General features: G+C 39.3%; 2 protein-coding genes across 5 annotated transcripts in view; both read right to left on the bottom strand.

Moving 5' to 3' along the window:
- Positions 1-8,521: 8,521 nt before the first annotated feature.
- On the bottom strand, positions 8,522-103,341 carry casz1 (castor zinc finger 1). Of its 4 annotated transcripts, XM_067445949.1 has the most exons (20): positions 61,719-61,842; positions 59,065-59,163; positions 44,119-44,682; positions 36,120-36,981; positions 35,044-35,109; positions 31,832-31,922; positions 28,846-29,010; positions 27,123-27,295; positions 26,182-27,044; positions 21,923-22,055; positions 21,422-21,485; positions 20,541-20,695; positions 19,773-19,895; positions 19,251-19,568; positions 18,914-19,112; positions 17,451-17,622; positions 14,912-15,060; positions 14,482-14,710; positions 13,143-13,484; positions 8,522-12,525 (listed from the first exon to the last, which is right to left on the bottom strand). In XM_067445949.1, the coding sequence occupies exons 1-20, from the start codon at positions 61,795-61,797 to the stop codon at positions 11,249-11,251; spliced, it is 6,123 nt and encodes a 2,040-aa protein (XP_067302050.1). In that variant the 5' UTR covers positions 61,798-61,842; the 3' UTR covers positions 8,522-11,248. The 4 variants fall into 4 exon arrangements, with proteins under 4 accessions (XP_067302050.1, XP_067302053.1, XP_067302052.1 ...); XM_067445952.1 differs by lacking the exons at positions 59,065-59,163; positions 61,719-61,842 and adding an exon at positions 103,284-103,341; XM_067445951.1 differs by lacking the exons at positions 59,065-59,163; positions 61,719-61,842 and adding an exon at positions 92,903-93,268.
- Positions 103,342-112,680: 9,339 nt separating this feature from the next.
- c6h1orf127 (chromosome 6 C1orf127 homolog) overlaps positions 112,681-127,136 on the bottom strand; it is a 197,355-nt gene continuing 182,899 nt past the window's right edge. The window contains exon 16 of the transcript XR_010905311.1: positions 112,681-112,763. The gene's annotated coding sequence lies outside the window, so the exon portion shown is untranslated. The remainder of the gene's footprint in view (positions 112,764-127,136) is intronic.

Raw genomic sequence — 127,136 nt, 5'->3', positions numbered from 1 at the left:
CTTACGTTTTACCCGGAAGCCTTTTTGTTGGGTGCTGTTGCCATGGTGAATCGTAATTTCAGAGCTCCATTGATCATGGCTTTTCATAGTCGTGTTGCACGAGGCAGTCTAGTCAGAGTTGATTGAAGTACCTCAATTCAACTGTCCTGAAACCCAAAATTTAGAGTTTTCTATTTTAGGGTAGGTCAACTCAGAGTTCAAGTTTTAACTCAGAGTTGGTTGAACGGGCCCCAGGACACACCAGGGAAAGTGGGAAACCTGACCTTAAAGGGTTAGTTCCAGAAATGAAATTGATGTCATTAATGACTGACCCTAATGTCGTTCCACACCCGTAAGACCTCCGTTCATCTTCAGAACACAGTTTAAGATATTTTTTTTATTTAGTCCGACAGCGTATCTAAGTGTATGCACACTTTACTGTCCATGTCCAGAAAGGGACTAAAAACATCATCAAATCATCAACGTTGATTTCTTTGAAATGACTGGCTCTGTGAACACAAGGTTGGTCAGAATCGAAAGAGGAGGAGGCAAAGATCTCACGGATATATGTAGAGGCCGTGACCAGGAAGTGTTTATTTATAGAATTATTAATTCCGACTATAAAACAGAGGTACGAACTGTACAATATATTTTTAATAACCTGTTTTCTTAAACGTACATCAATGCCTTATTGTATAACAAGCATATCAATGATTGTTGTACGCCATCTTATATTTTGGGATATAAACATAGAAAACATATCACGAACGATACTGCAAAATTCATTAGCGATGATTTTATTAAATAATGTGAGCATTCAAAATATGAATGGGGCGCTGTTGTGCAATCTACAGGCTTGCAAAACAATGCTTCAGAAGGCTTCAGTTCAGAGCATTTTCACAATCAATTGGTAGCACATGTAACGCTTTACAGAGAGACTGGATAGCTGACCGAATGGTTGCAGCAAAGTGCAAGCAAAACTTAAGCTTAAAAAAATCTGGGGGCGATATCTGATCCTAACCTGGGGCGGCAGTGGCTCAGTGGTTCATGTAGGTTGTCTACAAACCAAAAGGTTGGTGGTTCAATCCCTGGTTCCACTTGACCAAGTGTCGAAGTGTCCATGAGCAGGACACCTAACCCCAGCTGCTCCCGACGAGCTGGATGGGGCCTTACATGGCTGACATCGCCGTCGGTGTATGAATGGGTGAATGTGAGGCAAAATGTAAAGCGCTTTGGATAAAAGCGCTATAAATGCAGTCCAGTCCAACCTAATGTTTGACTTACAGGTTAGAAACACTGTTAAAGTATCCTTCTTTCACCTCAGAAACATTGCCAGATTGCGTCCAATGTTAAATTTTACTGTGGCTGAAAAGCTTATTAACACATTCGTCTTTTCTCGCATTGATTATTGTAACTCCTTGCTGGCTGGAAATCCAAAGCTCAATAAATTACAGTTGGTTCAAAATTCCGCAGCACGCATTTTAACTGGAACCAGTGCAAGAGATCATATTACACCTATTCTTCAATCACTGCACTGGCTGCCAGTTAAATTTTAGATTGATTTTAAAGTTTTACTACTAACCTACAAAGCATTAAATAATTTGGCACCACAATATTTGACTGACCTTTTGACACCATACACCCCAGTTCAAAATCTTAGATCCACCAATGCTGGACTTTTGTCTGTCCCTGTAACTCGCCTAAAATCTATGGGGGATAGGGCTTTTTCAAATCTTGCACCTAAACTTTGGAATTCCTTGCCTGTAGAGATATGCAAATTTATATAATAATGCAAATTTGTTGCACATATTCAAATCCAGTGTTAAAACATTCTTTTTTAGGGAAACTTTATTTTTTCTTGTACTTTATTTCTGTACTTATTTTATATATATATATATATATATATATATATATATATATATATATATATATATATGTTATATTTTGTTGTGGTTTTTATGTTCTTATGTACAGCGCTTCCACTGCATGAAAAGTGGGATTTTCGTCCCCGTAAACGGCCGGAAATCTCCCTGATTTTCGACAATTAACGTCAGTTTACAGCCTGTGAACGTCACGTTCGTCTGTGCCACATATTGACGGAAACGAACCATGACGTATGTGGAGCTCGCGGAGGCATGCTGGCGCCGGCGCTAATGGCTCTAATTAGCATATGAATAGCAGCTCTGGGCGGCGCCTTGCCGGAATGGCTTGAATTTCCTCACTCAGTATTGGTTGAAACTACTACATTGAAACAAGAAATATCACTCGTGATTGGTTGGCAGATCTGTTACTATTGGTCAACCTGGGTAATAAATTAATAAATTTAAACCCCCAAATTATAATAATTTTACACACATATAAAATTATGATTTGCATATTATTTTTTAATTGTATATATTCATATTCATGTGATATGCTATTATGTTTTATATTCATGTCATTGTTATCCTATGGACTATGCTATTATAACCATCAAGGACATTCATTTATTGAGGAAAGGAAAATATGCCAGGGACGTGCAGTTTATTCAAAGAAAGAGCTTTATTAGAACAAACACAAACACACAACCAAATGCAAAACGTGTGAGATCTGCCCACACAACAATAGGAAGCTCACGAGAAGCCCAAAATCCTACAGCACCATGAAGTCTCTGTTTTCCGCTTCAGAGCTGTAGGTAACTAGCGCCATTCTGTCTGTTTAAAGTCCATTTTTCAGACGTCTGTCGTGCGTTGCCCTGTTCTTTGGAATCGCCTCTAATCTCGATTGCAGTGTGGCACAGAGCTCGGCGAGCTCCTGGCTGGTCAAACAGTCCATCCAGACACCGCGCGAACGATGCCGTCTTCCTCATCAGACATCAGGTCTATGGTAGCGCACTTCCAAAGGCCCACCTCATCCTCAGCTAACACAGTCTTTCTTGCTTGTAGCAGCTGTAAAAACAAACAACAAAGACAATCAGTATTGCGCGATGTACTGCGTAAAATGCACCTGAAAAATAGTCACACTGACCAAAAACGTATCTAATCTAATAAATCTTACCCTCTTTCTTCTCAATCGACTCCGAGCTGAACTCTTCACAGCTTCTGCGTGCGATGCAAGAACTGGATGTTTGTACGTCCTGCGTACTGTCTCTTTGTCTTACATGCAGCTGGAAAACAATTAAATGAGTGTTATGACGAAGTTGTGAAGACGACGTACTGCTTCCTGTAAAATGACCAGAAAAAGAAAACACTTTTATAAAGCAACTTACATTTGTTCTTTTACAAGGCTAATTTCAGCTTGTGCTACTTAAAAAGCTTTGCTTAAGGTTACTTTAGCTTAGATAACAGTCTTACCGCAATCTTAGGACTGGTCTTCTCTTAGGCACTCGTCTTCTCTTCTTAAAGTTAGTATCTTCCACACAGTTTTTCGACTCCAAAGCAAGCAACCTATCATCTATGGACAGCAACCTGGAGATTACTAAAGTTAACTGCTCGTTAAAATCGGCAGCAAACTGAGCAAGCTGACGAGATTGCATTCAGCTGTTTCTTCCCGCCGGTGTTACGGATCAACTGGGGATCATGTTATCTGGGGACGGGCGCGTGCACGCAGCTAGTTTTACCTGGATTTACAGCAGATGTTAGACGAGGACAGATTCGTCACAGCGGATTTTCCACTGAACAGATTTAAAACGCTTTCCACATTATTGAATGTTTGCATAATATCAGGCTCTGTGTTTTCCTCTGTCGCTGCTTTGCTGTATGTTTCAAACGCAGTTTAAGGGAATTTTTAATGTGGTTTCATTTCACAACACAGACCACGCCCACATTTTGTTACATTCTTTTCGATGAAAGTCGTATCCAATGACAATTACATTCAATAAATTACATTGTGTCGTATTAGTATCGGAATTTTTATTTTATTTTTAATAACTATTATTTTTGTAATTTGCTTAGGGTATTTTTTAAATTATATATATCCTAACTAAAATAACTCATAGCCTGTCATATTACCTTTCTCATATTAGCCTATTATATTGCCCACCCCTTGCCCACCTGCACATCCCAGCTGATATACAAGATTTGGGGGGTCATTCTGCATATGAAAGTTTGAAAGGGTTTTAAATCTTCTAAATAAAGTAAAATGATTCAAAATCAAGTAATTTATACATGCCAAAGTCAACTTTAAACATATACAATGTAATTTCCAAACAGCAAAATTGTGGCCAGTGAAAATGCTGAGTGGCCAGTAACTTTGGAAAACCACTAGCCACGGTGGCCGGTGAGCAAAAAAGTTACACACACACACACACACACATACATACATATATATATATATATATATATATATATATATATATATATATATATATATATATATATAAATTAATGTTTCTTCATTTTTGTGTTTCTTCATGTATATATATATATGTAGTGCCGTTAAAATTAATTTGCATTAACACGTTAATTTTGACAGGCAATGATATATGATATATAAAGTTTGCTGATGTATGACGCCGCTTATTAGCAGGAGACCGCAATGATTGGTCAAAGTTGCGGTGATTGGTCAAAGTTGCGAGTCGCACTGAATTCACAGGGACTGATTGCAAATGACACACAATAAATAATCTAGAATACTTTTATCAAATATATAAATTCAAGCTTAAGTTTAAGATTTTACAATTAGGCTATACTGAGCCTGATCTAAGAGATTTTCTTAGAAGGAAGTTAATACCTTTTAGAAAAATGTCACATGGGTTAAAACTCCTGCTACCCTGATTTGCATTTGTATAGCTCACAGCATGTTCATTTACATGTTAAAGCCTCCCCTGGAGTTAAGGGAAGGGGGGTCTTGGGGGGGACAACTGCCAAGCAAGGCCCACGTCAATTTCTGACAATTCACGGCAGTTTTCGGTGTCGCCTGCAAACTGCCGTGTACAGTCGTAAACCTGATCTTCCACGACAATCTACAGTGCCGCTTACTGACGAAAATCCCACTTTTCATGCAGTGTTCGAGAAGCTGCTTTTAAAGCCGCTATATAACAAAGTTATAATTATTACTACGTAAGCTATCTGACTTTTCTCTGACTTTTTTGTGGCTTGATTTGGTTGTGTTGTGGCGGCTTGTTTCCGTTGTGTTGTAGCTTGTTTCCGTTGTGTTGTAGCTTGGTTTCATTGTGTTGTGGCTTGGTTTCGTTGTGTTGTGACTTTTATTTTTTTTGTTTTGTAGCTTGTTTCCGTTGTGTTGTGGCTTGTTTTCATTGTGTTGTGACTTTTATTTTTTTTGTTTTGTAGCTTGTTTCCGTTGTGTTGTGGCTTGGTTTCGTTGTGTTGTGGCTTGGTTTCATTGTGTTGTGGCTTGTTTCCGTTGTGTTGTGGCTTGGTTTCATTGTGTTGTGGCTTTTTTCTGTTGTGTTGTGGCTTGTTTCCGTTGTGTTGTGGCTTGGTTTCATTGTGTTGTGGCTTGGTTTCGTTGTGTTGTGGCTTGGTTTCGTTGTGTTGTGGCTTGGTTTCATTGTGTTGTGGCTTTTTTCTGTTGTGTTGTGGCTTGTTTCCGTTGTGTTGTGGCTTGGTTTCATTGTGTTGTGGCTTGGTTTCATTGTGTTGTGGCTTGTTTCCGTTGTGTTGTGGCTTGTTTCCGTTGTGTTGTGGCTTGTTTCTGTTGTGTTGTGGCTTTTTTCTGTTGTGTTGTGGCTTTTTTCTGTTGTGTTGTGGCTTGGTTTCGTTGTGCTGTGGGTGGTTTCTGTTGAGTTGTGACTTGGTTTTGCTGTTTTAGGGCTTCATTTTGTTTTGTTGTGAATTAATGTTTGCTTTTTAAATTTTGTTGTGTTGTGCACTACTGGTCCACCGTACTAGTAGCACCTAGTGAAATAAAAAATAAATAAAAATAAAGTAACTTTGCAAACGGTCCTTCCACACGTGGTGATCAAACATCACAAACACAGCTTGTGAGGGTGATTGTGAAGGCATCACCATTTATAAGTATACTATATTAAAAGACAATAGACAATTAAAAGGTCCAACATATGAGGAATACTTTTAGCTGTTTTGAAAATGCCTCTGCACCTACTCAATAGACCCTTTCCGGGTTTCTAAAAGCAGAAGTCGTTGGGTTAACTTTTATAGCAGTGAATGAGAGTATACATTCAATATGTATATATTTTACGGACCATTTTATGGACTCAGATCTTTGAATCTCATTCAACAAAATGAACAAATCTTTTTTTTACACAAGTCAATTCGTTAATTTCAGCAGAATATAATTAAAATGTCACGTTAAATTTGGTTAAAACACATCACATCTACTCAACACATCTAGTACTCTATTATTTATGCAAACAAATAAAAAATTATTATAAACTAATGCAGCCAAGGCCAAACTTTAATAAATGGTTCATCAATTGCTTAGCTGGGACGTCAGGCTAAGCATTCTGTTAGTTAACCTCTCCTCTGAATCCGTGTCATTCTTTTTTTTTTTTGTCACTTCACATTTAATCACGTCTGTTACCTGGAAAGATTAGCACACCTCTCTTGTCTTTTGGGTTTGAGTTGTTAGTTCAGTCATCAGTGTCTGATCCAGGCCGGAACAGCTCCATATGCAATGCATGCAGTCCTGAAAACAGAGTTCACCTCTGAGACAACTCGTTGTTCCCGATTCATATTAAAGATTAGTGCAAAAAGAAGTAATCGTTCATGAAAGACATCACTAACGCATCGTTGTCAACAAAACTCAACTGTACGCACGCTGGAAGAAGATGAGTGTAAAGATCTTTGCCAGTATTGTAACAATAATACAAGTATATACAGCTAAGTACTTACAACACAATCATCATTTTTGAGAGAAATAGTAAAGGTAAATGCATATACAAACAAGTTTTCCGTTTAGGATTAGAACAAATTCAACCCAAGCACTCTTTGGTGACTTGAATGATTACGTAACAGTTGATCATCTGTCCGTCATCGTATAAAGCCCGCCCTGATAATTTGATTTGTCCGAACAGCTCTTGTTCGAGTTACTCCACAAAACGAATCAAGTCCAGACAGAACCTCCCGAGCTCAAAAGTTGTGAGCGAGGTTAAGTTCGGCTGGCATCCAAGCTATGAACTATCCCTTTAACTGTCTAAACATATCTTGATAGAGAGTTAGAGAGTCAGACTTGTAATTCAAAGGTCGTGGGTTCAATTCTCAATACCTGCAGGAAAATGTATGTGGGGGAGTCAATGAACAGCGCTCTCTTCACCCTCAATACCCTTGAGCAAGGCACCTAATTCCCAATTGCTCCCTGCATGGATGCCGACTGTTCTCTCTCTGTGTGTGTGTGTGTGTGTGTGTGTGTGTGTGTGTTTACTACTCACTACTCCTAATGTGTGTGCACTAACTGATTAAATGCAGAGGACAAATTCTGAGTATGGGTTCTCAGACTTGGCCTTCATGTCACATCTATTTTCACTTATAAATTTACGGTAACATAGTACATGTAACAGTGTCCCTGGTACATGTACTAACTGTAGTAATTAACAGTAGTGTATGCCTAATTGCATGCAGTTGACCCTAAATCAAACCCTATTCCTAACCATGAACATCTGAGAACATGTTAACATTAACTCAGTTAACATTACTCAGTATGTATCTTAAACATTGTCTTTTATTTTAAACCTTCTCAGCAAACTTTTTTTTTTTTTTTAAACATGCTTGTGCTCACTTAATGAGAGAGAAATGTATGATTTTTTTTTTTTTTTTTTTTTGACAAAGACATTCATGAATTTTTAATTGTGGCTTAAGTGTCCAAATACTTTTTGGAATCATGTTTGCTACATCATTTACATAATTGGATGCAATTTATAATTTATACAACAAAATTAGAAATTATTCTGATTTTATTTCTCCCTTATTATTTAGACAATAAGGTGATCTGTTGTTTCAACAGCAGCCTGCGCTAGTTTGGAGGTTGTTTCCGTCTGGTTTTTGTGTAATATAATTTCCATAGTTTTTTTTTTTTTTTTCAAGATTATATGCAGGATGCCAGCTGGCAGACAGATGGTGGTGGCTTTACACGTTTTTATTTAAAGACACATCAGAAGGAAGAGGAGGGTGAGGCAAGAGAACAGCTGTAGCGAGTGGGACAGGATGGTATATGCTGGTCAAAGCGACCAGCAGCCTGCACAATGAAAGAAAAGAAAGAAAAACAATCACCAAAAAAAAAAAAACCTTTAGCGTGTTAGAAACTTTCCCAAAATGCACCAGAGAGCATTTGTAGCCTAATCTGGCTCCATGACTATGTTGGAATTTTATGACCTTTTGTTGAATTTGTTGTATAGAGAAAGAGAAAATAAGATGCTGTCAACCTCTGTCAGAGCAGCAGCGAATGCAGCACTGCAGGGCGTCCTCGGTGTCGTACCACAGACCCGGGGCCTTGTGCCCTTTAACGGTGTGAGGCTCAGCGGGAGCTGCTTATTAACCGCAGTCTCGTTAAACCCTTTCTCTGCAGCACAGCGGTGCTACCTAAGACTAACCACTGCATTTTAGGTGGGAATCATGGTTTTGAGAAACACTGTGTGGAACATTGGCATTGTTATAATAATTAGAATTTCTTTATTTCGACTCTTTACAAATCCTGCTATTTTACACACATAAAATGTATTCAAGTGCACAGTATCTCCCAGGCAAACAGCTGCTTCAGTGTGAGTCCTGCGCCTTTGCACTCGAGACCAGAGAACAAACGGCCTGTGAAAGGGGCATGCCATATGCAAAATACATAAGTTCAATTAAATAAAACAAACACCAAAACAATAGCAAACAAAGAGTTGTGGATGGTATTAAATTATGCAGATATCATCGTTATTGTAATCGCACGTGATACACAGCTTTGAAAATGATGACTTCCTTGCGTATAAGGTAGAAATACACTCTACTGTTCAGTGCTACAATAATGTGACTCGTATAGATTTAATTACCACTAATTCCTCTACCACTATGGGGAAACCATGGTAATAACAATAAAACCTCACACAAGCTTACATACTGTCTCTCTCTCTCTCTCTCTCTCTCTCTCTCTCTCTCTCTCTCTCTCTCACACACAAGCAAACTATTCTGGTGTTAGTTCAGTTTTTAACTTTTTATTCTTTATTTCTCCTTATTTTCTTTTTAAAGGAAGCTTTTAATCAAAGAGCATTTTTGTTCATATATAGTTTTTACAGAAGAAAATACTATACAACCTTTTTTTCCCTCCTCAAACAATATTTCAAAGATATCCATCTACACATTTAGTTGCCTATATTCTGATAGTTCGTTCAAAGCTGTGTTTAGGAAATAATTCATTTCCTCGCCTCACGGTTTTCTTGTTTATGTTCAATGGAGGCCAAGTAAACAAACATCTTTTTTTTGTGTAATTTGAAGCGAAGCACTGCAATAATTTCCTCTGTATAGAATTCATTTAAATTAGTCATCATTAGTGTTAGTCGTTTGGCAAGCCAGGTTCTAGCATGCCTGTTTCATACTGAAATCATCCAATCTTGAAAGCGAAGAAGAAAAACGTTTTTTTCTCTCTTTTTTTCCTTAAATAAAACACAGAACAACAGTTCTTCGTCACACTGAAGACTATTTGTGCATCAAAGCAAAGTGAACTAAACAACGTTGTAAAGCAAGTTCCCTGTTAAACGATATATGCCATCATTTCAAAAGGTAAAAATGAACCTAAAAAGTGCAAAAAACACCCTAGAATTTTCTCATTGCAAGGTCACATAAATATTAAATAACTTCTTATTATTGGAGTGAAACCACAGCTGTTGTAAATAGAAAACAAAAGCATGAAACATTGTTTTCTGTCTGTACAATTCATAAAATCACACACTTTCCGAGCAGCGCTACCAGCGCTAGCATTCATCATGGTGCTTTTGTGATGCCTGTCCTCCATTCAGCCCTCTAGAAAAGAAAGTCTCTCTCCATGTTTCCTCTTCTTTTAGAAATAGATACATGATGCTTCAGAAAAAAGAAGCTTCAAAAAGCCAGTCTTCAACTTTTTTTCTTTTTCTTTTTTTCCATGCTACAGAAACTTTGAAGGGAAAAGAAAAGAAAAATAACACCTACAAACTTTTCCCTACATTCAGAGACGCTTGTCTCCTGCTCTGTGTTTGAAGGACATTTGTATTTGTGGAGTAAAACAAAGACATAGCTGTAATCTCCTCCCATTCACACTGGGCAGTAGCACCATCGTCACATTACAAACTCTCCGAAACACAGGGGGCGATAACTCTCGCCATCGAAACAGACCCATTTACAGTGAGACACACCCACATGACCTGGTCATGCCTGTGCAAGTAGAGAATAATGCCAAAACAAACAAAACGCCATATTAATGCAATCATGTAAAAGATAACAAAACGTCTTAAATAGAGGCTTGAGTATCTGCTCTCATCTATACAAAAGTGCACTATGAATATGCAATGCCAAACGGGTCCTCATTGAGAAAAGTAGAAGGAACAGAAATCAAGTGAGAGCTGGCATTCACTGAGATCAATGCTTTATGGCCTGAAGCTTTGCAGTCACTGGTCACTGTTTTTTTAAATGTCTTTTTTGTGTGTTTTTTTTGTCCTGAAGATGCAGGCAAATGTCCACATGGAATGGAGCCTATGACACCATGACAGCAGGTTTAAGTGAGAACTGTGATAATTGTAAATAATAATAATAAACAAAGTCATCTGATCAACGGAGAAGCATAGAAGTCAAAGCACTGATGCAGGCCCCTGCACAATAATATTTATAATAATGACACGGGGTGTTTCTGAATCAATTATTTGAGCAACATTCTTTATAAAAGATTTCCTGCAATGTACGCTTCTCGTTGCTTTCAGGTTTGTACGAGAGTCTTGCAGTCCAGTGACTGCAATTAAAATGTACATTAACATCCACACACATCTACTTTATATAGATAGTCATATATAGAGAGATTGTTTTTTCCTTATTTTTTCCACACACAAAAAGTAACAAATGAAATTGAATAAATTAAAGTCAAACATGCACACACACAAAAGACTGATGTGTAGGAAAAGGTTTACATAGCCACCCATGTGTAAAAGAGGGCCTCGTCTGTCTGTTTCTCTGTTCATTTTTTTAATGCATAATTAAATTAATAATGTTGGTCATCTTGTAAACATCATAATAAATCATTTTGGGCCTTCACTTTTCTTGTAGTTGGTTGTTTTCTTGTCAACTGCAGCGTCTCTAAGCATGATAAATGAGGCCACTCAAACTTGCGTTTGTTCAGGGAATTCATAGTTCTCCTTCTACAGCATAGATTAGGGCTCAGCCTCCGGCTCTTCTTTATCCAGTTGGGAAGTCTCTGTGTGGTTCATGGAAGCATCAAAACTCTCTCCATTGTCCTTGTCTACTTCTGGCATGGAATCTTCATACGAGTCTGTATTCATGTCCTCCTCTACTTCCTCCTCCTCGTCGTCATCATCATCGTCGTCATCATCCTCCTCAGCTAACGCCTCTTCCTCAGGTGATAGGTCATCTTCGGGATCGCCAGATGTGCCGGTGGTATCGTCCTGAGGGTTGCTCAGGCCCATTGAGGCAGCAGGGCCAGAACCAGTGGCCATTGAGAGTGGCTCCCGGTGCATCTTTTTGCTCAGGTCCATGGAATCGCTGAGGCCCAACCCAGCAGCGTTTTTCAGGAAGAACAAGGAGCTGTTGGTGTCCGTCCCCAGGTTCAGAGAGCTGTCAAGGTTGACTGCCGAGCCCAGATGCTCGTAATCACTGGTGGCCCCTGCTGAAGGAAGGTACATGGCCATATTGTTGTGAGTCAGCCCCGGTGTCCCAGGTGAGTTTGGGGGCAGATTCATGGGCATTGGAGGCACAGCTAGGCCAGCGTGGTGATGGTGGTGGTGGTGGTGATGGTTGCCATCCTGGTTGGGGGAGACCGAAGGCAGCTCGCCCCTTTCTTGCTTTTCATGCTTGCGCTTGTGGGAATCCATCTGGGACATGCCCACCACCGTGTGCTTGCACTCTGGGTAAGTGCAGTGGAAGTGCGAACACTTGAGCTTGTACTTGCAGTCGGCCACCTCGCAGTCTACGCTCGAGCTGAACTGACAGAATCCGGCGGCGCTGATCACATCCTGCTTGCCATGGTGCTTGCGGTGCGCCGTCACCTTGGTGCTGTCTGTACAGCGGAAGCCGCAGCGCAGACAATGGAAGTGAGTGCTGTTGCCAGAGAACTGGCAATCGGGGAAGTTACAGCATAACGAAGACTTGAAGCGCTTGAAGTCATCCAGGACCAGGTTGTCCACACGGTCATGGTGCTGGGCATGCTTGTACATGTGGGTGCGTCCGCAGAACTTGTAGCCGCAGTTCTCCCGTGTGCAGTGATAGTGTGTGACCTTCAGGGAGAACTGACAAGCCGTATCCTTGCAGTCCTCATAGAGGTCGTAGCGACGGAACCCTTCCAGCATCATGCCTTCATCCAGCATCTTGCGAGACGAAGCGGTCTTGCGCCGCTTACCGAAGGGTGACATGTCCTCGATGATCCAGAAGCGTTTCTTGGCGCCAGTTGCCGTGGGGATAGATATGGTGTTACCTGGTTGCAAAAAAAAGCCATATACGGGTTAGACTTCAATCAGTATGACAAGCAGAAAAACAATTCTGCAAACACGAGTAGACGCATGCCCTAGCAAAGCTACACATAAAGGTTCCTCCTACAGCAATATACTACATAATGTGATTCCATGCCATAATCAAACAGAGGCAGTACCATTTGTATAATGTACTTGTGACATTTTAACGTGATTGTTAGATCTATGTATTGGGAGGGTTCAGAGGTTCTTCCGTGCATCTGGCTTTATGGGAGAGCAGGATACCCTCCCATAAGCCTGAGGTCAGTGCTAATGATGTGCTCCCTGTCCTGGCCAGCAGGAATCACATGACTCTATTAAAGCCTGGCATGATTAAACCAGCCCTTTACAGCAGGCCACTAATGGACAGCATTTTAGACATTGGACTTAATGGCAGGTATGCAATGCACTACACAAGTCTAAAGCCACTACCACAGAGACTTGTGTGAACTGCACTGCATATGTGAAAAGCTAAAGAGTTACAACCAGCTAATACTTTTTAATGGCTTTGTAACTACTACTATCTATAGTACAAACTATTGTAACTACAGCTGCAGTGTTTGGGTGGAGACGAGATATGTACCTGCAGCGTCCTGCACTATAGGGACGTCATTTTTAACCGAAGACGAAGTAGGAATGATGGGGCTGAAAGCTGGTGTGTTGGTTGGCATGACAACACTCCTAGTGGCTCCGAGAGAGGCGCTGAGCAGAGAGTATGATAGACAGGATGGGGAGAGGAGATATGGGAGTGAGGGGAGTGGTGGCCGGAGAAGAGCCGAGGAGAGAGATGGAGGCTGACTCTGGAGCGCAGGCTGATGAGGAGGTGGAAGAGGAGGAGGTGGTGGAGGAGGAGGAGGTGCAGATTGAGAAGGAGGAGAGTCAGCAGAGGTAGTGGTGGCAGAGGCAGAGACCTGACAGCCTGGCCCTACAGAAACATGGTGCCAAGGAAGGATGGTAACAGAGAGACAGGAAGGTACAAGACACAAGGGTGGGGAGGTAAAAAGGGAAAGAGATCAAGTAATGAAATAATGAAAGCCAAATGGTAACCAAAGTCAGACAACAGCCAAAAGGAACAGTGATGAGAATGGAAGATAACATTTGAAATCAAACAGTGAACCCATAAAAATCAATTCAATGAAGGAAAGCTCAGATTCAAAGAGCAAAGGACTAGGTTTAAAGGTGCTGATAGCCTTGTTAGGCAGTTTACTAACTTTTGCAGTGAATTAGACCTGTTGCCCATGCCTTAAACCACACAAAACCTTTCCAAAACCCCTCCCTCCACAGACACTGCTGGACAGGCCAAGTTTTCTGATTGGCTAAAAAGATCCAGAATCTTTTTTTTTGTGCTATTTATTGCGTTTTCCAGGACACCCATTATATTAATATCTGTACATTTTCTCTGTCATATTCCAAAAAATCACTTTAAGCACCTTTAAGCCTAGAGAAAATGAACAACTTGTGCTGCCTCTGTGTGTGGCTGATTTCAATGACAGTAGAGATGAGAAACTTCTGGGATGCCTCTGTTATGTATGCGCCACAGGGGTGGCATTAATGTGAGCTGTGTGTGGAAGACTATATGACAAATTTAGTGCTTTATAATTGAATAAATATCATTAGAGTTGGAAAAATTTGGTGGCTCTGATGCAACATAAGTAGCTTTAAGAATCAGCTACAGGGAATTCAGTGAGAAGTGGTGCAGGTTTTTACTTTTCTTTTTTCAGAGAAGGACGAGAACATTTGATTGAATAATTGGCTAAATAAATCTCTAAATATTTGCCTCACTGGCCAGGCCACACTAAGCCAGTTGTTTCATTTAATACCTTTCATATATTGCCAAGCTCAAATGGTTGATAATATATGAGAGATATTAAATAAAACCAGGCTGAAAATGTTTATTGCGATAACTGCTAAGGTCGACTCACCTGCTGGCGAACTATCATTGCCCACGGGGGTGCTGGTGCAACTGCGGTCTTGATTGGAGGACTCTGAAGACAGGCCCAGTGGGCTTCCTCCACCGGTGTAGTCCATGTAGTCATCATTGTCCTCCATCATGCTGGAGAAGTTGGGGGTCAGATGACTGCCTACCATGGCAGACGAAGCTAGACTGGCCATGTGCTGCATCTCTTCAGGTCGGTGGGAATGAGAAACCACCTACAAATGCCCAATGGATAACTTAATTTTTCACTAAAATGGCTTGCTAACAGCAATCAATGTTGACTTCAAGTTTAAAAAAGCTATTATTACCAAAAGAGACAGACTTAAAATTAGATATTTTGAGAGTAAAATTTAGCTTTATATTATAATTGTGCTCATGTCAAGTGATCTTCAAAAGGTGTCGTAATTTCATCGTACCTGGGAAGGAACTCTGTCGAAATTTTTACCCAGCATCCTCCTCATGTGTTTGCGGGCATGGGAGGTCATCTGGTGCTTGAGCAGGAAGGAGAACTGACAGCCCTCACGGATACAATGGAAGTGGCTGTTAACTTGGTTGTATTTGCACCCTGCAAGAGACGAGCGACAAAATTAACTTGAGCAAAGACCGTCTTCATCGCGCCCGGGTTTCAGGGACAACATATATCATTGATTCTCAACGAGGTAATGAGGACATTGTGCTTCCGTCCCGCGCCTGCATAATGCAGAGAGACAGAGCAGATGAGTCCAGTGTCACACTGGGAAAGTCGAACCTTTTGAAGATTAGACCTGTGGTGCTCTTTTATTACAATGACATCTTTTATTCAATTTGGAATTTACATAAATACATTCTGCATTTGGAGAAGCAATAATGCACAACCCTGCAAACCAAAGTAAACACACAATTATTTCCATATTAAATTCATTTTTCACGACCTATCTGTTGCTGGTGTATTTCCTCCCCCTCACGCCTGTCCCTTTGCTTTTTTATTTATTTTTTTCTGCACAAAGGGCCCTACAGATTTTAATTGCTATATGTTTTCAAATTTAAAGACTGCCTCTGCGCACTAATCAAATATAGTAGGGTGCTCGTAATAATTTTATTGTGAATAATGCGTGCTGAAATAATTGAAAGAGTAGCATTCAGGGCAGGTGCTGGCTTGTCCGTTACCATGGCACCGTGGCGCCGTGCAACAAGCCGCCTGTTGTCAGACTGCTTTTGTACACAATGGTGATATACTTTAAAACGGCAGAGTTGAGTAAATATGAGCACATGCTGAAATATCAGGGCTCTTGTGCCACCAGATCCTGGTAACCTCATCGCTGGTGTTCTGTTTAATGTTGCTGCCATGGATACCATTTTCCCAGTCCAGCTGAACCATCAATTCTTTATGACTCTATGGCTTGCTTTTGTCATATGTCCCTGGTTTATACCACTAACAACGCAACAGGAGAGACCTTATACTCCGTGGACACTTGTAATACTTTCCACTCATCAATAAATGTTCTTTTCTCGACTTAAAGGGATAGCTGACCCAAAAAATTTAACTTCTGTCATTATTTACATAATTTTCTGTCAACAAAATAAGTCTCTCATACAATTGAGATTGAAATGACTTCAAGCTCTTATATGCCTATATTAAAGACGTGTTCCTACAGAGCATAAAAATATATATGGACGCTTTTGTTGTCCTTTGATTTCTCAACAAAATCCCAATTCCCTTTCACTACACGGAAAAGAGCGGCTTGAACATTCTACCTAACGTCTCCTTTCGTGTTTCACAGAAGGAATAAAATCAGATGGGTTTGGGTTGAAATGAGGGTGCCCATTTTTGGGTGAACTCTCCCTTTAAGGGGAGGAGAGTAGAAGAAAATAAAATACAAACTTTTAATCTGCCTGCCCGTGATGATGATCGAGGCTTGAAAAAGAGCAACACAAACAGACTGAGCTAGACAGGCACAGTAATTAACAAACATATGTAATTGCTCATTCCTGACAGGTTAAATATACCCAAGAAAACAACCTCTTGTTTGATTGCCTACTATAAATACTGAAGTATTAATGTATGACAAAAAGGCAGACACCATTTTTCTCGGCCTGTTTTCTGTAATATAAATAAAACGTCCCCAGCTTTACAATGAGATGAGACCGTCTTTATTCCCACCAAACGTGTTTGTTCTGCAAAATGCAAACGACTGCTAGCGTGCTGACTCTGTTGTCAATGTAAACCATTCACTTGACAAAATATCAATGCACAGATACTAATGAGATAACAGCTTCTGAGAAACATACTCAAAATTCAGTGAATAAGTGGGCAGCGCAGCCGTTTAACACCCTGTACTGTATGTTGTGCTGCAAACAGCATAGCAGTTACGAACTCAACTAGGGGAACAACACTTTTCCTGTAGCCAGAGCCAATGGAAAAAGTGTTTTCATAGTAGGTGATGGCATCGATATGAAATTACAGTTACATCATCTCTGATTTCACACCATCTCTGATCTCTGAACAGTAAGCTTGCAGTCACTGCTTGAGAATAACGTGGGAGAGCGAATTAACAGTGTTTGGAAACACGAGTAACTAATGTGAACAGTGATCGAAACAATAAGAAGTGTGGGAGGATGGAACATGTATCATTTGTAAGATTGCATATTGCTGAATTCACTTGGCAAACCACACCGAAAGCAAATCAGATTTCCAAAGGTTTGAGGGAAATTAAAGGACATGTTTACCCCAAAAATAAAAATAGTCATTATTTTCTCACGTTCATGTCTTTCCGAAACATTTCACTTTTGTGGAATCTAGAAGTTTTTGAAGATTTTCAATTGCTAACTAGCTTATTTTGGATTTATGAAGAGCTGTGTAATGATTATTCAAAAAACAGCATACAGATTTTGAAGTACATGAAGGTGAGTAAATAATGACAGAATGAGCTTGTTGATCTAGATGCTTCTTTTAATACATGAAATGTTGGTTCTTACCGAGTCTGCCACATTCTTCTCTTTTGGTGAAGTACTTGAACCCGTTAGCAGCACGTCTCTCGGCTTTCTCGTGCTTTTTGATGTGCCAGGGCAGTTTGGTGGTGATGTTAGTGACGAAGTAACAGCCGGGTCTCAGACAATGATAATGGCCCCTCATGCGAAACTCACAGTGCTGCAGAGAACAGCAAATAAACCTCAGAGCGAGAACATCAATGTCTCCATGGTTCGCTTTTCTACAGTTAATTCACAACCCAATGTTAGATATTACATTAATTAACAAGCATTACAAAACCATCTTTTGAACCAAAATGGGGTCTGATCGTTTGTCAGTTAGTTACTCATTACTCAGGGTACCAAAGAGAAGAAGTAGGTTACATCCGCTCATTAAACCCTTTTTCCTCTTTCTTTCTCAGAGCATGTGACAGGACCAGTCTCACTGACCAGTGGAAATCGGAAGTTTAGGTTCACGTTGTAGCTGCTGACCCCAATAACAACACACCAATTAGTTCATTTGGCGATTCATCTATTTCTAAAACGGCTCTTTTATCAATTCATTAGTCTGCGTGTGCGTGCATGTGTGTGTCCTCCGCAATGTAACCTGTTTCTGCACCACCATCTGTTTCCAGAGAGGCAGTTCCCCCAGGAGCACATAAACAGAACCCACTCTACTCTGGAGAGGAGGGGGGAGCTCCGAGAAGTGGGGATGGGACGCATAAATGAATTTATTTAAACAGGTTTTGCTCCAAATGCAAGTTGCAGGAAGGGGAGGGCTTTTTTCTATTAATGATGGAATTTTTGATGAAAAGCAAAACTTGTTTATTTTATACAGCTTTGGGGGCTCCATGGTGTTTTTCTTTTTGTTGTTGTTTGTTTAAAAAAAAAATGTACTCAGGTCTTTGTCTTCTGAGTTTTTAAATGTTCACATTTTCTGAGAAGAAAAAAAAACCCATGGTGCTTGTGTATGCAAATGCAATTGCCACGGTGCCATTGTGTTAGGTTTGGTTTTTAAGGTGGCTTTAGCATGTTGCCATGCATTGCAAAGGTGTTTGCCATATAAATGATTTATAGTTTTATCATTTGAGATAATTGAGATCATTTTTGTTATTTGAAAGTTTTATATTATTAAGTATATGCAAGAACTAATAATTTTATTCAGCAAGAATGATTTGTGAATGATCATGTGACACTGAAGGCTCAAGTAAGGATGCTGAAAATTCAGCTTTGCCAAAATTGCATTTTAAAATATACTAAAATAGTTCTTTAAAATTGTAAAAGTAATAGTAAAAGTTCTTTTGAATTATAATAATATTGCACAATCTAACTGTTTTACGGCATCTAATAAATGCAGCCTTGGTGAGCATAAGAGACTTTTTCAAAAACCTCAAACCTTTGAACCGAAGTGTATATGCCACAAAAAAATAAAGAATGTTTGATAGAATATTACCTCCGAAAGTCACGCTTACCTGGTTAGGACAAAGACACTGCAGAGAATAGTAGGAAAACTGGTCTCGCACATTCACCAGGTTGTTGTTGGGGTTAATGTGGTCTAGGCAATGTGATTCAGCCTTCCCGGATGTCTTACACACATATTTGCAATTTCCAAACAGACAGTGAAAGTGAAATTTATTCGAGTATTTGCAGTCAGTGGCCAGGCAAGGATCACTGTGGGAGATAAGCATGACAAAACATCTGTCAGATATTTAAAACTGCACAGAAGACATGGAAATACAGGCTGCACAGCCCATTCAAATCACACCACCACGGTATTATGAATTTACAAGAATGGCAACGTCTACTCACTTGTCCTGAAACTGCAGGAAGCCAGGCTTGACCTGAGGCTTGGCATTCTCCAGCGATGTGGTGGCCAGAGGGGAAGTGGCTGGCATACTGGGCATGGAGGCGGGAAGCTGGGGAATCGATCCGGCCAGCTGCTTCCAGGTGTGGAGAGAGGGGGATGAGCTGTAGCCCCCTGACACAGCCAGGCTAGGCACCTCCATGGGAGGCGTCTTGGCCATGGAAATGGGGGCAGACATCTGATTAGGGGTGCTATCGTTGGATTCCTTGCCCTCGTTGAAAGGGGGCTCCGATTTAACCTTCAGGTTGGCTCTGAAGTGGAAGCTAATGACAGAGAGATGCATCACCTATTAGACGTGCTTTAATAGAGCTTCCAAAAATAGCAGCAAATTAACATTACTAGATCATAATCATGTAAATTTTGTGCATATGTGCACTTGTGTGTTGGTGTGAACTCTAACATTTGAAAACTTTGATTTAACGTCATTATGTTTGATTGTAATGCTCCAGAACAAGAGCGCTCCTCACTTGGCGTGTTTGACGGCTCCGTCCATTGTGCTGAAAAGCGCCCCGCAATCCTCCACCAGGCAATGAAAATGGATCTTGTGCAAGAAATCACACTGGGCTTCACAGAAATCATCAGTGTCATACCTGTACAAATGTGAGAAAGAGAGAAACTTTAAAAGGAGGAAAAGAGTCGAATTGCTCGTAAATTCAGGTCAGTTACTCAAACGCACTCTTGTATTTTCGGTTTAGCTCATGAGGTTCTGACTTTGAGTAAAGTGGTTCTTTGGGTGAACTACAAGCAGTTAGTCTCTGGCTGGGAACTTTTGCTAGGGCTTTGTAACTAAATACTGTACATAACATCACATGCTCTGGATAAATCTTCTCTTTCCACACAACGACCTGGGAACAAACACTCTGGATGGCACTGACAAGCAAAAGGGTGCATCATAAAGACGGATGGTGACAAAAACCAGACACCACCTTCAACAAAACACAGAGGATGTGGAGCCAAGGCACGACAGTGTTCTCTGTAATGGAAGATCTATTTGGGCACACTGGTGCTAGTAACTGACATAAATAACATGTCCATGATTTAAGGTTACAATTTATATGCATGTATAAGGGAAAGTGTATTCTTCAACTGTTCATGGTTTAGCTTTAGTTCAGAAAGAGCCACACAACTTTAACTCATGGCTAGTGTCTGAAATGAAAAGTAGAGTGGACGAAACTTTGAAAAGTAAAGCTAAGGCTGGAAATGACTCTATAGGAACACGAGATGATTCTAGGCACCTGCGCAGGTAGGTCCTCCACAGTTCAGTGTGTTTCTCTGGGCCCGACCTCTTCATTACCCTACTGAGATACTGAGCAGCGTCTGAGCCGTCTGTCGTCTGAGCTCCCTCCAGCTCTGACTTCAGATCCAAAGCACTGAAGAAACCAGGATTCATCTACAGACATAAACACATGCTTAGGCATGTTTCATCACACAGCAGTTCTACTCAAGGACAGACCAAACACACCACAGTTTCTGTGCACTCTATGTTTGAGGCTTTAGATGCGTTTCATTTTGGTCTTGTATATGAACCAGAGCGAGAGACAGGAAGAGAGAGAGAAAGAGAGAGAGAGCTGAGCTAAGCCATCAGGAGAACTAGAGCGAGTTTTCTATTTAAATCATCAAGGTAATGGTACATGCACACCATTTATACTAGTCATAGAAGATATATGATTAAAACAATGTCCATTTTAATTCCCACAAAAACATACAACATTTAAATATCTGTTCAGCACCATTTCGTCTTTTTAAAAAATGAGGGTGACATTTGCTCTTTTTTCTCTGCGCTGACTTTTTAATCAAATAATTTACAAAGTCCATAAATAAAGATAGAGCAGATGGAGGAGAAAAAGAAAAAAGCCAGAGAAAAAAAATGCACGGAGAGTTCAAAACAGCTCATCAAAAAACAAACATCTCTATATATCTGCCGTGGCAACCGGCTCCTGCTTCATTATATTAATTTGCGAGCGGCGGACTGAAATTACACTGTATGAAAAATGGCTGGAAAATTTAAATGATACAAACTCATCCTATTAGCGGTGAAACATTAAAAAACAAACAGCCCCCTCTGCATCCTGCTAATTTGTCTTGGGATGAAAAGCGTTTGATGGATGAATCTTACCTTATTCATAAGTGAGGATAAAAGAGATGTATTTCCCGGCGCAGGGTGTCCGTTTGATTCAGCGCTAGAACAAGCAAAATGAACAGTGTTTAGGCAGGATTTGCATGAGAACAGTAAATATTATAATTTATCCCAGATTGTGAATATACAATGAAGAAAAAAAAAGGGAAGGAGGCTGGAAATTAGGGTTTATGCGAACATGCTTTCATCTAAATGAATGTGCAAACATGTCATGCCTCATACTTGACGTGCATTATGAAAAGAGGGTATTATGGGAGAATTTTTTGCATTCGTATGATGGATTTCCTCAAAGGAGGCCTCGTGGTGGGAGAAGGAGGGAGCGTGTAAATCTCGTCCTCCTTGATCACTCCACAGACCCACCTTGTGAAGGGGGTTTTAACAAGAGCACTCACACTAATTAACACAATACGGCATTATTTGAGATATAAATCACAGCGGGGCGGGCCTGGGCGCGAGTCGGGGGGGTTGTTGATGGGATACCTGTGGTCTTTCTTGCTCAGGTCCAGGCTGTGCTCCTGGACGGAGTCTTGGGGGGCCGTGGAGGCGCTGTCTGCCGGCTCCTGCTTCACCTCGACCGGATTAAACCGGCCTGCTTGAGCCGGCTGCCCCATCCCTGAGGAGAGAGAAGGAGAAAAACAAAGTTATTGTTGGTCAGCATTATTCCGCCGTGATGAGATCCAATCTGACTTCTGTCCCGGCCGAGGAGAAGACCAGGAGTGATAATTATTGCGGAATTATGTCAGGCCGTCGAGGCATTTAAATGTTGATTGAGAGGCAGCAGGAATGAGGGAAAAAGACTCCGTTTTCAGCAGCGCTTGTCACAACTCATTTGCGGGCCTGCCTCTTAACTGGTCATTAAGAGGCATGCTAATGCTGAGGGAAAGTGGCAGATTCAGCCTGCCGCCCCTCCCTGCCGTCGCAGTGTGTCCTTGTTGGCCCGGCGACGGACGCCACTGAGCATGCCCAAAAGGAACATCTGCTTGTCCGTCAGATTAGAGGTGACAGCCAATCAGATCGGTTCAAATAGCGTGACCTCTCGATCGGATTTTCAAAATAGGTATGCAGACGACGTGGAGAGGAGGAAGCAGGCAGGAGGGATGCTGACGAAAATATGACCTGGCTTTTCCTCCAATCCCCAAGTGATTGAAATATTAATTTGTCCTCAGGCTATACAGAGAAAGCCGGGCTTTTGGTAGCCAGTAAGTGGTATTTTATTAAAAAACGTTCAAGGCACAAGGATGGAGCGATGAGTGCATCAGCAGTGATTGCAAGGTCAGGTGAATGTTGTTTAAGACATCAGGTCCACTGAAAAGTGACAGTTAGTGCCCACCCTGCCCTTGGCCTTCAGTTCAGAGGGCATTTAACCATGTCAAAAGAGAAGAAAGCCACTCCTCTGGGTCACAAACAAAAAGCTCACAAACAAACACAAGTTTATCAGATGTGTCACTTTCCTTACACAAGTGCTTTGACTCTATGTAATGGTTATGGAGGTGAACTAGTGACTCATTGTGATGTGTCTGCTTTAGGCGCATCACATCCCAATAAGTCAGTAGCTCATACCCGCCCTAGTTTCAGTCTTCTGCCGAGTGCAACGTTCAGTTGACTAATTACTGCCTGTCTTTGCACCTAAAACTAGCCTAGTCCATCTACCTCCAATCCATCCAAATTTGTGGCCTTTAAGTATGTTGTACTGATATTAAACCTCCCTGGCTGTCCGTAAATGACTGTGCCCTACATCGGCCATCTACAAAGCTCTCACTTTCTTTCTCCCTTTCATTTTTTTTCTGGGTATAAACTGTCTGACATTAACAAGGGAAATTTAAATAACGACCACGTGAGGAGAGAGTCATTAAACCTTCAGCTTCGCAGTTTCTATGACAAAAATCGGCGATGATCTAAAAGAGTAAGGAGAGGGAAAAAAGCACATGCTCACGACGCTGTGTTTTTCTGGAAATTATCCAAGAATAATGTTGTACTGTGTAATTACCTCAACAAAGTTACTGAACTCATGAAAGATCATTTGTACTGGGTGTCTAATTAGCGAACCCCTCAGATTTCACGATCCTCCAAAACACTCTGGAGGTGAACGTGGATTTAAAAACAGTGAGTATTCAACTAGGAAATAACGCCACCTGAACAAATTAGCAAACGGCTCTTCTTACACAGTAAGACTGAGATGTGTTTCTTTGCAAACTGGCCCTTGATTAAAAAAAAGTTTGCAAAAAAACAACAAAGCTGTTTGAAAATAGTCGCAGTAAACATCATTCTCTCTTTTCTAACGCTGAGCTCTGACCACATCCTCTTCATATTTTACCCAAATGTCCTGTTCACACGTCTTTTCTGAGCAAACGTGTAAAATTAGCAATGCCACATAATGATCTGCACTCTCAATTCTAGAAGGGGATTTTACTTCTCTACTTTTCTCAGAGTTACTAAATCCAAATACAAAATGCTCACTTATGAGAGAACAAGCTAATTTTATTTTCCTTCTTGTAGGGCAGTAGGATTTTTATGAAGTCTACACCTGCAAAGAGACAAAGAGTAAAGGCTATGACGGCCTTATAGCAGCTGAAACCCTTTAAGGATCTTCTGCAAATATATCAGCTAACCCTAATCTTACACCCAGTATCCCGTTTCCATACCTCACAAAAAGAAGCATTGTCATTTTTTGTACTGTTCCACATACAGTATAAAGCATGTTACATAAATATGGTAATTAATCAGTACGGTGAAATATATTAAAGAATAGTACAATGACACATTCACAATACAGTATATTATTTTTGTAAGGAAACCCACTTACTTTCCTAAAACGCCTAGAGAGTAAAGACTTCACTGACTCCACATCAGTGTTTTCACACTGAAACAAGTACTACCTTTATATACACACCAACACATACACACACAACCCTCTCTGGAGCGCTGAGTCATTTCTGCTTCACCAGTTTCTGATATTTCTTCCTCTATATCAGAGTGCATATAAAAAGCTGCTTTGTACCTCCAATTTTTCAACTTAATATTATTCAGGCTCCATTTGGTTGGAACGAGTGCACGCTCAGATAAGAGGCCGGTGATGAGGAAGCATGTAGAACACAGGCCCTGGGATCCTCCTGAGAATGCTATTAGAAGCAGCTTTACAGAGCCCACTCACTAGTTCAGCACTTATCTGCTAATGGATTGTGGGTATCATGACAATGATCGCTGCAATAACAAGACTAGAGCAGCAAACCAGCCCTTTAATATTTTGCCTTAATCCTGAAATCAGAGTTTATGTCGCATCTGAGGATAGCATGAGCAGATGACCTGAAAGTGCCCTTTCACTGATGGGTATAGGCACAGAGAAAGAGAAAGAGAAACACATGTGCAGAGGGACCCAAAGAACTGATGTTCTCACAATTAAATACTACGAGGAAATATGATCTATTTTGCACTTGCTCTAGATATAAGGATTGGGAATATTTAGTCCAGTGATTCTCAAATGGTTTTATTTTGAATTTTTTTAGACAAAATAATACATATACATATTACACACACACACACACACACACACACACAGTACAGGCCAAAAGTTTGGACAAATTACTATTTGTAATGTTTTTGAAAGAAGTTTCTTCTGCTCATCAAGCCTGCATTTATTTGATCAAAACTACAGAAGTTTTTTAAATATTGAGATATATTATTACAATTTAAAATAATTGGTTTTCAATTTATTATACTTTAAATTATCATTTATTTCGGTGATGCAAAGCTGAATTTTCAGTATCATTCCTCCAGTCTTCAGTGTCACATGATCCTTCAGAAATCATTCTAATATAATGATTTTTTTTTTTTAAGTTGGAAACAGTTCTGCTGCTTAATATTTTTTCATAACCTGTGATACTTTTTTTATAATACTTTGATGAATAAAAAGTAAAAATAGAAAAAGAATAAAAAAGAAGCAAATGTTTTAAAAATAGAAATCTTTTGTAACAACAATATACACTACTGGTCAGTAATTTGGGGTCAGTAATTTTTTTTCCTTTATTTTTTAATAAATAAATCATTTTATTCAGCAAGGATGTGTTAAATTGATAAAAAAATTGATAGTAAAGGAGATTTATATTTTTTGAAAATATGTTTTTATTTTGAATAAATGCAGTTCTTTTGAACCATTTATTCATCATATATATTAGGCAGCAGAACTGTTTCCAACACTCAGAATAAATCAGAATATTAGAATGATTTCTGAAGGATCATGTGACACTGAAGACTGGAGGAACGATCCTGAAAATTCAGCTTTGCATCACCGAAATAAACGATAATTTAAAGTATATAAATTGAAAACGAAATATTTTAAATTGTAATAACATATCACAATATTAAAATTGTTTTCTGTATTTTTGAGCAAATAAATGCAGGCTTGATGAGCAGAAGAAACTTATTTCAAAGACATTACAAATAGTAATGTGTGCAAACTTTTGGCCTGTACAATAAGAAAATAATTATTGGTTTATTGGTTTGTCTGTAATTTTAAACTCTAAATTATAAATCAATATCAAAATCAATAAATAATAAACAATAACTCAAAATAAAATTGTAATAATAATTTTGTAATTATTATTAAATGTAATTTTTAATATTAATATATAATATTTAAATGGATAAATACACTAATTAGAATTACTGTGTGTAACCCACCAGTTGAGAATCACTGATCTGGATGATCTTAAGCTGATACTATGCAGAAAGATGAAACAAACCTGCTTCTGGGTTACTGGAAGGCTTCAGAGCAGCCGCTGCCAGTCGGGCCATCATGGGCGATATCAGACCCTTGCTGGCCGACATCTTCTCCATGATGGATGATGCAGCGAATGAAGTTGGAGTGGAAGCTACGGTAGCAGCAGCTGGGTCCCCGGTCGGGGTGGAGGTCTGGGGTAGAGAATCGCTGGGCATGGAGTGAGCCACAGAGGTGGCAATGGATATCAGGCCAGCGGCAGAGGGTGTGAGTGGCATGGGCATTCTGGGAATAAGGGGGAAGAAGGGATTGGAAGCACCTGCCAGTGCACTGTTGGAAAGTGCCAGGGCCATGGGTACATTGCTCGGCAGAGCTTGGGACAGTAGGGTGGAAATTCGGCTGGCCGGAGGCAGAGCGGCGGTGGGCTTGACGCTGTGGCTGGAGGACATGGTGGTGGTGGGAGTAGGAAGCAGATGCGGTACGGTGGAGGACTGCTGGGTCGTTGGAGAAGCACTTAAGCTGGAGTTCTTGCTGCTAATGGCGGAGTAGTCCATGAGGTCGTCATTGCTGGACTCTTCCTGCTCCTCTTTGGGCAACAGGAAGGAAGAAGTGAGGCCCAGCACGCCCGAGGAGCGGATGTGGCGGCGCTCGTGTTTGCGCTTGTGTGAGGTCATCTGGCTGGTGGAGGTAAAAGTGAAGCCGCAGCCTTGGCGTATGCAATGGAAATGGTTTGTGGCCTTGCTGTAGACACAGCCTTCGTACTTGCACTCCTCATATTTGTAAAATTTCTTGAAGCCATCCTTGGCATAAGCGTCATCTTTTATGTGATAGCTCTTGTGCTTCTCAATGTCACACTTGTTCTTGAAGGTGAAGGTACAGCCTGGGCGTCTGAGAGGCGGAAAAGCCGGATTAAACTCTAAAACGGCATTTAATGCACATTTAGTTGAGTTTGAGCGGCCACCGTACCTGCAGTGGAAGTGGGTGGTCTTCTGCCCATAGAACTGGCAGGCGACTGTCCCACAATCCTCAGTGGCGCGGAACCGCTGGAAGCCATCGTTGATCAGCTGTGCATTTTTCTTATGGAAGTTCTCATGAGTCATGACATCCGAGGTGCTCGTGTACACCTTGTTGCAGCCCACCTGACAGACAGGAAATGAAGGAGAGAAAAAAAACGCTTTCATGAGAAAAAGCGTGAGCATGGTTTAGAAATAAACACCATGTGTGAGTTTCAGTTTGTTGCACGGAATGAAAAATGCTCAGTATGAAAACAGTGGCTTGGTGCTTGAGCTCTTGTAGTCTGCAGGGACATGAAAACAACAACTCGAGATGTGACACAAAAATAGCTCAGTTTGGCGATGAACTCAATGTGGGGAGCAAAGAAACAGGTGACCTAAAAAATGAACAGGAAACATTTTCTCAAGATCTGAGCTTTGTTAAAAATGTACTCTTGAGACAACATCTCATAAAATATGAAAAGCGAACCCTTTCCCCGAAAAAAAAAACCAGGTGTGCGTTTCATGAAACCAGCTTCAAAGAGATAAAAGACAGGGCTTTTTTGTGATTTGCAATATGTGGCATGCAAAAGCAGCATGGTGAGGTGGCATGTGGTTGAAACCTTTTTCCATTTAAGGTTTTAAATCTATATTAGAGGTCTATGCTTTAGTAGAAGAGTCAGGGGGGTTGTTCGGGAAGACTGTCACTTACTTTGGTTTGAAAGGCTCTGTTACTCAACAGCAGCACTCAGGAGCCCTCTGGGCAGCAGACGAACATCTACTAATGTTTGAATTAAAACCAGCAATTGTATATCATCTCTGGCACTTTTCACCCGTGCAAACATGGTAACTTGGCCATATTCAGTCAAACAATGAAAAAAATGCCACTCTGTTTTTTTCTCCGTAAATCAGGAGAACGGGTGCCAACATCTGCCTGTTCTCACTGCTGTTAAAACAAGAGCTGAAATGTCTAATAACAATTACGCCGTTAGGGAGGCTAAAAAAAAGAGAGAATATATCTTAAGTCCTGGGCCACTGTTGCCTGTGGTGAAAAAGAGCTCGGCTTGAAAGTGACACCTTGAAAATAAGCAGATGTAAAGAATTAAACAGATCTGGAGGGAAATAATCTTGAACTCGCCAGTTGGTACTAAAAGATGAAAAATGTTGAGTTTATATAAACAACTCAGAATTTTATCCATGCCATCTAAGGAGTGAGAGAGACAGGGGTGAGGGCCACATCCTGTTCATCCTTTTAATTTAATTTCTGACAGCTGTCTTATGAACAGAAAAGAAAAATGATTTTAAATGGTCATATAGGCCTTGAGGAAAAAGTTGAAGAACTTAAATGTCATTATAGAATGCATCTTTCAAAAGTCTGTGCTAGGAAAGTTTTCAAGACTGCAACGCTAGTAAATGTATCTTAATTTAAAGATGTTTAGATATTTGTATTGGACAACATACTGATGAAGATAATTTTGCAAAGCATAAAACATTTTATATCATGACGTTATTCATTTAAAACCTTCTGGTTCGGTTTAAGACATTTTTAATTATGTAAGGGTGACTTAAGATTTTTTAAAGACCTTGTTAAGAAACCCTGAATATTTTTGTGTTCTCAAATCATGTACAAGCAGGGGAACTGATATTTGCATGTGTCTATATTAGGGAGAGTGTATTTTTTTTTTTTTGTGGTTTACCTGCATGCAGTGGTAGTGGGTACTCTTGCCATTGAGATGACAGCCATGGTAGTACACACTGCAGTCATCCAAAGGGCTGAAACGCATGAATCCGTGCTGCAGGGAGTTGTCCCTCTTCTTATGCATGTTATAATGCCTTATCACATCCTGCTTACTGGTGAATCTCTGTAAACAACAGATATACAGAGTTAGTAAAGTGGGGGAGGTGGTGTGTAGGTTCTGAAGGAAACCAGCAATGAGTTCTTTTATTACTCATGCAACAGCTGCAGAGCATTGCAGCAAATTGCAGCCAGCCAGGTGGATGAATGGTGTATATCACTAGCGGTCGCAGCAGCAGGTATACTGTGAATTCACCTTTTCCCTTGCAGAGTAGAACAATTTAAAGTGAGTACTCAAAGTGATTTGTCAAAGGGTGTATTTCATTCGGAGCTTGCCTTAAAGACACGCTCACAAATTATGAGTCATATATGACTTTGTAGTATTTTCTAAGCTCACCTGATATTGGAATCTGTGTGTAACGTGCTGCTTAAAAAGGTTCCTGAACAAGACTGTTTATTACATTTTATTTCACCATTTCTAATTAAGATGGATCACTTGACATGCGAGATCACCGTTGTGATATTCTCCGCTTCTGAAAAATCATGTTCCATGCAGATGGTTTTGGAACGTGCACGAGGGAAAGACAACAAACAAACAAACAAGGCAACCAAAAAATGTTTCTCTTTCAATTCCCGTCTGAGATATGATTCCATTTTTAATTAAAGTATTAAAGCACAGTTTTGTGCAGGGTTAGTCAATAATAATGAGGAAATATGCTAAAATACCCCTCCTCAAAAATGAAAAACACCACGGAGCAGTATGGGGGAAAAAACGAAGCGATGTAGGGGAAAAACCACACTCTTGAGAGATCAGGGCAACCAAATCTGCAGTAATTGGGCTTGAGCTAATATTACAGGAACTGAAACAAGAGTAGCTGAAATCAATGAGCCTTTTCCAACGTAAATCCATATTTTCTACATAAATGAGCAACAGGAGAAAAAAAATATGACAGAAACATCCACAAAACCTCATTGCCCATCTATGAAGCTCATCTTACAGGCAAATCAAAAATAAATAAAGATATATAAATACACAAAGATAAATGCTTAAATCTTGGCCATATATAGTATTACAAAAGAAGAGAACTGTATTTATATGATATATGAGCCAATGTCCAACAAGCGGTGATGACAGGAATTTGGGATGTCGACAAACAAATAAAAAGAGATACAGATCTAGATCCGGCCACACTGAGCGGAACTGTGGAATACAGCAGGAAATTGTATCAGTTGGGCTTCTGTACTTAGCAGAGTGGCCACACGGTTGTGCGGGCATTTATTTTAGGATTCCCATCGCATTGCAGGATGGCCATGAAAGGAGAGGCAGGGCCGGTATGGAGTGGAGCAAAGGCTGGCAACTGCAGGATAATATTCCACCACTGTGTCATGTAACATTTTAATGACTTATCAATTCCAAAAACAAGTTCATCTGAGCCTCACCTTTCAGCTGGGGTACGCACGGCCTCCTGTCTGTCATTACTAAACTGCCAAGAGTCACTGAGGCCTTTACGTGCACAGGAATATTACAATTTTAATCCGGATTTGGTCATATTCTAATTTTGTAAGCATCATGTAAATTCCATAGCCTGACTTCCACAACCAGATTAAGCCAAAGATCTAGGTTTATAGAAATTGGAATATGATTGCAAGTGCCATACTCTACTGTTTAAGCTGCAAGAATGCTTATGCTTGTATTGATCAGAATCGTGGGCTAATTAAATTCGATTTTTTTTTTAAAGAAGAAAAAACCCGTCATGGAATACACTGGTAATAACTGAAATAAAAAAAATATATTCTAAGAGTAAAGGCTTAACCAGAATATTGAACTTAATCAGAAAATGATGCCCATGTGTCAATGAATTCTTAAGCAACACGAGTTCCAAAAATGGACAGCTTCAAAGGGGCTTTTCAAGCAGCTCGGCTTACAGTTTGAGAAATTGTACTTGAATAACAAGAGGCAGCCTGCTAGGCTGAATAAGTCTCTTTTAGATGCAACAGCTGCCCTGTTGTCTTCAGCAGGATTCCTGGATGTTTATAATGAAAAAAGTAATCAGATGATTCCAAATGAAGTGGGAGATTATGACTAGAGAGGACTCGATAAAGAAAAGACTGTGCAGCTCTCGTTGCAGTAGGATTTTTGATGTCTTCTACAAATGTGCCCCTCTTTGCCTGCTCTTTTCCACCATATGCGCATGAGCCGCTGCTGTCTGTGTTCTGATCTGCTTAATGCTGATTTTGCTGTGCTGAACATGACAACTCTGGGGACATGGATCAGATTAATAATGTGAAAGGGGATTATGAGTGGCCCAAGAGTATTAGCAGATGTCCTTAGGAAAAAAAAGAAGGCATCTTTTGAAAGTATTTACCATTAACTATGAAAAAAGGAAGGCCATTGTCAGTCTGATTGAGTTTTGAGAAACAGCCCTCATCTATCTAAACCTGTTAAGCCAGTACGGTGCTAAGATAAAAGCCATGTCCGTAAGGTTTTGTTTGGTTTCCTTGTGTGTACCCTGGCACACTTCAATCATTTCCTCTAACAGTTATCTTCCTCTCCTGTCAGGGAGTGATGGGAAAAGTGTGAAGGTGAGCTTTAAAATGCCATTGTGACACTCTCTGCATTATACGGTTGTCTTACAGAAGCAAGGCACTTCGATTTTCAGCTGTAAAGGATGAATGTTAAAGTGCGTTGAACCGTGCCTGTCAAGATTACAAAAATTACCCAGCTGACATAATTGCATTTATCATAAAAAAAGGAAGCAAGGACACCCAATAAACTTTTACGTATTAACATTTGGCAACACTGACCACTCGTGGGTGAATTAAGAAAGTTAAGTCTGTTTAACACTTGGTGAGTATTCATTTTTGAACCCTGTGGCTGTTGTACTCACCTGATAGTTACATTCTGGGTCCATGCAGTGATAATGCTCTCGGTACTGGTAAGCACAGTGCACATGGCCACAGTGTTGGCTCCCAGAGAACCTACAATCAAACAGAAATATAATATGTCAACATGTAATTGTTAGTGTTTTGGCTGAGTGTTCTAAATCCAAATATTATTATCATATTGAGCTAAGATAAACATGATTTCAGAAACAGCAAGTGAGATAAAGAGATCATTTTCAAAGAGAAAAAAAATCAGTGCTTACTGAAAAGGAGTTGCATTTCGCTATTTCTATTCCATATATGAAACCTCTAAATATGTGGGGGCTGATTTTGAAAGGGCAATTTAGCCTTTTATCTCCGCTTGATAGATGCCCTAACAATGACAGAGTCATCTTCACGGAGCTCAGAGTCATTACCAGGAACTATAAACACATGGAGAAAACAGGCCTACGCTTCCTCAACCATACGATTGCAATTCACTCTCCAGCCACAGCAATCTCCACCAAATTAGTTCCATTGCCTTCAAAGGCAGTAGGTAGACTCTTATTAAACTGTAACCCCCGACATAATTCGCTCATTTGCTCGTGCTTTAAGCCCTGCCAAATCAGCGTTCGTCTCTCCAGGTTAACAGCCTATGCTTTAATCAGGGAAAGGTTAGGCCTAATAGAAAGGTTTGAGTGTGTCTCCGTGTGGCTTCCTCCTCTTCACTCTCGCCGACTGACTCGCCCGGTCTTCCGCGGATTGGCGGCGCTTTAAAGAGGCACATTTCCTGAGTGTTTACAGGCTGATTATAACCCTGACGATGATGACTGTTAAAAACCTCCAATTACAGCTCAAAACACACAAATAAACATTCGCACCGCTGCTGCCAAGAGCACCATCTGCTGAAGTAGAGAAAAAGCTAAGTAATTTTTTTCCCCCTACTGCCTGGATTATCCCTAGACTGCTTTTACAAATCACTTTGCTAAGTTCATTAAGCTAATTGAATGGTGAATCCACTACCTGCTAAACGTGGGTGGTGTTCTGGAGGGCTGGGGAAGTGGCAGGCGCTTAAGGTGGTTTTGTTTGCATCTTAAAGGAACAGTTCACCCGAAAACTCACCTACATGTCATTCCAAACCTCTATGATATTCTTTCTTTCATGAAATAAATAAGGAATGCATTTTTCAATGCAACTGCAGCCAACGAGGACTGGAGATTTCAAGCACCATAAATGTCGTCTATTTGACTATATTCCAAGTCTTCTGAAGCCATTATTTAAAGTTGTATTTTGAAAGTTCATTAGAGAATGTTTGTGAATGAATCGTTCATTGAGTTTGATCTTTTCAATGAATCAATTGGTTTGACAAAAAAATGAATGATTTGTACACAAATTTAACTGATCTGGTTCTTGAGTACAACTCAATGACTCACTGATTCACTGACTCACTGAACAGTGACTAGGTCATAGCAGCTTGGTAAAGAGTGAAGTGATTCATGAAATTAATGAAAATGATGAAATGGAATGACATTTTGGTAGGTTCTCTGGGAGCCAGCACTGCCAGTCACATTATATTTTAATTTTGTTTTAATTTTTTGGAAACTTCAAATCTTCAGTCCCTATTCATAGTAATTGCATGAAAAAATGAGTAGGGCAATATTTAAAATGTCATCTTTTACATTCCACAGAAGAAAGGACGTTTTTAAAATGACATGAGGCAGAATAGATGGTGACGGTATTTTGTTTTTTGGGTGAACTGTTCCTTTTACGAAAGAGATGACAACACAGGCTACATACAGTACAGACTGTATATCTCTCACGCATTTAACTCACCCACCATTAGCAGCCCCTCTGCGTCGCACTCAAACATTCCCGGCCCTGTGTACACAGAACCCCCCTGGGATGCCAGCCCACACCGGCTGTATCACTTTGCCTCTGGACAATTCCCACTTGCCGCGTCAGGGGGCTAATGGGCCACGCTGCTATTCAGTGGCGGATTAAATATTAATATCGCCACGATACAGAGATTGCCGCACATCTCCCGTTACAATAGAGACACGCCGATCAAAGTTTGGTGCAATGCTGGGTACATAAAAGCATTTAGGAGGGAAAACAGTGACTAAACACTACCAGGGAAGCTCTTTAAACATCAAACCGCGGCAGTGCGAGGAGATAAAGAACTTTTTCCCCTTTTGTGGGGGGAAGGTGGGTGTAGACAAGTTTACAAAGCTGCTTTTTAGCACGACTGTTCTCTCATTAGCGTGGATGATTTCCCCCCCACCCCCACCCCGATCCTTCAACAACCCCCCAATACACCAGGCTGCATTTGCCCTTTTTATGAGTCCTCATTTTTCTTTTTTCCCCTCCTCTCTTTCCTTTCTTTTTTTCCCAACACGGAAATTGAAACTGTATCTGGGCTTATCTACTGCCTCCCTGCGCATCAACTGCCGAGATGTTTAGACAAATTTTATGCATTATGCAGTGCAAATATCAAAACAGTTCTTGGCAGTGCCAGCAGAAGCCTCATTAAAAATTCCTTAATTAAATCTTCTTGCAAAATGTAATCAGTCCAAGGAGGGTTTTTGTGTGTGCACAAGGATGTGTGTGTGTCTGTTAGTGCCAGGGCTTTGATTTGTGGCCTTCATGTTACGGCTTGGGAGAGTAATCATTAACGCCAAAGCCACTTTGCCTTTTGAAATGCGCCTTTTTCTCTCTTTAAGGCTAGAATAAATAAACAAATGATAATCACCTTTCTACTGGCATGACAAAAGGAAACAGAAGCCGATATTGGAGTGCGCTGCATCTATCTCTACGCTTTGTCTGCGTTTGCGAGTGCCTGTCATTTAGTTGATTCAGTATCTTCATTTGAAGTGCAGATATTAGAAACGAAAGTCACAACTATCAGTGCAGTCATGCCCAATGACACACACAGGCACATGCAGGGCAGTCTAATGTGTCCGATGTTTTTGCAAACATTTCAAGCTGTTTGCTTAAGATTTTACGGAGTTTAGCTTCGGCGCTGGCAGGGAAACTGACACTGGGAAAAAATTACTCACTTTCCAGCCTTTAATTCAATTAATTTTCCTTAGTCCATAAACCTGGCGCGCTTACGCGTAATTTATCGTCCACACAGAAAGTGTATTTTTGCAAAACTACATCCTGCTTTATTAAAGCGTGAAATATGCCATCGATTAAAGAATGTTGTCGTGAAGTTTTGTGAGGATGAGGATTTGCATACCTGGCAATATATTTCTGGTACACGTTGACGTCCTCTGTGGCAGGTTTCTCGGGAGGAAGGCCATTCCTATCATAGCATGGAAAAAAAGAGAAAAGGATTAATGGTATGCATTCCATCAGTAATAAAAACAAACTGACGCAGTATTTACTTATGAGCCATTTCAAAGTTTGGGCTATCAATATACATTTTCTTCGATGGAGTAGCGATTTGGTTTGGGAATGAATTAGGGAGGTATAGAGGCACGCTTTGATGCATGGCCTCCCAACAATGAAAGCACAGATGGGGAAAAAATGTTTTTGAATGCATAAATTATGTATGTGTGTTTTTGGAGAGAGCACAAATGCAAAGACGAGGGTGTGCGCAGAGTTCAGAAAGCCAGAAAATGGCTCCATGCATTATATTTTGTTTGATTGGCCCTTGTATGAGGGATGACTATGGCTTTTAGGACGTCCTGTTTCAGAAACAATCCTCATCGATTTACTTAAAAGTCTGGGTTTGGTGGCAGCATTTGACTTGGCATCCCACCTTCATTGAATAAGCGCTTAAAAGGAGGAATTCCTAAAGTAACACATTATAGTATGTGTGAAGCATTTTGTATTCAAGGTGGCAGCAGTTCAGCAGCACTAACTCAGAACTAAATACATGAGCAGCTCCAGCAGGGGATGACCTGGGGTTAATCTGCCTCTTTAGGTCTGGTTCTGACAACAAATCACTGTGTGTGTGTGTGTGTGTGTGTGTGTGTGTGTGTGTGTGTGTGTGTGTGTGTGTGTGTGTGTGTGTGTGTGTGTGTGTGTGTGTGTGTGTGTGTGTGTGTGTGTGTGTGTGTTTGCACATGGCCACACTGCTGGCTGTCTCAGGGACTGCTGGAGAACAGCCTTAAGGATCTTGCTAACCTGAACTATTGACAAGGTCAAGATAACTCATAGAAAGAGTGCCAACAAATTTGCAATCTGACTTTAAAGCTTCTGACCCCCCACAAGTATCAGGATCCCTATGCGGGTTATCGTTAAAATTACTGTCATTTCCTGTCAATTTATTGTCCAAACAGTTCATTTTATTTTCAAACATTGCCTTACTTGACAGAAGAGACGGTTCCAGTAGTGATGGAGTCAGTTTTAGAGAAGCTGGACTTCATGTAGTCAGTGTTAAAGCCGAGGTGGCCCGCCTGGTCTACAGGCAACCCGGGAGGTCCCACGACCCCGGCAGGAGCGGCCGTGTTGATGACTGGCGTTCCTGGAGTCCCTGCCGTAGCCGGGAGAACACTCGGCATCATCGGTGGATCAACCTTCGCAGGGATGAACTTCTGAATGTTTCGTATATCATACTTTGATGGCCTGCCGACCTTGCCGGTCTTAAAAGCAATGGCGCCACCCATGTCAGGGTTGCCCTCTCCAGGTTTAAAGAGGTGCAGGAACTTGACGTTCTCCAAGTCATACTTGGAGGGCCGTTTGTAGGAATTGCCATTTTGCTGTCTGAGACTCTCACCCATCTTCAGCTTCTGGATGAAATAATCATACTTAGACGCGCGGTTCTGGATGTGTGACTGGTTGGATGGGGGTGGATTGAGCGAGCTTTGTTTGTGGTCCATTCCGGGTGGAAATATCTGTCCCTCTGACCCTGCAAGGGCCGGCTGGATGAGGGCTGTGCTCTTCTCCGGTGCCATTTTGGAGTTGAGCTCTTCAGGCTTGGTGTGTATAGGCCAGGGCAAGGTCTCCCCGGCCTTCAGCTTGCGGATGTACTCCTCATACTTAGAGAAGCGAGCTCGACGGGTGGCCTCCTCGCTGCTCAGGAAGGAAGGATCTGAGGTAGCTGCTTTCAGCTTCTCAAAGCTGATCTTCTTGGCCAGCTCATCCCGAACCTGCTGGTCATCATAGCCAAACATGTGTAAGAACTCATTCATGGTGTTGGCGGCGTAATCGCGTAGTGCTGAGGCCTCTCCTATACAAAAACAAAGACAAACAGTTGATTTAGATACACATCAGAATTGCACTGATGACAAAACTGGATCTGAAAGTAGTAGAGAATGAGCACTATACATTTTTATAAGAATGTTTAAGCTAATAAAAAGGCCCAAATAGAAGAATGGAATGGGGTAAAGGTGTAGTTTAATTGCAGTATGGTAAAATTAATTCTGGACCATTAACTTTCATATTGGTCAGAAGGGAGGTCATATAGTCCAGCAAAAGAAGACAATTTGGGTTGAATGCTTCCCCATCTGCTTAACAAGTTCATTTAAAGGCCAAAATGAATGCTCTTTTAAAGTATCTTTTTGTATGTGTGAGCGAGAGACACAAACCCCTCTGACAATGATGCACTTGGTGCTTGGCTCTGATACAGTGTTTACCCCAGCAGATGAATGCAAAAAATCTCATCTCGTCTCATTTTGTCTGTCACAAAAGCTACCCTGGTGCAAGAACACAGCTCCAGATGACAACCTCACAGAGGTGTCAGATAAATTCCCTCTCCACCCTGCCAGGACCCCAGCCCTCCACCAGACCTTTTCTCCATTTATTTGATTGCCTTTTTCATTGCTGAGCAAATGAGACGGTTAGAGGTAACATTAGCCACGGCCATGCTAATTAATACTAAAATATTTCAGCTTTGGTCTCATATTTCTATGTTATTGCTAAATCGGTCTCTCGCCCATGCTTTTCACATCTCCTTCTCAGCATGTAAAATAATCCCCAAATTTCCATTGCAGCACTGGGGCTAGTCCTCGCCGTGCTACATCAGTATGAAAGGTGATCTGGGAGATAGAAAGGGCATGAAAAATTTAAGAGAAATGTATCAGGTATTTGATAGGAAACTCCCTACACTTTGCTATGCATCATTTTAGCAGCTATAGTGTGTTTGAGCACATACAGTAATTTCACCTCAAAGGTTAGGGTGTCATGACAGTCCTTACAGCTCCCCACAACTACTTCTTTTCTCAATTCAATGCTGCTCTGGAGGGTCATGTCACATTTACCAGTGTGCAAAAAGGAGGAACTGAAAATTAATATTTGTATTTTGCAGTAGGTGTGCAAGGTATGTATAGCTCATGTTATAATTATATATTAAATATATTTATAAAACAAAAGATATAGATTATATGAGGGGTGTATATTATATATATATATATATATATATATATATATATATATATATATATATATATATATATATATATATATATATATATATATATATATATATACATATATATATATATCAGACAAAATGACCAGAAAATGTGCTAAAAGCTATGTGTACATTGTGCCATTGTTGCTTAAAAAAAGTCATTAGACATCAAAGTGTACTGCATTTGTTAAAGTGCCTGCTATTTTGACAACATTTTGACAAAGTACACTCATTTATTGTTAATTAGCCTAAATTTAATCACAGCTGAATTGGCCAAAACAAAAACTATAAAAAATAATGAGCTATTATTACATACTGAACGATATTTAGTGCTACTGTTTGTATCCCCAGAACTTCAGTTTGGCAGAGCAAGGCTTCAGTCATAAATTTGGCATCCAGTGACTATATTTTTGTATAGGTCATGACTGCTTAGAGGGGTTTTGTCAGGTCATGTGATTTTACACAGCTTTAAAGTCAGGACAGGCTCTTTAATCTCTGTCCCTGAACACTTTCCAAGGGCAGCAATCAAAGACGCTTCTGCTTTGGGTAATTGGACTTATTCCATCTGTACCTTTTTTCAAACAGTTGGGAAACTCCCTTCATTTTCTGACAGAAATCCCCTTCTCCATCTCTGAGTGTTATCAGCCTATCATTAGCATTATTATGAGTGTCAAAAGTCATTTGTAGGATATGCAGCCACCTAAAATGATACACTCCAACCTGTCCAGTCTTCCAAACCTGTATGATTTTTCTTTTTCCGTGGAACGCGAACGTTTTTTTTTTTTTTTTTTTTTTTTTGCAGATTTATTATATTTCAAAAGTTAAAAAAAAAAAAAAAAAAAAACTGAAGTTATCGATGTCAAACGAAATGGCATTTTTTAAAAGGGTTAACAATCCCTTTAACAGCTTTCATTTTGAGTGAGCCATCTCTTTAAGATGAACTGTTGGTATTAGAAGAGATGTTGGTTGTACTACACAACAGTAGTAGCAGGTTGTAACAGTAGACAGGAGTCTCGCATGCCAGTGGGCGGCTCTGTATGCGTTTAATAGACTATCAGTGTCAGGAGAATGATTGGACTTAAACTGCACACATTATGCCAGGACCTAAGAGGAGATAACCTTTTAAAACAGCATGTAAATGAGTCCCCCCCCCCCCCCCTACCCCCCACCCCCCATCCTTATCTCACACGCTCCAAATGATGTCATGTTCATGTGGTTGGAAAGCCATGGCTTTGGGGGAAAGGTACGATTTGCTTGGCTGAACTCCTAGCACTCTCTCTCTCTCTTCCTCATGCCACTGGAGAGTAGAAAAAGAAGTGCTCCTAATCTCACCACTTCATACTGGCAAATTCCAGCCTGTGACAAAGCCCTTGTCTAAGTTTGAGGCAATTAAGGTACGTTTTTCCCTTCGTGGTGTGATAACAAATTGACATTATATCTCCTTTCTGTTGACCAAACATGGCCATCAGAAGCAGGCTGATTGGGTCTTCATACACTCCAGAAAGGGTGATGATAAGGACATACATGTAGGGATCTATATAAACATGTCCACTTGCAACACTTTAAAAGTTGTGATCTTAAACAGAAATTTCAGATTTAGGTGATTTTTGCATAAACTTATTAAGTTTTAGACTGCATTCAATAGTTTATATTTTAAAAGACGCAGACTTCTTTCAAAAATGCAACTTATTAAATCTGCTGCCATAACTAAAAAACACTCATTAAACATCAAAATATTTGAACAGTGGATGACATTAGCTTCTGGTGAAGTGAAGTGTTTTATGTGAATTGTTCATAAAGGCTAAATTTGAGAGAATCTTGAGCTACGTTAGCACTTATAATTGTGTGTGTATATATATATATATATATAATATATATATATATATATATATATATATATATATATATATATATATATATATATATATATATATATATATATATATATATATATATATATATATATATATATATATATACATATACATGCATTTGTGTATAAATGTTATTAGTAAATGGAAACAAATCTCAAATAGTTGAAGGGATGGTTGATTATGATTTTAAACTTTAGTTAGTGTGTAATGTGGCTGTTTGAATATAAACAAACTTTAAAGCTAAGGGAGATATTTTCTTTTAAAGAAATTGCTTTTTAAGGCTGGTAGGGACTACACAAGCTTCCTCCTGGGTTAGTGACATCACCAACCCTGCCCCCGCGAACACGCAACAAAGGGGGTGAGGCCATGTTGAGAATTTATAGACTATCATGACAGAATAAGCTAATCAATGACTGAAAGATGGTTAACTCCACACCAGCTACATCAATTTTTCAACTAACCATTTAGGAACATCTTGTCTCATTCTACAGGTTGTCAGTTCTTCTTGAGTCTCTCCATCATTGTCCGACTGGGGTTGGAACATAAAAAGCTCAACAGTCTTCATGAGATTATCAGAGCTGCTAACTGGAGTTCTTGTAACTCTGGCCCATGAGCAACAGCTCATTAGCATTTAAAGGGACAAACACAAAAATTGCATGTTTTTGCTCACCCTCAAACAGTAACAATTTTAATATACTATAAAAAATTATCTGTGGGGTATTTTCAGCTAAAACTTCACATACAAACTCTGGGGACATTTACGTCATGTAAAAAGGGGCAATCAACCACTGATAATCAATTAAAATATAAGTAAAAAATAAATAAATCTAAATACTTCAAAGAGACACTGATATTTTGTAGATGATCTTTTGCTTTGCCTGGTTGAGAAGCATGCAATTGATGTGCATTTGACGGCTATGGGAAAGGCATTCTGTGATTTTATGCTGATAGGGATTCTGCTCAGTCCCCTGATGTGAGGAGTTAAATGTTTTGAAGGTCGCAGTTTCTCTCATTGATCTTGCGATGTTTGTTAATTACATTGTCACTGATGTTGTGAGAGATAATTAAGCCACTATGTTTATATGCATAATTATGTGCGCTCCGCATCAGCCTTTGAAAGACAGCAGCACGAGAGAAGAAAAAATATTTTAATTGTGAGCCGCTCAGTAACATGGCAGTATAGATGCCCTAGTTACAATCAACAAAGAGAGAGAGGAGGGAAAAACAACTCAAGACAAAAGTGGTGACTAATGTCTGCTCACTGCAGTCTTCAAATGCTTTTTCTTCATTTTAAGATGCAGAAGCAGCCGGGCCCGATGGAAGAAAAGGTGTATAGCACAAATACATATTTACAGACGGCTTTCTTTATGACCATGACATAAACAAAATGACTGATTAAAACCACAAAGCCATCATGTTTGCCGGAAAATACTTGATTTTCTGAGAAACTCTTGGCCCCACTTGTGATAAAAGTCTATAGGTGTTTCTACCGTGTGTGAGAGAGAGAGAGAGAGAGAGAGAGAGAGAGAGAGAGAGAGAGAGAGAGAGAGAGAGAGAGAGAGAGAGAGAGAGAGAGAGAGAACATGAAGCAGAAGAAAAACTGAAAGAAGAAAGCATTTAACAAAAAAGCACCAGCTTAACCTGATTTGGTAGAGAAAAGAAATGTCTTTTAACGAAAGTGATATCTCTGATCTCCTGTTGTTATCTAGCATAGTTTCTGTCTTGTTTTGTGTAAAGTACCTTTGTCAAATACTGCAGTCTTCCTGAGGTAGAGGTGAAAGTTCACAGAGGTGAATTGTGTCAGTTTCAGCAGATTCTGCTTGTTTGTTATCACTTTGCGAAAGAAGGCAACATGCGTCACGTTATCGAGATGATCGTGTAGCAAATACAGAGGAAAATGGAGTGTTAATTTCTTCCCGTACCGATTTAAGGGCCACTCGTTGGGCTTTTGGGTCTCTGAATCTCCAGGATTTAATCTCCTGAACTACTAGAGACCTGGAGTCTTGGCAGAGCGGGTCTACTATGTAATTGGGTCCGGGTGGTAGCTACGTTTTGTGAGCTTATAGAAAATCAAAGAGTCAGAGTGTAATCCTGGGCGTAATATGAAGCTTAGCCAGCCTGCCAACACTCTTGGCCCCTCGGCTGGTACGCACATACTATATAAGTCTATAAGTCACAGTCTATAAGTCTCTTCTAAAAATGCATTTCTTCTTTTAGTTCCCGTTTACCCCCTAATGCAGATTTGTTTGTATATGTTTGTGGGTGGCCGCAGAGTCACTCTTTTATCTTATAACTATAGAATTGCACTTGCACAGTTGCGAGTTGCACAGTTTTCCAAATTGTCGCTGTAATTATGCTTGCAAAGAACAAAAGTAAGACCAGTGAGGACTGAGCTCGAGAGCCTTTGAGGAGAGATTGTATCTTGATTTTGTGCACTTTGTTTTGGCTACACACACAGACAAAAACAGAAAAAATTGATCTTTTTAGTATTCATAAGTATCTGTACTGTACGTCAAGTGTAGTTGTGTGTATAGTTTTAGACACTGAAATCGACTTAATGACTGCAGATAAAATGTATTTAGTTCTTTTAGTTATCAACCATTTTGGAAATGTAGGCTACTGTGACTCACAGATTACTGAATTCATGAAATTGAAAGGTTTTTTGTTTTGTTTTATTAATACATTATTTTAATACAATGTTTCAAATTAAATATTTTTTAATGCTTTTATTTAAAGGGATAGTTCACCCAAAAATGAAAAATTGATGTGTATCTGCTTAAAGGCCCTTTCACACCAGACGCGTAATGAAAAAGCGAAGCAAATAAGCGAATATTTCACATGCGAATATTTAGCGTCAAAACCATTCACATCAGCAAAAACACGAATTTGCAGTGTCTGTGACATTTCAGAGCTCCAACATTCCTAAACATCCGCAGTGACTGCCGAGAAAACACGGGCACTTCATTCAGTAAAGACAAGCTTTTCTTTTTATTTAAAATATTTTTTGGGTAGAGCCAGTCCTAAAGAACAGAGAGTCTGAAGAGGAGTATGGTAATCTTGTTCAGGAGCTAAAACTTCATCATGTCCAGTTCTGCACTTACTTTCAAAAAGTTTAGAGAGAAAATAATATTTTTATAAAAAATAAAAAATAATATATATATATATATATATATATATATATATATATATATATATATATCAAAAGGTTAAGTTATTGCTGTCTGTAGCATACAGTGGGCAAACACAGCTGCAGCTGTACAGCTATAACTAGAACTACAGTTGTAATTTCATGAGAAATGCCACACCTGGCAAAGGTTAATGTTGAGTGAGTATAGCTCGTGACATCAACTGGACATTTCGTCACCTTTGTTTCCTTGTATGTGATTGGTTGAAGCCTTTTCTGTCGGCGCTAGAGTAAAAAAAAAAAAAAATCGGCATTGAAGCGGAAAAAATAAATGTTTTTTTTCCGCCCCAGCACATTCGTGTTCGGTGTGGAAGCGCTCATTAAACACAGCTGATCAAAAAATAAAACCATTGCATAAAATATTTTCGCACCAAAATCGAAATAAACCCCATTGACATGCATTGTATGAGCAATGGTTGGAGTTAAAAATCTTCATCTGTGTTCTACTGAAGAAACAAACACACCTACATCTTGGATGCCCTGTGGGTAAGCAGATAAACATTACATTTAAATTTTTGGCTGAACTATCCTCTTAACAGTATTTTATTGTTTATTTTTTAAATATTTAATTTTATTTATAGTTACTACACATTTTTATTAAAATGTTATAAAGGATATAAATGTTATAAAATTATTTTTCCAGATGAAATATCTCCATCACACTAAGAGATTGTAAGGATTGAACTTATCCACTAGGAGGCCTTTGAAAGTTTTGGAAATATTTCTGACCAGTCGAATTTGTAAACATGTTTACGTCTCAAAAGTTGTACATATATATCAAAGTTTATGTTTTAGATGCCGTCAAAACAATGAAATTGTGTTTCTATCTGAAACTAAATTTTACGTTCAAATACCTATGAATACTAATGTCATCATCCTAAAAGAAAGAGGTGATACCTGGTGAGGAGAAGGAGACTTGGCGAGGGGGGGCTTCACTGGGGGGCTGGTAGCTGTCGTCCTTGTGCGGGCTCCCCACCGAGTCCTTGTCCTCTTGATAACTGCCCTCGTGAGAGCCGGGCATGGTGTCAGCATCTTCTGCGTTGTCTTCTTCATCGCTGCAACCTTTGGGCTGTACCATGTACACGCCTTCAGGGGGATCGTCATTTATATTGTTGGGTTTGAGTCCCCTGTGCTCACCCCCTTCAAAGGACTGAGGATCGTCGGCATACTCGCCGTTCACCCACTTCTCGATGGCCTCGCGCCGTTTCTGGTCCTCCTCAAGGCCCAGGGTCAGGGCCTCCGGGAAGTCGCTTTCAGGCCTGTCGCCCTCATCGTAGAGCAAGCTGCCCCGCTCGCTGTTGTCCACTAGGTCTGAGTCTCCCTCGGCATTCTGGGAACTGCCGTCGTACACCACCTGCCGGCTAAGCTTGGCACAGATCGCATTCAGTTTTAGGCCACCTTTCCTTTTGGCGGCCATCGTGGATTTTCCTGAGGTCTTTTCAGTGCATAAACTCCTCTCAGCTGTTAACGAAAAAGAAAATTCTTATTGAATTTTTCTCTAGTTGTTTGTTTTACTTTTAAATAAGCATTTATTTATAAAACTGAACACAATTTAATTGTTTTTTAAAAATATATTTAATTTAATATTTTATTACTACACATTTCTATGTATTCATTATATTTGGATTTCATTTATATACACATATAAAAGAAAGGGAACATTTTAGTGGTTCAAACAAATGATTCATGGTCATCCTTCACAGTTAATTCACAGATGATGACAGTTGCGCCATCCTCAAATACTGCAAGCAAACCACAATGCCTCTCGCTAAAAACCACAAACCTGTTTAACTAAGTGCATTTAACTAAGTTTTTGTTTGCTGTTACTCTTAGGCATACAAAAATACAAAGCTAAAAATAAAAAGTCACTTGTGCCTGAAAGATGTCATTCACACCCTTGAGAGAAGGTGAGAAAGGGAATGAGACAAATATCCCTACCTAAAAACCCAGAAGAAAAACTAGATAGCAATCAAACCCCCAACAGTGTGTCAAGCCACCACTACAGTGAGATTTAATCCTGAACATGACAGCAGAATAGACAGCCTGACACTGAAGACTCTCTTCACCTAAAGAGGTCCAGTGTACTGCCAGTGTGAGCCTTAGCTCTGACAACGTGAGGAGTGTGCAGAAGACTATAAGAACGAACAAAAAGTGCATCTGGAAGTAGAGAGAAAGAGACAGAGCGCATAAGAGATAAAAAAGTAGCTGCCATCCACCTCACCTCACATCACCTTGCTCACCCTGCTTTAGTCTTCACAGCTTTCACTCAAATTCACTGTCAGACCTGCTCTTACGGTGCAGAAGACCACCACACCAACAGTTACCACAAAAACAGCTTTTCTCGTTTCAATAGACATGTAAGCGATCAAAACGGTGGTTTAAGAGTCAGACGCACACACTTCCTGTGAATATAGACAGTTGAGAGTGTACTGGAGCTGATCATTCACACGTAATAAAGGGATTTGGTCCTTGTTACCTGCTGCACCCCATATTACCTTACAGCTTAGGGCAGCATGCCAGCATTCCATGCTTCAACATTCCAATAATTCTGTTGAAATCTGCATGTGAAGATTCCGCATGGGCCTGGTCATTTGCTATTTCACCCCAATGTGCTATCTATAATATCTATCCCGTGTCAACTCCCCCCCTGCAGCTGTTCTGGGTCTGTCCATTTGCAGAGATGCCTATTTAAGGGCAGAATTCTCTCACTGCTAAGTCACTCTTTCGCTGCAAATCTGATGCAAAGATTTAGCAACGTTCACTTTTAATAGGTTTTCCAGGCTTAAAATCGAGCCCGCTCGTAACAGTAGATGTTTATCATGCAGTAAATAAAGAATGGGAAACCTGCGGGACGTATAATGGTCTGTGGAACGCTTTAGCTGGTAGTTAGACGCCGTGTTGAGATGAGCTATTTCTAACCATCCCATGAAGCTGTCAATACAAAAACTGTTTCAATTTGAATGGATACTTTACCAAGAAAATATCACATTGTTTTTGAAGGAAAAGTGTGTAAAATTGAAATCTAAATGTAATTTCTTTTTTTTTTCCTGCATAATGAGCTTATCAAGGGACTGAAGGTTACCCTGTTACCTTCTAGATGTGCCGTGCACCCTGTGGCCCCGGCACATGCTTTCTCAGTTACTGTATTTACACTCAACACTTCCTCTCTGAAACAATGAGTTGAGGAATTATGCACGTTCTGCGCTGCACCAGATGCATCTGAACGCCTCAGAAGTGCACATTTTTACCTTAGACAATTGCAAGGCCCGGGTTGAAGAGGTCACCTAGTTGAGGACGGCAATTTTGAACCCAAAAAAAGAAAAGAAAAATCAGCTGTAAAAACTATTAGGAAGTGGAAACATAAATCCTGAAGTACTTTTTCAGAACACCTCCAAAGGAAGATTGAGGTCATTTGGGTGTAACAGTAAAGGTCATTGACTGTTTACCCTGCTCAGTATTTCACGCTTTAACTAGTGATTTCCTTTGCATTGCAATTTCGCTTTTCCTTGTAGGAAATGACCCCTGAGAAACGATCTCGTTCCATTACCCACAATTTATGTGTGTTTTTCCCAGCATCTAAAATTAACACTCGCCAAGTGGCAAATGCAAGTACATTTTTAGGTCAGTGAATGCAGTAATTTTACAAGGAATTTTTACAACAAATACATGGTTTAAGTGTAGTTTAACATGAATACTGCAACAAGACAACCAACAGTTGCAAGATTTTTGTCATTTATTTTTTCAATAAGCCACCAGTGTGTGTGTCTGTGTGTGTGTGTGTGTGTGTGTGTATATGTATGTATATATATATATATATATATATATATATATATATATATATATATATATATATATATATATATATATATATATATATATATATATATATATATATATATATATATAGTTTAAGCGTGTTAAAGGCTTATTGCAAAAATAAATTAAAATTGCATTTAAAAATAAACAGTTCCTGGTATAATATTAATATTTAACTGGAAATAGTGCAGAGCTGGAATTGCCATAATGCTTTTACTGTACAAGGAGAAAACATTTGGGAAAAAGTTATCATTAAAAAAAAATAGAAATAGAAAAATGCAACCTTTATCCATACAAATCAAGGCTGTGCACTCGAAACACATCTCTTTTTTTAGATTTGAGATCTAAGGTTTTAAATGAAAGAGAGTCATGGCACTAATGAGACGCTCCTTAGCTCAAAAAAGATCACGGGAAACCAGTTAGTAGCTGCTGCATTAAATACATGATGCCCGGCAAAAGATATGCCTCGGCTCTGGCAAACAATGGGGATCGCTATGGTAACACCGCTGTTTACTCCAAGTCGTTTGTGTTCATGATAGCATGCAGTGCGATAAAATCAGTAGGGACGCAGATAAAAGAACAGCCCCTCCTCTGGGATCCCTCCCACCACTCTGGGGACTGGCACTCGTGTTAAGAAAAATAGGTGTAACAAACAGCAAACCTCAATGATTTGATGCGTCCAAACGTGTTTCACTGAAACGCTGTAATATCAGGCCCTCGAAGACGCCTGTCAGTGCTGAATAATAAACGAACGGTGGGGGTGATCACAGCTAAAGCTTGTTTTCTTTAAGAGCTCCTGTTTATTTTAATGCTGACAATATTTTACTGGAAATAGTGCAGAGCTGGAATTGCCATAATGCTTTTACTGTATAAGGAGAAAACCTTTGCGAAAAAAGTCAAGAAACTATTCAACATAAGAGTGAGAGAGCTTCTCCTTTTTATCTGCTCGCACATCAAAGGCCCCACAAGACCTGTTTCTTTTCAGAACCGTGAGGCGGAGGACGCCGGGAATGACAGAAAAGCAGCCTTGAACGCGGCTCTCCGGGCCCTGCATGTCTCGTTTAATGCGGAGCTTCTGTTTATGTGCCGGAATGATATCATGCCCAATCAAGTGGTGTTTCAAATCCTAATAATGCCGTTGGAAGTGCATTATTTGTGCGAACGTGTGCTGACTGCAATCAGCCCACCAGAGTGAGGAAGTGGCTGCTAATGACTGCTTAGATTGGCGTGTCCTGTTCTTCCCTCTCTCCCTCTCTCTCCCGTTCTGACAGGAAGAGTATGCATGCTAAAGCTGGGATATGACATACTCCTTCTCACCTGGCATCCACTGCAGTGATTGTTCTAGGAACAAACTTTATTTACTCGGCTAAACCCTTGACTTACAGTGATCTAACACTCTGGACTGCCCTGTCTGATTTCATGCAGACTTTCAAAATATGTTAGCTAATGCAAGGACAAAATCCTGATAATACGGAGCATTCATTAATGCAACAGCATTGGGTGTTATCCCTCAATATTTAATGATCCTCCTGTTAGAGCAGTTTCCTTCTGTCGTAACTTTTATCTTCTTAAAATCCTTTTGTCCAAACTTTTTTCTTTTCTTTTTTTTTCTCCAGGTGGGGACCTTTAAAAAAAAAACTAATGAAAGGATATGAAGTAAATGTGAAATAAAGAATGAGAAACACTACCTGTTCCCGGCCTTTCAGTAGCACTTTATTTAGCATATTGGCAATTCAGTTTCTCATTATGTGGACATGACAGCAATTGCAAAAAGATGGGGCCCACAAAGAGGCAGGTTCCCAGGTATTTCCTCGCCTACTAAAGCTCGGACACACACACACATGCTGAAATAATCCCCACTGTTTTTATTTAGCTAATTTACAGCTTGCAGGAAGGAGTTTGTTTCCCCCACCGCCAAGGGAATGGGAGCGGAAAAGTCAGCGTCGGACCTGTTCTCCACACACCCTCGTTCCCCAGCATCTGGCCTCTCCTTCGATTTTATTACACAAGAATAACAATAAGCAGGTCTGCGACCCCGTCTACAGAATTTGCCGTATTTTTTCCAACGGTCTGTGCTGATGCTCCGAATTTCCATTTTCTGCATGCATATTTAATTGAGTTTTGTCCCAGTGGTGCGGAAATGATTTGTTTTTTGCTCTCTGTTCACTTGACTCCTCTTCGGAGTCGGTAACCCTGATTAAGACGTTCACGTTAATTTCCCAGCGCACACCTTTTTTTGTGCATTAATGGTTCTGATCGTCTAATTAAAACTTCTCAGCTTCGCTGCTGATCACCGCTCGTTGTGCCTCTGACCTGAAGTTTTAATTGCCGCGTCAGAGGCGATAATAATAATTTCTGGGTTCTGATGATTAAAAACAATGCCATTCCCAACTGCCGCTTAAAGCAGGAAAAGATGGAAGGAAAGGCTGAGGTAAAGCACAGAGGAAAAAAGAGGTGAAAGAAAGAGAATTAGAAGGTAAAAGATGGTTATTTGAGGATTGAAACAGGTTTGTTGAGTATCGCTGTATGAGAGGGGAGGAATGGTGCGCACAGGGCAGGTTTGCCAGGTTTGAAGTGTAAATGAGGGCAAATATGACTAAACAAAGACAACCGTTCTCAGAACTGCACTAGGTTATAAGAAACCATGGATTCCACATCTCTATGATGCTTGTTTTAAAGTTTTGTTTTTGGTCTTAGTGCTGTAAAATGACACCGCTGCGGTATCTGATGTCCAAAGCAAGTTGTTGCATTAAGAAGTTGAGTTGAAAATAAAACGTCAGCTGACATGTGCATTAATGGCAAAAATATGATGGGGTTTTATAAACTGCTCATACTCATACACACTCTATCATTCTGTCCTTTTTTTTTTGTCTGATGGGCTTTAATGGATTTTTCAGATTCCCATGCAGGGATCAATTTTTTAGTGGGAGATACACATCCGGACAAAACAATTATGCTCATGAGTTTTTCTTTTTTTGCTCCGACTTTAAAGTTTTGTTGTTGTTGTTTTTTGAGAAGCAAAATATGAATGCAGAGGGCATGCACACACTCAAGTACACACACACACTCACTCACTCACTCACTCAAATCTGTTGTATTATTAATCAGTCCGTTGCACATCTGCTTGCTTGCAGTGTGTGTTTTTTCCCATCAATAAAGCACTTATTGCTTTTAGTCTGGAATGTGACCTTGCATGTTGCATGCTGTCTTTGGACTGACCTTGAAGGACCTACTTTAACTTCTCCCTCTCTCTTTTTTCTCTGTCTGCCAGACTGGAACCTTCTGCCACATACAATAATTCAGTTACATCCCGTTGCAGGTAACAAAAACAAACAAGCCGAGGGGAAAAAAAGGCACGTACATACTTGCCGCAGAGGACAATGGACAGAAAATGGCAGATGCATATTTTGACACACAGACGGAAAAGGAAATATTTTAAGCAGTGCAGTTAGGCAGCAACCCTTCAATTCTGAGAACAAATACATCCCTGCAGCCTAATCATAAGACAAAGCATTTTAGACATCCCCTGAGGATAGAAAGACTGGAATAGAGAAAAGTAAAATCTGAGGTGACGTGAACGCTTCTGCACGTGTCCTGATCGCACTTGTTAAGGTCAATCTCACTGCTGGCACAATGAATGGGCCTGATTCCAACTTAAAAGATAATTGACCAAAATAAAAATGATGTCATCATTTACAGTAGTCACCATGTCGCTCCAAACCAGCATGACTTTTTTTCATCTTTCTATACTTTGAAGGTCATTAGACCCCATTGAATAAATTGCATTTTTCAAAATACACTACCGTTCAAATGTTTGGGGTCGGTAAGATTGTTTAAATGTTTTTGAAAAAAAAAATCACTAAAGCAGCATTTATTGGATTAAAAACAGTAAATGTTTCACAATACAGTAAAAACAACTAATGTTTCTACTGTATTGTGAATTTAAAATGACTTTTCTCACTGTAAAAAAATATTGTTGGTTTTACTTAAAAAGTAGGTAACCTGGTTGCCTTAAAAATTTTCGTTTATTGAAATAAAATAAAAAAAAATAGTTGATACAATGAAGGAAATTGGTTCAATTATTTAATTTAATTTAATTTAATTTTAATTAAAATATTATTATATCTGAACCATATAAAAAAATTATAAATCATAAAAATAGCACAATTTGGCATGTCACCGCATCATCACAAATAAATCACACACAATTACCCAATATGCTTACAAAATATTTTAATAATATTTGAATAAAGTTTGTCGATTCTCAAAAATGTTTATTGTATTAACTCGAAATGTTAAGGCAACCAGGTAACTTAAAAAAAAAATGTTTTACAGTGCATTTAATATATTTTAAAATGTTATTATTTCTGTGCTGGCAAAGCATGATTTTCAGAAATAATTTTAATATGCTGATTTAGTATTTAATAAAAATTTCCTAATTTTATCAAAAATGAACAGTTTTGCTGCTTAATATTTTAGTGGAAACCATGATACTTTTTTTCAGGATTCTTTGAAAAAATGTGTTCATGCGAAATGCTTTTTTTGTAATAATGTAGCCGACCTTTAAAGGTACTGTGACTTGGTCAATTTAACTAATCCTTGCTGACTACAAGTATTAATTTCTCACCCCCACCCTCCCCAAAAAAATCCCTCAAACTTTTGAATGGTAATGTATTTATATTACTTTTCAAAAAGAAAGCCACACAGGTTTGGGACAACACAAGGGTGAGTAAACGATGACAGCTATGACAAAACATCAATGGTTGTAGATGCCCTACTTTTTAAAAAAATCGGATTTTTACATCTAAAAATAACACACGATGGTCTCATCACCCGTTTGCTGGAAGTTTGATTGAAGCGGGCCCTGGCACACAGAATTAATTGACTGAGCTGCCATGTTTGAGGGGCAGCCAGTGTACAAAGCAAGAACTGACAGGAAGCAAGGTTACGAGGAGAGGCTCCCCGTGCCACTGAAGGGCACTTGAGCTGATATCTGCACAGATTAACTGCTTGAGATGTATTTTTGTCACGAGGAGCCGTGGTTAGTGTGGGGCATCGGGGAGCAGGCGCAGAAGGGGGTGGGCTACTCTAGTTCCTCCGGTGCAAGGGCACAACGAGAGGTTGGTGGCCACTGGAGCCGCCCAGACCGGAGTCTGTCACTCAGAGTCATTATCTGTAGGGATATATTTAATTTAGTGGTTCCGGAGCTGCGCTGCTGAGTAAGCCAAGCCACCATTAGGGCCGTCCTCTGGGGGAAACACAGCACACGCCGCTCGATTAGTTATCAATTAAGAGTGCAGAAACCTCCACCTGCCGTGTGAGAGAGGGAAAGAGTGGCAGAGAAGAGCAGGGCCCGAATGATGTCTGACTTTTTCTTCTGTTCTCCTCTGCCTCTATCCCTCTCGGGCCTTCGAAACGTCAGGTTAACCTTGATATGAAGCGCTGTCAAGCCAGATAATGTCAATCAAGGGGGGCCCTTTCAGATAACCTCAGTGTGAAACCTAAAAAGCAACCTGTTTAGATGTTTAGACATGCCCGCTCTCACCAGCATGTGAATTTCATTAAAGAGAAAATAAGTTGTGGCACTTCTTTAACAAGACTCTTAAGACATTTTGACAGCATTTAAGACACTTTGCTGTTAAAAACAAACAAGCCATGCAGTAAAACCTCTGGTTAGGATAGTAAAAAAGGTGCAAAATGGGTCAGTTATAAACTCCACATATCTTGCAGAAGTTCTTTTGACACCTATAAGAGACCCTAAAGGGATCTTCCATCTCACTTCCCAATATTCCAGCCCAAATCCTCACCAGCCACCTTCTTGCCGACGTCGCAGTCTTGTTGGAATGGGGTGGCCATTCACTGACCATCCAGAAATCCATCCATCTAGACCAGTGGTTCTCAAACCTGTCCTGGAGGACCACCAGCCCTGCACATTTTGTATGACTCCCTCATCTAACACACCTGATTCAACTCATGAGCTCATCAGTAGAGACTGCAAGACTTAAAATGGTTATGTCAGATATATAGAGACATACACAATGTGCAGGGCTGGTGGTCCTCCAGGACAGGTTTGAGAACCACTGATCTAGACCATCCATTGTAGTACAGCATTCGTCAGTGAATAAAACGATGTATTTCTACACCCACTGTAAACGTTTCTCTTTGTGAGATTTGGTTAGAGGTGGCTGAAATGCAGCTTTATGCAACACTGCCAGCCAGCATGGAGAGGTTCTTGGGACTCCAGCAGGTTCATATACCTGTTCGCTGCTCAAAAGTGGCTTTTTTTAAACAGCTGCCCTTTTAATACAACTGATTTGTTTGACAGAAACTTCCCTTAATAAGCCTTTATCTGACTGAGCTCATCTGTGCTCTAAATCACTCAAGTCATTTTTGACAGTTTGATAATCTCAATAAAAATTTTGTTAAAAAAAATTAGTTTTCACACCTTTTGCAAGACCTTGCACAATTTCATGCTTTTCCTCTTCTGAAAGATCTTTCTTCCTCCCCATTGCATGAGAACTGTGACTTGCTTAATAATGTGGAACAACCACTTTAAATAGGCTTTCCATTTACCAAAGTAGACCTGACTAACTATTTAACAAACCTGTATGAGATTGAAACCAGTTATCTAAAAAGATATTAGAAATAAAACAAACACTTTCTTTGAAAAACTAAAATCGGAATGTTTATTGCACTGAAATCCTACTAATATGATATATTGTTTGGTCTAATTGATTTCCAGGCTTTTGTCTTTTTTTTTTTCTTCTTCCCAGAAACATGTAAGGTATTTGAAGCAACTTTTATCAAATTCTGCTTGTGTTGTCATGCACACTATAGATCCCAGTGCAAATCTCCTTCAGAAATGAGAAAAAGAGGTGATGTTGAGTCAAAAAACACTACATTTCCAGACAGGAAGCCTCGCTGACAGCTTCGATCCCTGGCCACCATTAAAGCATTTGCTCTGCTTCACAGACTCTGACTTTTATTTATTTATTTATTCACATTTTATGCACAGAGGAACAATTTACAGGTGTCCCCTGAACTTCACAGCTTCAGCATCTCTTAGTTCTTTAAGTTCCCTTCTGCAACAATGCCTCTTTAAAACCAACCGGATTTCTTTTAATCTAGGCTTTGTTACAGTGAAATGCGGTCAGTTGACAAGACTGAAACATCTGAATCATCTTGTGAGTGCCATACAGCTCAATAAGTGCTCTTAACACACTCAAATCTACTGTAAAACATTTAATAAATATGCACAGTGGTATTTATGTACACTACCAGTCAAATGTTGAACTACGTTTGCACTAATCTTTACTTTTGTAGACAAAAACAATATTCAACAATTTAATAAGCTCATATGAAATATTAATTTAATTTGATGCATTAGCCTGCCAACAGCATTTATAATGACTCCTTTTAAATGTTTAACATCCAAATGTTTGTAGTTTCACTGGTTTCAGCTTTAGTATATATTTATTTCAAGCCACTGTGCATAGATGGCTTGATCTGATACACCTGCAAATATAGGAGTCATTCTCAAAGACGGCAAACGCTTTTAGCAGTTTTTGCAAGAAATGCAAACTTCAAGTTCAAAATGAGAACATTTCATAACTGTGTACAAAAACAAACCGATTTTTTTGTGAGAGAAAAAAAGGGCTGTGGTTGCTCTTTTTAAAATCATCATAAGTAGAAAGAAGCTTGACAAAAGGTGAGTGTGTGTGTGCGTGTATGTGTGTGTTTGTGCTATTTTGGTCAAAGAACACAAGAGGAAGTATTGCATACTGACTCAAACAAAGAATATGCTTTTGATAAAACCACATCAGCTTCTTGTATATTCTACACTAAAACAGGCTGGTTTCCTGAATTTTTAGATGTGATGTGCCCTCAAACGGAAGCTACACAAGTAAACAGCACAACAGCTCAGTGCACAACAAAACGAGCGGTGCACAAATGATCACAGACATTGATAACAGTTTCTAAACGAGCAGCGAGGGCAATATCATTAACACGCCATTGTTTTTCCAGTGCACTAAAAATGGCACAAATGCATTTGAGCTTCAGCCACACACGGGTCGCAATTTTGCATTTCACCTGCATTAGCATTCGACTTATTATTATTTTAAAATGAAAACGGATACTCTGTTGAAGTGCAAATCTGATGAATTACCGTAGCAGATTGCTGTTATCAATTATTAAAGCATATTTTATAAATATTCAGGTCTGTCATGCATCTAATAATGAAGGCTTTGGAGAAGGTTACTTCCTGTGCGCATCCTAACGTGTCAGAAATATCACTTTTAATCATTACTGTCAGGGTTTTTGCATTTGAACTCAAAAAAAAAAAAAAAAAAAAAAAAAAAAAACCCTGCACAGCTCACTCTTTCACTGTGTCTCTCCGCTTCCGCTCATCCAGGATGGCCAGTTGCGTGGCCGCATCATTCAAAGCCCGGAACAGCCCGCGCACACATGGCTGCGGTGTGCTGCGGAACTACGAGACTGATCACTTGAGAGGAGAATAATGCATTAACGTGGTTCTACCTTCTGGACACACCTAGTCCCAGAGCAAGTGCAACCATATGGTGCGATGCATATTCATATTCCTCTGTCTGCACCTCTGTAATGCTTAAACAGTACTTCATAAACTTCAAATGGGAGGAAGAGAAGATGAAAGGGAAAGAGTGACAAAAAGATGAAGAAAAAGTTTTTTGCCCCCCATGTTTCCAGTCATTTTCTTGGTTTCTGCTGTGGTTTGTCTTTGTGATGGATGCTGAAAACTGATCTCGGTGCAGCCCGTGTGTGTGTGTGAGTGAGCCTGAGGTGTCTGGCTGTGGGTAAACTGTGTTGTCAGGTGGGCTTGCCGCTCTCTCCCCAGCAGGGTAAATACCAGGCGAGGACGATGTGGAGATTAACGCTGTCAGATCTGCAACAGTAACCCTTCATTATCAGAGCACCAGGGCCTACACACACTCAGTCACTCACACACTGTCCTCCACTGCCTGGGCACAGAGTTAGTAATTACCAAACCAACCTCTTCTTCTCTCTCCTTTTCTCTTCCTTTGCCTCATTCTGCTACAATATCTACCATGTTTATCTTTTTACCATCTATGGATGTCAATCATTTTGTCACAGAATTACACTTTTTTACTGTTGGAGCCATGTAACCTACTATATATATATATATATATATATATATATATATATATATATATATATATATATATATATATATATATATATATATATAGTGTATTGTATTAAAACTGGGAACAATTCACAGTTAATTAATAAAACATTTAAATATATAAATAAAACGGAAAATAAATAGTATGTCTCGTTAAATATAAAATAGATTTTACTAAAACATAAGATACAAATTATGAGGTAATTAATAATTATTAATTAAAATACATCTTTAATAATAATTTTATATTTTTTTACAGCATTACACAGTAAAATTTATTTAAGGTAATTTTTTATTATTATTATTTTTTTAATTATTATTTATTTTTTTACAGCTTTTTAAATGTTAAATCTATATATGCATGGTAATGTACATTAAGAAGTGCTCTGGTAATGTTCTGACATGCCGAGTTGTGACGATCATGTGGACAATGCAATTAAAAAAAATATTAGAAAGCATATAGTAAATGTCTTATTAAAAATCAAATACATTATCATTCAGCCATAAAATTACAAGGCAATTATAATACAAATTAAAAAGTAATTCATACAATTTTTTATTTAATTCCCCAAAAAATTATTTATTAAGAATTAATAATAATTATGCTACAATTTTTATAGTATTTTACAGTAAAATTAAATGCATTGATATGTTAAATCTACACATATTATGATATACATTGGTATAGATTATGATATATGGTATAGAAAAAGTGATCTAAAAGTTAGTGCATGCTCTAACATACTGAGTCTTGGAGCACATGTGGACGATGTTTGGGTCCAGCGTGTCATTTCCTAATAAAAAATAAAAGTACAAAAAATAGTACAGCGCGTTTTAAATGACGGCCCAGCCTTTTGCTTGGCGGCCTTACACACTTGATGTTGTGCCAGGCGCGGTCACAGTATGTGTGTGTGTTTGGTGTATTAAGTGGCGCTTTATCAAATTAGTTTGGTACCCAGCTGATGAGTAATAAAGGTACAGTGGAGCCCCCACTGACTCCCAGACATCAATCCTCTGAGCGGGAGCCAAACGCAAGGCCTGGCACTGCCTGAGGCGTACAGAGCGCCTCTCCCCACTGATCAGCTTATGGACTCTCTTCAACCAAACTAATATTAACATTGGGCATGTGGAGGGCTTCAGCTGTCTTTCCACTGCGAGGAATAACACTTAATGGATGCTGTAACAGGTAGGTCTTTTATTCAAACCATTGCTGTGGGCTTTTGTTTTTCATCTTGTTTACAGGCTTTATCAGAGTCGATGGCCTGCCGCTGTACATTTTTCCAGACGTCGTCCTCTTAAAGCATTGGCTCTCAGGTGTCGAACAGACAGGAGACGAGTGGGGGGATGATAGTGAGATCAAACACAGGACTAGAAGGACGACGAGAACAGAGAAGGAGAGAGAGGGAACTACTGTAATCTCGCTCGGCGTTGGGCTTTTACACAAATGTAACAAAATGCAAAGCACCAGAAGAAGGTGGAACGGAGGGGAGGGTGGGACATCAGAGGGCTTCAAGCCCGTCGAGGAGTTGTTCATGTCAGTTCAGAGCAGCCGCTGGGACTAACAGTGGAGAACAGAAGGTAGCAGCAGGCGGATCACAGCCGATCAGGGGTCCTGAGAGAGATTCTGTCTCCTCCACCCCAGAACTGAGCTCGAGTCGCTCTCTCCGCAGTCACATATTCATCTCGCCCGACTTTGCACAACACCCTCTCAATACAATTCCCACCAATTTCGCAAGCTTTCAGATGTTTTGCTTGATGTTACTCCAAAGTCACTGTGATGTTTGAACCTTCAGACCCCGTTTAATATCCAAGAGTTACAGAGCTTTGTTGTGATTAGAAAGTTGTTGGCAACAGATATTGCCGAATTGATTGGGCTATCACTAAAATGCTTGAGGTCTAGACCTACATTTTTTAAAATGTGGGCCCAATCTCTCCTGTGCACAGAGTAGGCCAGTGGTCTCTCAACCTTTTTCTAAATATTCAAAGGCCCATTTATCTAAGCTGATATGCACTTTAGCAGTTTAATTAAGATAATGTGAATAAATATACGTTTTTTAAAAGATGAAGAAAATAATAGTTTAAAGGGTTAGTTCACCCAAAAATGAAATTGATGTCATTAACTCCTCACCCTAATGTCGTTCCACACCCGTAAGACCTCCGTTCATCTTCAGAACACACTTTAAGATATTTTATATTTAGTCCGAGAGCGTATCTAAGTGTATGCACACTATACTGCCCATGTCCAGAAAGGGAATAAAAACATCATCAAAGTAGTCAATATGTGACATCCGTTAGTTCATTAGAATCTCTTCAAGCATCGAAAATACATTTTGGTCCAAAAATAACAAAAACTACGACTTCATTCAGCATCGTCTTCTCTTTCGCGTTTGTTTTCAAACCTCAAATAAAGATTCGAACGGTTATGAATCAGCAGATTGATTCATGATTCGGATCACCAATGTCACGTGATTTCAGCAGTTTGACACGTGATCCGAATCATGAATCAATACGCTGATTCACAACCGTTTGAATTTAAATTTGTCTTTACAAACAGGGAAGAGAAGACGATGCTGAATAAAGTCGTCGGTTTTTTAAATGTTTTGGACCAAAATGTATTTTCGATGCTTCAGAAGATTCTAATGAACTAACGGATGTCACATATGGACTACTTTGATGATATTTTTATTCCCTTTCTGGACATGGACAGTATAGTGTGCATACACTTCCATAGACTAAATATGAAATATCTTAAACTGTGTTCTGAAGATGAGCGGAGGTCTTAGAGGTGTGGAATGACACTACGGTGAGTTATTAATGACATCAATTTAATTTTTGGGTAAACTAACCCTTCAGATTGGACCGGGTCTCCAAAATCTTGTTGGTGAAAAAGTCCCAATTTAGCAGGCCATGGGACAATGTTCTTGGTGTCCCCACTGAGGATGGCCCTGAAAAAAAAGAGCCAAAAGCAAAAATCTCATAATTCCATCTATATTGTCAGAACTCAATGGTTGTAAAAATGGCTCTGATGAGGGTTTCTCTTTTTCAAGATGGTGAGAGAGAGATCTGAAAGAGGCAGCTGTCGACGTGACGGATCTGATCGAGCTGAAACAAAGACAAACAAAGCTCTCTCTGCAATATGAGTTTAGTTAGCGAGAGAGTTAGAGAATGAGTTACGGCCGTCAGGCTGCTGGGGAAGGTTGTATTTATGGGGGGATTGAGTAGGTTTAAATCCCTGCTAAGAAATAAAGTCATCCCTGTGCAAACTGGGGAAACATTTCACTCAGCCTAAAATGTAGTTAAAAAAAACAAACGCAAGACCCACATTTTTTTCTCTCAAAGCAGAAGTTTTGCCCATGAGCCGAGATGGAGGGATTGCAGAACATCACATTAAGGGAAGAATGAATGCTTAAATTCTAGCTGAATATTGCAGAATATCCCCAAGACAATGAGAAATAAAGTAGCTGATTCCTTTAAAATAACATGATTTTCAGTGGGAATTTCATTGGTATACCTGCATGAAGTTACACTTGTTTCAGTGTTATGATAACGCTAAAGACTTGTACCATGTCAAGCCCTGAAAAAGAGCCAAGAACTACCAATTAAAGTCCTTATAAATTTGATGAAATTCCAAGCTATTCCTTTCCTCAGACTGTTTCCTTCACAGCGTGCTCAAATACACCTCTGGCTGAATGCCCGCACATCCCTCCCTACCCCCCGCCCAGTAATCACAATTATTACTTAAAAAGGCTCTATTTCTACATTAACTTAAAAGGCCTATATCTTTTTCTTCCCCTCTTAGTTGGTGCACCCTCACTTACTCTAAGTATCTCAATAAATCAGCAGTTACTGTTAACATGTACTCAACAATTCAGTCATCAATCTCCCCCAGCTCAGAGTGAAAACAGAGGGGAAATATCTGCTCAGTAAAATCTCCCGTACCCGTGTTTATGCACGGAAACACACACACACACAGAGAGAGAGAGAGAGAGAGAGAGAGAGAGAGAGAGAGAGAGAGAGAGAGAGAGAGAGAGAGAGAGAGAGAGAGAGAGAGAGAGAGAGAGAGAGAGAGAGAGAACGCTATCGCACAAACAAACAAACCAATCCACTGGGACATCGGAACCATTGCCAGATCACCACGGAAACGCAAGCCAAATTCAATTGTGACCTCACCTTTCACTGAGGGCTCAATTCCATCAGCAATAGAAACAAATCAACAAGAGGGTGGAAAAGAGACAAACTTCCTTCCTCTCTCTCTCTCTCTCTCTCACTTCATTCGGCCTCACTTTTCAGGCCTGCACTAGGCCCGAAACAGCATATTGCATCCTTGGCAGTGCACTGAGCTCCATGCAAATGTGTGCTTAGATTTAAAGACACTGTATTTATTTAACAAAAAGAGGACGATCCAATTAAACGATGGAAAAGAGCGCATCTTCCAAACAGAAGCTCTGTGGAAAATCCTCCAGTTGAAAGAACAGCTGTATCTAAACAAGAGCACGAGAGAACGCTCAATACCGGCAGTCACTCGCTTAGCTGGGCAAATAATACCACTTGTCATCTAACTGAGAAATTCTGAGCAATCACTAACTGAGGCCTTGCTAGTAATTAAGAACATCCATTTGAGAGAAAAAGTACACAGTGACTAATCCACATCCAATATAAACAAAAATTACACGAGACTAAACGCTTGACTCATTTAAGGATAATAAATTACTCCATTAAAGAACTTTGCAAGATATTTCACACCTGTGGATAGCACATGTGGAGTCTAAAAGTAAAAAAAAAAAATCGGACATTATTTTTATGAATAGAAATGAGTAATTCTTAAGTATTTAATGAATTAGTTCATTACATTCAAATTCAATTAACAAAAAACGATGTTATGTTCAATTCTAAATTTTGGAAAAGGTTAGGGTACATACAGAAAAAATAATAATTAATTGCCCTAAACATTTTAATAAATTAATCAATAAAACAGATACTACTACTACTACTACTACTACTACTACTAATAATAATAATAAAAACATATATAAATCTGTGAAGTTATAAAAACTGGAAAACTAAATTTGTGTTTTTAATTTAAATAAATTAAGAAAAAAAAAGTTTTGTAAAGTTTGCGAAGTTCATTTTTGTTTTTAACTTTTTTTTTAATTTTAAGTAAACAATTTAAATAAATTAAATAATCTAATAAATATATTTTCTTTTTTCTAAACTAATTAAGCACATACAATGTCACTTAAAATGTCGCCTAAACATAAAAATCACTCCTCAACTTCATATTTCCATTCAGTCATCACATCATAGTGAGGTATTACTTTACCAAAACACACAGTGAAAGTAATGAGTGCCTTTGTCATTCTACACCCTCACGCCCACCCCATCCACAGCATGCTCAAGCCACCAGCATCTCTCACTCTCTCTCTCTCTCTCTCTCTCTCTCTCTCTCTCTCTGTGTGTGTGTGTTAGTGTGTGTGTGTGTGGCGCCTGGCGCGGGTCTTACCTGGCAGGAGACAGCCCTCCTCTCTCTGTCTCACCTCTCCCTGCTGCTTTGGAGAAATTCTCTCCACAAAGCAAGGCATTTTTCTCTTCTCTCCCTGTGCGTCTTTACGGCTGGGCTGCACTCGCCCTCTCTCACTCTACCCTTCTCCTCTCCCTCTCCCTCTCCCTCTCTCTCTCTCTCTCTCTCTCTCTCTCGCAGCACAGATGTCAGGGCTGTGCGTGTTTACCCACTTTACCAGTAGGGGTCCTTCAACACCCTCTGCTCCCCACAGCCACTGTGGAAAAACAGGCCCAGGAGAGTGAGAAGGAAAGAAAGAAAGATAGAGAGCAAGCAAGAGAAAAAGGGCCACTTAAGTCGATCTCCCGCGGTACGAGGCTGAGTGAGACTGAGCGGAGGAAGTTAGACTGGTCAGTCACAGTGAGCCGAGGCCGTTAAAGTGAGACCCGAAGAGAAAGAGAGAGAGTGAGTGCCTGCAGCTGACAGTAATAATGTCCCACATACTCAGTCCACTGAAACTAGATACCACACTCGTACCTTTAAAGCTGAAGTCTGCCACTTTTTTAATCAAATCATTACTTTTTTAGAGTCCAAACCAGCCTGAATAACAAAAATAACAAAACAGCGTGAGTATGTAGAGGGGCTACGTGTTTAGCTCATAGACGGCAGGCTAGGAATGGAAACATGTTAGATAACAATCACTTGCTTTCTAATGTTTGTTTTCTACATGTAAAGAAAGAAGAGAGTAAGATTTTTAATTTTTTTTGTCTCAGAGTAACTGACACAAGTCTGTCAGATTTGTCAGCTGTGGGCTATTCTTCAGCGAGGAATTTCAAGTTTTGCTCCTACTCGTGGGGCACTTTTCACATTGCAGTATTAATGCCGGGGCTGTTTCCCGCCGGAACCTCTGTCACGAATAATGACAGTCCTCTCTCTCCCTAAGACAAGTCACTCAGATAGAAGAATTTGAGACTAAGCATCAAATTAATATCATGGGCTGGACAGCCTCAAACTGCACATTATGGTAAGTGGAAGGTTTCAAGGGTGAGCTAAAAAACAATCATTCTTTAAATACGAGGTGTGTCGACGGAACAGGGGAAATAATGTGGAATGAGAGCAGGGACCTGCTACTGGACTCAAATGGGAGGATGAACCGTGTGTGTGTGTGTGTGTGTGTGTGTAAGGATACTCGTACCCTCCTCCACACAAATGAGAGGTGCTGTGTGTTGCTTCTCAATTCATTCATGCATAGATTGATTGATCAACACGGAAGCATTGACCTGCTGAATATGGAGACTTGTCCAGTCTTTTAAAGTTGACACAAAATCAAAATTGACCTTATTTACTTTTGCATATTACTTTGCATATTATTATTAAAAAATGTGTCTCTCTAAAATTTAAGCAAAATGTAATTACTTACTATGAAATTACTACATTTCCACTGACATTGGATTATGCTAACCAATAGCCAAATTGCTATTTTGGCAATGTTTCACAATGTAGCCTACTAAATAATTCTCAGGTTTGTGTGTTAATAACAGCAAACTATGCTTCTCTATCTATCATAACACTCAGGATATAAAAAAGTCTTCAATTGGCTTAATTTGCTCACAGTTGTGAGTAGGATAAGAAACGCTTATGTAGCCGGACATGTTATCCTGAACCAACCACTAATAGCGTTGGCACGAAAGCAAATTGACAGTGTTTGAGCGAAATTAAACAAACAGTAAAATAAATACCTGTTAAAGACAGGTTTAACACGTTTCTGTCACTTTCCGCAGCATTAGCATGATGTGTTACATAAAGACTGTTTTGGTTTGTATATCCTAATTACCAGTGGTGACAGAAAACATGTTAACTTATAACGTACATTACAAAACGGATAGTTCTGATTGGATGAAGCATGTTTAAAGTTGATAAACGTAGCTGTAAACTTTATGAAATTGCTATTGCTAGGATAATGTACTATATTAGCTTATTTGGAAGAATTGTTAAAAAATGTTCAACACTGGTGTTTTATGAACGTGTCAGCATTTTATAAAAGAAAAAAAAACATGAGAGTATGTGTGTTACAATGATTTTAGCACATACATGTAAGAAGGTTCTAGGCCCTTTTTTGGTAAAATGACTGTAGCTCACTGCTTTATTATTTCCAAAACCAGAGGTTCCGACTGGATTGTATACAAAAAGCAAGTTACTTAGTCGACAACCTCAGATCACGGCTCTTGCTCTCTCCGACAGTGTCTGTTTTTCTTGTCTTTTTCTTTTTAACAGGCACTTCTGCTGTCATTGGGCTGGGACGTACGTGTTCCCTCTAAATGGTTTTTCTGACAACTGATCTGTAAATACAGCCAGATCTGCAAGTCTCTCCTTCTCTCTCATTCTAGCATCAGCAACCTCAACCCTACAGCAGCACACACACACACACACACTGCCCCCATTGCAGCCCCACGGCACCCCCCCCCCCTCCCTGACAGCCCCCTGCCCTCCTCCCCATCTCCATTCCCTCAGCCACTATAAAAACACAAATATGCCATAACTCAGCTTGCCCTGCCACACTGCCTCCATCTTGCCCTGTACCAGGGGGCCCCTCAGGAAGGTCACCAACAAATGGCTTTCCGATTCACTGCCCCTGAAATAATTTTGTGTATTAAAACCTGAATCTGCACTTTCTGGCATGAAAGCTTTTCTAATTATTCTGCCGTCCTTGGGATAGACACAGATCCTTCACATGGGGGGAAACAAGCGACGGACCTGCCCGTTCAGCCGCCACAAACATCCGCTCTCCGTCTTTTTTTCCTCCCTCTCTTTTTCTCTCACTCACTCTCTCCTGCCCCCCTCCTTCCGCCCTCCTCTCATCTGCTCCCCTCTCGCCGCTATATAGCTACCCCCCCAATCTGTTTTCAAAGCGTGCCTGTCCTTTATTAAATTGTTTTCTTTTCCACATTATCAGTTGCCATGGAGACCTCATCTCTCGGATTATTTGAATTTCATTATATCTATTGATTTGGGAGCATTTCATCTTTTTTATTGTTTTTCTGTCAATTTTCGAAACGAATAACCATCTAATTTGCGTCAGTGCTGATTACGTTCGTCCCTCAATAGAGGTCGGCAGCTGCGCCGGGGAAACAAATCAATGAAAAACATCATAAAATTCGAAAGTACAATCAACCAGGATATGGGTGACATTCCATGGTTGCTGAAACTAAGTCATCAAAAAATATATACTTTTTTTGCGCCTCTGCGTGCGAGCAAGTGCTTGCGCGTGTGTGCGGGTGATATGTATGCATCCGTGCAGGCATATAATATGACTGAATATCAGGGGATGCTATCGTAAACTCAATCTACTCTTCAATGCCCCCCAGACCAAAACAAAAAATGCTTACTTTGTGTTTAAATAATTTATGCAATTTTAGCATTTATATATAAATTTTTTAATAAGCCGCTTGGAGCAAAGTGGCCATTAACAAAATACACAGCTGTCCAGTGGGCCGAGCACTCCAGATCAATTGCACTTTTTTATGACATGATAAAATGCTTTTAAAGCAATTTACACAAATATGGAAAAAAAAAAACCTGCACCCAGGCTTCATTTATTCATAAGCCGGGGTATTAAAAAAAAAAAATGTTGTGCAAAAGCCAGCATGAGAAGATGGTCCCAGGCCTAACCGAATCGGACTAGCTGTCCTTTCTGCAAGGACATAAAGTTTCATTACCGATGCACGCAGTCAAAGGCAATTTAGAAAACACAATGTGCAAAAGAAAAACATCAGCATATTGGAGGTGTTTGCGTATTAAGGGGCGCCAGCACTTTGTTTCCCAATTTTATGTTCATTATTTATTTTTGCCCAGGACGTACTGCCATTGACACCCCACCCTCAAGGGAAAGAGCGAGGGATGGATGGATGGATGGATGGATAGATGGGGGCATGTCCAAGGTGAGAGAGATTGTTGGGAAATAATAAGAGGTCCTGACAGGAGTCCACACCTCAGCGGTACACACATACACGTGGCAGACGGGTGTCACCGGGGAGGCAAACGCCGGTGTGTTTGCACGTGTGTGTGTGTGTGTGTGTGCGCAAGGAGGCAAAGGCAGGTGTGTGGCACCGGACCAACACTATCCATCAGCCACTCTACAAACAGTCCTGGGTCTAACGCTGACATTCTAATCCGTTTGTAACGGCAGTTTTATCACAAACACAAGGCTTTTGGGGCGACTAAATGTTCTACGTTTTATTTCCATCAATGCCGTTCAAACATTTCAGGCCAAGTTTAAAAACATCATGAAAATCAAACGGGATTTGATTGGATCCATTTTATTAATAGTTACTATATATATATATATCTATATATAAACATATTTCATGATGTTTATATATATATATATATATATATATATATATATATATATATATATATATATAAATGATAAACATTATTTTATATATATATATATATATATATATATATATATATATAATTATTTTATATATATCTATATAAATATATAAAATAATGTTTATCATTTATAATAATGGTAATGTTTATCTGTTTATGGACACTACTATTCAAAATGTTGAGGCTGCTAAGATTTTTTTAAATTATTTTTTGTTTATTATGTTCATTCAAAGCTGCATTTATTTGATTAAAAAATTGAATTGAATTATATTTTATAATGTCATTTATTCCTGAATTTTCAGCCGCTATTACTCCAGTCAATGTCACATGATCCTTCAGAAATCATTCTAATATGCAGATTTGCTGCCCAGGATTTCATTCTATTAGCGGTTAAACCGCCGCACGTTTTTAAGGATTTTTTTGATGAATAGAACGTTCAAAAGAATAGCATTTATTTGGAATAGAAATCGTATGTAATATTATAAATTGTCACTAATGTTATGTATTGTTGCTTTTTATTTAATGCATCCTTGCTGAATAAAAGCATAAATAAAAAAGGATCCAAAACTTATAAATGGATTTGAAATGTATACAAATAATAGTTACAGTCTCTCCCTTAAAGTAAACCAGACCAAAATATGACTCATCTTGCACTACAAATTTCTGTCCAATCAAATCTCTCTAAAAAGAAAATGCTCCACCCTCTAATACGTTGTGTTTCTGGCAGGCAATAGCAAAAAGACAGTGACATAACAGTCGTTCCTAAACATCACATTTCAATCCAAAATACATTAAAACACAAGAACAAAACCTGTGCTAGTTAAACTATTTCATATGGAGCTTGAAGAGATAGAAACCAAAGCACATTTTGCTGTAGTATGAGCTGTCTGTATTAGAGTCTATGTACGTGCATATGTAGTCGAGACATACATCTACCATTAGGTTCATGAGTGCAGGAGCTGAGCAGCAGGCTAATCTCATTTCAAAGCTTCTCTTCTCCTCCTCATGTGCTGACAGTCCTGGCCGCCTGCGCTCTTTATAAATGCTCTGCTAAGGGCTCCATGTTTGCGACACGTGTCAACGTTTGACAAAGCATTACTTTTCATACACAATATCCCGCACCCGGGCCTCTGAAATGAGGTAGCTAACAAATTAGCTTTTTATGTTTATTTGAGCGTGGGTGTGTTTGAGGAGAGGATGGGTGGAGGGGGGAGGATGGGGTGGGAGTGAAGGGCATTTACGTTAATATTTCTGTTACGCCGAATGCTTTCCTAAAAAAATGCTAAAGGTATGGAAAAAAAACTATTCTTATGTATCAAGGTACTGATTACTGAATAATTGGCATATACTATGGTATTCCCAAAGTACTCCCAAATCATGGCATTTTTCACGGTGCACGCTATAGTAAGTGTACAAAAAAACATAATATGATTTGCTACTTAGGTTTAAAAAAATATGCATATTATGTTACAATTAGTGAAGCATAAGATGAAGAAGGTGCTGAAGTCACGACTCCCACTGTCTATTGGCCAAACACATTTCTCTAGCCTATGTATCACTATATGAATTCAGAGACAGTAATTACACCGTTCTCTTTAGCTCCCACACAACAGTGCTGGATCTGAGCTGTGAAGGCACAAAAGTGCAGTTCAGTGTACTGTACAATCGTAGGTGTACAAGTCACTTGACAGCTCTAGTTCTTGACAAATGAACACTACGGCACAGAAGCTTCATTGATCCAGTTTTTAAACGTTATATTAATAAGCTGTAAACACCACTTGATGTTAAGGAAATGACAGGTACTGATAGGATTGCTCTTCCCTGTCAGCCATGGGTTAGAGGTAAGCACAGCGGTTTTGAAAGCGATTTCAATATTTGCCACCCCAGCGGCTCGCCTCTTCTCTCTTATCAATGTGGCAACAATAACATGCTTGTGTTTCAAACCAAACATTCCCACACTGAATAATAGGCTATGTCTGAGTCCAGCCACCAGCAGCAATTTGTTTACACTGGACTGATCATAAACTACAACTTCCTACTGAAAAGCCATTTCTGCTTGACTTGATGCTCACAACAGCATATATCAATACAGAGATATATCTGACCACGCATTCACATTCAGTTTTTACATTTTAATCTGTGGATTAACCATTGTTGATGGTAAGACATTTATATTATATCTGATTATTAATCAACAGATTATATTTTATTCATATTTAATGGCGGATAAATTTAGATTGATTTGAAAATATCTGCGGAGAAATTTTTGACAATGATTATGATTGTTTAGTTGTTTGAAATGCTCAATTTTTTCTTTTGAAATAAGGCTTTATGTTTGTCTTTAACAAGGTCAACGTGACCACATTATGTGTTGGATATCCCTGTCTCTGTGCCCAGAGCCATCATGTCAATCAATGCATCTTCTAATTAAAATGATCTGTTGCCTAAATGTGATGCAAATAAGGACACAAACCAGGGTCAGAATATTGTACATTCCACACCTTCAGACAAATTCATTTACATGACTTGTGATTACTAAATAAAAAAATCATTAAAAAAATTAATATATATATATAAAGTAATGTGATAGCTATTAAACATATAAAATGTAAAAATACATTATTTTAAAAAATATTTTATTAAAAAATATATATATTTTAGAGAGATTATATTTATAAAAGCCTTTTCTAGACAATGTTAAACTTTTTTTTTTTATTAAAGAACTAAATTTTATAAAAGTTAAAGGCATGGAATTTACAATATTCCCAGATGTTTCAAAATGTTGCATGCTGTTAAGTGGTTCACAAATGTACAGAGTGAGAAGTAAAACAAAAGAAAAAGACAACGGCATTACAGCCCAGTGAAATAGAGATGGGCTTATGGAAGGATAGAGGTCTGGTCATAGCTTGCTTAGACTAACAGAGCAATAAAGCATCATGTCCATGTGCAGAGGCTTTAAAAAGCACAATTAAAGAAGGACGCAGTTTAATAATTAAAATGCATAATTATTGACCCCTGTTTTCAATTCCTCGCAAAGTACCCAAAGTACATTAGATCAGGAAATCAGAGGACAGAAGGGAGGTGTATCTAATGCACTCTTTCCTGCTTGAACTTCCTCTACATCCTAAAGTGCCAGCCCGCTATTGAGATTTACACTTAATGAGGGTCCGTCATACACAGAAAACAAAAAAACACTGAGACTATCAACAAGCATTACAATCACCCCAAACCCCCTCCCAAACCACTCTCAGTACCAATGCCCACCCGGAGAGCCAGGCCAGACAAGGGAAATTTGAGGGTTAACTGTCCCTTAGGGGGCTATCATTGCACGGAGAAACCGTCACTGCTGGTGCCCCCCCATTCTCATTTGACAACCAGGCCCTAACAGATTAACATGCAGTCAAGAGTGATATATTTCCTGCCAAGTAGTCAAATCACTGCTGTATAATGATTTTGTGTGTGGGAAGACACAAGAGGGACACTCTTAATTAAGAGGAAATATTTGTTTTGGGGTTATGAATACAGCTGATTCTGATTGGTCTACTTGCAGCGACACTGTTTAAATAGGTCAGTCGGGTGATACATTTTCATTTTGACACATTAAAACCGTGACGTCAAGAGGCTGGAGGAGAAAGAAGGATTCGGCCGAAGAGGTCAGAATGAAATGGCTCGGTTCAAATGCAGGCCACTGAAATTACCAGGAGAGTTCTTCAAAATCCTGAATGCCAAGGACAGGTGGATTAAGGTATTAAAACAATCGCATTTCAGTCTTGAAATAGTCCTGCACACGACTCAGCATCAAGCCTATCTATTCAAGATCAGGTGCGAACAAATTCGCACCATGCACAAGATCTGCTGTAAACATCTGCGAAAGCTAATACGAGCAATGATTATGGCAAGTGTTCCTCAAACAATCCCATCATGGAAGCATTTTTTGTAAATGTACCCAGATGGCGAGCTGCCGGTGGCATGTTAACATGCACAATTGAAAAAGCTGCCAGAATTCAACCAAATATAACAACTGAGCTATTTAGTGTATTTTCCCCTCCTCTAATTAATATCAGAGAGCTGACTGGAAGGGAGACGAAAAGACAAGGGTTTCGCTAAAGTTCAGTCCTGAATCTATTTACAGTGCCGAATTAATAAGAACCCGAGGTGATAATAGTGCCAACACACTGAAACATTTGGGTGAGTGATTTTAATTTAATCAAAGCTGTTTAGTACAAGTCTATTCTTTAGTGCTACAACGGGGGAGAAGGAAAAAGACCTCTCCGTTTCTATCCATCCGAGTGGATGGAAAACCATAATTTTTTCATACATCGATATATAAACTAATGTGGTGTTGATGGTCAAGCCTTGAAGTGTATGTGCTCATTTATGGCTGTTCCCTGTGAATGAGGAAATGGTTGAGAGAAAAGACTTTTAATATTTTAAAAATTCCATTAGTGAACTCACTGCCATCATGGGACCGTCTCCGACAGAGGCACTTTCTTCACAAGACCAAGAGTTATGTCTTACATATCTGTCAAATGGACAGCTCTGCAAACTTAAATACTTCCATTCAAACCCTTGTGATAAGACTCATACTACACTCGTAGAAAAAAATGGTTTATTGGGGTTCTATATAGAACCATAGAACCACCTATGCTAAAAAGTTTCTATAATGACAAGAAAGAACCCTTTTGTCATTGATAAAGGGTTTAAAGGTTCCAAATACATAGCACCATGATGAAACGTTTCTATATTCTATATGATTCTATATGATGGTTCTATATGACCTTTTCTTCTAAGAGTGTACCCAAATAATACATTTTACAATACATTTTTCCCTTAAAATCAACATGAAATCCAAAATTTCTCAATAAAGTTTTAACATTTTGGGCTGCTTGTAATGCTGATAATAAAGGTGAGCCGTGACAATGAAATTTAAGCCTCTTAGTGGAACAAACACCGTCTGGGATATTGCTACCTGAAAAAGAGCTGCGAATGCATGGCCAATGTGTATCCATAGTCATATTGCACCCTTGAAATTCACAGAAAATGACAGACAGAAAACAGGAAGCCAGAAAGACAGAGTGAGGGAGGAAGGGAGAGAGCACGAGAGAGAGAGAGAGAGAGAGAGAGAGAGAGAGAGAGAGAGAGAGAGAGAGAGAGAGAGAGAGAGAGAGAGAGAGAGAGAGAGAGAGAGAGAGAGAGAGAGAGAGAGAGCAACATGTGCCCTTCAGTCTCAGTTAAGGCACAGCTAACCAAGTCTGACAGCTGCCGGCTCCTTGACAATTGGGGTCAGTTAGAGGAAAAGTAGCTCAAGTTTTCATGGCTTTGCAGGAGATGTTCAGGAGCAACTGCCCACCGCAGCATCAAAGGGGATTAGAGGCCGCAGCCATCTGCTGCCAGGACAGGCCACGGGCCTTTCATGTCCTTCTTGGAGAGAAAGGCAATCCTTCCGTCTCATAGTTTTAAGTCCCACCGTACTGGAGGAGGGCTAGGACAGGGGACATAGCCAATTAGGCCCAAATCAAGGAGGAAAAAAGGTACACTATTATTAGCAGAAGGATTGTGTTGGTGGATAAAGTCAAAAGGACAAACAAACGTGCACTATGACATCACACCGATATTACAGGCGCTTTACATCCTCATCTTACTTTTTGTTAGTGGTGCTTGCTAAGACAAACTTTTCTATCATTTCTATTTGAACAAACCTCAACCCCTATTATTTATTTTTAATGTCAATAAATAATTTGCCACATACCAAACATGAATGAGACCTAAATGAGCCCAGCTTTTTTAGAGATTTATTCTAGAGATTTGGAGACGGGCTCTTTTGACTTGCCACAATAAGCAACCACACAGAAGACCCTTGCAACTACCCAGAATGCCCTAGTAACCACATAACCACCCCAAGGCACCCATCTAGGGTCTACCCAGTAGACCCTAGCTACCACCCAGAAAGCCCAGGCAATGACCTAGTAGGATGTATGAACCAGCCAGAACACCCTATCATGATGGTTTTACATCCTCGCTCACATTTCTTTCCTCTGAATCTCATTTTTCCCTCTCTTACACATTTATTGACAGGCTGTGCCAACATTTTTCTTTTAGACGTTAATTTGTTTTGGGTCCCGTTCCTGGCCTCCCCCCATGACTGTTACCTCAATAGTCTGCTACCTTTCAGCTCAGCAGCTCAGCACTTGACCTGCCGACGTCGCTTATTTCCAGCACTCTAATTGTCGTTTAATCACATATCAACCTGTCACTTAAAGAGCCCCTTTTTCAATTGCAGGAATTTGCATATTGTGTGAAACTAATTTCTATCAAAAGCTCTGCTGGCTGTGAAAGCGTGTGTCTACCCGGGCGCTCTCTCTCTCTCTCTCTTATCCAAAGCGCCTGATATTCTCCATTCTGAGTACAGGTTTGTTAACAGCCTCACGCATATGGTGACAGGAGAGATAAGGAGCTGAGAGCTTGTGACAGAAGGTACCGGTGAAAACATGATGTCATAATGGAGGGGTTTGGTGGGCAACCGCTGGGGTTAATATCACCCTCCACTCTGAAGTAATGGCATACATAGGGAGCGCTCTTTCATTACAAGTGTAGGCCACACGTCAGCACCCATCTCTGCAACTCACACTGGGATTTGATGATCCTGGCCAGCTTTTATGGAGGGTCCTCGCAGTGACGGTCCTCCAGAGATGGACAAGTTTAATTATTGAGAGGAGGGAAGCTCTTTGTTCCACCTTTTATTATATTAATTGATAAACGGGGCCGGAAGGAGGCTCTTGGGGGACAAGGATAAGGGAGTGTTTTCTAAGGGGTTTAATCCCGTTAGAGGCACCGGCCCATACCCCAGCTTCACTGGGACCCTACGCTTGCTTTTTACCTCCACCCCCTTTTTCCTGGATCCTCCTCTGGGCTGTTACTCCACATTATGGCCAATAATGAAGAGGTCTTTCTCGGGTTCAGATGAGACGAGAACTGCAGATGCCTGCCTGCTTGAGAGAACTGATATTACCTTATTACAATTAAATGTATATATAGTTTAAGACACTTTCTAAAATGGGTTCTATTACTTTTTTTTTAAATTGTATTTTTAAGTAATTCACCAATTCACCACGTTTTACCTTTCCAATATTTTATGCTTATATATTTGATAAAAATGTTACTTAATATGCTGCAGCCCCAGACACTATGAACAATCATATAAGGTGGGCTTAAAGGAACTGAAGCATTGTCAATATTCTAAAAGTGTGCACTTTATGTAATAATACACACTAAGTTAGTCTCAGCCGTGATGCGCTGGCTCATTGAAGGGTTCATCTCAACCTGACCAAGTTCCTTGTCATTTTTTTCAACAAGGAGTCAAGATGTCTCAAAACTGTCAAAAGCATTTTCCACAAAGCTGAAGAAAGGGACGGGGGAGACTGAAAAGAAAAAAAAAACCTCACGCGCAGGCATACGCACCAACACGGACACATTCGCGCATACGCGCTCGCGAGGCTGTCAGGTAAATTAGATCTGAAAGCTGACAATTTCTGACCATATTTCCTTGATTATTTCGAACAAATGCACACCAGCCGCTCTAAGGAGATTAAAGTGACATAAAAGTCTCAAGTGGGAGGAGGGAGGGCAGAGAATCCAGGTCACCCCCATTTGTCCCCCTGCCTGACAGCAGCTATATCGCTATCCAATCCAATAAAAATCCCCCCTCCTTTTGCTTTAATTAATTTTACAGCTAGCTTGCTTAATTACTTTCAATCAAAATCCTCTTGCCATCACAAAATTAGAAATGGTTCAACTCCATTAGTCTAAATTCTTCATTTACATACACAAAGACTGTCAGCTCTTGCTAAGCAAACGGCCTCTCGCCTGATGAGATTGTTTTTTTCTTTCCCTTCACTCTATCTCTCTCTCCCCTGCCCTCTCTCTCTCTCTCTCTCGCTCTGTCTCTATCACCGTCTCTCTAATCATAAACATGTTCAGTGTTACAGCAGAAAAGTGGTAGGGATGTCCAAAAGTAACTTTTAAAATTGACTAGACAGTGGGTTGCCTGTATGACTCGTCTACTAATGGGAAGTCCTGTACAATTTGATTTCAGGTTCGCCTGACCTTTCTAAGGGGACATTTAAATAAGATGCATACAGCGCGATGGAGGGGGTGCATCCATTTCACACAAAAATATTAAGCAGGACAACTGTTTTGAAATTTTTTTTTTTTTTTTTCTTTTTTTTTTTTGAGCAGCAAATCAGCATATTCGAAGGATTTCTGAAGGACTGAAGTATTGGTGATGGAAATTCAGCTTTGCATCAGGAATCAATCTCATTTTAAAACATAAAATAAGCTATTTTGAATTTTAATCATTTTAAAAATATATTACTGTTTATACTGTATTGTGATCAAATTAATGCAGCTTTGGTGTGCATAAGAGCTTCTTTAAAAAACAAAAAATCTTACCGACCCCAACAAGTTGAACAGTATAGTGTCTATCATGACATAAATGCTTTAACAGAAAATATCAGTAAATCAGTCATTTTTCAAGTTTTCACTTCTTGTTCCCTAACTTCCCCATTGACACACTGACTATGTACAAAAATCTTTGACCAAAACACACACTTCAAACAGGAACAAAAATCTTCCTCATATCGAAACAAACAATCCTTGCTGCAGAAAGACACATTGAAAAAAAATAATCATTAAAAATGAAATAAAAATCAAAGTGTAAACCTGCAGTTATGAATTGCCTCTTTTCTACCTCTTTGAATTTAGTTACTCCTGAAGAATCACCAAACTGCAAAAGTGATTGCTAAAAGTGACATCTTTTTTTTTAATGGACAGATGGCAGATTAAGGTGGTGCAGTACAGTGTGCACTGATACACCCAACCTGGGTCTCTAGGATGGGGCCACACGGGCGGTCATCAACTACCATTTCGACGTGATATTCAGAGGCCAAACAATCATTTCCACTGGTGACGCATCCTCTCCATCATGCTCAGTGCCCCAAGGCCTGCACATCAACAGGAATTAAGGACATGCAGACACAGTTAGTGGGCTGGCCATGGAATCTACCCCCAGCCCTGCTCAAATAACTAGGGCCCTGTAATAATGACAAAATCAAAGCAGGCCCTCAATGGTGCTTTGGACATCCCCGAGCACCACCACTCAACCCTGATATCTACACACACACACAAAACGCTGACTCTCGCACAGCACGCTGTTTTGTTTGCCCTCACTTTCCTTGACCACACACATACAAAGCCGCAAACACTCACTAACTGGGGATGAGCTTTGATCTGTTGTCTGCACGCTAAACATATTATCTTTCAGCTGCCCGCCTCTCGTGCTGTCCTCGCCGGTGATGATGCAGAGAGAAAGTGACTTTGGAAAATAATTATTTGCAGGGTTTCATTTCAGAAGGATTGTGATACGAGTTGGGCCAAGGAGCTGTTTGGCTGTCCTGACTGGGACATAAAACCCAGACCTGAGAGATTGGGTACCCCTGTCAAACTGTACCCCTCCTGCTTATTTTGTCCCAATAAAACCAGTAATTATCAAAATCTCTCTGCAAATATACGATCAATTTCCAATTCACATTTACTGAGATCAATATTGACCTATTTACGTAATAATATTTGCTTAAATCTGTGCATTCATAAAGTTTGTAATCCTAATTAATTATCAAAATAAACTTTTTTGCCAACACCACCTCTCCAACGGCCCCCAAAAGATCCCTTTTTGCTCACTAATACACCACATTATGGAGGTAAATGAGAAGTTTTTTAACTTTTCATTTACAATATCAGGAGACAGTGATGGAGGACCACCCTGAAGAAGGGGGGCACTGGGTCTTCTGTTAGCTGGCTGGTGTTGAGCAGCAGTTCTGCATCCTTCAGAGCGCCAGCAGTGCTTCTCTACCAGCCCTGCTCACTTGGGCTTAGCTAATTCTGTCACATCGCTCCACGCTGCCCACGCTGAGCCTCTTTAAACGGCTCCGCTGCACCTTTGCTGCTTCTGCTCTCCTCCTCTAACAAGGGGTCGCTCATACCAGCGGAACAGCAAGTGGGAGCAGTGCCCTGATCATGGACCACCAGTCTGATCACCAGTCTCACTTTAGAGGAGCTAAATAACCTGCCTGTCTGTCACTGCCTTGCCTCTATAAGAGGGTATATATATATAGTATATTGATAAAGAATTGACATGTAATATGCATTTGCAGTTTACATGCAGTAAGTATTTTTTATAATATATACAAACATTTTATAAGATAGAAATAAAATCAATAAAAAAAAAATCAACAGAATTTACATACACAGTAAAATAATTAATTAAAAAATAAGTTACCTGGTTGCCCTTAAAATTTTGAGTTCATTGAAGTTAAAAATCTGAGTTAATACAATGAAACCTTTTGAGAATCAACAACCTTTATTAAAATATTATTAAAAGATTTTATAAGCATATTGGGTAATTGTGGGTGTTTTATTTGTTATGATGCAGTGAAACATGGCAAATTGTGCTATTTTCATGATTTCATCATCACATTTTTTATGTGGTTCAGATACAATAAAATTTTGAGTTTCTATTTATTAAACCAATTTCCTTCATTGTATCAACTCAAATTTTTTATTTTAATTAACTCAAAATTTTAAGGCAACCAGGTTACTTACTTTAAGTTAAACCAACAAAATAGTTTACAGTGTATGAAATATGTTTTATTTATATCTAAATATTAATAATATAAATATAATACATATATAAATTATTTATTTTAATAAAAATATTAATAAACATCACTATTCCTACATAAATGGGTGCTGAAAAACAAAACAGATACCACAGCTGAGCAAATTTGTATTATATTGTTGTAAGATTTTGGAACATGGCGTGTTGAGATATAATTGTTATTCCAAAGAAAGATTATAAAATATGATTACATTCAAATCATGCAGTGACACCACACGCTGAAAAATAAGAGCACAAAGGCACATTCATTACACGCACAAAACTGCATAAAGACAGAAACATAAACAATGGACTAAAGAACTGTCCTCTCATTGTTCATCTGACTGCACATTCATAGAAAAACAGTGTTTTCCCTTTATCCAATTATTTAATGAGAAAGGAAATTTGCCCCAATTCCCTCATTCTACAATGTAAGACATGCTATGTCACACAAAACAAACACAAACACACAAGAGAAAGAGAGAGAGAGAGAGAAAAAAACAAGTTTAAACCCCAGGCTTTCCCTTTAAACTTCCCAGACACTCATTGTTCGTGAGAGTTTGGGATGATTTTAGCCATGATTTAATGTAGCTTGTTAAAGAGTGATGATGTCAGCACAATAGAGGAGCCTCTAAATCCACCACATTCACCCAAAATGCCTCGATGAGATAATCACGGGTGACGTCTGCGAAAACACTTATTATATTCGCCCATCGCCTGGCTGAAGCTGCTAAAACTCATCAGCGTTATTCCCTATTTCTCTCTGGGAGCGATGAGAGGGGGGAAAAAAGACCATCTGAACTTTGAGGGGAAACTTTTTTTAAAGGGACAGGACTCTTTTTCCATGGAGAAAAGGGTTGTTTTAATGCTTACAGAACATACGTGTCTGTTTTTCTGTGAACGATCACACAGATTTGGTGTATTTGCTCTTCATAAACAGCTTGTTTTTCCAAATGCTAATGCACGACTGGTAAATCATAGGCACTTGCCCCTGTTCTTGTGCACATGGGCTTTACCAAAGTCCCATAAAAGGCTTGGAGCTGACAACTCAGCACTAGAGATAAGAAAAGGATCAACCTGAGCCTTTCTCATAGCTTAATTTATTTTAAATCCCGGCTCTATTTACCCAGTGCAGGCCAACAGCCATTGTCCACCTACACCTAAAGAAACTCATTGGCGTTTATGTGAGGCACCTCTACGAAACTAGTCATGTATTTATATGTATACGTCGATAATCTCACTACATTCAGGGGCCGCGGCCTGAGTTGTGAGACTGCTGGGTCGAGGGCAGCGACTCCCTGTAGTGTAAGTTAATAATGAGCAGCTCTCCAACAGTACGTGATGTGGAGGTGAGGTCCTAATCCTCTGGCTCGCCCCCGCGGGGGAAGGCCTCCATCCGGCCCCTGTTTATCATCGGCGAGGGCCGCACGGCTGAGGGAGGGGAAGCGCAAGATACCCGGACCGCTCACGTCAGACAGGATATCTTCTCCGATGCACCAGCACTTTAACCCGGCCTGTTATTAAAACTCTAATCTGTTAAACATGTCAATGTTAGCACTTTTAGCGTGATTAATAAAGCGAGACATAAAGCAAGACTCCAGAGTGCTGCGCAGGCCTTTCCATTGCCTTGGCTTGTTTCTTTTGTTGGATTTTTCTTTTTTCCTTTTGCCTCATAAATAGTTTAAATTATCTATTCGCACATACGTAATTGTCCAAACTATTTATTTTAATATGTCCAAACAATTTCTTTTGGTATTTCTTTTTGCTTTCTTTTGGTAACAATTTCTTCTGTAAGTGGCTTTGGATAAAAGCGTCTGCTAAATGATTAAATGTAAATGTAAATGTAATGGTATGCGCCCCACGCCAATCAGCTTTGGAATCTGAAACTAAACTGAATATTTATTACCCCGAAAGATAAATATTGACGCTATCGAAGACGTATATCTTCACGGGGCAAACTCAAAAAAAGGTTTCCAAGATGTCACTATCAAATTGGCTTTATAGAATCTGAAAGAGTGTATGTATGTGCTTGCAGAGAAAATAGGGTGATGCACAGCAACGGTACTGAGGCGGAGGGGGAGACTTAAAGGATGTGATTTATCTGAGCTTGATTGCGTGTTAATCGAGGTTACGTGTATTAAGTGGAATCTAATTGGAACAGACACTGGCAGCCTGACAGATCGACATGATGCAGATGGATTGAGAGAGAGAGAGAGAGAGAGAGAGAGAGAGAGAGAGAGAGAGAGAGAGAGAGAGAGAGAGAGAGAGAGAGAGAGAGAGAGAGAGAGAGGTGGGGTGGAGTGAGTGAGAGAAAAAGAAAGCAAGAGGGGGACAGCGGTGAAGCAAATATAAAGCTACTAAAAGGTGTTTTCCGAAAAGAAATACAGGAATTCGTACATAACCTGTTGGAGTTGCACTGAAAGAGACAACTTCAATAATACTAATGCAACATTCCTTGACTGATGACATCACTAAGACCACGAATCATACATCCAATCACTTCTCAATGGTCAAAATCTACATTTTGTCTCATAAAATGTCCTGTTTCTTTCGAAAAATGCATGACATTACAAAAGGGAAATGACTTTTTATTTAAAGAGATGCTTAACCCCCCAAAAAATTCAGTTCTATCATCGCTGTGATTAACGTCGCTCTATTTCGGTCTTCTGTGAAGACAGAATATTTCTGAAAATGTTAAACATAATGAAAGTCAATAGGGACCAGTGTTGTTTTGGACCCCATTGACCTTTATAGTATAAGCAAACACCTTCAAAAAAATGTCTTTTTTTGTGTTCCACAAAAGGAAGAATGTCAGGCACGTCTGAAACGATACCACTAAGAACTGGAAATATACCTAATCAGTCGTTTGTTTTCTGAGAGCCTGGCTAGATCTGTGGCCCTTCTAGAAGACACAACTACACCACTCTGCTCGGGCATGCGCACTCCATGGCCTCAGTTGCCACAAACATTCATTTATGCTTTATTGGAAACAAGGGGGAAAAAATATCCTCCCCTTCAAAAAAAAGACCCAGCTGCTCCACTACATCTCACCTCTGGGAGCCAACTGCCCATGTGCACTCAGCTCACCAGCTTTTTCTATCCCAGAAGACAACTGGTTTGAAGGCCCTTGCTTTAAATCCGAGGCATTCACCCTATGACTGAGTGCCCTTTGCAACATTAGTCAGAAAACAAGGCACAAGAGCCACACCTGTTGTGCCAAACAACTGCTCTCTGAAAGGCTACACAAATACGTAACAAATTATACCAACAGAAAAGGAGGGGGTTGAAAAATATCTGTAGCCGTGTGCCAAATGCTGAACGGGAGGAGGTGGCTTCAAGGTTTCTCTCTGAAATGAGCGCACGGACACAAGCCTGTTAACAGACATCGATTCCATCGGGTCTCGGACTCAGAAATGTCATTTGTAGTCATCTTTTATCACAACTGTGTTCAATAACAGGCCTGCGTTATTAACAGCAGCACATAACCGTCGTGGATGACTGTGTCCATTCGCGTCCCTTCATTTTGCACTCGTTCTTGCATGATAATAACACGACTGGTGATGTGAATGATATCATTTTGTGCTGCAATCTCAAATTATTTCACGTTCAGTCAACCCAAAATCCCTCACAAAAAAGAACAACAATGAATTATTTAGTTTTAGAATATGATTACGTTGTAAATAGTTGAAGTTAAAAATTCAATTATTATTATTATTTAGAGGGCCTTTTAAAAGAAAATACTACTTCAGTCTTGCTACTTAAAATGTCACTTAATTTAATGCGCTGCTTGCAGTTTCTTTGTAATTATTTGTGAAAGAAAATGTGAAAGATGGGACTGCGGAGGGAAGATTGCGTCTACACCAATTCTAGATTTTTAAGAAAATTGCTAGGCTTTGTCCCCTGCAGTTTCTGGTCAAAAATAAGTTATTTCGTGATATCTAAACAATTTTACATTTTATACATTCTTTACATAATTTCTTGCCTTCCTTGGGAATCAAACTCATGACTTTGGTGTTGCAAGCTTTACAGGACAAAAACCGATATAGCAGAAAAACGTACAGCATTGTTTAGCAAAGACTAGAGAGAATAGACCCTCACCCGTCAACACAAAATGCTCAAATCGCTCTCGACACAGTCCCGTCACAGTGCCGAGACAAGGGACTGAGCTACTCTTCTCCTCCTTTGATTTGATACATGCTGACTGTTACACTAATGGCATTAATAAGGACAAAATTACTATTTTGAAACACTGACTTTTCATCTTCCTAATCTGTTTGGCCATGTCCCTGCCCCCAGCCCTCCATTACGGGACCTGCGGATGGGTAGCCTTCCCATTGCTCGGTATGCCATGCAAATTGATTGCAACATTTTGAGAGGCCAAGAAGACTATGATCATTGAAATTTGACCCTCAGCTATTTTTAAGTGTTTGATTGAGATAGCAACTCATCCAGTTCAGCCCAGATTGGCCAGATAAGATTTCTCTTACTCTGGATATTATTGCAACCGTGCACTTGGCATGCAAAATAAGGTATTGCAACAGAAAATATGCACACATTTAGAACACAAATAAAGATGGAATGGAATGGATAGTTAGTAAATATATATATATATATATATATATATATATATATATATATATATATATATATATATATATATATATATATATATATATATATATATATATATATATATATATATGTATTGTAATGTGCAAGGGGAGGGCTGGTCGTGCTCCACTAAGCTTTGAGCTCTAACATTGAGAGAAATGACACAGTGTGATCAAGGACATGAATTGCTCATTGATTTTTAGCGCCAGCTTAACTATCCATTCCAATTGATTTTAGCCCGGCCGGGTTATGCGAGTTATGGCACTTTTAATGCATCTTCTGTATGGCAGCTCACCACTGACAGAGAACAAATTCCGAAGCTCGCGGAGGGAGAAAAAAATGTTGATATGTAAAACAACTTGCCAAAACATGCGAGTTGTTTTCTCTTCTTCTATCTTTTCTCTCGCTTCAGCCCTTTCTCGCCCAGTTCCTGGTTGGGAAATATGCACATCATAAAAAGTGTACTTCAGTCTCTAATTATTGGAATATGTCAGTATTTTCACCTCAGAAAACCTTTGCTGATTACAAAATACAGGCAAAGCGATATATAAGTCTGCTGAAATGTTAATTACAGCACATAGTTGCTCTTTGTGAGCCAGTGAGAAAGCGCAGAATATTCTAGGTGCACAGGAACCAAATAAAACCTTTACTGCCTCATGCACACCACATACAGTATACATTTCAGGCTGAGAATATACAGAGCCTGCTTACCAGAAGTGAATCAAGTTTCCACCAAACACACACATGTGGCCAAAACTTACATAAAAAAGCAAAATATTCTTCATGTAATTTTTTTTTCTCCTTTTGTGCTAATTTACTATGAACCCAGCAAAAATCAATCTATTATTCTTAGCCAAAATCATGAAATAAATTCAATTTAGTGGATCATTCTTATTGTCTCTCTTGTCTATTAGTGCTATTATATCATTTGCATCAATTATTAATTAAGCCTGGGTTTAGTGAAATAAGAGATAATGTGAGACATGCGATCCAATAGATGGGCTAAATGTCATCTGTCACAGAGAAACACGTTAAAATAGAGGCTCACTTTCCTGTGGAGGCTCGGCTTTCACCCTAGGGAGGGGAGATTTCTTTTACTTCTGCAAAATACTGCTTTCAAATATCATAAAGTCTATTACCGCACACTCATTTCAGCCCTATCGGTTCAAGAACCTATTTAGTTTGAAGGACGTTTCGTTCTGTTTTCAAATAGATTCAGATTGCAGGCCGAACTGAAACCCTAAATTTCAGAACTAACATGTTCCCTTCTCTCACCCCACCTGAGACATCAAATCTTTTCAATTCCCATACTAAGCCAGTGGCCTCATGAGACAGATTTAATGCAGATTTCAGCACAAATGGGACGTGGCCAGAGCCTTTCGAGCAAGATAAGTGAAAGTAGCCACCAGCGCTGCGTCTATAAGAGTGTCAGAGTGTGTGGGTCAGCATGAAAGAGAGGCTCCCTGTTAAAGCTGCGAGAGCTTTCAGCCATACGCTTGTTTCTCTCAGCCTCATTCATGCTGCGGCCAACGAGAGCAAACTGCGCATTGATTCATTTCAACAGGACGACAGGATGTATGTGGGAACATGCTTTAAATGATGTCTGTAAATACAGAAGTTAGATAAAACTGACAAAACCTCTATTCGGAAATACCGGGGGACATCCTCAATAGGAAAATATATGAAAAAAAATCAGCCCCACTTTATATTAGGTGGCCTTAAGTACTATGTACTTACCTAAAAAAGTAAGAACAATGTACTTATTGTGTTCAAATTGTATTGCAAAGCCCTTTTGCTGATATTGAGGTGGATACGGGTAGAGTTAGGGACAGCTGTGGTGGTATGGGTAAGTTTAAGGGTAGGGTTAGGTGTAAGGGAAGTGCCAACTGTAATTATAAAATGTAACTACAGCAATTAATTACAGACGTAATTACATGCAGGTATTTTTAAAATGTAAGTACAATGTAAAAGCATGTATGTACACAATAAGAGCATTGTATCAAATTATTAATTAAAATGTTAGTATATAGTAGTTAAGGCCACCTATTATAAAGTGGGTCCAAAAAATTTAATTAAAAAAACATAAATAGAAATAATATAATATAAAAATGATAATAATAAAACTATCTGAACTGATGATTATGAATATACACACACACACACACACACACACATTTGTTTTTGTGACATATGGGGACATTCCATAGGCGTAATGGTTTTTATACTGTACAAACCGTATTTTCTATCCCCTTTCACCGCCCCTGCCCCTAAACCTGCCCATCACAGGAAACATTCTGCATTTTGACTTTCTCAAAAAACTAATCCTGTATGATTTATAAGCATATTGAAAAGTGAGGACATAGCCAATGTCCTCATAAGTCATCCTCTCCTTGTAATACCAGTGTCATACCCATGTCATTATACACATTTGTGTCCTCATATGTCACAAAAACATGCCCACACACACACACACACACACGCCCAAACACAACTACGGCCCTTCTTCCGCTCTGTTCTTTAGCAGGCACACACACCTTTTCTGAAAACGCAAAGAACAAAAAAAAACATTAAAAAAAAAAAAAAAACTGAACATGAACACCCTCCAGCATTATTGATGATGTGATAATTCTGTGATAAAAAGCGACTTTGCACTTGTGCTTTGCATGACAGCATAATTAAAATATTTTTCACTTTTCCTGTTGATTCACTCTATTTGTGCACAGCAATGATAAAGCTAGCACAAACCGTCTGCCAGTTACAACAGCAATGAGACACGTCATGGAAAACTTTATGATCTCATGTTCCTGTTAATCACGGTTTGAAAAAAGCGAAGTCCTTCACTCGTATTTACCTAAACCAGCTCACTTTGTGTAGCATTATTTTATGGGTTTGTTGTTCTAGCGAGAGGTATTATAACTTTGCATTCTTTCCCAAGGTCAGCTGGTGGCGTGACACACACAATATTTGCTTATGGGGCTTTTCAGGTCAGTTCTATTATATTTACATCAAATAATTTTTGATAAGGGATGTAAAAGACCTATAAAACTGTACCATAAATGGGAGAGGTGTAGTTGAGAAAAAAAGTACAAAAGATCAACAGGTTTTTTTTTCTTTCATATTTGACACGTTGACATTTTTCTACTGAACCTTGCCGATCAATGCATCTAAACTAGGCCAACAAAGTGGGCACCGGCTCTTGTTTCTGCCCAAAGTACCTGTCTCTTATCTCTACAGCTCTATAATCACTTAACAAAGACTTGGGCATTTGCACAAATTAAAACATCAATAATGCACGAGTGCTTTTCAGTTTCTGCCACACACACCCCAGTGCTGGGGCAGCAGCACTCTCTCAAAATGTGCCATAATTTCGCCCCGAAAGACCTCAAATCCAGGACCAACCCACACCCCCTTGACTCAGGAGGGGGACATAAATGCAATAGATGATTGGGGGAGGGCTTTTTTTTTAAGGATGAGGGAAAGTGGCGCTTCAGTGTAAACAGCCAACACCCTTGAGTGGAGTACTTCCATAAACAACATCACCACGGCATGGCCACCGTTTGTCATTAGCGGTCTCGATGTGAACACAGACACAGCTTTAATTCGGGCCTGGTACTCTGCCCTATCTTTACATATCTAAATCGGCAAAGGCAAGTCTCTTATTTACAGGGATGAGAGCAACCAAACCATCACAGTGAGATGAAATATTGCATGTTAAATATGCATAAAAGGGGTCAAAACAAGTCCACTATGGGAGAAAAGGAAGAGAGGAAGGGTGGAGGAGAAAACATTAAAACTTGAAGGGTCCGAAGACGGAGTCAGGAGGTGTTCCGTACGAGACGGTCCGTTAGGACATGAATCTTGTTCGCCGTCTCCACATATTATCCACATACCACCCGGCATGTATAGTCTATACCTTAAATAGGAGATAACCATTCAAATACTGCAGGATTTGTAATGTGTGCACTTGAGCCAAATGCACGTTTATGGACATTAAACACATTGGCAAATTCCTTCTAGGGGCAAAAAGATGTCAAAGACAGACTAACTCATAGAGATTCACACACGGGCTTTTAAGCTGAGGTATTACAATTAAGTTGCTTTATTTTTCCCAACTATAATATTTTCATCTTTTTTTTCTAAACAGATTATTTCATGTTCAGAGCTAGTTTATCATTATTCCATAGTTTTTTTCCCTCTCTCTCTCCTCCCGTTACCCTTGCAAACAATCCCCTTGTTAGCAAACTGTTAAGACAGGCGCTTGGTACACAAATTGCGCTCGACCAAGCGAATTTGTTTTGCAAGGATGACCTGTTTAATCATCTCATTTTCTTTTGCGGACGTTTATTCATCTGGTTTCCACGGTTACGGAGAACATTAAGGGGCTACAGTAATAAGGCTGGAGAGTCAAACAGGTAATAAAAAAATTAACGCCATTTTCCAGCAGCCGAGGACGGTCTCTGAAATGAATCAGGGGAGAGGGGAGCGCACACGCAGGTGAAAAGGGGCCTCCAATATTTCCAAACAATTAAGGGCCGGGCGGGTTATTTCACTCTGTAGAGAAGCTCAGATGGGCGTCCAATGGACACGACACCTTCAGAACAATCAGCGCTCTGCTGTTTTAAAGTCATAATGTTCTCTTATCAAGACAATCAAAACCATCTGAATTATGATTATTAAAATTTCTCTATGATAAGATTACTGTTAGTTTCAGAAATACAGTTTATGGAGTTAATCAGTTCATGTTGTAAATCTATAGATAAATTTAAATAAATACACATACACACACTCACACACATGTATTAAATATAATTTTAAAGTCTTTCAAATCACTACAGAAGGTAATGTCTCTCTCTCTCCCGCTCTCTCTTTCTCTCTCTCTCTATCGACTTTGACAAATGTTGCCCCTTTGTACCAACCAACGAGTCTGACTATAAGCCAAATATAGAAAATTCCGGCACAATAGACAGGACAGGTGTTGGAACCCCTCTGAAAGGGTCTGAGCTCTGTAAGTGAGACTAACAAAATCCAAATATGGTATTCAAGGATAGCAGAGTACAGGCAAAATAAACAAGCCATTAGCATTTTCTATCTCTCCCCTACCTAGCCTTATGCTTTCAGACAATCCGTACATACCAGGGATCTACACCACAGATTGCATAATATAAGGTATAAAGAAGGGAAAAAAAGTTGCAAAAAATCTGGGCAGACTTGAACAGGTATTTTCATTCTATTTCTGCTGGTTGTGCAAGCTGTAACATGGCATTTTGTCATGGTTTGTGCAGTGCTGGAAAATATCTAAATCATGCTGGAACACTATTTAATGAAGGCTGCCTTCAACAACCCAACATGCCCTTTCATTCACAGTGTTTATGAATAGATTCATATGACATAAAATTGCACAAATAATAGCACACAAGCTTGGTGTCAGGTGACTTGTTTGCCACATAGCTTGTAGTGCAGAGTTTGACTCATTTTGTAAGTTGGTTGTTCCAAAAATATACATTGGCTGCAAAAATAGTTTGGACACTTTTTGACACCTAAAATTTGTCAATGTGAACGCATTCGGATAACAACATATCAAACCAAGTGGGAAAACGTTTTTGCAATTAGTATTAACAAATATAGTGTCATGGTGATTTTTATTCAATGTATGCTCCCACAGGTTTCACAGCAAAGTAACTACAAGTGTAGATCATCAATTTTAACTTCACATCAACTTTCTCAACCATGAACAATATATAAACATTATTTTAAACTTTTTCATTTAGTTTGAACAGAGTCCATGAATAGTCAACAATTTCAGTGCTTTGATTTTATATATATATATATATATATATATATATATATATATATATATATATATATATATATATATATATATATATATATATATATATATATATATGTATATATATATGTATATGTATATGTATGTATATATATAATTTTTTATTATAATTTTATTATTATTACTTTCATGCACAAGATTCATGGTTTGATGTTTTGTTGTCTAAGGTAAAGACAGTCCGTCAGACAATTTGAAGTGTGTATAAAATGTCCAAAATACTGTTTGGGAGTGGGACATCCATATATAAATAAAATAAAATCATTATATGAATATAAAACCTTTTATGACATTAAAATAATACCACTCCAAGTTTATAAATTAATGTTAAGTGGTCTCTTAATCCCCCCCCACCCCCACTCTCTCTCTCTCTCTCTCTCTCTCTCTCTCTCTCTCTCATATATTACATTTTATAACATTTATTTTTTTTCCTCAATGCACAAGATTTGGTTTAATGTTTTGTTGTGTAAGCCAAAGATAGTCAGTCAGACAATTTGAGGTGTATAAAATGTCCAAATACTGTTTGGGAGTGAGACCACTGTAAATAAAATAAAAAATAATAAAATATTTATATGAATATACAACTTTTTTAAGACACAAAAAATAAGCAAAACATCTAAATAAAAGAAACAATACATACAATAAAAATGAAAGCAAAGATTGTTGAAGGAATTTAAGGATGGCCAAATCCACACCTGTTATCCAGTGTGGAAAAGCAAGAAGCCGGTTTCTCGTTCAGATTAAGGCTACGAACACCTTAGCCTCCCTCTTTGGTCTGAACAAAAGTCTGGGGCCAGAGCAGAACAGCCTTGAGACACAAAACCCTTCTTGTAAAGACAGAAACCCCAAAAGAGGACACACAGAAGAGTCTGAAAAAGCTCTAAGCTCTAGCCATGAGACTGCCAACTGCTCTGTTAACAGCCTCTTAACAGGTGTTGGTCCAAGAACCATGTAATCCTATCAAGTTACGGAGTTAAAAAAAAAAAATCAGTCAAACAGCAAACTCCTGAGCCCCCTTTTGCTCTCTCTTGTTCTCTCTCTCTGCTCGGTTTAGTGTGTAGGCTGTGACAGAACGCAACAGCTGGGCTTCAGATTTATCATGTACAGACTGTAATTATTGCTGCTGCTGCCTGCTACTGACCCAAGTGAATAGAATGTCACAGGCAAAAGCACACACAACCAGAGGATTCACGGCAGGGGAGGTTTCGAACGCAAGCACCCCTGTTTGCAGTCAATTACCAGAGAGGACAGGATATCAGCTCTGTGGCTCTCTAATGCAAACAATCTCTGAGGAAAAAAGGCAACAGCGAAGACGTTCATTTCCCTTGCTTATCGTTGGGAGAATAAAAATATAGGAGGATTGTCTTTCGGGGGGGCAAATAAGTGAATGTTTTCCTGACTGATTAGACGAGGGGGAACGTACTAATTTCACATGATAAACTTCAAGAGATTAATGTTACATGCACACGGCGTAGAGATTTCACATAAGACCACCGGAAAAGCAACGCTCTAATCTTATCGTCTGCCCCACCCTATGTGACCTCTCTGTTTGGGTCTGAGATAAAGAGCTAAAGACTGCTAGCGCACGGACAAACCATCCATCAGCTCGGGCCAATCGCTCCCTTAACTGCAATCCAGCCGATGTTCTCCGCTCCTGCCAGACTAAAGGAACTCGTCAGAGTGGCTGAAGCCTGTAGAGTGCACTCAGCCGTCAAAGAGCGGCTCGCGGTAGCCTCGCTAACAACCCTGCCTGAAACCTGCCTACAGGGTTGTTCACACCTTAAAGACCCCTGCCACATTTAAAAGGATTAGTCGCCACATTTTGTACCGGCTTAATCTTCCTTTCAGACGGCATAATAAGGGAGCGCCGATAAGCGGAGCATGCAAATTTCATTCGAGGCCATTGGAGCTCAAGCTTTCAGACAAACAGACTAAAGTCTTCCACACTGTGCTAATTGCTTCTTCATATTCTTCTTTTCCCCTCTTATATGCCGTATCAGCTGCCGCAGATTATTTGTCTCCCCCACTTTGCATGAAATTAGAATTTCATGTGGAAGATCATAAACGTGAAATGAAGCCATTCTGCGAGGCCCAGCACACAGAGGAGGAAGATCTTTCCACAACTTTTGTAACCACCAGATGTGGTAAAACACGAAAACTCGACGTTTTGTCTGCAGACGGGGAGAAAACGGATAATGAAATTCTCAATCGTGTGGCACATTTATTGCAAAAGGTGAGGTAGATGGCAAGAGATACAGCAGGAGTACTACAAGAGGCTTTTTTGCGAGATGCAAAACTTTAACCACAAGACCTGTGAGCCGCCAATACCTTTTAAAGTAGTACCTCCCCCAACCCCACCCCCCATTGTACAGTTCACTTTTGTTTTACTGAAAATGACTCACCTGAACTCTATGTTTATAACTGGATTTGCTTACAGCCAGGGAAATTACGTTCTGGGAAATTATATCATTACTCAAATAATATTCCAGCTTATTCACAAAGACATAATACTGTGATATTTTTTTTTTTTTTTATAATATGGAAAACTGTATTTTTCTTATTTAAATAACTTACTATAATAACATACTTTACTAATAATTGATATTCATTATGAATGTATATTTTATATATGACATATAAAATATGTATATATATATATATATATATATATATATATATATATATATATATATATATATATATATATATATATATATATATATATATATATGTGTGTATATAATTATACAACAAAAACAGCATATTTTAAGAATAAAATAAAAAAACAACGATGGATATTTGTGATCAATTTATTATTCCACAACTTTTCTAGCACAGTATCAATTAGACCATTACTGTGTATTAGTGACAGGAAGGTTTTGAAGTTTTAATTAGGGTCTGGTGTCTGCATGAATGCACAGGAGGAGAGGAGAAGAGAAACCTCATAAGCATTACGTTCACATGCTTTGAGATTGATCCGTTCCTGTATTAGCCTCCGTTATCGTTTGCCCGACTGTGAGCTGGGGGACTGTCGGGGTGTTAGGATGACAAAGTTCCTTTTGATGGCGGGGGGCCGGTGACTGATCGGGAAACTCAAGCTAGACTCAGTCGCCCTCTCTCTCTGTCTTTGCTAGGCTTTCTAATTCGGTTTACAAGACATACATGTTTGAAATGAAACAAATAAATGTAAGTGCGTCTACTATAGAATTCAAATCTTAATTATATTTATATAACAAAATATTAATTTCAATTTTTGTAATTAACTTGATACAAAAAATACTGTATGAGATATATGAACACAACATTTAAATAAATACAGCTACATGTAAATAATTACATTAAAAACATTTTAAGCCATATTTTAATAATGATAAAAAGTCAGTTTCAAATGACTTACAAAACGCATTTTAGATGTCCTTCTTAAAGGGGCTCACCTTTCTTCTACGTGATCTGTGCGTGTCATCAATTATAGATTAGAATTTAAAGAATATGCATGAGTTGACATGGCAACACTGATCACCCCTTCACTAAAGAGCGCTCTTGCCTCTCTCAGCGGTCGGGTGTGCCGAGGGTCCCTCAGGAAAAATAAGCATAAAAGGGGTTAAATGTGATGCCTAGCATCCTCTCCCCCTTTAATGTACCCCCCTTCCAAATGTACTTCAAAACTCTGTTAATCTGCGGCACACAACATTCCCATTAGCATAGCCCAGCCCCCTCATAAAAATTCCAGCTAGTTTAATTAAAAAATGTAAATTTACTGTCATCCGAAGAGCTGCAGAATTAGGACAGCAACAGCCTTTTTTATTGCTTAAGACATCAAATTGATTCGGTTGTTGCTAAATTGTGATAAAGGTTATTGAGGGCTGCAGACCTTGGGTTGATTTTTCCTCCTCATTTGATCCTATTTTGCAGATGAGTGGTAAAGGTGCTCAAAGTGGACAGAGGCTAAAACTGCTTTCACTCGCACAGAAGGAGAAAAAAAACCTACTGGAGTAATAAAATAATTGCAGTCATCTAAAGTGAGAGCACCCAGCAAAAATGAAAATAATTTTAAAATCTCGGGTGTGTCTCATTTAGAATAAGAATAAAACAGAAAGCAAAATATGATTCTGTTTCTGAAAAGTGAAAAGTTTCTGATAAATATGACATCATAAATCTGAAGACACTTCTGAAAGTTCAAAGGATGCTCTTTAAAAGAAGCCACGACGACATTTATTTTCACGTAATTTCATTTTATCTTTCAACATTTATCTTTTAGAACAAACATTGTTCATTAGTGTCAAAAAAAAATCTTTCTTGCCTGAAGGCAACAAGACATGAAGATATCACATCAAAACTCGGTAGAATTATCGACTGAATTTTGCAGCTATGACAAAACCTACTTTTTTTTTTTTTTCAAATTCACTGATGTATGTGTGTATTTATTTTCCCTGCTAAAAAGACGAATAGAGCGTGGTTATTGACTAGTTAGCCACCCAGTCCTGTTTCAAAACCAAAAAAAGTGACATATTAGATTTTGGACAAGTAAAAAAATATATAATATTAATAATTACGTGATAAAATATCTATTTAAAAAACAAAACACTGCAGATGCACACCACAATATATAATCAAACACGTGTCAAAGTGACATCTAAAAAAAAAATCTAAACAGCATGAAGTAAAACACATCGAAAGCCGTGTGTGAATAAACACTATAATTCTGGACTAAATTAAAGCTATTTAAAATATATATACAACTAATACAATTAATTTCCAGGAACTCTATTTAAGACTAAACTGAAATAGATATTCAACAAACTCAAAACACGCAAGACAAACTAACTATGCTAGAAAAGTATTTTTAATTTAGGAACATTGCAATTTCTGATTTTATAATAATATCCAAAGCTCCTAAAGGCAGATTATTTGGTGAGGAAATTAGGAAACAGGATGGGACAGTATGATATCAATATCAATTTCCTAATATCCCTAAACGGAGGAACGAGGAAAAAGGAGAGGGATAGCATTTGTTCTGTGTGCCCTTACATGTGTCAAAACAATGTTACTACAGCATTTTGTTTATTTAGTCCCCTTGGCAACAAACCCCTAGGCCATGCCAGTCACTTCACTAATATTATTACATGCCTATGTACGTTTATGCCACATCGGTGCGTCCATAAAGTTATATCGACATCAACAACAAAAAAATCCCCTGCACTCAGACAAACAGGAACGCTTTAATAAACACAGATATATGAGTTTCAAACATCGCTGAACGCCTGTAGGTAAGAGTGATATGCTGTGTCTAAATAACAGAGCAAATAAACTTGACCACTTCCAGGTTTAAAATGAAAGTAGTCTACTTAAATCCTTCCCCTCCTGGGAAGCATGAGTAAAGTGAGAAAAGAAAACACAGGACTCAGGGACAGAGTGATCGTATTAAACACTGCCATCTTCTCTGGGCTTGTCACACAGTTATAAATAAAGGTACTGTAAACTCACAGCGACGATCCATGGCATTTAAAACAACTTCCCTGTTCGAGCATATTTCACATTGAAACACTCACCTATGGACACACACACACTCACACACGCACACAACACACTCACACACAGAGGTTAGAGAAGAGGGTCACTTACCATATTCAGGGTAGTCGAAGTTAAATCCTGTCAAGCATGTAACTTTCATAATATTACTGAACTCTGTTTGAAAATCATCAGATGTAAGCTGGTCTGTGAGAAAAGCAAAACTAAAAGAAGTTGACAATAAACGCCTTTTTTGCTCTCAATCATGTACTAAACTCCTTGACATGTAATCTGTCAATAGTTTGTAGCAGTGATAATGCCGGCTGCCACGAGTGAGGTTGATTGGCAGCTTGGCTTGGCCCCTCCCTCCTGTGGTTTGACGGGGGGTAGGTGAGAGAATACAGAGCCGGCCCCTTCCTCGTCTGCTCCTCCTGCCTCTCTCTCTCTCTCTCTCTCTCTCTCTCTCTCTCTTTCTCTCTCTCTCTCTCGGTCTACGGTTCTGCTCCTGTACACACGCACACACACCAAGCAGTTGCCGATGTCTGAATAGGCAGATAGGAAATTACAGCAGTGGAGGAACCTGAGCACACTTTTTTCCTCCCCTTAGTGGGCTGGCCTTCCCATCTTTGGGCTCTTCTAGCCTTTCAAGTCTCTCGGGGAGGAGCCTTCCACGATTCCATGAAAATGAGGAGGGAGGGAAAACTCAAAGGCTCAGAGAAAATATCAAGCTCATTAGATATATCAGTCAGACGTTTTTGCATGTGATTCTGATGATAACAGCAAGCCCGTTTTAAAATGAACAAAGTGTTCAGTTTTTTTTTAAATCTTGCATTGTGGGGAAAGACCCTTGTTGATCTACTGTACATTTGACTATCAGAGTTAATTTTATGAGTGTTATTTACAGAAAACAGGAAGTTTGTAGAATAATGCAACAACAACAAAAAAATGATGTGTAAAATGTGGGTGGCTACATTAAAAGAAAAAAGGACATTTCATAAAATCATATTTTAAAGATGTCCCAATAAAATAAAAAAAATCAGTATTGAACAACGCTCTCACATGGCGAAGTAACCTTATCCTCTGAACAGTTGGTTGTATATTACGATGAAGGAGAAAAAAAACCTATGTGTCCCATCCCCCGTTCCCTTTTTCTCCCTCCCTTTTTCCCTCCTTCTCTTCTTCATTCATCTTTGCTTGCTCTCTATGTGCTTGTCCCCCTGATAAGGTATCAGTTTTCATTCTAATTTCAGGTGAAATGATAAACGGCAGCCGTTACCAGGTGACAATGAATACTTTATAAGACAAAGCCCTTATTTGCCTGGCAGTTTCTTCCGCTGTGGCATGCAAAAGCGCACCCGGACGGCATTTTTTTCAGCATATTTTCTATCTAAACACAGTCGACTTTGGAAATATTTCCATTTGTAACTTGAACCGCAAATGATATGAGTAAACACCAGGCAGGAAGCGCCAAGTTTTGGCCAAAACAAAATGAGCTTAATTTCTTGAAAGCGCAGAGAAATAGGGCCAATGAAAAGGGGAAATGCATATTCTGAGTACTGTCTCATAACTGTGAGAAATTAGTCAATCCCAAGTTCCTGTTTGCTAACTGCTACATCTCATTTGTGAGCATAAAACAGGTTTTGGTTGATTTAGTGATTACACGGATGAGTCATAAAGCAACAATGGCAAAATGTTCCCACCTTAAACTCATTAATCCAGAAGGGAAGAGCCAGTCAGTCATCAAATATCTTCAAGACGTTCCAGAGAAAACCCTAAACACGTAAAATATCAGCAGATGTGCCACACCTATCGGCCTCTGCCAACTTCACAAAAGTTTTGCAACAAAACAACATAATGCCACCTTTATGCACGGGACGTTATTGAATTAGAACAGGAACACGCGTCGAGCGCATTCAAAGCTCTGACTGACACCGCGACGAGTGCGCAGCGATAGAGCGGAGCGTTTTGTACGGTAGGCAACGGCCAGTGTTCGCAGATCCGTTTTCTTTTCGCTGCCGTTTCTGTTTCTCGGAGAGGATCTGAATGGCGTTTGATGTGGCCCATTATGATGGTATGCTCAGGGCATGGGGTGAGCGGGGAGGGGGGAGTGTGACATGGCAGGGCTGCATCCGTCAAAGGGACGCAGGGGCCAGACGTTTAGCTGCCCCTGACCGCGCACTCCAGGAGGGGCTGGTCTGATGGCCGCCCGCTCCAAGCGCCTCGCTCCGCCGGGACAAAAGCCAACGCCCAGTTGAAAGATGTGAATTGAGGGGCTTTTGTGCCTAGGACCCGGGGCCATGTGGAGTGAGAAAACTGACCTTTGCCGGGAGTTAGATTGTGTTTGAACCCTCTCGCCGTCTCAGCCAGTGGGACAGCACAGACCGAGTGGACGACTGAGATGTGGAGGGCGTCACAAAAAAGAAAACAAAATAAAAAAAGACAGAAAACGGAGAATCATCACCACTGCCATCATCATCATCATCATCATCTCTAGCCTTTCCCACAGAGGTTTAAAATAGAGCTTCTTTCCCCCCTCAAATCTCAATTGTGAAATTGACAGGAAATTGAATATGACAAATCTGGAGTCTAGTGCAGTGGCTTGAAAAGAAGGCCCGAGAAAGCATTTGCCCTTGCATTGTTCTAGCGAAGCCTGTGATGTTGGATATTATTCCCCCTCACGTCTATTTGGATAGCATTATATATTTATTTTTCTGAGGGTGAATGTGCTGCATACCAAAACGGGAGCGTATCTCCAAAAGAAGCGGTCAGAAGTTACTTATCATAAACTAATTGGCCGACTTATGAAAATATCTTTATTAAGTTAGCCTATCATCGTTTTGCAAACAAATGAAAATGTGCCCGGGAAAAAAAGGTTAAACATGTTCCTGTGATCTAAGGAGCAAAAACAGGTGCACGTCTATCTAGGCTGAAATGTCCAGTTCACTTAAAAAACATTACTTAAAAGTACAAACATTTGTCTTGACGCAGCTTTCATCCCCTGCCTCCCATCATTACATTTCAGTATCTCTCCCGGATGCAGACAGTCATAATGTAATCTTCCTAATTTCGGTCTCTCGCAATCTGGTTTTAAAAGGGAATGAGAGAAAGGGCCACATTTCTGAAGGCCCTGACCATAATCATTTTAGACAGATAGCTTCTCCCATCGCAGATGAGCAAATATTTGTAAACTAGCTATCTAATGGAAAATTATAGTGAAATTAGAGCGAAATTCACGACAGAGAAATCTGATTACCTCTAATTTTATTATGCCATCTTAGCCCACACAGCATATTTTTGTAGAGTTTTTTTTCCATAAATACCTATGCCAGGGGTCCCAGTAATCAAATAAAATTGAAATTCATCTCCCCATTAAATTCAATTAGATGCAATTTCAAAAGCCTATCAAAGATTTTAATTACTAAATTATAAAAGTCTCTAAAGCCAAATTGGGGAAGAAAAAAGTACATCCCTGCATTGGAGGGGGCAGGGACGCAAATATAAATAAATAAATGCGACTTGAAATAAAACCAGCAGAGGAAATTGTCGATCCAAAAAAGATACCCGGCAGAAAATAAAATTAACCGAGCAGAGGCCTTATTCAGCGGCTCTGTGTGGAAGAGTGACGTGCGGCCAGGACGAAGGACTCCTGGACCAGAGGAAATGAACTTAGCTGAGGTACGCTCTGCTTCTAAACGTCTGCCCTCCGAGTTATTACGCCATAATTGACTAATTGACACCTTAATTTCATTTATGGGCTCCTGCATTGAGGAGTCAACCTCTGGGTATGGAGGTGGTCCAGGAAGAGAGCAGCGAGCCAGTATCCTGTGTGCAGGTGGATCCGAGCCCTGTTCTCCCCCCTAGACGCCACGATCACGGGTACGATAATTAAATGGCAAAGAGAAACATATTGACTGAGCAAATGCTTGCGGAATACGCTAAAATCCTCCGTACCTGCTAACGATGACAGCTGTGGGGGTTCAGTCGTGCGTGTGCAACCAATATCCTTGCAACTTGCCTCATTGGGCATCAATTTGTTTCCTTGCGATAATTCTTTTTGCTGGAATACGTGATAAAGGCTGTTTTTCTAGGTGATGTGAAATGCGCCGTTTAAATTATGTTTACCCACCGAAAGCTCAGCATATCATAACACAAATTTATAAACAGTAAATTTGCGTCGAACTTACAGATGAATGGGTTTTAGCATGCTGTGCCCTAATGCGAAGGGCTTACTCTTTTAAAGAGACATCAAACGTTGCTGCTACCTTTCCACAAAAGTGCTCACAATGGGACGGTAGAGGGGTCTCGGGTCACCTACTAGGCCCGTTTCCCAGCCGCCCCCTACTCCACGCCAATGGGCGGCTAAAACAACAGCACAGCAGCCTGGGAGGACTACAAAGCTCTGTCTGAAAGGACACCTGCTGCCTTTATTCACTTAACGCTCTTTAACTGCTCCCTGTGTTTGTTTAAAAGCCATATCCTAAAAAGACAACCTTCAGGCACAGGATTGGGCGATGATGAATTAGATAAATATTGGCATTAATTGTTGCTAGACAAACATCTTGCCGTCTGAGAGAGAGAGAGAGAGAGAGAGAGAGAGAGAGAGAGAGAGAGAGAGAGAGAGAGAGAGAGAGAGAGAGAGAGAGAGAGAGAGAGAGAGAGAGAGAGAGGGGGTGTGGGGGAGTGCGGCTTCTGCAATTCTGCAAGACTCTGCCCTATGCCGAGTTGGGATCCGATAGAAGAGGCTCGGTAAATATTACTAAACTGAAACTTTAATCTGCTTTTTTCCACACTCAAGCTGGCTGGGTATTAAAGCTAATCTTTTTTGTGTGTCATATGGTGGGAGATATGGATGGAGCTAATTTTTAGAGACAAATCTGATATTTGTCAACTGGTTGAAAAAAACTGGGGATTTTCCACTAATCCTCCCACGGATGTGAAGGCGCGTTAACAGCAAAATGCAGATGGTGTGGAGATCTCAGCACCTAGTCCAGACCTGAGTTAGTCCTGAAATCACTAACTGCAACCTGTGCTAATACCCTAAGCACCGCCCTCGGATAGTTAGCAAAGCAGCTAGCACGTCCCTACGCTGCACTTTTCTTGCTGTTTATTCTCTATTCTTCCCCTGTTGTTTGCCTGACTACTTCCTCTGTAATTATAAAAAATTCAACAATGACCTAACTTTACAACTCTTTCTTTTTCTAATATGGAGATAAGATTTTTTTTTTAATTTAAAATGTAGCATAAATCTTTAAGGATGCCGAATACAAACCCACTGGGTAATTTCATTGTTTACCTTTCCAAATGAAGCTCTTTCCTTTCCTAAGCATACTTTACAGAAAAAAGAAAGTCATTTCAGAAGCAGACCGACATATTTTATAAAAGACTACAAAACAATACATTTTTCTAAAGAAGACGAGCAACATATTAAGCCCATTTGAGAAAAGAAAATCTGCCTTATCCAAAATTGTTTCAAATATATGGCAAATATATGATGTAAACAGCACAGCTTAAATAAAAAATAAAAATTCAAACTGTTCCTTCAAAACAAGAAAAACAAGAAAATAAATGTCCAATATTTAATCTTAAAATAAAATAATAAATAATATAAACAAAATAAAATGTAGTTGTTATATATTAGGGCTGGGCAAGTTAACGTGTTATTATCGCGTAAACGCATTAATTAATTAACGCAGACAATTATTTTATCGCGCATTAACGTAGTTATTTATTATTTATTGAAAGCCCTTTGCTCACTGCCTCTGAATACACATGAAGACAAACCATCGGTCACAGGAGAAAACAGTGCTGTCTGTAAGCCAAGGGCTTGACATTCTTTGTCTGGGACAAACAAAATATTAAAATAACCAGAATAAGCCAGAATGATTCAGATTTTTGTTGTTGTTGTTTTTATTATATTCAATGTAAACAGCGATTGATGAGTGTATCTCTGCCTCTGGTACGTTAACAAGTCGCGTTAAGGCTCGCGCTGCCTGTCTCTTTGTGAGAGACTTTCGTGGAGAAATCAAAACAAGTGAGCAGCAATATAAACTCACAGAAGAAACTTACTGGGGTAAAACTGAGCTTGTTGTAGTTGTTGATATTTATGATTTATGATATTGTTAATAACACCAGTCGACTTTGCAATCGTGAATTGTGTAGCATGAATGGTGTAGCCTAGTTCAATAAACAAGTAGCCTAATTAATATTAAGTTACTTAAATTTTAGATCCAAACAACCTTTTTTGTTCCATTTCACCCATAATTTCACGACGCAAATAGTTCCAAAAGAAAGCAACACTCAGCGCGGTGTTTTGTTACTGAATGATTCGCTGTTTTGAATGAATCATTTGAATGAACGACTCAATGGCTCACTTATGAAGACAATCACTTGCTGCCCCCTATTGGCGGTTATGTTTAAAAGTATGATTGCATGCTTTATTTAGAACATCAGTCTTATAACATTATTTATTGCAGCTGTATTTTTTGCAGTTTAAATTATTTAATTTGATTGGTAACAGCCTATATTGTCTTTACTATTATAAGTGAATTTATTAATCAAATGTAAGAATTTAACATAAAAGATGATGCATAAATTTAATAAGATTTTAAAAAATGGCCTTTATAAAATTAAATAATCCCTGGGGTGAATATCACAAATATGCAGATTTCGGTAGGCCTATGTTAAAGCTGACAGAACACTGATGAGAATATTACTACAAAATCAATATATGTAAACCACCAATTTAATTTAATTTGATTAAATTAATGTTTAAGTTGATATTTACAAGAAATATTGTTACTGTTACTAACTTTTAACTGTAGTTAAAAGCACCTTATTTGTTTAAAGTGTTTGCAAACCACATGTTATTGGACATTTGTTGATATAGCAGCACTTTTGTATTCATTACTAAATGTTGCGCATACTGCAATTAATCGTGATTAATCACAGAAAACCATGCGATTAATTGCGATTAAACATTTTAACCGTTGCCCAGCACTAGTATATATGTATTTATGCAACTACATTATATAATCTACACTCACCTAAAGGACTTTTAGGAACACCTGTTCAATTTCTCATTAATGCAATTATCTAATCAACCAATCACATCGGAGTTGCTTCAATGCATTTAGTGGTGTGGTCCTGGTCAAGACAATCTCCTGAACTCCAAACTGAATATCAGAATGGGAAAGAAAGGTGATTTAAGCAATTTTGAGCGTGGCATAGTTGTTGGTGCCAGACGGGCCAGTCCGAGTATTTCACAGTCTGCTCAGTTACTGGGATTTTCATGCACAACCATTTCTAGGGTTTACAAAGAATGGTGTGAAAAGGGAAAAACATCCAGTATGCTGCAGTGCTGGGGGCGAAAATGTCTTGTTGATGTTAGGTCAGAAGAGAATGGGCCGACTGATTCAAGATGATAGAAGAGCAACTTTGACTGAAATAACCACTCGTTACAACCGAGGTATGCAACAAAGCATTTGAGAAGCCACAACACGCACAACCTTGAGGCGGATGCCTACAACAGCAGAAGACCCCACCGTTACCACTCACCTCAACTACAAATAGGAAAAAGAGGCTACAATTTGCACAAGCTCACCAAAATTGGACAGTTGAAGACTGAAAAAATGTTGCCTGGTCTGATGAGTCTCGATTTCTGTTGAAACATTTAGATGGTAGAGTCAGAATTTGGTGTAAACAGAATGAGAACATGGATCCATCATGCCTTGTTACAACTGTGCAGGCTGGTGGTGGTGGTGGTGGTGTAATGGTGTGGGGGATGTTTTCTTGGCACACTTTAGGCTGAGTATTGTTTCTGAACATGTTCATCCCTTTATGACCACCATGTACCCATCTTCTGATGGCTACTTCCAGCAGGATAATGCACCATGTCACAAAGCTTGAATCATTTCAAATTGGTTTCTTGAACATGGATGAGTTCACTGTACTAAAATGGCCCCCACAGTCACCAGATCTCAACCCAATAGAGCATCTTTGGGATGTGGTGGAATGGGAGCTTTGTGCCCTGGATGTGCATCCCTCAAATCTCCATCAACTGCAAGATGCTATCCTATCTATATGGGCCAACATTTCTAAAGAATGCTTTCAGCACCTTGTTGAATCAATGCCACTTAGAATTAAGGCAGTTCTGAAGACGAAAGGGGGTCAAACACAGTATTTATATGCTGTTCCTAATAATCCTTTAGGTGAGTGTTTATATATGGATGGATGGATGGATGGATGGATGGCTGGATGGATGGATGGATGGATGGATGGATGGATGGATGGGTGGATGGGTGGATGGATGGGTGGATGGATGGATGGATCCAACACTCAATCCAGATATATTTTTAAAGAAATTAATACTTTTATTTAGTTATGATGCATTACATTAAAGAAAAGCGGATGGATGGCGGAATGGATGGTGTTGGTCTAACGATATACAGTGTGGCTATGTATTTATGCTTTAAACTTAAAAGGTTAAAGTGCAGTCCACTAAAAAGGTAGTTCAGTATCGACATCATTGAAGCACTAGAAAGAACAATCTACAAAGTGTTCAGGAGGAAATAAGCCTGTAAAACTTTATTTAAGGAACAGTGCCGACATGGCAGTTCACATAAAGAAAAGGCTTTTTAAGAAGTTAAACACTACCCTCCCTCAGATGAGAGGCCTCTTATGAGCAACCGTGTGACTGAGACTAAAAAGAAGAACAAAGGTTATCATCATCAGCCTGACAGACAGATCTGAGCTCAACAAAGGTATAAGGCAGGAAGCCTGTCACTCCACCAGGCGGACTATACTACAGTGCTACTTTTCCCCACTTACACAATGTTAATATTTTTTAAGTCAACCAAAAACAAGTAATCCAAGCCTTTCACTTTGACCACAAACATGCATTAACAATCTCTAACCTTCAATATTTGAAAGAAGACGTATGGACAGACACCAATGTTCTGCTAAACGTATTCATCTTCTTTTGTACACTTTGTCAGCATGTTAGCGTTTTATTTTAACAGTTTTATTTCATTGTATATTAGGTTAGCTTGTAATAGAATTACTTATTTGCTGCTTTAAAGAAACCCAACAAGTTGGATAAATGTAAATTTGAAAATAAAAGCGTGAGGTAGAGTTGATTCATGTAACACAAATGCTTGTTGAAAGTAGCAAGCACAGCTGACATCTATTGATCAGTCCTACTGTGAGTTAAGGAGCTGAAAAAGTTTATATTATAGGCACAGTGAAATTCAGCATTTTTTTAACCTTCAGAGATGCTTTGCATTTGTCTGTAAAATAAATAAATATATAAATGCAGACAAGAGGGGGGGAAAAAATCACTAAAGCTCTTTTGGTGTAATTGGCTGAACAGCAAGGGCAGCAGAAAATTTACAGGCAGACGACAGTGTGAAGGGGACTCGGTCACCGCATGAAAGCAAGCCCTCAGCACCGGCTGCTCTGCTCTAGCCTGGACTTTAGCCACTGGCTTGACACTGACATCATACAACTGTGGCCCACCTACACTAGACGGAAATCACTACAGACTACCAACATGCAGTACTGAATGGCTTTTAAAGGTACATTGCACCCCCCAAAAATAAAAATGTTACTGTTACTGACATTCCACATTACTTTCCTAAATGGGGCAAAGGTAACGTCCCCTACAGCAGTCCATCTTGGACTGATTTGTAAGGTGTGAACCTGCTCCATCTCTTCCATCTCAGATAGAGGTACCCAAATTTCGAATCAGGCGGACATGGATCTATTTCTCACCATTTTATTTTTTAACTATTTTAATTGCCCTTGTTTTTATTTAAATTCTTGCACATGGTATTCTTATTTCCTATGCATGTATCACCATTTTATTTGATTTCTAGATAAAGTATTTTGAATTGCCATTATGTATGAAATGTGCCATACAAATAAACTTGCCTTGTCAAGATCAAAAGTGATTTTTTTTGGAAGAAAATCCTGGGCGAATTTTGAAATTCAGAATATACTGCATGTATAAATAAATTAATGATTTTATTTAGCAATAATGCATTACATTAAACAAAAGTGACAGAAGAAGGCGTAATAATGCACCTTCCACATCACAGGAATAAATGACATTTTAAAATATATTCAAATCGAAAACAGTGATTTTAATGTTTCACATTATTACTGCTTCTATTGTATTTTTTCATGGAAAAAAACAATCAGCACTTTTAAAAAACAAAAACTCCTTTTGTATAATAAAAAGAAAAACTCAAACTGGTTTGGAACAACATGAGGGTAAGTAAATAATGACAGAATTTTCAGTTTGGTGTGGACTATCCCTAACATGACAAGTAGTAATGTGAAGGCAAAAATCCTAAACAGAAACCAAGCTGCCAAAGCAACAAAGCTGTCATGGGCGGCCCAAAATTGGCCTGACTTGTGACAGTGGTGCCTCTTTCAACACCAGCCTCCTTGAGAGGATAGAGAGGATAACACTCAAAACCTTGCGGCTTTATCTCACCCACTGATTTTCCATAAAATGCCAGGCCAGGGAACCAGGCCATGTGACCGCCATGTAGGTCAGGCAAACGGGGGTAGAGCGGTGGGTGGCGGTGGGGCTTGTGGAGGGAGGGAGTTTTCGATGGAACTGTTGAAAATAGCATGCAGTAAACAGATTAGATCAATAAGGATTGTTGCTATATCTGTCTTTGAATACTACCCAGAGAGAGAGGATAACAGAGAAAAAGAGAGATGGAGAGGAGGGGGGGAAAGACAGGCAGAGAGACGAACAGACCGTTTTGTTTAAACAAAGTTATAAGGTCATAAAATGTTTGGGTGGAGCTAATCAAACAACCTTCTGTATGTGGAATACGCCTGAATTTACCAAGTGTGAGAAATGTGCGTATACGTGTATACTCGGCTATGTTGTTAGTCTTGACCCGAGAGAACTTGAGACACAAGTGAAGAGTTTAAGCCCGCAATAGCTGACAGCTGGTTTGGGCAAAGCCAGGAAATATGACACTGTGTGTCAGTTGCTGAAAAAAATGTTGAAAATGGCAGCTCTCAGCTCAAACTGCAAATCTGAGGATGGGTCAGGAATATACAAGACTAACACGTTTGACAACGCGGTTAAAATATTCGAAAACCGAGGCGGTGCCGACCGCTTTGCGCAATTTATCAGACGATAATTGATATTAATGTAGAAGGGGCCTGTCAGCCAGCACAGGCTGGAGTAATGAATAGGTTCCTCTAATGTACTCAACTCCCAGACCCTTCAAAACTTCTCAATGTTTCTTTTTTTTTTGTCCCACAGCTCGTTCCTCTTTAAAAACCAGCACAAACGTGAGAGATTGTGTGCAATTTGACAGACCAACCCACAGAGAACACAATGAATAGTATGAGCAGTCGCTATGCTTTGGCTTGCTCGCTTACAGAAAAGGAAGCGGATCTATTGAATGAGCGATTGACACCCAGACTGGATTTTTCACTGTCAGAGTATAAAAATAACACTCATCGACTGGTTGACCTTGCTTGGTGAAATGGCAATATATTGAACATTTGTGTGAAACTACTGTGTGACGTTCATTAAACGGACATCAGCGACGGTGGACCCAGGAGTGAGATGAGTCACAGCGGGATGTTTTTGTCTTTTTAATTGACCTTGACCAATCGTTCACCCAAAACCTCCATTTTGTTTGGGAGTTTATGTTGCATGTAACTAACGCGAAATGGCCCCCGCGACCTAAAATTGATATATCGGCAACGCTGTTCATCATCTGAGCATTTTTTCTATAAATATGAGCATTCTGCGTGTTTGAACGTCAAACCCAAAGCAATCAAATCAAGACACTGTATCCCTGTTTGCAATAATTATTGATCATAAGTCTGCTCGAGTTGCTCATAAGGGTCCCTTTCAATTGATTTTTTTCTCTCCTGCCTGAAAAAATATATAATAGAGTTGGTATGAATTAAAGGCTGTTTTGCTTCAATTCATCTAAGCAACCAGACAATAATTTCATGTTACCAGGGAAACGTGATAACACAGACTCGTTGTTGCTAAACAATCAATTAGTTTTATGCTTTGTACCACTGTTTACTCTCCCATTAAAACCTGAAAAGTCAGTTTAGCTTTTTGCAGCGCTCCAGTTTTCGGGGTTTTGTTGAATAAATCCTGAAATACAAAAGAGAGTGAGAGAGAAGCCAGGTGGCTGCGAGTAGAGCTGCTCCACACACAGACGTGGCCTTTTGTTGGGATGCTGAAATTCAACAAACCATGCCCCCATCACAAATAGAAGCTGTGTTTTTGTTGAAAGGATGTTTTTATGTCACTATTCTTCTAATGAGGGGGCACGACAAAGCATTGACTTTTATCCATTTTAATCAAAAGCATTAGCCTGGTATTATAGTGAACAGATACCGTTCCTCGTCGTATGTGTTCGTTATAAAAGCTTTATCATACTGTATATAAAACTTTTCTGAGATCAGATATCAAAAAATGATGTATGCGGTTTGATTAAAGTGATCTGTAATCTGATGCTGTCCTCATTTACTCACCCTCATGTCATTCAAAAACTGTATGATGTTTTATAACAGAAGAGAAGTTTAGTAAAATGTTCATGCTGTTTTTTTAACCATAAATATAATATGATTTCACAAGCAATTAAAGTCATTGGTGGCTAGTGGTCGTCAAGGTCAAAAATGAAATTAAAGCTCTAGTGTGAGAAAAACAAACATTTAAGTCATCTTTTGATATAATCCTCTAACGCTTCACTTATATATCCAGATATATCATGTCATGGAACATTCGGTTTAAAGTCAATGATGCTAAACATCATTGGTTCTAATGTGTTTCACAACTGATCACAATGTGCCAAAATTGAATATGTGTATATTCAAATTACACAAATGAGAACTGAGAACAATGACAGAGTGGAAGATTTTCAGTGAATAAATTATACATCTCGGTCTGTTTCTCACATAAAGCTATATGCCATCAGTATGACATCACATAGAATGACATCGCACATTAAGTATGAGCAGAACCTGATTTCACAAGTACAAAAGAAAGTACATGTTCCTAGATCAAGGTATTTGTTTATCCCGAAACAACATTTCAATCAACCACTCAGATTAGAGGAACACGTTTATGTCAAGTTTAGGCTTACGATCAGGGTTAAGTGCTTCTACATCAGTGTTATTCACCCATTACCCTCTGATTATAGGGGTAAGTTATGGGTAGGTTTAGGGGTATAGGGTTATGATTAGGACTACATTTTTTGGATAGAAATGTTGTTCCTGGATCAACAAAATATGTTGACCCCAGTAATAAGTCTATCTAAAAAAAATCAGGATGTGCTAAAGTGAGACATCAGAGGACTAAAAATAACACGAGTCATTTGGACCAATTTTTTTAATACATTTATAGTGCATTTTTGTCATTTTTGGACCTTGACAGAACTTGGTCCCCATCCACTTTCATTGTATGGAAAGCCACATTTTGACAGTGTGAACTGGGGGGAAAGGTTTTGACATGACATAGAGATGAGAGGATGGGAGATAATGACAGAATTTGTATTTTTGACTGAAAAATCTTTCAGATATCTCTTGGGGTGTGAGGCTGTTGCGACGATGTATGTGTTTGAGGGCCTTGTTGATGGTTCATGGTTCCCTCTAAATGCTGACAGGCAAATGTAAAGAGGGTAAAGGGATTAAAACGATGTGGCCCAGCAATTGCAGCGTAAACAGAGGGCTAATCTTGCCTTTAAAGCCAGTATCTCATGACCCCTAAGGCTTCAAACTAGCACTAAGAGAAAAAAACTACAGGGGTCTTTTCAGGTGAGTGGGTGGCCGGGCCGTACACCCACACCAACACAAACACAAATTATCATATCAAGAAATCCAGTCTCTTTTCATCATTGGAAGCCCCTCATTACAGTAACGCACCTATATATATTATATATATATATATATATATATATATATATATATATATATATATATATATATATATATATATATATATATATATATATATATATATACACATACATATATATGCATTACTGTAATGAGGAGCTTATTTTTTCAAGGGGCAATGCACACTGATCGACATTCAAATGAAAAGGCTATGTGTATATGTATTTATATATAACCCTTTGTTAATAAAAAGCCATCTCGATTATGTTATTACAATATAAAGCCTAACTATGCTCTACTGTAATGTATTGTTGAATAAAATTTCCTCCTCATATGTGCTGACATGTATCATTATCATCAAGATAAGAGGGATCTTAAGGAAAAATGGTTTTGTTGAGTCGTTCAGGCTTGAGTTTTAAAGACCTGCGAGGTTCAAAGTGTCAACTGTCGGGCATGTAAAAAGACATAACCCTTCAGACGAGCGTCAAAGTTTCTCAAAGCCTGCCAGTCCAGGGTATCCGTTTGATTGAAAATAATATGCCGTTCCATCTTTCAAAGATGTACTCTTCCTAAAGCATCGTTGATTGCCCTGTGTCCATTACTAGGAGAGATTATGATAATATTCCACATTGTGCTCTGTGTGATGCAGGGGAAATTCAATACTCAAAAGGTTAATGCAATCAATTAGGATGACAAAGGGGTAAAGTAAAACCCTCCTGCTCGCTGAGAAAGGAGCAGGGACGGAGAAGGAGAAAAAAGGTATTGAAAGCTTGAATAGATCTGCCAGGAGAGAAGAGGCACTCCAAATATGTGAGAAAGAGGTGAAAACGAGTGTTGTCTATTCTATACGAGTTCTTCAAAGTGCCCGCTGTCCTTGTGTCACACAAATGCAGACACACACACAAGACAGATAAAGATTAAAGAGGAGCTCTCGCTAATACTCAATAGCTACATCCTTTTCCTTTAAAAGCAGAACAAGAACACTTTTAAATCAAAGCCTATCACAAAAAGAAGTTGGTAAGGTTATAAATTATTATTTTTTAAAAATGGATATACCGGTAAAAAAATGAGAGGTGATAGTATTTGCATGTGTGCACTCAACAGATCCACTAGAACTCACCTTGAGACATGTTAGTTTAATTACAAAAATGGCTATATATTCCACTTTCTTAAGCTTTCCATCGTGTTTTGGGTTTAATATTTCAATTTCATCTGCACAGAACAATCACAGCTTGAATATTAACAATAATAAAACTGCGCTGAAATTAAAAAGACAATCCCTTCTCTTCAAGAGGGAGACAATGGCCTTTATTATTTAGATAGATGCTACACTGCTGCACAACACAAAGGATTCCCATCATTGCAGATAAATGGATAAAGTTAGATAGCAATATTGAGCTGTACAACTATTGTGATAATCCATATTACCTTTTCAGTCCTCAGCACAGTCTATCAGGGAGAGACGGTGATAATTACATCTTAGCTACCGTCTGTTCTGATAAAAAAGGCACAGAGTGGCACTGTAACGTCGCTCTATTGAGAGACGCTGTAATGCCTAATTTTCCACCCAGCGCAGAGAAATTACATAAAGGGAGATGGCTGTAATCCACCACATCCGGGAAGAAGCAAACTTAAACCACACCTGTTTACACCAGGCCCAAATGCAACAGATGAATTTCTGCACAATGATGCTCCCTGTCACTATCTGTTTGCATTTGTTACGCTTTCCTGCAATATCTTGATTGACATAAGGATTTGTGAAGAGGCAAATTTCCAGGAATTTTTCCCAAGGAGTTCCCTCTGTTAAAAAATCTTGCAAGCAGCATAGGCAACATTATACGACTTCACAAGCACGCTCTCAGAAAAGGCTGTTTCAACAAAGTGAACTAAAGTGATAGTTCACCCCCAAATGAAAACTTCTGTCATTCTGTCTCATCTACTCATTTAAAATATCTAGTGTTTTGATCAATAGAAGACAGAAAGTCATAGGTTTGGAAGAACATGAATGATGACAGAATTTTCCTATTTGGGTGGAGTATTGCTTTGCTTTAATTAGGCATGGCTCGTAATATATAACTCATATTCACCAAAATCTAAAGCAGCATTGCATGCACCATTTGCAGAGACCCATAATTCACTGTTAAAAGTGAAAAATAATATATAATTATATATATATATATATATATATATATATATATATATATATATATATATATATATATATATATATATATATATATATATATATATATATATATATATATATATATATATATATCTCCAGTCAATGCCAGAGAAATGCTGAATATAAATACTATTCAATAATTGAATATAATAAAAAATAATTCATGATTCAAATTCAAAAGTATAAAAATAAAATTAAAAATAACCCTTTATTTAACCCCAAAAATTAGTTATCTTTAATTGGTAATGGTGGGTGAATAAAGAAAATGTACTAGCGAATAATAATTTTATAGTTATTAGTTACTATATTATTAATTACAACGAATAAATGAATTAAATGTATAGATTTATATATAAAATTATGCATAATATTTATATTTATTCCTAGCAAATCGCCAGCCTAATGATAAGCTACTTGCGATATTTAACCATCAAATCCTATTTTGCATTTGGCATGTGTTCACTTTGGACTGAGCCATCTACGTAGCATGAGAGGTAACCAAGGCCTTCCGTCGACATGCTAAGAAATTTCTCTTTTTATAAGCGCAACTGCTGTAATTTGACCTACATCACATTTCCCTGTCGCACCATTTTGGGGGCCAGTGGACGTACCACTGAGACAAAAAACCCAATAGGCTTTGAAGTTTCAGGGCTTATGAAAGGCAAGAGACCACAGTCTCAAAAGATGTGGTGGCCCAGAGGCCCCGGTTCAAAAGAAAAACAATTACTTTGAGCGCGAGGGGAACGCGATGCTCCTGTCTTGGCTTCCTGCGGCCTAAGTGGCGGCCGGGTGTCGGGGGGGTCGAGGGGGCGATTTGAGGAGGTGGCGGATTTGATGGATGGGCTAGAGGGAAAGTCTATTCACATGGAGATGTTACATCATAAATATTTACACAGGGCTGCCGTTTCCATGTAGCCTCTTCTTGTTTTGACACACTGGAAAAAAATTCAAAGGCCAAAAAAAAAAAAAATCGAGGGGAAAATGAGAAAAAGTAAATAGTGGCCGACATACAAAAGAGACGATAGCTTTTTTGTTATCATAGTTTGGACTGATATGTCAAAGGATAAAAAAAGTAAGTCTGACAATTTAACTTGCTAACTCAGGAGTTGCATGCTCTCTTTAGACATATAAAAGAGGGTTTAATGTATCAATGCCTGTAATTACTTAAATAAGAGAGAATAGTCTCCGCAATCTGTCTTTGCACTACATTTGACCCAAGTGATCTCTGAAAACAGCCCAGTTAGGCGGTCTAGCGAGAGGGAGCCTGCTTTTTGTTGTCTTAAAAACAGCTCATCCAATTCTTCACAGCAAGTGCAATTAAAAGCCTTCCAACTCCCTGCAGAAGGCCTGAACCAACAAAAACAAATTTGGCAGTTTAATTTTCTTCCCACTGTTTGAGAGGGAATCCATTCTGGGAGGCTTCTGCGCTGCACCCGCCTGGTCTCTGGGAGCTTTTCGGGAAGGGAAAAGGCATGCAAGGCCCCATGTTGGAGCCAGTTTGGCTGATTAGCCGAATTAAATATATCAAAACCCAATTAAGCTAACTATACTCCAGCCATTCAGTTTGCAATGAGGAGAGAATTGGGTCATGATGCTGGGGCTGCCTGGCTTGGCACACTGTCCTAGGTCTGAATGCGAAGAGGGACTCCTAAAGCATCTGGCTTATTAGGCCGAGACGCAGAAAAACATCACTTTAACTCGATAGCAGGCCTGGGTGTGACGGCATATACCATGCAATGATATTAATGTGTCAAACGATAGAGATTTTCTTTTGCTGTTTAAATCTATGGCGGAAAAAATATTACAAAATTACACAAATATAGGCTACTACAGAGCATTTCACATCCAGTAGAAGGTGATATGATGTAGCAGGTAGAGGTTAAGTGATTATCTGGCAATATGGGAACATGTCTGTTCATAGACACAACAGAACAGTATGTAAACTCTAATGCCACGCCATGACAAGATGCACATTTGTTCTTTTCTTATTTTTGTCATTATTTTACTCTCTTTGAATTCAAGAGGTTCAAAACACAAAAACGGCATGCAAAAAGAGCAAGAGATGTTTTTATTTATTTTTTATTGCTAGTGCTATTTCGCGACGACGATAGTTCTTTCGGTTTTAGACAAAGATTGCATTTGACTGCACTTTCATTTGACTACGATCTTCTCCTTATCTCTGAAAAGATACGTCCATCTCGCGAATGGAGTCTTCTTTTGCCATCTTCACCCATTAAGCCGCGTTTTATACCATAGACTGTATAAGTATACTAGTTTGGCTTTGCTTTCCGCTTTTCCACTGACCAGTGCAAACACAGAGGCTGAAATCATGCCTGTGACACTCCTGTATAAAATTGCATTTTTTTTTAAAAGTTTAATAATGTAAACTGCGATATACAACTTTACCGTGGCTCTTCCCGCCCACCCCAACCTGACAGCAAAGTCAAACACTGTTTTCTAAGGAGAAAAATGAGATTTAAAAAGGCTCTAAAGAACAAAGATGTTCAAATCGGAGAACATCTCATCCACATATAGCCTGACACAAAGAGCATGATCTGTGTTGTTCTCTCTCCATTCCTTGCCCAGCCATGCATGACTGCCGGTGGCTGCCGAGACATTGTTTAGACATAGTTTGCCCGTGATTGATGCTGCAAGTGTGTATTTCGCCCTGCACTGAAAGACACTGGCAGGACAAAGGGGTGTTGGTTTCTCTGAGCCGCGTATCATGGTCAGGCCAAAACCCCCTGGACATGAGGATGACCCCGAGACTGACACAAGACAACGCACAACATCACTCCTCTCCGCTGAGATTGCTGCTGACTCAGGAGCCACGGGCAAAGCCATGGAAAACATTGTCATTCATCCAGGGAAGCAAATCCTTATGCTCTTAACTTTGTCCGTAAACTTCCATGAGCTGTATTAATCATGCGTGGCATCTTATGCTTATTGAGATGGCAGCTGTCAAGCAGTAAATATGATGATAATGGAAAACCGCATGCTAAGCTGCATGCACATTTAACAAACACTGCAAAGCTGGAGTAAGTTAGATAAATTACAGCACTACCTTGAAACCTAAATAAGGGAAATACAAGTTTTCCATCATTTAATCACTTAATGTATGAACTTTTTTATTCTGTGACATACAAAGGCAGAAGTGCAGAATAATGTACCGGCTGCGGATGTGAATGGGGAGCTTTCAAGTTTCCAAATATATATATATCATTTTTTTGTAGGCACTAAATTGATCAAAGGTGACAGTAGAGACATTTAGATATATGACAATGGTACAAAAAAAATTGCACATTTTCTTCAAAGAAATGTTCTTTTGAACTTTCTATTCATCAAAGAATCCTGGAAATTATTAGAATATTATGCTGCACAACTGTTGTTAACATTTATAATAATAAGAAATGTTTTTTAAGCACCGAATCAGCATATTAGAATGATTTCTGGCTGGAGTAATGGCTGCGGAAAATTCAACTTTGCTGTCATAGAAAATAAATAACCTTTTATTGTCATCAAATCTTTTCTTTTTTTGTTGCCATTTTGGAGACTGACAGCTCAAGATCCTTTTCACTTTATTTATACAGAAAAGGACAGAAAAGTAACTTCTCTTTTTATGTTACACAGAATGCAGAAAATGTTTTAATTTTGTGGTTAAATATAATTTTGTGGTTTTAATTTTGTGGTTATATTTCTATAAATCTTAGAATAAATAAAAAATATGCTATTAATATGTTTGTTTGTTTTTTTTTTTGGGGGGGGGGGGCTGTTAACATGATTAAACATGAACCGTCATGCATGCTTCCCTTACCTCTCTCTCTCTCTCTCTCTCTCTCTCTCTCTCTCTCTCTCTCTCTCTGATGGAAAAAAATCACTCCACTCACAGGCTTACTTCATCTGCAAGACAGAGAGAAAAAACACTTTAGAATAAATAGAATCCAAACATCTATTTATCAGGCATTACATAAAACACTCCATTAATACCCCTATATCCACACTGAGCGTATATTGGCTGAGTTGTCTAAATGTGAAGATATGTTGTCCCCCTTAGCATTCTGGGTGCAGAAACTCAGTGCTGACTGAACAAAAGGCTCTCAAACGGCCCCCGCCATGACTATGACCCGCTGCGTACACACAGAATGCTACTGTATGGTGTCGCAGTTGGTGGGGACTGACAGGTGACAGAAACCCACCAGAAACCCCCCTTACATACTCATCTGAGCCCAGGAGAGCAGGTGTGCCATCAGTCAGACAGTTTTTCGCAAATATTCTAACGCTGCTTGCCGATGATAATTTACTTAGAATCAGTAATCCTAAAATCTGATTGAGGGAGGATTTTATTAGCCACTATGACCTTGGCCGGCGTGCATTAACCAAGGCCAGCACAACACTCATATTACAGTGGGCAGTAAAGCCAAGCCAACTGTGACCACTTTCTTCTGATTCCTCTGTAAGCAAACATCCATGATGAGATGTCTGGTGATATATGTGGTTTGAACAGCAGAGCCTAACTGAGCGTGGATGAGAGAGAGAGATAAGTATTGTTTAACGCTATGAGATGAGCACACAGCAGAGTAATTCTTAGTTATTCCAACTTCAGACACTAAAATGTGTTGAATTTGAACTGCATCACTTTAATGTTTGTTTAAAAGTCATGTGTTGTTGGTTGAACCAGTGTTGCCATGTTGGCTGGTGGGGATGCTCAAACAAACAAAGCAATGTATTTATATTTTGTGTATATTTTGTTGTTGTTGTTGTTGCAGAAATCAACCTATTTATAGCTGTCTGTTACAATAAGGTGAAAAAAATGTAAACACTGAAAATGACTAATTTCACCCTTAAGAAGCCTAAACAGCAGAGGTGGACACAACTACACGACTCCATTACATGAGTAAAAGTAAAAGTACTATCGGGCAAATATTACTCTGTTACAAGGGAAAGTTGTAAAAACAGCTCTTTACTTAAGTAAAAGTGCAGAAGTACTTCCTGTAAAAGGACATTAGTATCAAAAGTAAGGCTGAATGCACGGATCGTATACACTGATACACATCTGATATTCTCTCAACTGTTTATGTTGACATAATCAGCTTTGTTTATGTGAATACCATTTTGTGTTTATTGGTCTGTTCAAGTGTAGAAAGCCAAAAAAAAAAAACATAATGAATACATGCGCACAGAAAACCAGACTAAACTGAGCTCTATTTCACGTCATCATGCTTTTCAGATTCATCCGTATGTCTGCTTATCTCTTTTTCCCAGATGTTTACAGTTTTTAACATTTTATGAGACATGCATGACATGCAATCAACTAAATTAATCTTTACAGAAAACTGAAACATATTTTCCAAGTATGGCTATAGGTGGAACCTATAGCCATGGGTGTTGTGGAACGTCTTCTTTTATTTTGCTATTTCTGATCGGAAATGTTGGGAAACTTTACATGACCATACAAGAGCAATTACTTATAGGATGTCTGGAGAAAAAGAAAAGAAAAAAAAAAACAAGAAAAAATCCACTTATTGCAAAGCTGCTACAGAAACGACTTTAAAAATGGAGTGGCATTGATAGAAATGTAGTGGCGTAAAAAGTACAATATTTGTCTTTCAAATGTATAGTGAATTTAAAGTTTCCCGAAAAAATTAATACTCAAGCAAACCAAGTACAGATATTTAAAAAGTGTACTTAAGTACAGTACTTAAGTAAGTATACTTAGTTACTGTCCACCTCTGCTAATGTGACTTTTATATACAGTAAGATTAAGCTTTTACATCACAGAGTTTTGTGGCTTTTACTCCACCTGTTTTTGTCCATCTATATGCTAGTGTATTCCTAAAAACTTTTACCAAATATACACATTTAAAATTCTCTTCTGGGAAAACGGACCAAAAATATTGATGACTCATCCTGCACTACACAGACTTATGTCCAATCAGATGCTTTTTAGTAAGAAAACCCTGCCCCCAATAACATCTGCAAGACTGCAACCAGCAAATCGTGGTTTATTGTTGTAACTAAAACCTATTGGAATGACATTGATAAGGCCTGCCCAAACTTACTATTTCAAAATGGACATGTTAATGTGCAATCAAGCAATGTCATGGGGTCTTTAAGCCCAGCCAACAGTTCACCTATCATGTGAAGAAAAAGTTAATACAGACACACAGAAATACAAACACCTAAATGAGAGACTACAAAGTTTTCTAACCTTGAGAGCACAAGCAACCGAAAAAGTAATAATAATTCTAACCTGATCTTCCTACTTATTTTATATCTCCTCTCAGCAACCTAACTTCTACTCGGCAACAGTGCAGTTATTAATTCATGAGGCACTAATTAGTTCTTTGTTTAATTTTGTGTTAAACAGACTGACCGGAATGATAACGACTCGCGCTGTAGCGCTCTGGTCCCACGCCGCCCCTGTTTGCTACAACAAGGGAGCATCGTGCGACTAGCATGATGAACCCAATTCCCTTCTAAGTTGCACTTCATTAAGTCAAAATGTGACAAGGAGCTTAGAGGAGGAACTGGCAGATCTGATCGCACATAACAATGCAGGCCCCGTAAGTTTGGGATGAGGGAGAGCCGTGCATTCCAGCATCCATGTTGCTAATTTTCTATTTTTAACCCGTAGGGGCTGCCTTTCATTTTCCTTTAATTGTTTTTGTTGGGAGCTGCAGTGTCCTCTCTTTAAATTGCCGCTCCTATCAACTCCCCAGATCAAACCCCTGTGCAACATCTCCGGCACAGAGTAAACAACAGGCTTGCCCTTTTGCATGAAGTGGCGCGGGCGGAATGTGCCGGTAAATAGGTGACTTTAATAACACGTTTGCCGCGGCACACATGCCAGCTCACGTCATACGTACGCCAATGACAGGGTGTACGTTATAAAAGACTGAACAGAAAATGTTGCATTTTATGCCTTTGGATAAATGACAAATCTGCTGAGAAGGAAACAGAACAAAAGCCAGCCAGAAAAAAAAGAGGAATGTGACTGTTTTCCAACCCCCCATTTTTCACATTCTTCACCAATGTGATGAGAACACAAACATAATAGAATGGCTAATCAAGTGCATGTTTGAGATTTATGATGAGCCGTTGATAATGTTTGCCAAGTTTTTTCATTCTCGGCATGAGAAAGTGTGGTATTCCTCATTCTTGCAAATATAAGAGACACACCTATACCCATTTGGGTGTAGTCATGTAATGTGTGACATAATACATGTTTAATCTTATCATTCTGTCAAATTCTGTGCCTTACATCAATCTGGGTAAGTTCTACAAATGAAACCCTTCCATTTCCATATTTAAAACAACAAAAACAGAACATTTTCTCACATTACATTTTCATGAAATTTTAAGGTCTGTTCGCTGTAGCCTTCTTTCTACAGGGACGAGATGATTCCTAAGATTCCTACGGGTTAAGATGAGCCTTTTTAGGGACCAGCTTAATAATCATGGAACCTCATAAGAAATGAACTTGGAACGGCCAACACCAATAGTGAATCAACAAGGAGCAAGAGAGACTGAACTTGAGTTTGACGTTAGCATGCTGCTAAGCTAACAGCATTAAACTAAGCACAATAATACATACCACTCACAAGTATTGGGTACAATATTCCATTTTTAATTAGATTAAACTATTTTTTTTTTAATATAAACTTTTTACTACTAAACAAAATATAAGTTAATGTATATCAAAATCACTCTAACCTTGTCAGAATCTATTACAAAATTGCTGCCTTCTAAGGGAACAACTTAATTGTCAAGGACCCTAATAAGTGATTAATTTGGTACAGCCAAAATCGCAACACATTGCACTAACAACTCTTCATAAGGGAGACGATTCAACTCAAGTTTGATGTTAGCATGTTGCTAAGCTAACAGCTGGGAAACTCGAAGCATAAAAATACATAACACAAATAGGATACAAAACTCCTATTTCAATTTATTAATTTATTTCTGTTTCAAAATCTATGCAGCTCTTCAGAACACACATAGAGCTCCACATGGGAGACTAAACTGGAGTTTGATGTTAATATGTTGCATATTATAGCATAACAGTACATAAAATACAAATATTGGATAAAACAATCAATTATAATAAATATAATTATACTGAAATATTGTTTGACTAAGTTCATTTATATCCACATTTCTCTCACCTCGTCTGCAATTTAACATTTATTTTTCCACTGAGCTTATCACAGTGCATTCTGGGATTGCCTTCTCTGCAAATGATACATGACGCTGCCTTAGAATTTGGCTAAAACAAGGCAGCGTAATTAAGTTACCTACCCTTTGCAACCCCTCACAATGCCGGCTCCGTAGGCAGCTCGCTAGGTTTTGGAACGGAGCATAGATGAGATATTTACCCTCTCAAGGGTCTCCCCATTGGTTAAAGATACGATAAAAAAACAGACTTGTAATTACACTGTATAATAGGCAAGATTGGCATTTTCGAAATCATTTTCATGTGGATGGAAATGACATTGCTCTGACTATTCTGTATTCACTGGTGCAGATAAATAAACAAGGCATGAAGAAAGAGAGAGAGAGCGAGCGAGGGAGAGAGAGGGGAAAAAACATGAAGAAAGAACGCAGAGTACAATGGCAAGCAGGTCAGTAATTAGAAAGTCTGTTTGCACAGTAATAATTTTAATATATTCATCAGGAAACAGGGCATGCTTCGCATGATAAAACGCCATCAAGGAAGATATCCCAGCACCCCCTTAACCTTTACTGAAGACTGACAGCAGATTGCAGAGAATCTCAAAGACAAACTAGCTCGACACATACGACTGGGCTGAATTCGGCAGGGAAATTATGCAGCGGGCAGTTGACATGAAAACATGACATTTAGATGCTACCTTTCGCTCATTGTCACAGTTAACTGCCGTGAGTAAGTCTCATTAGTTAAGTAACTCAATCAAGAGAGCGGTGTACTTTTTTAACAAACCTGCACGGGAGGTGCGACACCTGTTAAACCAACAAAAAATGATGAGCGCCGCACTTCTCTCAGCACTAGAAACACAAAAACGGTCATGTACATGGCACGAAGCGTTGAAGGGAAGCAGTAACCTTGTTTGTTATTGTGCCTGATGATGATGCTATGGAAATTGCAAATTGTTTAAAGTGGCCCTGACCTTATTAAGTCATTTCACAAACAGAAAAGCTTTGAAAGGTGAACGCAGTCTTGCCGTAAGATCGTGCTCAGATCAAATCAGGTATGAAAAATACGTCTAAGCACAAACCAGGAGAGCAAGTTCTGTTAATGTGCTTCTCACACCTTAAAGAAAACATTAATTAAAGAATTTTGTTTCTTCATAGAACTTGATTTTCTCAAAAGCCCCGGAGCCTGTGTGCATGACAAAACTCTTACATGACAGCTTCCTATCCTGAAAACGGAGTTAGCTGCTCCCAGCGAATCCACAGAGGACCTGTAGGTTTAATAATTAAAAACAGGAACATACACATTCAAAGTAGCATACAAAACAGCTTGAGATAACAATCCTCTGTCCTCTTAGTTAGGATTTACGGCCGATCCATTGTTTCCATTTCCTGGCTGTGTTTGTAACTTATAAAATTAGAAACTCGGTAACCCTTTCTGGTGGACGCAGGCTCGGCCCAAATAAAAGCTAATCGCTAATTACATGATTCAGATGACATACTTGGGGAGCCATTAAAGCGAGCAGCCTTTCCTCCCTGGCTCAGACCTTTTCATTCTTTACGTACTCCCCTCTGAGTCTCTATTCAACGGCTGTGGCACAATGAAAAATCGAACATTTACTTAATAGCGCTGCTTATGCGGATCTGACAGAGGCGAGAAGGCCCCCCTTTTTGCTGTCACTCCTCGGTGCTATTCTCCGCTGCCTGCTGGAGAGGAGGACACAGGGCCGAGGGGCAGCTACCTCTGCACCCCACCCTGCCCTCCTGCCCTAATTTTTGTCGTCCATCTCTTTGAAATCCGACGCTCACGTGGGAGCAAAGAATGGTGAGCGATGTGCAACAAGTGCCGGCACCATGGAAACCACTATTTTCCCCACAAAATATTCCTTTCTGGCCCTTTTGAGGAGCTGTCACTGCGCAAAGCGAGCATCACACGACCCCGGGCCCGGCCGTGACAAAGCCTATTTTCTGCCTCGTACTTGATTGATTAAAGAACTTTTTAGCAAAACCATGTAACGAGACAAAAAAAGTGACACATGGAAGAAAAGGCCGGGGGTGATCTTCTATCACACTGTTTCCCCGGTAATATGAAAAAAAGAGAAGGGGGTCGGGAGGGGGAGTCGAGGTCAGAGAGAGCATGAAAACCGACCACAATTGCGATTAAGACGATCAGGAGAAAAGGCAAAGACGTTTGGGAAGTGAGCTCATCTCGTAGCTGACATGAGATCATAACTGACCCTATTCATTTTCTAAATACATGGTCCTGGCCTTTATTGTTTGTCCTTTATTACACATTATTCTGAAGGGGGAAAAACGGGAGCCTGGTGTAAAAGAACTGCGGAGAAAGATGTTTTTAGAAGCAGTTGCATAGTTCGTGGAGTTCATGCATATACCTAGCCTGACGTGGTCATACTCAATTCTAGTCAGAATATGAGTCTGATACTGCTCCATTGGGCTGTGATTATGGGGCGTGTTTCAACCGAACCAGGAAAGACCTTGATTGGATAGACCTACAACCAATGAGAGCAACAGAGCGACGCATACAGTTAGTTGTCAAATGTCAACAGAGCTCAACTGCACTGTGTTGCCAAGTCTGCGGTTTTCCCGAGTGTTGTTTTCCATGTACGCGAGTTGAAGCAACCTCAATTGTGATATATAGACCCAGAAAAACGAATTTTCGCAGGCAACCTTGCCAAAACAACACACATTTTACCCCCAAAAAGACATTATTTTCCAGAGAACCCTATAATTACTCCTCTATGGATCGAGTCCAGACCCAACTGCCCGAGCTCAAATGTTGTGGGCGGGGCTGAGTTTGACTGGCATCCAGGCTAACATATACCAGCAGAGATGGACAAACTCAAATCCCTCGCCCACCAACACACACGCAATTAATTCCCAATAGATAAAATATCCTATGTCACTAGGAAATACGTACGTGGAAAAAACAGGTTACAAACTGCATTTCATGTTGACTTTAATATACTTTTTAATCTCACAGAGAGCAATTTGTTATACCCACGCTTTTAGAGTTCAGAGTACATTAGCCGGTAATACTGAACTTTTTTTCATTTCCATTGAGAACCTCCCTGGCACATTTGATTAGCCATGTTACTATAACTACCCACCTTCACTCCGATTCATGATCTCCGTTTCAACCCTATCAACGCCAGTGCATGATCTCCACTAATTCCCAGTCTTGGTTAGAGAAATGCTTTTTGCATTAACTTTCATCTACACATCTGTATAACCTGCTTGTGTGAGTCAAGTAAAGCGAGAGATCAATATGCTACATGGAGCACATTTCATGTATCTTGTTGGCCTAAGTGACAGGCCATTTAATATGAAGTGAGGCGGATCCAGCGGCCCAGGTCTGCGTCTGCGTCTGAGTCGGGCCGCAACATTTATTCATCTCCAGAAACAAGTCAATACAACCAGTTCATCAGAACCCAATGGCTTTCATCCACTCACACATTTATTCTGTGGATCATTACGATATGAAAAACGACAAAGGTGGGGGGAAAAATGAAAATGTTTACCATGAAAACATCTTGGATTGTAAATGGTCTTTATTAGCCGGTATGGAACGGATATGCACATGTAATGTTTCATCCCAGTTGCCTTTATTCGGATGAAAAAGGGGATATTTACCAAGTGCGTGGGAGGGGGTATGCTTTGGCATCATGAGTCTTGGCAGGAGAAAATTAGTATTCCGGATCTGGCCAATCTGGGCTCAAAAAAGAGCCTTAGCAAATCCCCACGGTGGAGGTGTCAGGCGCAAAATGACAAAAATCTGCTCCTTGACAGGGAGTCATTTATATTTTAGCTCCGTTCCATTATCTTAACGAATCCATCATCAGCCAATGCAATATTAACAGCAGAAAATCAACTCATTAGATCCAGGGGGATTTAATCAAGATTGCAATCATGTATGCGGTTCCTGGAGAGTTTGATTTTTTTTTTCTTTTTGGTCCTTTCCACATAATTGGCGCATCTCAGATCTTAATAAATTATTCTCTGTCTCAGACTGATGCCATTTTTTCACTCCCTCTCACGCCAGGCTCACTCCGGCTCTGACTATAATATTTACAATAAACATTATTATGTCATGGGCACACTGTTTAAATGGCCTTTAGCTAACTCTGAGAGGTAATTGGCTTTTCCATTTCTCTCTCGTTTTCTTCTTAATTGCAAGATGATATTGCTAACTGTCTCCCAAGGAAAGAGGATAAGCGTTTTGGTGGGGCTGTGCTCTTTTGCCTTTGAAAGTCTTCCGCTTAAGATAGTGAGCAACTCTTTGAATAGTTAATAAATACAAACATCTGAATGTCAGGCCACAGTTTAAAACACCAGTACCAGAACAGCATTTTTCAGTGGTTTAAAGGTGGACTGCCTATATTTATCACTGTTTTGATGGCTGTTTCAACAGGACTCTTGGACTTGGATCTCGGATGCAGTATCAAAAGCAAGTGTTCATTTACCAATGCCATTTTAGAAATACCCTATTCACACATGTATTTGTCACCCATAAATTAATTTATCCGACAAAAATGTCAGATAACAGAAAGGTTATCGAGATAAAGTGAAAAGTATCAAAGTCTCACTTTGTGAACATCTTGGCAACGTCCCTGGACAGCTGTTTTCTAGTCATGACAGTACAGAACCTATTTACATCATGGGGGAATATAAAAACGCTCATCATTATGCTTCGATAACATCAAATCAACGATTACATCACAAAATCCACTTCTTTAGCTTAAATCAAAATAAATAAATAAAAAATTATTCTAGCTAATGCACTTGTACATTCAATAACAAAATGTTATCAGCTAACGTCTCAATCCAAAAGGCAATTTGTTCTTTTAACTACTGTACAAGCTGAGACTTCCACTGCAACAGTAACTGAAATGTCTCTCATTCACACAAGTTAAAAAAAGGTAAGATAACGATTAAAGATAAGAAACGTTGTGATAACGATTAAAGATAAGAAATGTAATATAAAAGCCACAAATGTGAGAAAAAGTCCAAACTGTGAGATACAAAGATGCAATTAAACAATTAAACAAAGTCACAAAACAGTACAAAAGTACAAAACAGTCACAATTACAATAAATGAAGCTACAAGCTAAAAGCATTGTAACACCCCTCCAAATTATTGGCTTCAGGTATTCCAAATATTCCCAGGACCTTGATATAAAAGCAAGCACCAATACATGCAGACTGCTTCTACAAACATTTGTGAAAGAATGGGTCGCTCTCAGGAGCTCAGTGAATTCAAGCGTGGCACAGTGATAAGGTTGCCATCTGTGCAATAAGTCCATTTGTGAAATTTCCTCACTACTAAATATTCTACAATCAACTGCTGGTGGCATTACAACAAAGTGGAAGCAACTGGGAACAACAGCAACTCAGCCACGAAGTGGTGGCCACACAAAACCACAGAGCAGAGCACACAGTGTGCATAAGATGCCAACTTTCTGCAAAGTCAGTAGCTACAGACCTCGTGTGGCCTTCAGATTAGCTCAAGAACAGTCCATTTGTGAAATTTCCTCACTACTAAATATTCTACAATCAACTGCTGGTGGCATTACAACAAAGTGGAAGCAACTGGGAACAACAGCAACTCAGCCACGAAGTGGTGGCCACACAAAACCACAGAGCAGAGCACACAGTGTGCATAAGATGCCAACTTTCTGCAAAGTCAGTAGCTACAGACCTCGTGTGGCCTTCAGATTAGCTCAAGAACAGTGTGTAGAGAGCTTCATGGAATGAGTTGATGGCCGAGCAGCTTCATCTAAGCCTTACGTCACCAAGTGCAATTCAAAGCGTTGGATGCAGTGCTGTAAATAACGCCAACACTGGACTCTAGAGGAGTGGAGACGTGTTCTCTGGATTGATAAACCACACTTCTCTGTCTAGCAATCTGATAGACGAGTCTGTGTTTGAGGGTTGCCAGGAGAACGGTACTTGCCTGACTGCATCACGCCAAGTGTAAAGTTTGGTGGAGGAGGGATTATGGTGTGTGTAAGAGGGGATGTTTTTCAGGGGTTGGGCTTGGCCGTGAAAGGAACTGTTAATGCTTCAGCATTAGACATTTAGGAACAATTTCATGCTACCAACTTTGTGGGAACAGTTTGGGGATTGCCCCTTCCTGTTCCAACATGACTGCTCATCAGTGCACAAAGCAAGGTCCATAAAGACATGGATGAGCGAGTTTGGTGTGGAGGAACTTGACTGGCATAGAGACCAGAACTTAACCCAACTGAACATCTTTGGGATGAATTAGAAAGGATGAGAGTCAGGCCTTCTCGTCCAACATCAGTGCCTGACCTCACAAATGCGCTTTTAGAAGATTGGTCAAAAATTCCCATAAACCCACTCTTAAACCTTTTGGAAAGTCTTCCCAGAAGAGTTGAAGCTTTTAGAGCTGCAACGGGTGGGCCAACTCCATATTAAACCAAACGGATTAAGAATGGGATGTCATTTAAGTTCATATGCATGTAAAGACAGGTGTGCCAAAACTTTTGCCAATATATTGTAAATATGTGTGTGTAAAGTACTATTCACCTCTACTTCCAGTATTATGTGAGAGAGGACACCATTCAATAATATATTATTTAAACCACCATTTCAAATAATAAATGATCAAAACAAACAGTATAGTCAAACCCAAGGTAAAAAAGGAGTCCTGTAACGTGCCCAGGCCTGGCCTGTTGCCACAGCTACACATAGCCAACAGACACAAATATGGAAGTGTTCACATAAAAACAATCAGAGGAGTGAAAGGAAATACGTGGATCACATTTACTAAGAATATCAAACAAAGTTCATCTAGAACATTTGAACTAAATCTCCCACTACACATGGTAAATATTCAAAAACAAGTTTATTCATTGTTAAAATATACAGTCAAAAATGTCCTCTATTCCCCATAGGCCTCGCAACACTTCCCACCAGCAGTGATATCCTGTCTGGATTAACACACACCATGTCCTACAAGAACCAAAAGTATAAAAACTGGGCAAGAGCCTTTTAATCTGCCTATGGAACAAAGCCTTTTTGTACAAGCCTTACCCTGACCTTGTCACTACCAGTTAAACTCACTGTCTATTCTGCAATATAAAGCCCTGGTCATCTCGCGGTGTCTCCACACCCCCTCCCGCTTCCTGTGGCCGCCCTCTGCCTGTAGAGAGCAGCACAGAAAGCCTGGCTAATCCCTGTGTCACTCCGAGATGGTCAGCGTTAAATCCTTCTCTTCAGTAAACCAATCTCAGTGTTTTTTATCTAGATTTATTAGATTATAAGCCTTCCTGGCTCTGCCTGAGTCAGTACGACACATACTAATCCTAATCGGAATAGACAAGTATTAGCCCAGTTCAAGGGGAGCTAAACTGTGACGGCGCTCAGATCGCTGTGACAAGAGCCAATAACACCTCAAGTCCTTGCATCTTTTTTACATATTTATTTTTAAATGAAGCATTTCAGCGTCTAAATTAAAAATACTTTAATAGCTCACAGATTTTTCATTTATAAATTAAAAAAATAGAAAATATATTATGCTACTTAATGTGTTTTTAGGATGTTTATTCTCTCTATATGGCTCCATAATCATATCAGATGAGTGTCTTGTTAATCAACTAGAAAATGGATCACTGATTCTGTTATTTGTTTATATGGCTTTATGCGTTTAAATACACTTCCAAAATTGCAGCATCCAATAAGCAGAGTTGCCCTATAAAGTAATCAGGTTTAAATGCCTCCCTGCTGGCCAGAGTTAAAAATAAAGACTAATTCTAAGATACTTTTTTTCAGGCTGTTTAATTGTTTGAATGTCTTCACATACAGCAAGATGTGGAAAAGACTAGGAAGACAGGGAAAATCCAGATTCATTTATATAAATTGGGCCTTTTAGGGTGCATATTATCTCATCTTGCCAAACATTGTGATAAACGAAGCAAATATTTTTTCAGAGGCTGCATTACTTAATGTGAGCTGGCAGTGAGCAAGACGTACTGGAATGGGTCCATACGATTTATGAGGACAGGACTGACTGGATCCAGAGGTGTCTCTCTCCACAGACGTTGCAGCCAGTGATATCAGGGCCAAACGTGTAGGTTCACTACAGGATATCCTGAAATACTACTGAAATCCATTAAAATCTCCACACTCATCAGTGTGGAGAATACACTACACTACTACACCAGAATACACTACTGTTTGGCACAACTGAAGTCAATCTTCAGGCACTATCATAAACCCGGAGCAACACGACGACAGGAGTTTCATCCCAATGCAGTTACCATTTTTACGTCAAGCGCCATGTTGTTTAAATAGCGATAGGTGGCTTTAACCTAAACACTTTTAAAAAAATTGTTGGTTTAACTTAAAAAAGTAAATAACATGGTTGCCTTAAAATGTTGAGTTTATTGAAATTAAAACTTTGAGTTGATACAATGAAGGAAATTGGTTTAATAAACAGAAACTCAAAATGTTATTGTATCTGAATCACATAAAAATGTGATAAATCATGAAAATATCACAATTTGGCTGCGTCATCACAAATAAAACACAATTACACAATATGCCTACAAAATATTTGAATAATATTTGAATAAAGGTTGTCGATTCTCAAAAATGTTCACTGTATTAACTCAAATTTTTTATTTCATTGTACTCAAAATGTTAAGGCAACCAGGTAACTTATTTTTTTAAATATTTTTTTTACAGTGTAGGCACAACATGCGTATATTCTGCTTATGGATACCATTTCAAATGGTTGTGAATCAGCGTATTGATTCATGATTCGGATCGCCAATGTCACGTGATTTCAGTAGTTTGGCACGTTTGACACGCGATCCAAATCATGAATCAATACGCTGACTCACAACAGTTTGAATCTTTATTTGAGGTTTGAAAACCAAACCGGAAGAGAAGACAATGCTGAATAAAGTCGTAGTTTTTTGATTTTTGGACCAAAATGTATTTTCAATGATTCGAGAGATTCTAATGAACTAACTGATGTCACATATGGACTACTCTGATGATGTTTTTATTCCCTTTCTGGACATAGACAGTATAGTGTGCATACACTTCCATATGCCCTCGGACTAAATATAAAATATCTTAAACTGTGTTCCGAAGATGACCAGAGGTCTTGTGGGTGTGAAACGACATTAGGTTGAGTCATTAATGACATCAATTACATTTTTGGATGAACTAACCCTTTAAACACACAGGGATGCAAATCAGCACACAAACATTTTTAAATATGACAAATAATAGAATTCCTCTCGGGAGAAGCGTTCAGTCTTTCTGCTTGCAAAATCTGCCATGTAAATAGGGAATCTGCCATTGGTGCAAGCGCAACTGGCTTTTAAAGGGAATGGGAGATGACATTCTGATTGGTTTATTGCATTTTATACCCAAAACACAACGATGACTCATTAGGAGACTAGATACAACACTTTCGAAACATGCGTCTGGGGTGCCGAGTCCGAACGTTTTTTTTCTGTTGTTAAACTAGAAAAAGTGGATTCAGAAATGCCCAATGTGCACCTACGTCATGAGCCTCAGATGATGTGCTCAGATCATTAAAGGTGTTTTTTTTTTTTTATACTGTTGTCTGAGGTCAACTAATGATGTTTGTGTGGTTTTTACATTCAAAAACATCATAACTAATAAGTAATAGGCTATTTTCTACAGTGGTTTTGAGGCTCTCTCCTGAACGCTGGGTTTTGATGGGAGTGCTGCACTGGAGACTAGGGATGGCTCGATACCACAATTTTGGCTTCGGTACAGTACCACAATCTAATACTGAAGTACCGATATTAAATCGATACCACAGGGTCTGATATTAGCGCGGGTATATTTCACGCGAATGAGAACAATTATGCAAGTTTTGAGTTTATAAAGTGGGAAATTACCACAAATGTTTATTAGTAAATTAATTAGTAAAGCTTATCACATCAAATCATTCATTTGAAAACTTTCTTGTGAGAAATAATTTCAGCAAAAATCTCTCAAAATTAGCAAATTGCTTCTGGTTTCAAAAGACATCGCACTACACAAAAGCAATCTGCATAATCCTATTCAACATTTCACGCT

This window comes from Pseudorasbora parva, chromosome 6 (genome assembly GCF_024679245.1).
Source record: "Pseudorasbora parva isolate DD20220531a chromosome 6, ASM2467924v1, whole genome shotgun sequence".
NCBI lineage: Eukaryota > Metazoa > Chordata > Actinopteri > Cypriniformes > Gobionidae > Pseudorasbora > Pseudorasbora parva.
This window is presented reverse-complemented; position numbering and strand designations above follow the sequence as displayed.

Coding starts and splice junctions, on each gene's coding strand:
- casz1 (XM_067445949.1), bottom strand. CDS start 61,797: ATGCCTTGCTTTGTGGAGAGAATTTCTCCAAAGCAGCAGGGAGAGGTG. Junction 13,485..14,481: donor CAATGATAGTTCGCCAGCAG/GTGAGTCGACCT, acceptor ATGTTTCTGTAG/GGCCAGGCTGTCAGGTCTCT. Junction 12,526..13,142: donor TATAGTGCAGGACGCTGCAG/GTACATATCTCG, acceptor TTTTGCAACCAG/GTAACACCATATCTATCCCC.